The sequence below is a fragment of the Tamandua tetradactyla genome, chromosome 9, assembly GCF_023851605.1.
Source record: "Tamandua tetradactyla isolate mTamTet1 chromosome 9, mTamTet1.pri, whole genome shotgun sequence".
Taxonomy (NCBI): Eukaryota; Metazoa; Chordata; class Mammalia; order Pilosa; family Myrmecophagidae; genus Tamandua; species Tamandua tetradactyla.
This window is the reverse complement of record NC_135335.1, coordinates 28,929,029-29,052,704: the sequence shown is the minus strand read 5'-3', so window position 1 is coordinate 29,052,704 and position 123,676 is coordinate 28,929,029. Positions and strand designations below refer to the sequence as shown.

Here is a 123,676-nt window from a genome sequence, read left to right as displayed (position 1 = left end):
GGGCCTATTTGGAGTTCATTGGGCACCTTCGATGTGTATATTCATGTCTTTCATTAAATTGGGGAAGTTTTCATCCACTATTTCTTTGGATGTTCTCTCTGTCCCTTTCGCTCTTCCTTCTCCTTCTGGGACTCCCACAGTGTGTGTATTGATACATTTGATGGTGTCCCACAGGTTCCTCAGGCTCTGTTCATTTTTCTTCATTCTTTCTTCTTTCTGCTCCTCTGACTGAATGATTGCAGTTGTCTTATCTTCAGCTTCACTGAATCTTTTATCTGCAAGCTCCAATTTGCTATTGAATCCCTCTAGGGAATTTTAAATTTCTGTTATTCAGTTCTATATGGTTCCTTTTCATAATTTCCATCTCTCTATTGAGATTATCTTTATGATCATATGTCATTTTCCTGATTTCCTTTAGTTCCTTTTCCATGTTTTCCTTTAGTTCTTTGAGCATTTTTAGGACCATCTTTAAAATATTTTTGTCTGGAATGTCCTGGATCTGATCCTCCTCATTGATGGTTTTTAATGCTTTAATTTTCTCCTTTGCCTGGGCCATGGCTCCCCATTTCTTTGTGTATCTTGCCATATTTTGTTGAAACCTGGATGTTTTGATATTTTAAGGTGTTATCACTGGAATTTAGACTTGAGGCACCTGTTCCTTAAGCTTGTATCCAGCTGGTGTTATGACAGAACTTTTCTGAAATGCTGGGAGCTAACAAAAAAAGAGAAAACAATGTCCCCCTTTCTCCTCATGGTCCCAAGTACTGCACTGCATGGATGTCCTTCCACCCGCAATCCCTTGCTCCAGGCAGTCCTTTGACTGCTTTCCCACAATGTTCTGTAGGAGAGCTCTGAGAGCTGTCTTTTGCACCCAGGGCAAGTTCTGGGACAGTGAGTTTTCAGGACACCACCAGGTGGATTGGGGCAGACATATAAATTCCCATAGGCGAGGAGGGTTACTCTGCTTCCTCTGGTAGCAGGTCTAGGGACCTGCCGTGGAGCATGACTGGTTTCATGCGGTACCTGTGAAAGGTGGTGGAGAGGTCAGCCAGGGCACCGGGAAAGCTTACCACTTTTTAGTGGCCTTTTCCTTGATTCATTTCTAACCCTGTTACAGCAGTCTGTTTTCTGGAGCTTTGAGAAAGAGGTGTCTGCCAGTTCTTGTTGGTTGTTCAAAGCGTCTATTGGGGAATGAAACCCTGAAGCATCTCACTCTGCCATCTTAATTGGGGCAGGACCTGTCATTTATTTTCAATTATGTGGTGGGATATAAGTTGTTTTTTTTCCTTCATATAGTTAGTTAGTTGCCCACCTCATCATTTATTGAATATTTCATTATATTGCCACTGAATTTTAGAAGCCAACTTCATAATAAACTTTTTCCATATATGCAAGTGTTTATTTCTCTATTCCTTGGCCATTTCTATAGCAGTTCAACATGATTTAAAAGTTATAATTGTATAAGATATTTGGATATCAGATAAGGAAGTTAGGCCTCATTGTTTTTCTTTTATCACATTTTATTGGCTATCTCTGACAACCTCTTTTCTAAAGGAAGATAATGATCTTGTCATATACTTTTTTTTTTTTCATGGGCAGGCACTGGGAATCGAACCCAGGTCTCCAGCATGGCAAGTGAGAATTGTCATATACTTTCAACAGTCTTACCGAGATTGTGATTGGAATTCCACTGAATTCCAATTCATTAATGGGAGAATTGACAAATCAAATTATTAGTGAAGTCTGTTCAGTAAACTTTGATAGCTTTCTTTATATAGTCTGACACATTTTTATTAGGTTTCTAGATAGATATTTTATGGGGTTTGTTGTTTAAAGGATGAGTTCATCTTTCAGTTCATTTTCTAATTGGTTTTGCTGGTATGTAATTGAGCTATTAATTTTTGTATGTTGATCTTAGGTCTGGCTATACTGTTACTCTCTATTGGCTTGTCAATCGATTCCTGTAAGGTTTTCCTAGGTAAATGTGCATGTTGTCTTCAAATAGTCTCAGTTTTGTCCTTTTCTTCCAATATTAATACCATTTCCCCCTGTACCATAGTCTTACCTAGAACCAACACTAAAATGGTGAATAAAGCAATAATAGTGCACTGTTTCTTTTCATTTCATTATCAAGTATGTTGACTACCATTCTGATACCCTTTATCATATTGAGAAAGAACCTAATTTGCTATGCTAGGAGTTTGTTTTTTTTTTTATCATGAAAGCATGTGTGTTGAATATTTCAGAAGTGTTTTTGTTCTCTGTAGAAATAATTATGTGCAGTCTTCCTCATTAACTCTAGTAAAGAAGTGAGGCAAATTGGTAGATTTTTCTAAAGTTGAAGATGTACTGCCGTTCCTAAGATAAACCCTAAGTCTCGGTCATGATATCTTTTAACGTACTACTGAATTGAATTTGCTAATTAAAAAAAATACATAAACTGAGTCAATCTAATTTTAAAAGATAATACTATAAAAATGGTCTGTTCATCTTAACTGGAAATTAAGAACAAGGAGCTCATTCAATTAATAAAATCATAAATTTTATATATTTTCTATATTTTTGCTAATCAGGGGAGAGAAAATGAGAAAAAAGATAAAAATAAAAACAGAAATAAGATGCAATTATCTTCATGGAAGCATCTAGAAATAAAGAAAGAAACAAAAATGTAAAAGTAAAGTAAAAAGCAAAACAGAGGGAGTTACCAGGTAAGATGGTATTGTAGGGAGCTTCAAGACTCAGTTTGTCCCCCAGGGCAGCTAGCAAACAGCGAGGAAGGTTCTGAGACAACTGTTTAGAAGCTCTAGAGACCAGAAGAACCTGGTACAGCAGCCAGGGAAGCACAGAAGGAGGGGACCCATAACCTGTGGTGCAGATCTGTGAGTAGATCTCTCCATGACGTGGAGACTGGTGCCCATCCCCCATGGCATGGCAGGGCATCCTGGGATCCAGTCCCTAATTGGGAATAAAATTCCTCTTCCCTAAGAATGGGGGTGTGGGGGCACAGCTGAATACTGATCCCGCAGACTTCCTGGAACAGTTTGCTGAAGCGAGCTATCTGGCTACTATCTCCTGGACAGGCCAGGAAAGCACAGATTCAGGGAGCCATCAAAGAAAAGTATGACATCCTTACAAGTCTCTTCCTCAGCACACTTTGGAACCAATCTGTGTCCTCTTTGTGGTTCCCTGGCCCTGTTTTGACAGAGAAATACTGACTTAGGAAAGTCCTTTCTGGGGTGACCCTCTTCCAAGAATTTTCCCTCTAAGCAAAAAGCACTAGAGGCAATGAAAGGAGTGTTAAAAACTAGAGAGGCACATGAAAAGCAAGTAGAAGAATGTGGAGAGAGCGGTATACCTATTCCCTGTTGGGAGGGAAGAATAATGGTTCAGCCCTTCTGGAGGGTAATGTAGTGGATCCACAGGAGGCTAATTAGAAAGTTGCCATATGATTAGGCAGCCCCATTACTAAGAAAATGCTTGGAAGAACTGAAAGCATGAAGGTGAATAGAGATTTGCACACTGGTGTGTTTGGTGGCACTATTCATGATAGCCAGTGATGGAGGTGGCCAGAGGATCTATCAACTGAGGATTGAAAGGGTGAGCGGTGATGTTTACGTATGATGGAACTTTGTGTGGCTACAGAAAGGAATGAAGTTGTGAGGCAGGCAACAGGATAAATGAACCTGAGGACATTATGTTGAGCAAAATAAGCCAGAAACAAAAGGACAAGTATTGTATGGTCTCTTTTAGAAAATGCTATAAGAAAACTAAGGCCTAGACTGTTAGCTCGTACAGCAGTCATATCTATTCCTGAGTTTTAAATGTCATTTCTAAATTCTGAGATGCTGTGCTCTTTGTGTATAACTTGGTTATTCCCTGATCTGTAGGTACCTGTATAACACCTAAGACTCAGAGATAGAATTCTACAGCCCTGAAAATCAACATCACTCCATACACAACTATTAAAAAAGGTGAACAAGAGGTCAGACTTCAATTAGAGATATGAATGAAGGTGATCTGGTTAGATTAAAGTAAAACAGAATATGGGGTAAAGGATAATATTGTCCATATTTTAAAATTTCAACTTCTGTGTGAGACTAAAGGAACAGATATTTATTTTGTCCAAAATTTAAATTTTCTGTTTCACACTATCTAACTTAACCTGTCTAACCAATTTATTTAAATAGCATAAATACATGGAGACTATAATAGGGAATGAGAGCTGATGATTCTGTATAGCTTAATATAATACCATGATACAGTCCAAAGTATTTTAGGCAGATGATATAAAAGTATTTGCAAAATCCATTGAGGGACTATTGAAAAAATATGGAACTATTAAGCTTCCCCACCTGGGAAATTCCTGATATTCTTTCAATATCTTTAATAAGACAATCCCTCAATCTTGAGGCTGGCCCTTATGAAACTTATTTCTGTAAAAGGGTAAGCTAAGCCAACTTACAAACATGCCTAAGAATCATCCCCACAGAACCGCTTTTGTTGCTCAGATGTGGCCTCTCTCTAAAGCCAAACTCTGCAAATAAGCTCATTACCCTCCCCTCCTGCCCCACCCCAACCACTGCATGGGACTTGATTTTCAGGGATATAAGTCTCCCTGCCAATGTAGGACATGACTCCCAGAGATGAGCCTGGCCCTGATATTGTGACATCAACAATACATGCTTGACCAAAACGGGGAAAAGAAACATATCAAAATAAGGTATCAGTGGCTAAGAGATTTCAAATAGAGTCAAGCAGTCATTCTGGGGGTCACTCTTCTGCAAGCTTCAGCCAGATATCACAAACTGCCAACAGATATGCTAACCCCCAACCAGTAGTACTCCTAAAAACCCTAAAGAAAACCCAGGGCTTTATCCAAGGCTCTATAAAATTTTTACTTATTAAGTTTATTTTTCAGAAACTTAAACTTAAAACCTCCAGGTTGTTCTGATGCCACATAAGCCCTGAAACTTAAAGGTACCAGTTCTCCTAGAACATTAACCAGCTACACTCCCCTTTCTCATAATGTCGACACTCCTTTTCAACATGAAGAAGTTAGAATGGTCATTGCCCAAATATCCCTGAAGATTGAGAGAATGATCAAATGATCAAATGAGAATGATTAAATGATCAAGTGATCAAATGAGACAGAGGAGTTGTAACAGAGAAGTTAGAAGTTAACAAAGGATTGTGACTATTGAATCATTATATAGATATTTATATCTATATAAATTATAGAACTGAGATTGTAGAACTGTAACCCATACTATACTTTGAAATTTAATTTTGCTGTATAATTATTTGTTAAACTGTACTTTGAAGTTTATCACTTTTCTATATATATTTCACAATAAAAATGTTAAAAAATTAAATTAAATTATATAAAAAAGAAGAGAAAGCTAATAGAAGAGATCAAATTCCAAGAGAAGGAAGAGGGGAAAGGAAGCATTCCCTGGGGGTGCAACAGTTGCACAAGGTGCAATCTCCAAAATTGTACTGTATATCTAGGGCAAGAAACAGAGGGAAAAAGCTGAAAAAATCTGATCAGTTAAACACAGGGAATTCTAAATGTCTAGAATAAGTTGAACAAAATGTCAAAGAAATAACTTAGCATAAAGCCAATCACAGGAAAACCCAAGGCAAAAGAGAGAAGCTTACCTCCAGAGTAAACTCATCAAGAGACTAAGATGCCTAGATGTCAGGGGAAAAAAAAAGCCATACTAAGAAAGAAAGAAATAGGAAATTGTGACTCAGTCAAAAGAACAAGTTAAAATTTCAGAGGAGACACAGAATTTGGAACAACTAATTAAAAATAGTCAAACATCTTCTACATCAATTCAAAGAGATGAAGGGAAGTACGGCTAAAGAAGAAAAGGATATTAGGAAGACACTGTGTGGGCACAAAGAAATATAACGAAATTTGGGGGACAAAAGGCACAATAGAAGAGATTAAAAATACACTAGAAAAAAATACACTAAAGGTATATGACAGCAGATTTGAACAGGCAGAAGAAAGAATCAGCAAGGTAGAACAGTTAAAATCTTACAGAGAGAAGAACAGATAGAAAAAAGAATGGAAAAAAGTGAGCAGGGTCTCAGGTATTTGAATGAGGGCAGGAAGCACTCAGACATATATATCATGGGTGTCCTAGAAAGACAAAAGGGGAGAAAAGGGCAAAAAAAATCTTTGAAGAAATAATGGCTGAAAAATTCCCAACTCTTATGAAGGACATAACTATACATGTTCAAGAAGTACAATATACTCCAAATGGAATAAATCCTAATACACCTACTCTGGAACATATACCAATCCAAATGTCCAATGCCAAAGATGGAGAGAGAATCCTGAATGCAACAATAGAAAAGTGATTCGTCACATACAAGTGAAGTGCAATAAGGCTAAGTGCCAGTTTCTCATCAGAAACCATGCGGGCTAAAGGCAGTGGTATGATATATTTTAGGTCCTGAATGAGAAAAATGGCCAGCTAGGAATTCTTTATTCTGCAAAACTGCCCTTCAAAAATGAGAGAAAACAGGGGTGTAAGTCTCGCTGGCAACTTGGGACATGACTCCCAAGGATGAGCCTGGCCCTGGAGTCTTGGGATCAACAATGCCCCTTGACCAAAAGGGGAAAATAAATGCAACAAACTAAGTTATCAGTGGCTAAGAGATTTCAAATAGAATCCAAAGGCTATTCTGGAGGTTTTGCTTATGCAGGCTTCAGCTAGATATTGCTAATTGCCACAGTTTACCAAGACCCTAAAATGTATCCATTCTATCTGAGGCTCTATGCAAGTTTCACTCACTAAGTTTGTTTTACAGTAGCTTAGACTTCCAGATTGTTCCTATACCAGATAAGCTCCAGGACGCAGAGGCACCAGTCTCTCCAAGAACATCAACTAGTTGCATCCTCCAACCCCATAATGTCGACAGCCCTTTTCAACAGGAAGAAGTTAGAACAGTCATCGCCCAAATATCCTGAAGATTGAGAGAATGATCAAATGAAAGGGAGGAGTTGTAACAGAGAAGATAGGATTTAACAAATGATTGCAACTACTGAATCACTATATTCATATTATTTCTTGTTACTGACAAGTGTAATAGAACAGCGAGAAGGAAATACCTGAAATTGTGGAACTGTACCCCATAGCATACTTTGAAAGTTGCTCTATAACTACTTGTTAAACTGCACTTTGAAATGTATCACTTTTCTGCATATATGTTCTATTTCACAATAAAAATGTCTTAAAAAATGAAGGGAGGGTTTAAAACATTCACAGATAAACAAAAACTGAGAGAGTTCATCAATGTGCACTGCAAGAGACATGCACTACAAGAAATACTAAAGGGAGCTCTGCAGGCTGGAAGGACAAGGCAGGAAAAAGGTTTGGAGGTGTACAAGTGAAGATTATCTGTAAGGGTAGCTAAGAGGGTAAAAAGAGAGATAAAAATAAGATATACCTCATAAAAACCAAATGATAGATAGTTGAATTAATACTGTTTATACAATAATATTGTTGACGTTTAATGAATTAAACTCCCCACCAGAAGACACAGATTGGCAGACTGGATTTTAAAAATATGATCCATCTATATGCTGTTTACAAGAGACACGCCTTAGACCCAAGACACAAATGGATTGAAAGTGAAAGATTGGAACAAGTTGTTCCATGCAAATAGGTTCCAAAAAAAAAGAGCTGGGAGTAGTTAAAATAACATCATACAAAATAAACTGTAAATGCAAAACTGTTAAATGGGACAAAGAAGAAAACTATCTGGTAATAAGAAGGAACAACCCACCAAGAAGAAATTACAATCATAAACATTAATGAACCTAACCAGGGTCCCCAAAATACATGGGACAAACACTGGCAAAACTAAAGGAAGAAATAGAGATCACTACAATAATAGTTGGCAGCTTCAATACACCACTTTCATCAATAAATAGACTATCTATATGGGATCAATAAGGAAACAGAGAACTTGAATAATATGATAAATGGACAAGACCTAACAGACATATACAGAACATTGAACTCCAAAACAGCAGGACATATATTCTTCGCAAGTGCTCATGGATCATTCTCCAGTACAGGCCACATGTGTCACAAAACAAGTCTCAATGAATTTTAAATGATGGAAATAATAGAAAGCACTCTCTCTGACCATAATGGAAATGAAGCTGGAAAATGATGACAGCTGGAGAACCAGAAAATTCACAAATATATGGAGGTTAAATAACACAGTCTTAAACGATCAGTGGTTCAAAGAAAAAACTGCAAGAAAAATCAGTAAATATCTCAAGACAGATGAAAACAAGAATATGACATATCAAAACTTATGGGATGCAGCAAAGGCATAGACTGAAAAGTGTACATTAAAAAAGAAGAAAGAGCTAAAATCAAAGACCTACTGCACACCTGAAAGAGCTAGGAAAAAGAAAAAGATGGCAAACTAATCCTAAAGCAAGCAGAAGGAAAGGAATAATAAATATTAGAGCAGAAATAGGTGAATTTGAAAATAAAATACAGTAGAAAGAATCAACAAAACTAAAAGTTGATTCTTTAAGAAGGTCAATAAAATTGACAAGTCCTTAGCTAGACTGACAAAGAAAAAGCAGAGAAGAAGCAAATAAATAAAATCAGAAATGAGAGGGGGGCCATTACTACTGACCCCACAGAAATAAAAAAGCATTATAAGTATGAGTTTTAGGAAGTATGAACAAATGTATGCCAACAGATTATACAGTCTAGATGAAATGAACAAATTCTTAGAAACACAAGAACAACCTCCACTGGCTCTAGAAGAGAGAGAAGACCTTAACAGACTAATTGCAACTAAAGAGATTGAATCAGTCATCAAAAACCTCCCTATAGGGGCGGGTGCTGAAGATCCAGGATTGTTCAGCCTCAGGCTACCTCCAGTGCTGCAGGACACAGTGCCAGCAATTCCTGCCCCCCCACCCCCACCCCAGACATGCTCTGCATGTCTATCATCACAGGGAGAGCTCTTGTCCCCTGGTGCTGAGACATCCCAACCTTTCCCCAAGATGAAGCTGCAGCGCACTGAGGTTCCAGCCGGATATCTTCCCACAAAGGATCTGTGGTGGCACGGGGCAAAGGGGCTCCCACCAGTAACAGGGAAACTAGCATGGTGGAACTCGCCTAACTGGGACCCCTGCTAGAAGAGAAGGGCATGGTAGAGAAGAGAATGGTAATCATCAACCCAACCAAGCTGAAGAAGAGCAAACATGCCCAGTGCCCCAGGAAGAAGAGGAGGAGGTACAAGTACTGGCACTTCCCCTACAAGCCCATCATGCCATGGAGAAGATGGAGGAGCTTGTATATAAGGTCTGGGAGGGATGTTGAAGGGCCATCCCATATGATGTGCTCCCTGACTGGTTAAAGGGCAATGACCACCTGTGACATGGCCACAGATCACCCATGCCCTCCTTTTGGGCTTGCTTCCAGAGCATCTTCTGCATCCATACAGAAACTGGCAACAACTGGACTATCTGCTTGGTTTTGTGCTGTTTCTCTTTTTGGGAATCTTGACCATGCTGAGACCAAATATGTACTTCATGCTCCTCTACAGGAGAAAGTTGTTTTTGGAATGTTCTTTCTGGTGCAGTGCTCTGCCTCAGTTTCTCCTGGCTCTTTCATACTATCTGTTGTCATTCAGAGACAATCTCTCAGGCTTTTTCCAAACTGGACTACTCAGAGATTGCTCTGCTGATTATGCGGAGCTCTGTCCCCTGGTGCTACTGCTCCTTCTACTGCTCCCCACAGCCATGGCTCATCTACTTCTCCATCGTCTGTGTCCTGGGACTTCTGCCTCCCTGTGGTACAGTTTGCCACTCCTGGGTAGCGGCACACAACAGCAGGAGTGTCCCTGGGAGTTGGCTCATGTGGTGTTGTGCCCGCCATGCACTTCGCTATCACTGAGGGCTTTGTCCAGTCCGCCATGGAGGGTCAGCTGGGCTGGTTCTTCCTCCTGGCTGTGACGTACATCACCAGAGCTGCCCTTTATGCTGCTCGAATTCCCGTGTGCTTCTTTCCTGGAAAGTGTGACATATGGTTCTAGTCGCATCAGATTTTCCATGTCCAGGTGGTGGCAACTGCCTTTGGACACTTCTACAGGGTCTCCAATCTTCAGAGATTCCGATATGGCCTAGAAGGTGGCTGTACTGATGACTCCCTTCTCTGAGTCTTCCCTCCAGAGGGGTGGCAGAGGCGCTTCCCAAGTGCTTTTTAAAATAACTTCTTTGCTCTTTGAAAATCATTGCTTTTTCTTTCTTTTCTTTGTATATATATGTTATATTTAACAATAAAAATGTTTGGAAAAATGACTTCTTTGCTGAAGTGAGAGGAAGAGTCTGAGTTGTCTGTTTCTAAAAGAAACTCTTAGAGAATTCTTTACCACTATGCCCACTTTCATACTCACAGGGCAATAAACTTTCCATTTCCATTTCCCTAGCTGGGGAGGTAGGGGATAGTCCAACCTGGCCATCCTCCTCTCAGGTAAGACAACTACTATCATCTCAAAGAGACAGTACTTTGGACTCATGCTGAGATTTTACTCCCTCATCAAACCATTTTGAGAAAAAAAATGGTGGAATGATTTTTGAGAAAAAAATTCTACTTCTGAAAGAAAATGTCCCTTCCTTACCCCATCTTACTTTGTAACACGGCTTATAACCAGGCCATCCATTTTTGTAGCACACTTTTCAAAAACAATTATAACCTGGTTCCATCTTTCTAGGGCCTAGATCTGATTATAGCAGAAAAACAAAGCCACCAACTTTCACAGAGCCCAGCTAATCATGGAAGTATGTCTAGGCTTCAAATAACTTGGATTTTAGTTTTTTTTTCCTTGGCAGAGTAATGTAACATTAAAATATGAAAAGATATTTCATACTAAGCTTTAAAAAGAAACTTGCTATCATTGCTATGTATCTTGATGTAAAGCCCACGATGATAATCTAAGAAAGTGCAGAAGACAAAAAAAACAATCTCCCAACAAAGAAAAGCCCAGGACCAGATGGCTTCAGAGGGGAATTATTCTGGTTTGTTAAAACTACCAGAATGCAATATACCAGAATTATAACGGCTTTTAAAAAGGGAATTTAATAAGTTGCAAATGAACAATTCTAAGGCTGCAAAAATGTCCAAATAAAGGCACTAACAAGAGGTTGTCTTCATTCAAGAAAGGCTGATGCCATCCAGAGCACTTCTGTCAGCTGGGAAGGCATGTGGGTGGCATCTGCTGGTCCCTTGCTCCTGAGCTCCATTGCTGTCAGCCTCTGTTTCCTATGGGGGTTCCTCACCTGGCTTCTCTGGGGCTGGGTTTCATCTCTTGGTTTCCTTAGCATCTCACAGGAAGGCACATAGTGACATCTGCTGGGCTCTGCATTTCCAAACGTCTGGGTCTCGTCAGCTCTTTCCAAAATGGTTCCCTCTTAAAGGGCTCCAGTAAGTGACCCACCTTCAATGGGTGGAGACACATCTCCATAGAAACCACCTAATCAAAAATCCCATCCACAATTGGGTGCGTAATATCTCCTGGGAAACAACTTAATCAAAATATTGAATGAGGATTAAAGAACATGGCTTTTCTGGGGTACACAACAATTTCAAACTGACCCAGGAATCCTACCAATCTTTCCAAGAAGAATTAAACCAATCCTGCTCAAACTCTTCCAAAAAATTGAAGAAGAGGGACTACTACTTAACTCATTATATGAGGCCAGCATCACCCAAATACCAAAGCCTGATAAAGGTATTAAAGAAAAGAAAATTACTGAACAATTCCTCTAATGTAAATAGAAGCAAAAATCTTCAATAAAGTACTTGCAAATCGAATCCCACAGCACATTAAAAGAATTATATACCATGATCATCTTGATTAACAGAGAAAATGCATTTGACAAAATCCAGCACCCTTTCTTGATAACAACACTTTGAAAGACAGGAGTAGAAGGAAATTTCCTGAACATGATAAAGAGCGTATATAAAAAACCCATAGCTAATATCATACTCAATGGTGAAAGACTGAAAGCTTTCCTGCTAAGACTGGGAAAAACCAAGGATGTCTATTATCACCACTGTTATTCAACACTGTGCTAGAAGATCTAGCTAAAGCAGTTAGGCAAGAAAAAGAAATAAATGACATCCAAACTGGAAAGGAAGAAGTAAAATTTTCACTATTTGCAAATGACATTATCCTCTATCTAGAAAATCCCGAAAAATAGACCAGAAAGCTATTAGAGCTCATAAATAAATCCAGCTAAGTGGCGGAATACAACATCAGCACACAAAAAATATGCAGTAACTCTATACACTAATAATAAGCAATCTATGGAGGAAATACAGAAAAAAATTCCATTTACAATAGCAATGAAAAGAATCAAATATCTAGGAACAAATTTAACTAAGTATGTAGAGAATCGGTACACAGAAACTCCCAGGATGAGCCAGGACCCAGCATCAAGGGATTGAGGAAGCCTTCTTGACCAAAAGGGGAAAGAAAGAAATCGACAAAATAAAGTCTCCTTTCAATCTGGCTGAAAGATTACAAACAGAGTCGAGAGGTTATCCTGGAGGTTATTCTTATGCATTATATAGATATCCCCTTTTTAGTTTATGGTGTATTGGGCTGACTGGAGGGAAGTACCTGAAACTATTGAGATGTGTTCCAGTAGCCTTGATTCTTGAAGACGATTGTGTAAAGATATAACTTTAACAAAGTGACTGTGTGATTGTGAAAACCTTGTGTTTGATGCTGCTTTTATCCAGGGTATGGATAGATGAGTATAAAAATAAAAAAAAAAAAGGATAAATAAATAATAGGGGAGACAAAGGGTAAAATAAATTGGGTAAATGGAAATACCAGTGGTCAATGAGAGGGAGGAGTAAAGGATATGGGATGTACGAATTTTTTTGTTTTTTCTTTTTACTTCTTCTTCTGGAGAGATGTAAATCTTCAAAAAAAAATGATCATGGTGATGAATACACAACTATGTGATGACATTATGAGCCATTGATTATAACCATGTATGAACTGTATGCATGTGATGATTTCTCAATAACAATATTTGAAAAAAAAAAGATCTTGTGGTAGGCAATGGTTTCTTAGACTTTACACCCAAAACACAGGCCACAAAAGAAACAAGGAATAAATGGGACCTCCTTAAAATTAAAGCTTTTACTTTAGTCCTTCAAAGAACTTAAAAGAAAATGAAAAGGGAGCCTACTCAATAGGAGAAAATATTTGGAAACCACATATCTGACAACTGTTTAATATCCAGAATATATAAAGAAACCCTACAACTCAACAGTAAAAAGACAAACAACCCAGTTAAAAAATGGATAAAAGATTTGAATACACATTTTTCCGAAGAGGAAATACAAATGGCTAAAAAGCACATGAGAAGATGCTCAACATCACTAGCTATTAGGGAATGCAAATTAAGACCTCAATGAAGCATTATTTTATACCTATAAGACTAGGTACTATTTAAAAAAAAACAACAACAGAAAACTACAAGTGTTGGAGAGGATGTGGAAAATCAGAACACTCATTAACTGCTGTCGTGGAATGTAAAATGGTGGGCCTGCTGTGGAAGACAGTTTGGCGGTTCCTCAGGAAGCTTAGTATAGAATTGTCATATGATCCAGCAATCCCAGTACTTGGTACCTACCTGGGAGAAGGGAAACAGGAACGCAAACAGACGTGTATGCACTACCACATTCACAGTGGCATTATTCACAACTGCCAAAAGATGGAAGCAACCCAAGAGTCCATCAACCAATGCATGGATAAAATGTGGTATAGATATACAATGGGATATTATTCACCTGTAAGAAGGAATGAAATCCTGAGGCGTGTAACAACATGGATGAAGCTTGCGGACATTATGTTGAGTGAAATGTCAGATATAAAAGGACAAAAATTGTATGATTTCACTGATATGATCTAACTATAATAAGCAAATTCACAGAGTTAAAATCTAAAGTAGAGGTAACCAGGGGAGAGAATGAGGGTAATGAATGGGGAGCTGATGCTTAATTAGTGTAGAATGTTTAATTAGGTTGCTTATAAATGTTTGGAGATGGATAGAGGTGATGGTAACACATTACTGTGAGTGCAATTAACAGTGCTGAATGATGTGTGCGATCGTGGTAAAGGGGAAGTTTTGGGTCATATATGTTCCTAGAAGGAAAGCTAGAGGATAAATCATAGGACTCTATAACACAGTGAACACTGACTGTGGCTAATAGTACAAATACAGGAATGTTCTTCCATGCACTAGAACAAAAGCACATCACTATTACAAGGTGTTAATAAAAGGGTGGCAATGCAAACTATGGACTATTGTTAACAGTGATGGTTTTTCTTCCTTTCTATTTTTTTGGCGGGGCCGGGGGTTGGGGGGGGGAGGCGGTGCGTGGTCCAGGAATCGAACCTGGGTTTGCTGCATGGAAGGAGAGCATTCTAACCATTGAACCACCCGTGCGCCCTAATAGTAATGTTTTCACATCCTTTCATCAGTTGTAACAAAGATGCTAAGTGTCAACAATAAGGAGGGCATCAGCTGTTTGGCTTTTTCTTTTTGGAAAATGTTCTGAAATTGATTACGGTGATGAATACACAACTCTGCAAGCCATGGATCGGACACTTTGGATGGATTGTATGGCGGGTGACTATTTCACAATAAAAGCGCTTTAAAAACAGATTAAAGACGAAAGTTTGAGAGACTCACAAATAAACATATTCATAAGAGATACATCCAGAGGAGATGAAAAATAGACAGACATACACGATAACAAAGAGAGAAAGAGCGTGTGGGGAGAGAGGGAGACGAGAAGGAGACAGAAACAGAAAGGCACATTGAAGTGGAGAAGGACAAATAAATTGAGAACAAGAAAAAAAACTGAATGATACTTAGAAAATGACGTTGTTGGGCGACATCATAGCTTCTTTTTTTTTTAATGCTTTCCTGTTTTTGTTGTTGCTGTTGTTGTTTTCCTTTATTAGAGAAGTTGTGGGTTTACAGAACAATCATGCATAAAATACAGGATTCCATACACCACCCCATTACTGACACTTTGCACTGGTGTGGAACATTTGTTACAATTGATGACAGCACATTTTTATAATTGTGCTATTAATTAAAGCCCATGGACTATTAATTGAACTTGGGGTTCACTATTTGTTTTGTGTGATTCCATGGAATTTTGCTTTAATTTTAATTCTGTTACCAAATATACAGTTTAACATTTCCCCTTTTAATCATATTCAGATTTCTATTTCAGTGCTGTTAATTATGTTCACAATGTTGTGCAAGATATCACATCTTCCGTATGACCCCTTAGTTTTCTGTTCTATTGTTATTTTATTTAGGAGTTTTTCATCTGTTTATGAGTAAGAGTAACACAAAACTTTATTTTCCTCAGGTGTCCTCTCTGGTTTCAGAGTCAGCAATGCACTATCTACATAAAATGAGTTATGAAGTTTCTGATTTTTTTCCACAACCTGAAACAAATAATACAGAGGACTGGTAGAGACCCATCAGAAAACTAGGTGAGGAGAGCAGCTATTTTAGTACCGTTTAATTTTCTTCTATGATTATTGGACTACCTGTTCCTGAACCAATTTTAAGAATTTACAGTCCACATTAATGTTGCCCATTTTATCTAGTTCTTTAATTTTTTTGATATGAAGTTGTACATAGTTTTGTCTTTTAGTTTAAAAAGACTTTATGCATCTTGATTTGTGTCTCCCTTGGTAACTACATTTGTTAACTATGTTACAGTTTTATCTCTTGACACATCTATTGCATTGTTCAACTGCATTGTTTTGGTTTTATTTCAAAACTATTGTTTTGTTTTTATTTCATTGTTTCGTTTTGGCAAGAAAAAGCAGGTTTTGTGATATGGTACTCCTATTGTCATTCATACTTAGATAACTTGTATTTTAATATTTTTATTTTCAACTTTAATTCAAAAGTTATGTAAGTTTTTGGTTAATTTCTAATTTTATTGATTGAAATGAAATAAAACATAGCAGCCTTTTGGAATGTATTAAGCATTCCTTTATGGCCTTATTATACATGGACAGTTTCTCAGAACATCCCATTTGTGGTTGAAAGACTGTTTAGCTTTTATTAGTTGAGTAGCAAATGGTGTGTGCGCATGCATATGCACCTGTGTGTTTGAATAGATCAAGATTGTTTTATTCAAATCCTGTTTTTACTTATTTCTGTGTACTATGCTCTTGAGGATCTAATTTTTTCTACTTGTAATTCAATCAGATTTTGTTCTATATATTTTAAAGCTCTGATTATAGTGCAGCATAAGTAATTATTATTTGTTATTTATGTATTGTTCCCTTTATCAATGTAACATCTCTCTTTGTGTATTATTAAATCTTTTTGCCTTAAATTCTATTTCATTTGAATTTAGTATTATCATCTTTCTTTGTTTTATTTGCATTTTCATTTCATCAATTTCATTTTTCCTGATCATTTCATTTGGAGTTGTCTCACATAAAGAGCATACAGGTAGAGTTTGTATTTTTATCCAACTAGAGTCTTTTTCTTTCAATTATTGACTTTAGTTCATTCACATCTATTGTGATAACTGATATTATTGCATTTTTGTTTTCTGGTTACTGTTCTTGTTTCTTTCACCATTTCCTTAAATTTTGCTACCAATTAAATTTTCTTTGTAATTTTTTTCACCTTTTAGAATATGTAATTAAAATTAAATTTTAAGACACAATCTGTAGTTATGTTTCCCCCAGAGTAAGTCAGTCAGCACACTCTAACTTCCTTCTGTTCTACCTACTAATTCCCTTATTAAAATCACCTAGAAATTTCATCCACGGGTAATTGTATTTATTTATTTTTCTTAAAGTATAACATACATGCACAGTCATGTGTCCAAATCATAAGTACATAGCATGAATAATCTTTATGAGCTGAATACTACACAAATCAAGATCCAGAATATTACTAGAACTCTGAGAGCCTCTATCGGGTCTTGTTCCAGTCATTTCATCCTACCAAAGGACAACCACAAATCTCTGACTTTCATTACCATCAGTTAGTCTAGTGGTTCAACCTTCTGTAAATGAAATCATAGTAGCTATTCTTTTACATCTGCCTTCCTTTGCTCAACATTATGACCCTTTCACATACTTGTATAAAGCAGGATTACTTTTCTTGCACTGTAAAGGATTCCATTCAATAACTAAACAACAATTTATCTGTTCTACGTGTAATGAACATCTGTGCTGGTGCCAGTTTGGTGTCTTACAAATAATACTGTTGTGAATAGACTAGTACATGTCTTTTGGTAAACCCACCTATGGATTCCTTTTGCATATATATCCAGGAACAGAATTTCTGGATCATAAGGCATGCATTTATTCAGCAATTGTGGATACTGTCGGTTTTCCAAGTAGTGTGCCCACATTGTTATTTAAAATTTAAATAGTCAATGCTTATTTACTTAGAAAATAGCTTTCACTGTTTCATTTTATCACCACTGTTTCTTGTACTCCATTTCTTTTCTTTGCCTTCATTTTTCTTCTTGCAAGACTACATTTTCTTCTTTTTTTTTTAGAGAATGTCTGTGGATCTTAAAATGTTTGGATGTTTGTCTGCCTGAAAATGTCTTTATTTTGCTCTCCAGATGAATGGTATCTTTGTAATAATTTGGCTGGGTATACAATTATAGGTTTCAAATGATTTTCACTCAGGGCTTTAAAGATATTGCTCCATTATCTTGTTCGTCTCTTGATGGGCCCCATCAATCTTGGCATTCATGCATTTATTCAATTTGGGGAGAATCTCCTCTATTCTTTCTTACCAAATTGCTTCCCCTGCATTCTCTCTTTCTGAATCTCCTACTTGATGTCTATTGCAGTTTCTCTATTGTCCATGCTTTCGGGTCTTTGTCTGATGTCATGTTCTGGAATAATTCCTCAGTGAGATTCTCCTGATTACCAATTTGATCTTCAGCAGTATCCAATCCATTTGTCAACCTACCTATTGAACTTTATTTTCCCCCTAACTTAGCAATCACATTTTTAATATCCTTAATTCTTTTTTTCATGAAGGCAATGTCCTTGGGTTTTTCTCTGAGGTCATTAATTATATTTACTCAAAACTCCTGTTCTGCTTTCTCTCTTAGCTCTGGTGCCTCAGCTATATTCTTCTGTTGATCGTATTTGGTGTCTCATGATACTGTTATTTAGAGAACATGATGGAAAGGAAAGGCTTTCTATTACTTATGCTCAGATTCTCAACTCATCCCACGGAGCAACACTTGCACTAAAATAGGGATTCATCAGACGTGCTCACTTGAGTTGTGCCTGTAATAGCAGAGGGAGGATGAGGTCAGCCTTCTGAGTGATTTTCCCTCAGAGCTGACATAGCCCTCCTCACATTCCCAGGCACCCTTTGGTACTGCTCCTTAACCTGCCCCTAAATGGTAACTTATTGAACCCTCTTTAGAGGCTGATTTGGTGGGGCCCATTAGAGAATTGATTGGTGCCTCCTTGGGAGCCAAAACTAGGTTGAGATATACTTGTTTTGAGCCAAAACTAGGTTGAGATATACTTGTTTTAGGGTGAAAGAAGAGGAGGAGAAAGTCAGAAAATGTCAAAATCTCTTGAATGGGGTAAGGGCTGATCCAAGAAAATAAAACCATTGAACAATCCATGACGCAGAAATAACTGTTAAGGGAAAACCAAGCAACCATGACAAAGCAACATGGAAATAAGCAAGTGTGGCCATGGGGTAATAAAGTTGGTCCCCAGTGGTTCTGGTGTATGGTATTGACTGTTGGCCTCCTTTGGCCATTGGGGATTGCAGGGAATACGCTGGATTGGTTCAGAGTTTCATGGTGGGATGGGCAAAGACTTCCACCCCAATCCCTTTCCCGAAGGATGGGTCTTGGGAATCCATACTTACTGGACTCCCAAGTCTTCCTCTCTCTGCTTTTACATAAGAATCAGGCCTGTGTTTCATTTCCCCATGGTTGCAATAATTATGGGGTAATCCCAAATTCACGGACTTTGTAAATGAAGAAAAATGAAGATCCTCTTCCAAGCCCAGCCTTGATATCTTTGCAACTGAGAATTTCTGTCTTGTGTGTCATATGCCAGACCTATGAAATTCACCTACACTCCCTGGCTGGTTGAATTTTCTTCCCTGCATCTATAGCTATCCCTCATCATAACTTGACAAAAGAGAGGTGCTTTGAGGCCTGTTTTATAGGTTTTCCATTCTACATCTTTGCTGCCCGTTACTATCATCTGTCAGATTCATAAAGCAATACTGTGTACTTTTTCCTGTTGGTTGATTTTATTTATACACTAATTCTTGTAGCCACTAAAAAAGAAGAAGAAAAGCGAAGGCAGAGAGGAGCATACGCAGACTTTCAGTAAATTCTCACCTGTGTCATGTATCACCGTTTAAGTATGAGAGGCACAAATAACGCTGCAAGGTAAATAAATACATGGATAAAACCACCAGAATTTTAATAATGCACAATCACAGGTCTCTCAGATTAGATATTGGAATTCATGGAAACCAGCTGTAGCTCCAGCAAATCTTACTCTGTATCTTTAACCAGAAGAGGATGCTTCTGCTTTTGAAAAAGAAAATAAATTCTTGTCAGTGAAATGGATTCCTGCAAGTGAATAGGATCCAAATCTGAGAGGCCGAAGCACTGGCTCCAGTTTTATGGGGGCCATTACGCAGTCCCTGGGAGGAGAAAGGAAAGAAGGGAAAGCTTGGAAATAGAGCTGTGTGGGTGGTTTTCCTCCCAGGTGCACAGATCTCTTCTGTCATTGCAACCAACTCCGTCACCTCCCGGTCATGTCCCTGAGACATACATTGCAATGAAACGAGGCAGCTTCACTTAGATATTTCACAACAGGAAGGCAGCTAAGGCAGCAGCAGAAAGGATGCGTTTTCAGTGATATCAACCTCGCCCACTTTCTGAGGCTAACGAGTCTCTCTCCAGCTCCCATATTCTGAAAGCACACATATGTATTCAAAGGACCCTCAAAGACCCTCACCATGCACACACCCTGGCCAGGCTTTCATTTCACTCCTATGACAAACGTGCACGGTGCATCAAGCATTTGCTAGCATGGGCTTTGTACTTGACGCAATGGTGAAAACGCAGCCCTATTCCCTGCCCTCCCAGAGCTGCCAGTCTCAGGACGGGGCAGAGAGGGGTTGGGGGTTGCAAAAGACACGAATCAGGAAATTGCACATATATCATCACAATGCATGGTAAATGCAACGAAGGGAAAGCAGAGAGGGCTCTGAGGGTGTACAGCTCTGTGAACGACTTAAGCCTGGTGGGAGATTGTGACCCAAAGCTGTCTGTAGAACTGAAGTGCTCTGGCTCCTGGGCCTGGCTCTAGGGGGCATGAGGACTCACTGCCCTCTGGGGAGAGAGGGTGTCCCCAGCTGGTGTCTCCAGGCTGGGGAGGTGGCCCGCCCCATGCTGTCCTACCATGTTCTTCTTACATTCTTCCTGCACTTCTCTTGTTTTACCTATCTCCTGCCAGGTTTCCTGGCTCCTCACTTCCACTTCTGCACCTAGGCTAGACCACTTACTACAAGTCACAACTTCTCTGGGCCTCAATGTCCTCATCTGTAAAATGGGGATAATCAGAGCAGCTCAAAGATAACCAAGGGGTTGCCATGAGTTCTCCATGAATGAATGCATACAAAGCAGTTAGCACGCTTTTTATTATTTCTTCCTTATAACAAGGCCTTTTTAATGCTTCCCTCTTCACAACTCCTGCCATGTCTTCCTGCCCAGGATGGTGGTTCTTAGCCATGGATTCCTGGGAGCATCCCCTGAAAGGGCTGCCTTTTCTCTTCCTTTGCATCGTCAAATACATGCATTTTTGCTCCAGCCTTCATAGTTTACAAGGCGTACTCGTATTCCCCACCTTAATGAATCTGTGTTACTGACAACACTTGATCACTCTTGGTGGCTGACTGTTGGTGGTCGAGAGGCGCACGGCCAGGTCCCCTGCCGCCGCCCCCGCGGGTTAGGTGGCGCGGGTCAGAAGAATCTGAGCAGTTCCCCCTGAAGACAGAAGCAGTCTATATTCCTAAGAAGCCGTAGTGCCACCCCGTGGCCAGCTTCGGAAATGCATGCTACGAAATCTCCCGGGGGGAATTCACCCCGTCTAGTCCAAGCGGCTACCTGACTAGCAATAAAAAAAAAAAACAAAAACCTGATATCCCTTAGGTGGCTGCTTTGCTGCAGGTGGAAAGGGAAAACGCTTTGGGATGGATTGAATTTACGCAAGAGTCTTCTCCTGATTCCCTGGCACCCTGCTACTGGGGGAGGCGCCCCAGCCTGAGGGATCCCGGGGAGCTGGGAGTTGGCAGACTGGGGAGAGGCACCCCACCTGAAGTCGGCCTCAGTGAGTGCCAGGGCAGGAGTGCAGGGAGCCAAGCCACGTCACCCAAACACGCACAGGGTTGGCTTGCTCTGATCGACAGGACTTCTGCATCTCAGTCTGAAAACGTTTCCATCCAAATTGTTCAAGAACCCTGCATTTTAAAGAACTGGGCTGGTCCCTTCCCCCCACCCCCCACTCCCTGTTCCGGGGAAGTAGGCTCTAAATCTTTGGGATTTCCCGCGATCAGAATGTCTTTTGTTCTCAGGCTGGCCTCCAGATCCCACCCCCCAGCCCGCCCCCCTGAGAGTTTAGACTAAGGAGGGGACCTAGGGTTGGGGTTTTGAGCCCCTTCCTATCAGGGGAGGAGATTGAGTTGCACCACGTGGGAATTGATAAAACTAATCAGAAGTGCTTTCCTGGGTTCTGTGAATCCTTCTATCCAACTACGCAACCCGAGGGGTGGTATGTGCTAGGTTTCTGGACCGGGAGGAGAAGAGAGGAGAACTCGAACTTGACGAAGGAGTTTTATTGCAGTGGCCTGAGATGGAGACAAGCCCCCAGCAGGGGAAGGTACACCTTCTGTAGGCTGGTGAGCGGGAAGTAGGGACAGGGAGGCGGTGGGCTTTCATTGTCTAGCTCCCGCGCAAGAAATTGACAGGTTCTCACTGGCGGGTTTAGAAGCTAGAGCTAGGCCGGGAGCTGGTAGCTCTTCGTTCCTGGGATTTTTAATTGTAAGCACTGCGAAGTTAGACAGGTTTGTAACTGCGGGAGGGTGGGTGTTGGGTAAGGAGAGTTATCCCAAGATTGCAGCTGCTGGAGGGTAAGAGGAGTCACCAGACTTGCGTGGGCTGGGCTGGGCTCGGGGATTTCCTTGAAATTAAGGGTGGGGGAAGCTTCTTGGGATATTTGCTAGGGGCTGGTCAGATCCTGGGGGAAGGGGTTCTGCTTAGCAGTAGGAACCCCCCAATTTGTAGCCAGTTAGTTATAAATGCACTTGGCCGGGACTTGAGAATTTGGGGCTGGTGCCTGCAGGGCAGGCTTGTAGAGAATTGTCTTTAACCTGGCGCTGGCCTAACTCCAAGAGTCAGTATCATATTATAATTAATAACAAAGGCGTGGGGAGTCAAAGGCAAATCCCACAGAAGGGAAGGCAGCTGTTTCTCACCTGGCCTCTGTCTGCAGCTCTTTTAATGCACAGTCCTGGGCAAAGCCAAAGCCTGGGTCACACCCTGTGAAAGCACCTGCAGTAGCCAGACTCTACCCTACCCTAGCAGAGAATTCCCCCGTGGGGCCACTGCCACTCTAGACTGCCAGAGGATCTCAAGGGAGGCTCTATCAGTCTCTACAAGAGCATCTGGTTCCAGTAAGAGAAGAGCTGAGAGTCCCAAACGCCTTTTTCCCAGCAGCCTCCTGGTCCCTGGGCAAATCTGCCACCACCTCCTCCCTGGCTTGGTTGATTAAGGACTTTGCGCCTGACGTTTCTATGCCAAGGATAGCGAGGGCCCATTTGTACCGTTCCTCAAAAAAAAAAAAATAAGAACAGAAAAGAAAAAGCAGTGTCTACTCACCTCACATTTATATAACTTAAGGAAAGCACTCGAGAGATAATAAGGTGAATCTGTTCCAAGGTGACTTAAGGTCTGCATTCGTAGACAGGGGAGCAGCTGGCATAATTTTAAAGTTCTGCCTGAGCAGTCATTTCCATTATATTCTGGAAAGATTAGCTTCAGGAGGGAAGGGGGGAGGAGCTACTTCTTCCTTCCCTCCAGAGCCTCAGCCTGACCTCTCTGTTGCCCCTACACTTTGGAGGAGGAGGGGGAGTCTCCCGGTCTAATATTCTGCTCCAAGGTTGGACTGAATTCCACCTTCATGGTGTCCCTCAGCTCTTGTGAGATCTGCTAGGATTGCAAAGGGCCTCTCTGCATATGGAATGTAGGGAAATAACCCAACAGTATCTGAGCTACACAGAAGGCCTTGACTTCCGAGCTGGAAAGTAGTCCATTTAAGCCCAAAGCTTGAGAAAAGAGATGCCCAATTAGCAAAAGGGCTATCTTTTTGTCACTTTTTAAAAATTCTTATTTGTTTTTCCCCATTTGAGGTTGATGGCAAAATTAGTCCTGATTTTTCACTCATTCCCATATCTGCACCCTTAGCAAAGATTGTTTAGCTCTTTCCATTAGGAATGGGGTCTGTATCCCCAACTCCTGACTCTGAGCTGGCCCTGTGACTTGCTCAAGTCAACAAAACGTGACAGAAGTGAAGGAGAACTAGTTCTGAGCCTGCAAAACGCATTGCACATTGGCCTGCCCTCTCTCTCTCCCCGCACCCCTTTCTCTCTCTCACATCTCTGGTTAGCCTGCTGTAGGAAGAGAGACCACCGGGAACTGAGTGAGTCAGCCCACATGTCCTGGCCGAGGCTCCAGCCATGCTAGAGACCCCAAGCAAGAGCAGCAAAGCCAGCTGGTCAACGTCCAGCTGACAGGCAAGTGATGCTGAGCCCTGCTGAGTCCAGCTCAGATGAACAGAACCATCCCACCAACTCATGTACTTGAGCAATCATGCTGCGCGGCAGGTGTTTGGGGGTGGTGTGTTACATAACACTAGCCCTAACTTCATTCTTCTGCCCCTTTCCTAGAATTGCTCAGGGTCATCTAGCTGAGTAGCTGCATCTCTGGGATATTTCCCTGATCTCTGGGGCCTGGTGTTATTTCCTTCTCACTAAGGGATCCTTAGGGACATTTGGAGTCAACTAAGGATGGACTGGTGAACGTATGTCACCGAGGCAGGTGGAGGCTTCTGCACAGCGTCTATCTTTTCTTGGACAGTTCCCTCCCGAGCTCTCCATTCTCCTACTCCTCTTTGGACAAGGTACTCTCTAAGACTGCTGCTTGGGTGTCACCCCAGGACTTCCCTTCATTGCCTTCCTGTGGAGGACTCACTGCTTCTTCCTGAAACTCTTCTTCGAGGATTATCCCCTCCTTTTGGTTGGGTGCAAGGTAAACCTTCTGAGTCCCTCCAAATCTGAACATATCTTTACTTTGCCATAAAAAGTTGGTTTGTCCTAGATGTCTAGGTTCAAAATTATTGTCCCCTAGACATTTGAAGGCAGTCCTCCATTTTCTTCTAGGATCCAGAGTTACCGATGAGAAATCTTATGCCAAAGTGTAGCCCCCCTCCCCCCCATTTTTGGAGCTTGTAGGATATTTCCATTATTCTTGAGATTCTGAAAATTTGTGCTGATGTCCCATGGGTCTTTTTTATTCATGATGCTGGGCACTTGGTTAACCCTTGTCTTTTTCTTTATTTAAATGCAATTTGCTGAGATATATTCACCTACCATATAATCATCCTAAGTATACGATCACAATATCATCATATAGTTGTGCATTAATAACCACAATCAATTTTAGAACATTTTTATTACTCCAAAAAATAATAAAAAAAGAACACCCCCCCAAATCCCATCCCCTTATCCCCCCAGTATTTAATTATTTATCTAGCCTTTATTTTCTTACTTATTTGCCCATATACTGGATAAAGGGAGCGTTAGTCACAAGCTTTTCACAATCACATGGTAATACTGTAAAAACTCTATAGTTATACAGTTATCATCAAGAATCAAGACTACTGGATTACAGTTCAACAGTTTCAGGTATTTCCTTCTAGTTTTTCTAATATGCTAGAAACTAAAAAGGAATATCTATATAATGCTTAAGGATGACCGTCGATATATCCTCGCTGCCACTGAAATTTTATTTTGTTTCATTTTTTCTCCTTGTTGGTCAAGAAGGCTTTCTCAATCCCATGATTCCAGGACCAGGCTCATTCCTGAGAGTCTTGTCCCACACTGCTATGGAGATTTACACTCCTGGAACTCATGTCCCACATAGGAGGGAGGGTAGTGAGTTTATTTGCAGAGTTGACTTAGAGAGAGAAGCCATATCTGGACAACGAAAGAGGTTCTCTGGGGGTGACTGTTCGGCATAATTATAAGTAGGCTTAGCTTCTTCTTTGCAGGTATAAGTTTCATAAGCGCAAGCCTGAAGATTGAGGGCTTGGCTTATTATTGGAAGTCCCTAATGCTTGTGAGAATATCAGGAATTCCCCAGGAGGGGAAGTTTAAAATTTCACATTTTTTCCTAGTCCCGTGATGGGACTTTGCAAATACTTTTTTATTTCCCAGGTTGGCCCTTTTTAATGGAAGATTCATGTGCTTCTGTAACTAATAATAAAATTAGTTTGATATTATAAATTATTTGTTATTTATTTATAATTATGATATTTATTTATTATATATAATAATATAGTGTGTATTATATAATTATATAATTAATAATTATTATAAACTAATTCATTTATTTCCCTTTTTCTCAGTACTTTATTTTAGATGGACATTAGACCTCATGGATTGGTTTGCTTGGTTTCTTATCTTTTCTGCCTTTTTACCTTATTGCACCATATTCTTTTAAATACGTGTGTATGTATAAATTTTGGCAACAATACTTTAAATTTCTAAGAGTTCTTTCTGAGTTTCTGTTTGTTTCTTTTCATGGTATTTGCTTCTTGTTTTATTTATACAAGTTTTTTTTATAAAAACAGTATATTAACATAAGGTTCATAGATACAATTCACCCACTTAAAATATAGAATTCAATGGCTTTTGCTATCGTGGTGTGTGCAGTTTGAAAAGGTGTATGTACCCTAGAAAAGCCATGTTTTAATCATAATCCCATTTTGTAAAGGCAGCTGTTTCTTCTAATCCCTATTCAGTACTGTATGTTTGAAACTGTAATTAGATCATCTCCCTGAGATGTGACTCAGTCAAGAGTGGTTGTTAAGCTGGGTTAGGTGGAGACACATCTCCATCATTCCAGGTGGGTCTTGATTACTTTACTGGAATCCTATAAAACAGGAAACATTTTGGAGAAAGCTGGAGATTCAGAGAGAGCAGAGAAAAATGACAGAGCCATGAGGAAGCCACAACAGGGAATGCCGCAGAACCATGAAGCCGAGAGTCCACCAGCCAGCGACTTTTGGAGATGAAGAAGGAAAACACCTCCCAGGGAGCTGGAGAGGAAGCTAGCAGATGATGCCACGTTTGCCACGTGCCCTTCCAGCTGAGAGAGAAACTCTGAACTTCATCGGCCTTCTTGAATAAAGGTATCTTTCCCTGGATGCCTTAGATTGGACATTTCTATAGACTTGTTTTAATTGGGACATTTTCTCTGCCTTAGAACTGTAAACTAGCAATTTATTAAATTCCCCTTTTCTAAAAGCCATTCCATTTCTGGAATATTGCATTCTGGCAGCTAGCAAACTAGGACATGGTGGTTTGGAGCTGTGTACCCCCAGAAAAGCATGCTCTTAAACTTGATCCATTCCCATGGGTGTAAGTAGGACTCTCGATGAGGTTACTTCAGACAAGGTGTGGCCCATGATGGGCCTTAATCCTATTACTGAAGTTCTTTTAAGGAAAGTCACATGGAGAAAATAAAAGCAACAGAGGGAACAGCCGGAAGATGAAAGTCATTGGAACCGGAAAGAAAAGGGAGAGGCCAGGAGGGGCTGCCATGTGCACTGCCACGTGCCGGAGGATTCCAGGGCCGAGAATCCCTGGCGGCTGCCCCAGAACGCCAGTCTTGGAGAAGAAGGTGCAGCCTTGACGAGGCTTTGATTTGGAATTCTCTTAGCCTTAAAGCTGAGTCAGTAAACTCCCATTGTTTAAGCCAACCCCTTGCATGGTATTTACATGAGGAACAAGGAAACGAAAACAAATATTTTCACAGAGTTGTACATCAATCATCACAATCAATTCTAGAACGTCTTCAGAATTCAAAAAGAAGCAAAAGGTACCATGTAACACTTAGCCATCGCTCCCCAAACCTCCTATTCTCTCCCCTGCCCCTCCTGCCCTAAATAACCACTAATCTACTTTCTGTTGCAATGACTTCTTGGCTCTATCATCTAATTTATTTTGTCTCCAAACGATTAAGAATTCTTAAAGGGGTGCACGGGTGGTTCAGTGGTAGAATGCTTGCCTTCCATGTGGGAGACCCAGGTTCATTCCCAGATCTTGCACCAAAAAAAAAGCAACAAAAACAAACAGAATTCTTAAGGGATAAGAGGTAATTAATTAGGCTCTATTTTTTCCTAAGAGTTACATATAGAAGAAAAGACAAATATTCATTGAAAATGAAAGAATGGAAAAGGACATGTGATGTAAATACCAACAACTAACATAGATTTGGCCACAGTAATATTAGGGGAAAATGGAATTTAAGGACCAAACAGTGAACTAAGATGAAGCGGGATATTTTATGGTGAGGGATAAAATCCATTAAGAAATTATAAGTCATGAATTTTTCTAAACCTAACATCATGACCTTGAAATATTTTTAAACATTTTTATTGTGAAATATAACATATATACAAAAAAGCAATACATTTCAAAGTAATTGTAACAGGTAGTTATAGAACAGAGCTTGGTATGGATTACAGTTACACAATTCTAATTTTTTCCTTCTAGCTGCTCCAAGACACTGGAGACTAAAAAAAAAATCAATATAATGATTCAGCAGCCATACTTACTTGTTAAATTCTATTTTCTCTATTATAACTCCTCCTTCTCCTTTGATCCTTCTCCCAATCATTAGGGGTATTTGGACCATGCCCATTCTGACTTTTTCATGTTGGAAAGGGGTGTCAATAATATGGGATAAAGGGATAGGACTAGTTGATGTTCTTGGAGAAGCTGGCCTCTCTGAGTTTCAGGACTTATCTGGTCTAGGAACCATCTGGAGGTGGTAGGTTTCTGGAAGGTAATCTTAGTGTGTAAGACTTTTGTGGAATCTGAGATAGAGCTCTAGGTCTTCTTTAGGGTTAACACAAATGGTATTGCTTGGGGGTTGGCAAGCCATGGCAGTTAGCAATATCTAGCTGGAAATATCTCCGTTTGATGTTTTTGTTGGTGCAAATAACAGACACAACTCAAACTGGCTTTAAAAATGAAGAGAACCAAGCGGGCCACGGTGGCTCAGCAGGTAAGAGTGCTTGCCTGCCATGCCGGAGGACCCGGGTTCGATTCCCAGTGCCTGCCCCTGTGGGGAAAAAAACAAAAACAAAAACGAAGAGAACCCATTGGAACATGACTGTCCAGAGACAAGGTAGCTTTCATGCAAGGTCTGATCAAGTGGTCCAATGATGTTCCCGAAGACTCAGTTTCCTTCTTTCTCTCATTTTGACATTCAGGGCATCTATTTCATCTAAAGCAGTCTCTTCTCACGAGGGCAGCAGATAGTAGCAACTGGAGTTAATAGTAAAAAAAATCCTGGGCTAAACTCTTTATGGACCTACTTAAATTATGTGACCTTGCAGTGCACCTAAGGGAATGGTAGGCAATAGTTGACTGAGATTTGGCTTATGTGCAAAACTCTGAAATAAATTGGAGCAAAGAGGAAGGAATTCCTCAATGGTCTGAGACCATCATGGCCCATCCATATTCCTGGAAGGAGAATCAATTATATCCCAAACACTTGGAAATGACACAATAAACGAGAGGTGGAACAAATCCTGGGGGATCAACCACATTGTCCAAAACTTACATAAAGCAAATGGATTGAAGAATTGACAACTTTCAATCATAGTAGGAGATTTAACATACTTCCCTGAGAAATTGCCATCAGCAAAGAAGAAATAAGAATACTGTGATGTGAATTACACAATAAAAAGCTTCTACTTTGGACAAACTACTGAAAACATACATTTTTTTCCAAACAGTCAAGGAGTATAGGCAAAAAGTAATTGTTGTTAAGCTACAAAGGGAATTTTAATAAGTTATAAAAAATAGAAATCAGAGAAACCATAGTTTTGGACTATAATATTAAAAAATTGGAAATTCACAACGAAAGGCAATGTCAACAGTACCAAATAACTATCCCCTTCGAAATATTAAATACACTAAAAAGAAAGTTAAAACAGAAATTACAAACTATTTAGAAATAAATGACAATGAGAGCCACCAGATAAAAACCTATGAGACTTCGCCAAAGTAGTATTTAGAGGAAAATTTATAGCTTTAAAATGCATAATTCAGGAGAAAAAGAAGAACTTGTTGTCAGAGATGATGAAGTTAAGGCATTTCTACTTTCTTCCCTCCCTTAAAATCCACCCAAAGAACAAAATATAGTACAATGTAAATTCTGGAAGGAATATTACCCCCAAAGGTAAATGAACCAGGGTTCAAGTCTCAGTTCTTTCCCTTACCATCTATGTGACTTTGGGCAAATCATGTTTTCTTCCTCATCCTTAGTTTCCTCATTTGTGAGATGGAGACAATGACCTCTACTTAACAGGGTTGTTGGGAGGAGTAAAAGAAAATAAAAAATTTTATGAATGAATCTATTGAGTGCCTACCAAATGTCAGCTGCTGTTCTAAATACATTGTATGTATTAACTAATTTAAAACTCACAAAACCCTTTAAAATAGGAACTGTTAATAGTGTCATTTTACAACTGTTGACTGAAATAACCAAAGAAAGTAGTGCAGCTGGTATCAAAGCCGGGCTCTCTGGCTCCAGAGCATGTGCTAATTAAGACCTTAAATAGAATAGAAATTCTTCTCAAATTAGTGTCATGGTTCTGAAAGTCCCATCCAATGATGCTTTGATGGATCAACTAGATATAAAGATATGGGTAGGCTGCAGAGTAAAACAAGAACTCCCAAAGGGCAGAAGAAGTAGGGGAGCTGAAGGAAATATGTGCTATACTTGTATCAATAAGCCTGCCTTCTGCTGAGGAGACTACCAATAGGTAAATATGGGAGAGGAAGAAAGAAAAACTGAGTGACAGTACCCAAAAGTTTGTAATATGGAGGCTCAACTGCGAAACTCCTGAATTTTGAAAACTAAGGCTAGACACATTCTCAGATTTGGTAAAAGGGTAACTGAGAGCAATAAAACTAAATTGAAGCCTTTGACAGCCCATCCTCTACTTCTTATGACAATATTTTTCAGCAAATAGCCAATTCCATCAAAGGATAAATTATACATAGAAATGAAGCAGCAAGAACCCATTAACGTGTAAAGGGTTAATGTTAAGCCTGAGCTGATCTTGGTCTACCTGGGAAAATGACCTGAGGTCTATTCTCTATCTGTATTATTTCCTTATAAATTACAGAGGTAAGATAAATATGCAATGCTGCATCTGCTTTCTTTGCTGTTTCCCCCTGATCTGTGGTTCCATGCCTAGAGTGGGAGAGCTGAGTTGGCAACAGGTCTTGGGCTTCGTGACCAGAATAATATAAAAAAACTGGCGAGAAAGCGAGGCACTTGTGGTGGCCTGAGTTGTGTCAAGGTTTCCCACATATATGTGGTCTGTTATCTACAGCAGCTGTACCTGTCCCATACAGGAGTTGTGTACCTGGGCAGCTGCTGGGGCCCCCAATAAGAAAGAGAGGTGATGTACACTAACTGCCTTGTCATCTGTCCTATACAGCTATCTAAACATAGTATTAGATCAAAACTTATTGTCATTTGTGATTTAATTGCCAATCTGAACCTGTGACAACATTGGTGGCACTGCATAAATGCTACCAAAAAGGGTGCAAGGATGTTATTGTGAGTATAATTAGCAGTGCTGAATTGTGAGCGAATGTTGTTGATATGGGAAGTTTAGAGTCATGTATGTCACCAGAAGGAAAGTTGGAGATTAAACATGGGTATGTATAACAGTGTATCTTGTAGTGGGCAATGAGTGTGACTAACAGTACAAATAGAGAAAAGTTCTTTCATGAACTAGAATAAATGTACAATACTATTACAAGGAGTTAGTAATAGAGTGGTATATGGGGAAAATGCATGTATTACAAACTCTGGACTAAAGTTAAAATAATATTTCAATACTCTTTCATCACCAGTAGCAAATTTACCACACCAATACTAAGGGGCAATATAGGGGTATTAGGAGTATGGGATGTTTTGGGTTTTCTGTTTAAGAGCATTTCATTATTCTGTGTCTTCTCTGGCTTTTTTAATTTGTTCGTTTGTCTTGGCCATAACTTCTTGCATCTTTATGTGTTTTGTGATTTTTTTGTTGATTTCTAGGCATTCGTTTATTTTGATAAACAATTTGAATGCATAAAAGAACAAGTGGTGAAAAAGATGGAAAAATTTGAGTTGGATCTCAGGGAAATGATTGACAACATAAAGCACTCAAATATAAGAATCACTGGTGTCCCAGAAGGAGAAGAGTAAAGGGCTAGGAAGAGTATCTGAGACGATAATGGGGGAAAATATCTGAACCCTTATAAAAGACATAAATATGCAAATCACAGAAGCCCAATGAACTGCAAATAGAATAAACCCAAATAGGCCCACTCCAAGACATAAACTAATCACACTGCCAAATACTGAAGAAGAAAGACTCCTGAAAGTAGCAAGAGAAAAGCGACTCACCAGATGAGAGGGAAGCCATATAATACTACGTACTGACTATGAGAATCCAACATATAAAAACCTATGGGCATTTCCTGGCACCTGCCAATGCCAAAATACAAACAAACAAACAAAAAAAACCTATGCAATACAGCTAAGGCAGCCTGAGAGGGAAACTTATAGCTCTAAACACCTATGTTTCAAAGGAAGAAAGAGCTAAAACCAAAGAGTTAACTGAAGAAACTAGAGAAAGAACAGCAGACTAACCCTAAAGTAATAGAAGAAAAGAAATAAAAATTAAAGGAGAAATAATGAATGGGAGACCAACAACAACAACAAAAAAAAACAATGAAGAGAATCAATACTACCAAAAGTTGACTCTTTGAGAAGATCAAAAGATTGACCACCCCCTAGTTAGACTGACAAAGTTAAAAAGAAAAATGATACAAATAAATAAAACCTGAAATGGGAGGTGGGGGGGCATTACCATGAACTCCAAATAAATGAAATATTTATAAAGAGATACTATGAATAATTGTATGCCAACAAATTAGACAACTTAGATGAAATGGAAAAATTCCTAGAAGTACATGAAAAACCTGTACTGACTAGAGAAGAAATGGAAGACCTCAACAAACCAATTACAAATAAAGTGATCCAATTAGTCATCAAAAACCTTCCTACAGAGAAAGGCCCAGGGCCAGATGGCTTTACAGGGGAATTTTATCAAACATTCCCAAAAGAACTAACACCATTTCTGTTCAAACTCTTCCAAAAACTTGAAGAAAAAGAAACACTGCTTAAAGCATTCTATGAAGCTAACATCACTGAAATACCAAAATCTGATAAAGATATTACAAGAAAGGAAAACTACAGGCCGATCTCTCTGATGAATATAGAGGAACAATTCTCAACAAAATATTTGCAAATTGAATCCAATGGCACATTAAAAGAATTAGACATCATGACCAAGTGGAGTTTATTCCAGGCATGCAAAAGTGGTTCAACACAAGAAAATCAATCAATGTAATACAATACATTAACAAATCAAAAGGGAAAAATCATATGATTATCTCGATTAACGTTGAAAAGACATTTGACAAAACTTACTATCCTTTTCTGATAAAAACACTTCAAAAGGTAGGAATAGAAGGAAACCTCCCCAATATGATAAAGAGCATATATGAAAAACCCACAGCCAGTATCATTCTCAATGGTGAGAGAGTGAAAGCCTTCTCCCTAAGATTGAGAACAAGACAGAGATGCCACTGTCACCACTGTTATTCAGCAATGTACTAGAAGTTCTAGCTAGAGCGATAAGGCAAGACAAAAAAATAAAAGGTCTCCGCATTGGAAAGGAAGAAGTAAAAACCTCATTATTTGCAGATGACATGTTCCTATATTTGGAAAATCCTGAGAAATTTATGAGAAAGGTACTTGAGCTAATAAACAAATTCAGCAAAGTGGTGGGATACGAGATTAATGCACAAAAATCTGTAGTGTTTCAATTCATTAGTAATGACCTAACTGAAGAGGCAATTAAGAAAAAATTCCATTCATGATAGCAAATAAAAGAATCAAGTATCAAGGAATAAAGTTAATCAAGAATGTAAAAGACCTCACACTGAAAACTAAAATACATTGCTAAAAGAAATCAAAGAAGACATAAATAGGTGGGAAGACATATCGTGTTCATGGATAGGAAGGCTAAATGTCATTAAAATGTCCATTCTGCCCAAATTGATCTATGGATTCAATGCAATACCAAGCAAAATTCCAGCAACCTACTTTGCAGACTTGGAAAAGTTAGTTATCAAATTTATTTGGATGGGAAAGGGACCTCTTATAGCCAAAAACATCCTAAAAAAGAATGAAGTGGTGGGCTTATACCTCTTGATGTTAAAGCTTATTATAAAGCCATAGTGGTCAAAAGAGCATGGTATTGGCACAAAGACAGACATGTTGGCCAGTGGAATCAAATGGAGAGTTTAGAAATAGATCCTCAAATATATGGCCAACTGATTTTTGACAAGGCCCCTAAATTCACTGAACTGGGTCAGAATAGCCTCTTCAATAAATGGTTCTGGGAGAACTGGGTAGCCATAGCCAAAGGAGTGAAAGAGGACCCCTACCTCACTCTCTTCACTAAAATTAACTCAACATGGATAAAGGACCTAAATATAAGAGCCAGTGGTATAAAACTTTTAGAAGGAAATATAGGGAAACATCTTCAAGACAATGTGATAGGAGGTAGCTTCTTAGACCTTATACCTAAAGCATAAGCAATGAAAAAATATATAGAAAGATGGAAACTCCTCAAGGTTGAACACATCTGTGCTTCAAAGGACTTTGTGAAGAGGTAAAGGGGCAGCCAACTCACTGGGAGAGAATATTTGGGAACCATATATATGATAAGGGTTTGATATCCAGCATGTATAGAGAAGTCCTACAACTCAATAACAAAAACAGAAACAACCCAATTATAAAGTGAATAAAATATATGTATAGACTTTTCCCAAAGATGAACTGTAAAATGTCTAAAGAGCACATGAAAAGATGTTCCTCTGCATTAGCTATTAGGTAATTGCAAATCAAAATGATAATGAGATACCATCTCACATCTACAAGAATGGCCGCTATAAAACAAACAGGAAACTACAAATCTTGGAGAAGATATGGATAAATTGGAGCACTTATTCACTGCTCATAGGAATGTAAAATGGTATAGCCACTATGGAAGACAGTTTGGCAGTTCATTAGAAAACTAAGTATCAAGTTGCCTTATGACCGGCATTTCTGCTACTTGGTATATATGCAGAGGATCTGAAAACAGTGACACAAACAGACAATTTCACACTGATGTTCACAGCGCATTATTCACAATTGCCAGAAGATGGAAGCAATCCAATGCCCATCAACAGATGAGTGGATAAACAATATATGTACATGCATATGATAGAATTTTATGCAGCAGTAAGAAGGAATGAGGTCGTGAAGCGTAACACAACATGGATGCACCTTGAAGACATAATGCTAAGTGAAATAAGTCAGGCACGAAAGGACAGGTATTGTATGAACTAAATAATATGGACCTCCTAGAAAATATAAACTCTGAGTCTTAAAATGTGGAATATAGGCGACCAAGAGATAGACAGAAATTAGAATAGGGGAAGTGGTTACCTAATATGTACAGAATTGTTAATGAGGTTAAATTTAAATGTTTGTAAATGGATACAGGTGATGCTAGTTCATTAGTGAGACTATAAGTAATAGTGCCATATTGAAGGTGAATTTGATTGAAAGGGGTTGTTTAAAGTCATGTATTTCACCAGTGAACACTACAAGTGTATGACACTTGTATAATATAAAGAGTTAATAATAGAGTGATACAGGGAGGAAAATTACCTATTGCATGCTATGGACTATATTTAACAGTGATATCTTAATAGTACCACACAATTACTAGGGGAAAATAATTGGTGGAAATAAGGGAAATGGGTGTTTTGGGTTTTCTTTTTTTGCATATATGAGTGTCTGTTATTTTTCTTTTTGGAGCAAAGAAATTTGTCGAAAACTGATAGTGAAGATGATTCACAACCAAGTGAGGATACTGTGAGACACTGATTGCATACTTTGGGTAGAATATATGGTATCCCAATAAAATCTGCAAAATTAATAATTAAATAAACAAACAAACAAAGAGAAAGATACAAGTGCTGGAGAAGAGGTGGAGAGATGTCTGTCGGGAAATAGAAGGGTGCAGCCCCTCTGGTGGGCAATGAGGCGGATCCACAGGAAGCTAAATATAAGGTCACCATATGATCATGCAATCCCATTAATGGGAATATACATGGAAGAACTGAGAGCAGGGACATGATTAGTTATTTGCACACTGGTGTTTATGGTGACATTACTCATGATTGTCATTGGGTGGACGTGATTGAAGGGCCATGGACTGATGCACAGAAGGGTGTACTGTGGTGTATGCATATGATGGAATATTGTGTGGCTGCAGAAAGGAATGAAGTCGTGAGGCATGCACAAAGATGAATGAACCTAGAAGACATTATGTTGAGTGAAATAAGCCAGAAACAAATGGACAAATATACTTTGGTCTTATTTAGAAAATGTTTATAAGAACATTAGGACCTAGATTGTAAGCCCTTACAGCAGCTACATTTATTCCTGAATTTTAATTATTCTTTCTAAATTCTGAGATGCTGTGCTTTATGTGTATAACCTGTTATTTCCCTGGAACTTTGGGTACTTGTGTGACACCTAAGATTCAGAGTTAGATTTCTGCAGCTAAGAAAGTCAGCATTACTCCACACAGCAACTGTTAAAGAAGCTGAGAAAGAGCTCAGACTTCAGTTAGAGATATGAACGAAAGTAAAGCAGAATGCAGGGTAAAGGATTATATGGTATGTGTTTTAAATCTTAAACTTCTGTGAGAGACCAATGGAAGGGATGTTTATTTTGTCCACAAACTTAAATTTTCTGTAGCACACTATCTGTTTTAACCTGTCTGGTCAGGTTATTTAAACATTCTAAATGCATGGAGCCTAGAGTAAGAAATGAGAGCTTGTTATTCTGTATAGCTTAATGTAATACCCTGATACATTCCAGAATATTTTGGGCAGAAAATAAAAAAGTATTTGCAAAATCCCTTGAGGAAATGGATAAAAAAGTTAAACCATTAATCTTCCCTACCTGGGAAAATTCCTGATATTCTCTCAAAATTAGGGACTCCCGATTTAATAAGCAAAGCCCCCAATCCTTAGGCTTGCCCTTATGTAACTTACTTCTGTTAATAGCAAAGCTAAGCCTGCCTATAATTATGCCTAAGAATCAGCCCTAGAGATGTGACCTTTCTCTTTTTAAGCCAAACTCTGCAAACAAACTCACTACCTTCCCCCCTACATGGGAAATTATTTCCAAGGGTATAAGTCTCACTGGCAATGTTGGACATGACTCCTAGGGATAAGCCTGGTCCTGGAAATATGGGATTGACAGTGACTTCTTGACCGTATGGGAGAAGAGAAATGAAACAAAATAAGTTTCAGTAGCTAAGAGATTTCAAATACAATTAAGAGGTCATTCTCGAGGTTATTCCTATGCTTCTGCCAGATATTCCAGGTTTCCATGGTATGTCAAGCCCCAACCAACAATATTCCTGAAAACGTTAAAGTATACCCTGGGCTCTATCTACAACTCTAAAAAGTTTTACTTATTAAGTTCATTTTTTCAGAAACTTAAAGCCTCCAGATTGTTCCTATCCCAGAAAAGTCCTGAAACCCAGAGTTACCAGTCTCTCCAAGAACATCAACCAGTTGCATCCCCCATCCAATAATGTCAACACCCCTTTTCAGCATGAAGAAGTTAGAATGGTCATTGCCGAAATACCTCTGAAGATTGAGAAACCAATCAAATGAGAAGGAGGAGTTGTGACAGATAGGTTAGGACTTGACAAGTGATTATCACTACTTAATCATTGTATAGGTCTTTCTCTTTGTTGGAATTGCTGGAATGAAATACCTGAAGTTGTCGAACCGCAACCCAGTGGCCTTGATTTTTTATAATGATTGTATAACTATGTAGCTCTTATCTTGTGACTCTATAATTGTAACAACCTTGTGACTGATCCCCCTTTTATCCAGTCTATGGTTACATGAGTAATAAAATAAAGACATGCATGGGAAAAAAACTGTACAATACAGGGTACCTAGAGATAGACAGAAGCTTGAGAAGGAGGAGTGGTTACCTAATGCATACAGAATTGTTAACAAGATTGAACGTAAACGTTTGGGAATTGATAGAGGTGATGGCAGCTTGTTCTTGGGATTATATGAAGAAATAATTAATTGTAGGTGAAATTTTTGAAATTGGTTGTTTAAAGTCATGTGTGTAAATAAGTTCTTGCATGAACCACTACAAATGTAAAAAAAAATGAGGGGTACATGGGGAAAACATAGCTATTACAAACTAGGAATTATAGTTAACTGTAATATTTTAATATTCTTTCATCAACAGTTACAAATATACTACACCAAATAATGGGTCAAAAATAGGGGGATAGAAGGGATATGGGAAGATTTTGGTTGTTATTTTTTTAATTCTTATTTCTGTTCTGGAGTCATGAAAATGTTCTAAAACTGATCATGGGGATGTATGCACAACTATGTTATGATATTATAAGTCAATGATTTTATACTTTGTATGGTCTTTGTGTTGTGTGAATAAAGCTCAATACAATTGAAAAAAAAAAAAGAAGGTGTAATTAGGACTTTTCCAAATACACAAAAGCTGAGGGAGTTCATTACCACTAGACTGGCCCTACAAGAGATGCTAAGAGAGATCCAGAAGCTGAAAGGAAATGTCTAATAGATCAAAACAGCATGAAGGGAGTGAAGTCATCCACACACAGCAACATGAGACACCCCTGCTCTAGTTTGCTAGCTGCCGGGATGCAACACACTAGAGACAGATTGGCTTTTAATAAAAGGGGATTTATTTTGTTAAAATGTGTAGTTCTTCAGAGGAAAGGCAGCTAACTTTCAATTGAGGTTCTTTCTTATATGGAAGGCACAGGGCAATGTTTGCTGGCCTTCTCTCCAGGCCTCTGAGTTCCAACAACTTTCCCCAGGGTGATTTCTTTCTGCATCTCCAAAGGCCTGGGCTGAGCTGCAAGTGCCAAGATGAAGTACGCTGAGCTGCTTGGGCTGTGCTACGTTGCACTCTCTCATTTAAGCACCAGCCAATTAAATCAAACATCATTCATTGCAGCAGGCCCGCCTTCTAGCCGACTGCAGATGTAATCAGCAACAGATGACGTTCACATGTCATCGGCTCATGTCCACAGCAATAGAACTAGGCACCTTCACTGGTCAAGGTGACAACTGAATCTAACTACCACATCCCCTGAGAAGAACCTGAGAGAGAGAGGGAGAGGGAGAGGGAGAGGGAGAGGGAGAGGGAGAGGGAGAGGGAGAGGGAGAGGGAGAGGGAGAGGGAGAGGGAGAGGGAGAGGGAGAGGGAGAGGGAGAGGGAGAGGGAGAGGGAGAGGGAGAGGGAGAGGGAGAGGGAGAGGGAGAGGGAGAGGGAGAGGGAGAGGGAGAGGGAGAGGGAGAGGGAGAGGGAGAGGGAGAGGGAGAGGGAGAGGGAGAGGGAGAGGGAGAGGGAGAAATTAGGCAAGAAAAAAACAAACAAAAGGCATAAATATTGGGAAGGAAGAAGTAAAACTTTCACTATTTGCAGATGACATGATCCTAAATAGAGAAAAGTCCACAAAAATCTACAACAAAACTTTTAGAGCTAATAAATGTATTCAACAAAGTGGTGGGATACAAGATCAACACACAAAAATCAGTAGTGCTTTTATAAACTAGTAATGAGCAATCTGAGGAGAAAAATCAAGAAAAAAAATTTATTTGCAATGGCAACTAAAAGAATCAAATATCTAGGAATGAATTTAATGAAGGATGTAAAGGATCTGTACACAGAAATCTACAAAACATAGCTAAAAGACCTATTTAAGTGGAAGGACATTCCATGTTCATGGATTGGAAACTAAATATTGTTAAGATGTCAATCATACCCAAAACAATTTAAACAGTCAATGCAATCCCAATAAAAATGCCAATAGCCTCCTTTGCAGAAATGGAAAATCCAATTACCAATTTTATTTGGAAGCCCCGAATAGCCAAAAACTTCTTGAAAAAGAAGAACAACTTTGGAGACTCAAACATCCTGATTTAAAAGCATATTAGAAAGTTACAATGGTCAATGTAGCATGGTACTGGTACAAGGATAAATATATTGACCAATGGAATCTAACTGAGAGTCCAGAAGAAGATGCTCACATCTGTGACCTTGATTTTTGATAAGGCTACCAAGTCCAGCAATTGGGAAAGAATAGTCTCCTTAACATATGGTATTAGGAGAATTGGATATCCATATGCAAAATAATGAAAGAGGACCCCCATCGAACACCACATACCAAAATTCACTAGAAAATGGATCAAAGATGTGTATATAAGAACCAGGGCTATCAAACTCCTAGGAGAAAATGTAGGAAAACATCTTCAGGATCTTGTGTTAGGCAATGAAATGTTAGGCTTTACACAAGAAGCACAAGCAATGAAAGAAAAAAGTAGATAAATTGGGCCTCCTCAAAATTGAAAACTTTTGTGCATCAAGGGACTTTGTCACCAAAGTAAAAAGACAACCTACTCAATGGGAGAAAAGCTTTGGAAACCACATATCTGATAAGGGTTTACTATCCATAATACATAAAGAAATCGTACAACTCAACAATATAAAGACAAACAAGCCAATTAAAAATAAAAGACATTTTTCCAAAGCAGAAAAAGAAATGGGTAAAGAGAACATGAAAAGATGCTCAACATCACTAAGTTTTAGGGAAATGCAAATCAAAACCAGAATGAGATATCATTTCATACCCACGAGAATGCTACTATTTAAAAAACAGAAAAGTAGAAGTGTTGGCGAGGATGCAGAGAAATAGGAACCCTCATTCATTGCTGGTGGGAGTGTAGAATGATGAGGCCACAGTGGAAGACCATCTAGCAGTTCCTCAGGAAGCTAAGTGTAGAATTACTATATGACCTGGCTATTCTGCTACCAGGTACATACCCAGAAGAATTGAAAGCAGGAACTTGAACAGACATTTTCACACCAATGTTCATAGTGGTATTATTCACAGTTGCCAAAAGATAGAAGGAACCCATGTGCCTATCAACCAATGAATGAATAAACAAAATGTGATATATACATGCAACAATGGAATATCATTCATCTGTAAAAAGAAATGAAGTCCTGATACATGTGAGGACATGGATGAACCTGGAGGAAGTTATACTAAGTGAAATAAGCCAGACACAAAGGACAGGTATTGTTAAAATCTAGAATATATGTTACCAAGGATAGGATGGGCTCAGAGAATGGGGAATTGATGCTTAATTTGTGAAGAATTTCTATATAGGTTGGTTGTAAAGGTTTGGAAATGGGCGTTGGTGACAGTAGCACATTATACTGAGTGTAATTAACAGCAATTAATTATATAGGCAAATGTGGTTAAAAGGGAAAATGTTATATTCTATATGTTACTATAAAAAATTGAAAGATAAAACATTTGACTGTATGACAGTGAACTTTATAATGGATGATAGAATATAGTTAATAGTACAAATATGAGAATGTTCTTTCATGAATTATAACAAATGTACAACACTATTACAAGTTGTTAATAATAAGGTGGTATATGGGGAAAATGCACCTAATGTAAACTATGGACTAAAGTTAACAGTAATATTTTAATATTCTTTCATCAATTGTAACAAAGATGCCACACTAATGCAGAGTGTCAACAATAGGGGGGTATATGGGAATGTAGTATTTTTGACATGAGTTTTTTGTAAACCTACAGCTTCTCTAAGTAAAAAAAAAAACAACAATCATTTAAAACACACACACACATTGTGCTAAGTGAAAGAAACCAGACACAAAGTACTACTTTTGCATGATTCCATTTATTTAAAATGCAAATATAAATAAATCTATAGAGACAGAATTAGATGAGTGGTCATATAAGGCTGGGAGGGATAGAGGGATTGAAAGGTGACTGGAGTTTTTCTTTTTGGAGTAATGAAAATGTTCTAAAATTGAATGTGGTGATGAATGCACAACTCTGTGATTGTACTACAAGCTGCTAATGGTACAGTTTGGATGGATACATGAAAAGGAAACTATGTTTGTAGAGTCTGTTCTGCCCAACTGATGTTGCCACTGGGTGACTTTGGTGATAAATTGTTGAGATATGCACTCCAGCTAGGGGGACTGGCTATCCTCCCAGAAGGAAAAGTACTTTGATAAAATCATCTAGGTCCCAGGAAGCTCCTCTCGGTCCCTAGCCAGTTCCTACAGGACCACATGGGCCCGGTCACATAAGCCAATTGGGATTTGGTTACTATTGTGTAAAGACACTGTTCTAGTTTGCTAGCTGCCGGAATGCAATATACTAGAAACAGAATGGCTTTTAAAGAGGGGAATTTAGTAAGTTGCTAGTTTACAGTTCTAAGGCCAAGAAAATGTCCCAATCAAAGCAAGTCTATAGGAATGTCCTGTCAAAGGCATCCAGGGAAAGATGCCTTGGTTCTAGAAGGCGGATGGAGTCTGGGCCGAGATGGTGGCTTAACAATGTGCACATTTTAGTTCATCCTCCAGAACAACTACTAAATAACCAGAAACAGTACAGAACAGCTCCTGGGGCCACATCAGTGACTGGACCCAAAGTATACCCCGGTCTGGACCAGCTGGACCAGCTGCGAGCCCCCTCAGAATCGTGAGTTCCTCAAGCCATGGTGGCCGGTGCCCCTCCCCCACAGGCTGCTTCCCAGAGAGGAAAGGAAAGAGACTTTACCAGCAGCAGGGGCTGAGCCCAACCAAATGCCAATCATGGAATTAATTAACAAATCCTGACTATTAAAAATAGGTCCCCAGATCAGGTGAACCTGGTCAAAGGTCACTCATTTTTGCTCTGGCGCCAAGGGGGCAGGGCAGACAAGCACCACATAGTGGGCAGGATAAGGATAACAGAGCCCAGAGACTTCACAGGAAAGTCTTTCAACTTGCTGGGTCTCACTCTTAGGGAAAACCAATGCATGTGACTCTTTCCTCCTGATAGAAGGCCAGTTTGGTCTGGGAAAATCTGGCTGGGGTCTATAATACATAAGTAGACCCTCCTAAGGGTGGGGGGAAAAAGGCACCGTACAAGCAGGGCAAGAAAGAAGAAGACAAGAACTGAAAAATTCTGATCTGTTAAACAACACCTAAGCTAGAGGTCCAGAAAAAGCTGAACTGAATGTCAACAGATACACAACAAATTCATCCAGCAAGAAAACCCTAGCTAAAAGAAGTGAAAACAATCTCCAGAATAAACTAACTAAGGTAATTAAATGCCCAGACCCCAGCAAAAACTAACAAATCACACTAGGAAAATTGAAGACATGGCCCAGTCAAAGGAACAAACCAACAATTCAAATGAGATACAGGAGTTGAACCAATTAATTCAGAATATACAAACAGATGCGGAAAACCTCATCAAAAATCAAGTAAATCAATGAATTGAGGGAGGATATAAAGGTGAAGAATGAACAAAAAGAAGAAATGGAAAGTCTGAAAAAACAAATCACAGAACTTATGGGAATGAAAGGCACAGTAGAAGAGATGAAAAAAACAATGGAAACCTACAATGGTAGATTTTGAGAGACAGAACACAGCATTAGTGAACTGGAGGATAAACATGTGAAATCCAGCAAGAAAAAGAAAATATAGGGAAAAAAATGGAAAAATATGAGCAGGGACTCAGGGAACTGAAAGACAATATGAAGCACACAAATATACGTGTTGTGGGTGTCCCTGAAGGAGAAGAGAAGGGAAAAGGAGGAGAAAAACTAATGGAGGAAATTATCACTGAAAATTTCCCAACTCTTATGAAAGACTTAAAATTACAGATCTAAGAAGTACAGCATACCCCAAAGACAATAGATCCAAATAGACATACTCCAAGACATTTACTAATCAGAAAGTCAGAGGTCAAAGAGAAAGAGAGAATCTTGAAAGCAGCAAGAGAAAAGCAATCCATCACATACAAGGGAAGCCCAATAAGACTATGCCTAGATTTTTCAGCGGAAACCATGGAGGTGAGAAGACAGTGGGATGATATATCTAAATTATTGAAAGAGAAAAACTGCCAACCAAGAATTCTATATCCAGCAAAACTGTCCTTCAAAAATGAGGGAGAAATTAAAACATTTTCAGACAAAAAATCACTGAGAGAATTTGTGACCAAAAGACCAGCTCTGCCAGAAATACTAAAGGGAGCACTAGAGACAGATACAAAAAGACATAAGAGAGAGGTGTGGAGAAGAGTTTAGAAAGGAAAACTATGAGTAAAGGTAAAAAGAAGAAAAATTAGATATGACAAATAAAATCCAAAAGGCAAAATGGTAGAAGAAAGTACTACCCATGCAGTAATAACACTGAATGTTAATGGATTAAACTCCCCAATCAAAAGACATAGACTGGCAGAATGGATTAAAAACAGGACCCATCTATATGCTGTCTCTACTCAAAGAACATGAGGGCAAGGACACAAATGCACATTTGCACACCAATGTTTATAGCAGCATTATTTACAATTACCAAGAGATGGAAACAACCAAAATGTCCATCAGCAGACTAAACAAACTGTGGCATATACATATGATGGAATATTATGCAGCTGTAAGACAGAATAAAGTTATGAAGTATGTAACAACATGGATGGACCTTAAGGACATTATGTTGAGTGAGATTAGCCAAAAACAAAAGGATAAATATGGTATGGTCTCATTGATATGAACTGACATTAGTGAATAAACTTGGAATATTTCATTGGTAACAGAGGCCATCAGGAGATAGAAATAGGGTAAGATATTGGGTAGCTGGAGCTGAAGGGATACAGATTGTGCAACAGGACTGAATATAAAAACTCAGAAATGGACAGCACCATACTACCTAACTGTAATACAATTATGTTAAAACACTGAATGAAGCTGAATGTGAGAATGATAGAGGGAGGAGGGCTGGGGCATAAATGAAATCACAAAGAAAGATAGACGATAAAGATTGAGATGGTATAATCTAGGAATGCCTAGAGTGTATAATGATAGTGACTAAATGTACATGTTTAAAAAACGTTTTTGCATGAGGAAGAACAAAGGAATGTCATTACTGCAGGGTGCTGAAAATAGATGGTAATTAATATTTTAGAATTTCAACTTATGTGTGAGACGAAAGCAAAAAATGTTTATTTGGTACAAAATTTATATTTTGACTAGTGCATCTGGTAATATAACTTATGTAGATAGTTGGTTGAACAATATAAGTACATGGAACCTTGGGTAGGACGTGAGATTTTGTTGGTTTGTCCAGAGAAATGCCCTGATGAATCCCAGAGTGATTTGATCAGAGAGTGGAAAAGTATTTGCAAAGTTCCCTTTGGGGAATAGTGAGAACGGGGGAAAATTCAACCGCCCCAAGTTGAATTCTTGATATTCTCACAAGCAGTGTGGACAACCAAAGCTATAGGCTGAGCCCCCAGTCTTGGGGTTTGTTCATATGAAACTTAACCCCACAAAGGATAGGTCAAGCCTACTTAAAATTAGGCCTAAGAGTCACCCGCAAGAAAACCTCTTTTGTTGCTCAGATGTGGCCTCTCTTTCCAGCCAACACAACAAGCAAACTCACCACCCTCCCCCTATCTACGTGGGACATGACTCCCCAGGTTGTGGACCTTCCTGCCAACGTGGGACAGAAATCCTAGAATGAGCTGAGAGTCGGCATCAAGGGATTGAGAAAAACTCTAGAATGAGCTGAGACCCAGCATCAAAGGATTGAGAAATCCCCCTTTTCTTGACCCAAAGGGGGAAGAGTGAAATGAGACAAAGTGGTAATGGCTGAGAGAGTCCAAACAGAGTCGAGAGGTTAACTTCCTGGAGGTTATTCTCACACATTTAGCAGATATCACCTTGTTATCCAAGCTGTAATGGAGAGGCTGGAGGGATCTACCTGAAAATGTAGAGCTGTGTTCCAGTAGCCATGTTTCTTGAAGATGATTGTATGATATAGCTTTCACAATGTGACTGTGTGATTGTGAAAACCTTGTGTCTGATGCTCCTTTTATCTACCTTGTCAACAGATGAGTAGAACATATGGAATAAAAATAAATAATAGGGGGAACAAATGTTAAAAATAAATTTAGTTTGAAATGCTAGTGATCAATGAAAGGAAGGGGTAAGGGGTATGGTATGTAATACTTTTTTTTCTGTTTTCATTTTATTTTTCTGTCTTTTTATTTTTTTCTGAATTGATGCAAATGTTCTAAGAAATGATCATGATGATGAATATGCAATTATGTGATGATATTATGAATTACTGATTATATATGTAGAATGGAATGAGCATATGTTAAGAATGTTTGTGTTTCTTTCTTGTAATATTTTTTAAAAAAATTAATAATAAAAAAAAAGAAGGCCGATGAAGTTCAGGATTTCTCTCTTAAGTGAGAAGGCACATGGTGTGCACAGTCACGGTTTCTCTCTTGGCTGCAAGGGCACAAGGCAAGCAAGGTGTCATCTGCTGACTTTCTCTCCTGGCTTCCTGTTTCATGACGCTCCCCAGGAGGCATTGTCCTTCTTCATCTACAAAGGTTGCTGGCTTGTGGGCTCTCTACTTCTCGTGGCTATGTCATTCTTCTCTGCTCTCTCTGAATCACTTATTCTCCAAAATGTTTCCTCTTTTATAGGACTCCAGTAAACCAATCTAGACCCACCCAAATGGGTGGAGACACAGCTCCCCTAATCCATTTTAGCAACCACTCTTGATTGGGTTACATCTCCAGGGAGATGATCTAATTGCATATAGTATTGAATAGGGATTATTCTGCCTTTATGAAATGGGATTTTGATTAAAACATGGCTTTTCTAGGGGGCATGTATCCTTTCAAACCAGCACAGACACCATCTAAACTGCATGTAAATAGAGAGAGGGGAATCCCATCCATGAAGAGGATGCTTCACTCACGACTCTTCCGGTTGGGCCCCGAATGCCGTCTCCGGGATTCCCCAGTGCTCCTCTTCGAGTGTTGGGCTGTCCCTCCTGGTGATGTAATTATGTCTCATTTCCAACAATCTTTTGATCACTTTCCTAATAAATTCTGTTTCTATATCACTGAAGTCTGTGTTGTCCACAAATCTGAGCCTCTAAATTAAATGGCCACCCATATCACGTTGCCTTTTGTGCAACAACATCTCAATAAAACCGGCTTCAAAAAAAACATAAGGAGCACAGCTGGTGAAGTAGTCCATCCTAAAGAGGGCACACTTCAGCTTTATTTGGTGAAGTGTAGAATAGCCACTAAGTTGTAAGAGGATTCCAGGCAGAGGGGCCGCCCAACTGATCCAAATAAACTGGGGTATTTGGGGAAACGCTCGATGACGTGCAGGTGGGCAGAGGTGATGGAGAAATTGACTCTGGTGAAGAGAGCTGGGGAGAGATGGCTGAGACCTTGCTGACTTGCTGTTTAAAAACTTTCCAGAAAGGAAAAGAGAGCAATGGACCGTGATTTCAGGCAGAAAATAAGTGGGAAATGAGGTTTGTTGAAAAGGAGGCCAAAGCTGCCTTGTTGGCCAGAATGAAGGTCAGAGGTTGGAGAAATGGACTTAGAAAGGAAAAAGAGCGAAAGCAATATGCCTTTTTCTCCTGCTTAATGCTAGTATTTGTTCTTCTCGCTTCATCTTTTAATCAGTTTTGCCATTGTTATTTATTTTGCTTATTTTCAAAGAAGCAGTTTTAAATTTTATTTTACTGAACAGTTTTTGGCTATTGACATCCTTAATTTCTGCATTTACCTTTATGAATTCCTTTGTCTTACTTCCCAGGAGTTCATTTTGAGGTTTTCTTTGTAAGTTGAATCAACTTTGTAAGTTGATTTTGTAAGTTGAACATTTAATTCATGTGTTGCTTTTTAAAAATAAATATTAATTTTGCAAAAATAACACATGCCTATCATTTCTTAGATCTTTTACTTTGAAATACTGTCAAACTTACAGGACAGTTACAAAAATAATACAAAGCCCATAAAGAGAATCCCAACATACCCAACCCCCCCATACCCATATCCAATTTTAACATTTTGCCAAATTTATCATATCTCTCTGTCTCATTGTCTCTCTACCTATCAATCCATGTTCCAAACACCTGAAAGTAGGTTGTATACATCATGTTCCTTGAACACTTAATACTGCCATATACATTTTGTAAGAATAAGGATATTCAGTTATGTAACTCCTTTAACTGCAGTTAACAAGGTCAAGAAATTTAACATTAATACAAAGCTTATAGTATTTTTTGCAATTTTTCATATGTCCATTAATGTCCTTTTGAGCCTTTTCTCCTCCCTTGTTGGATACCCTCCAGTGATGGGATTGTCATTGTCTTTTTAATTTCTCTTTTTCAAACATTTGATTGTGGAAACAAATTACAACATACACTTTTTCATTTCAACCACTTGCAAGCACACCATTCAACGGGATTATTCCATTCCCAACATTGCAGTACACTCACTACCTTCCATTATTAAAAGCTTTCCACCTCCCCAAACACATACCCTTCACCAATTAATTATTAACTCCCCATTGCCCTCCACCACACCTGGCAACATGCACTCTAATTTCTGTCTTCATGAGTTTGCATATTCTCCCATATTTTCTTTGTTGTTACCTTGGGGCTTAATTTAATATCCTAAATCTATAACAATCACCTTTGCTTTGATAGCAACATAACTTCAGTAGCAACCACAAACTATCTTCCTATACCCCTGTATCCACATCTTTATGTAGTTCTTGTGACAAATTACATGTTTATGTGCTATAAATTCCAAAGCCACTGATTTATCACTATATTTTATACACTTGCTGTTTAGATCCTGTAGGATGTAAAAAGCGGAATTATAAACTGAAAATACAATAGTACTTGCATTTATATTTACCAATGTCATCCCCCTCACCAGAGGTCTTTATTTCTTCATGTAGTCTTGTTTCTTTTTGTTAGATAATTTGTGGGTTTACAGAACCAGGATGCATGAAACACAGGATTCCCACACAACACCCTACCACAAACACCGTACATTGATGTGGAACATTTGTTACAATTGATGCTAGCACTTTTTTGCAATTGTAATATATTTTTTAAAACAGTAGCTACCTTTGTTACAATTGATGAAAGATTATTAAAATAATACTGTTTACTATCATCCATAGTTTGCCCTAGTGTATTTTTCCCGTATGCCACCTTATTATTAACATCTTGTAATAATCACGTACATTTGTTACAATTCTTGAGAGAACATTCTTACACTTGTCCTATTAACTATAGTCCATTGTCCGTAACAGGGCTCACTGTGTTATACAGTCCGATGTTTAATCTTTTAATTGTTATTCTAATAATGCATATGACTTAAAACTTCCCCTTTTAACCACACTCACCACATTCAGTGCTGTTAATTACACTTACTATAATGTACTACTATCACCACCATCCATTTTCAGACTTTTACAATCAACCTAAATAGAAATTCTGTACAAATTAAGCATCAGTGCCCCATTCTCTAAACCCCATCTATCCTCTGGTAACCTATACTCTAGATTGTAATTCTTGATCCATCCTATTTTAGACCTTTAGAATTGCCCGGGTTTAACTGACCACATAGTTTCAGCTCTTCTTTATCTGGTTCTTCAGGAAGGGAACTTCCAAGTCCCTCTCTGTCTGCAGCAGCCAGCCAGGGACCGGATCCCAGAGCAGCCGGCCTGGAGAGTGGGGGATAGGGAAGCCGCTGCAGAGAGAGTCACTCAGTTCTTTACCGCAGTTTCTCAGCCTCTTCGTCCAGCTCTTCCCTTGATGCTGCATCATGCTCCCCTGGCCTCTGGAGCCCCAGAAGAATTGTTTTGGTCAGTTTCTGCCTGTCCACTAGCTGTTCTGGAGGAGGAGTGAGTCTTGGTGCTCCCTTCTTCACCGCCTTCCCTGATTTTTGACATCTCTCTCTGAAAGGTTCTGATTTCCTTGAAGGCAAACGCTGTCATACACTTCCTTGTTCCCTCACACTTAGCATAGACCTTGACATTCCATAAATGGTTGTAGAATAAAGGTACAAAATTGGTGACACAGGTCTGGGGCAGGAGGAGTGGATCCTGCTCTACCTCCCGGATTTGGAGATCCCTGAATTAGCAGGGTTGGAAGGAAAAGAACTTGAGACCCCAGATGTCACATGGGGACAGGAGGGGAAGCAAGTTAGGATAATACATGTGCTGGTAATTTGTGACTTGTCTTAGGCACTTACTTGCTCGTTCATTCATTCGGTAAAAACATAATTTGTGGGCGGGCCACGGTGGCTCAGCAGGTAAGAGTGCTTGCCTGCCATGCCCTAGGACCTGGGTTCAATTCCCAGTGCCTGCCCATGTGAAAAAAAAAAAAACATAATTTGTGCCTATTCTGAGCCAAGCACTGTGTTGGCTTGGGGATAGAGTTGTGAATTAGAGTGATAAAGTCCTTCCCTCACGGAGCTTAACATTCTGATGGTGGTTTTAGGAGCGTGTGTGTATGTGTGTGTGTATAGCAGACAACCAAGTAAACCAGTAACTACAGAAGATAATTGCTCATAGCAATAAGTGTCATGAAGGGGCCAGAACATCTTGAGTGGAATGCAAATGGCTCTCTGAAAAGGTAACCTTTAAGCCATGACCTGGTTGACAAGAAAGAACTAGCTGTGCAAAATCGGAGGAAAGTTGGGGGTGGGGGTGGGGGTGGGGGAGAGGGCAATATTCTAGGCTGTGCTAAGAGCAGGAGACAGGCCAGGGGTACTGTTCCCTCCTTATTGGGGTGACCATGTTGCTCGTTTCATTCAGTCACTGCCGTGCTGTGGGCTGTAAGGCACGCTGGGCAAGTTCAGCCCGGAGACACCCCAATCAAATGATGGATACAGGCTTTCTGTTGTGGCACAGATGGTGTCAGGGTCCCTTTGTCAGGGAGGTTCCAGAATCCTATGTAAGATTGGCAACCTAGGCGACTCATCTTAAAGCTGAGTTGTGATAGCAAACGCACTACTTTCACTTCGCTTGTGTGATGGAAACATTTTTAAATAGCAAGCTTTCCTAAAGAAGGCTTTATTCACACTTGTCTTAAGACTGAGACATCTATCCTCAGGGAAGAATATATAGCTACATATAAGGTGGCGTAAGGGGGCTGGTGGAGATTATAAGGAGCGGAAAGCCTTCCAAGCACTCCACCCCTGGGCGGCGCAACAGAGACCGGGCGGCACAGACGCGCGCGCGCACACACACACACACACACACACACACACACACGCACACGCACACGCACACACACACACACACACCGCGCAACACGGGGGCGGGCTGAGCAACTGGGGTGGTGACGTGAGCGGAGCACGCGGTAAGGCAGAGGGGTATGGGCGGAGTTGGGGGCGGGGAGTGGGTGGGGCCGGAACGGGGAGGGGTCGCGGTGGGGCGGGGCATGGGGGGAATGCGCGGCTGGGCGGGGGGAGTGGGCGGTGCCGGGGCGGAGTGCGCGTCTGGGCGGGACGCGGGCGGCACCGGGGGCGGGGCGTGCGGCCGAGGCGGGGCGTGCGGGGCTCGCGCGCGTGGGCCTCTCCCGGCGCTGGCGCCTCCGCCTCCGCCGCTCTTCTCCGTCCGGGATCAGCCCCGCCGCACGGGGAGCGTAGAGCAGCACCCTGGCGCAGCCGCCGACACAAAGATCGCCCCGGCTGGCGAAGGGGGGCGCCGTCCCCAACCGCCGCCTGGCCGCCGTCCACGGTGAGCCCATGTCGTCGCCCCCGGGGCGCAGGGCCCGCCTGTCGCCGCCCGGGACGAGCCGCCTGACAGCGGAGACCCGTGAGGATCTGCGGCGCCGCCTCCTGGGGCTCATCGAGGGCAGCCGGGTGATGATCTTCAGCAAGACTTACTGTCCGCACAGCACGCGGGTGGGTAGACGAGGCCGGGGAGGGCGCCCCGTCAGCGAGGTCCCGTCAGCTCTCGTCTCGCCCTTCCTCTCGCCGCTGCCCGGGGCCCACTCGCGGCCGGCGGACAGGAGGCGCCGGGAGCTGGGCCTTCGCCTCCGCCGCGCCCCGGCCCTCGCGTGAGAGGTGCGGCCCCGCCGCCCGCGGCGCCCGGAGCAGCCCCAACTGCCGCGGCTTCCCCTTGGGTTCCCGGGGAGGGTTAGCCCCGTCCGCCGGCGTTTTCCGGGTCCGAGGCCTGCCGGGTGAAGCTCACGCCCTCTGCCCCGGCTTTTAGCCTGGTGAGTAAAAGCCAAGTGTGGAGAGGGAGCGGCCTCGAGGCGGTTACGCCGGCAGCAGAGTCTCCCGTGTCCCCTGCCGCCCAGCCGCGTGGACCTGGAGCAGCTGGTAGAACCCCGCCGAGGCCCGGACGCCTCGTCTTGGAAAATGCAGAGAAAGGAAGGTTGAGGGCTCGGTAAGAGCGGAGTGGTGATTCTAGCCGCATTGCGCACCACCTTCGCGTTTGTGGGCTGACTAGGGAGCTGACCGGTTTCTGTGGGCGCACGTGCTGAGTTTATAAACAGCCCACTTAGAAATCAGCCTTCCGAAGTTCACCCGCCTGTAAGGCAGGGAAACTGTTGGTATTTTGGGACTTTACATGGTCAGAAAGTTGAAATCGTGGTACAGAGAAGATAATATGAAAAAGCAAACTACCGTATTGGGTTTTAGGTTGGTGGAGTTACAGGTTATGTTTTTCAAACGTATTTTCAAGTTTACATTTGTGTGTGTGTGTGTATATTTGTTTGTATAGGTATATGGCTTATATATCTACCTAGTCATCGTTTCTTAAAACACATATATCACGCATGCACATTTAGAAGAATCATGAAAGAACACTTGTATCCCAGAAGCTTTTGCCAACCCGGGAAATCTTAGGGTAAATAATTCTCCATTCTGCCTCCCGGAAACATTTACTCACTGTGGGGGTGAGCATTGCTCGAGTGGACAGAATTGAGAACTGTGCTTCTGCTTGAATGATAGATCTTCTCATATTTTCTCTGAGTGTTTTTCTTGCCAGGCCAAACAACCTGCTTTCTGTCCAGTGTTCATGTCATCTGTCTTTACATTTGCCCTTCACTAACATGATTGTGCAGTAGTTTGTCCATGAACCTCTTAAATGTATCTCCCAGAATTGGACACCGTGTTCCACATAGATACCTATGCTGCCATATACGGACCTTTGTTCCTTAATTGGGCCATTGGCATCACTCAGCTAGCGTTATTGGGTGCTCAGTGTTGTGGGGACATAAAAATGAATCCTGTGTGGTCTTTCCTCTCAGGAGCTCATGGCCTGATGAGCTGGAACCAGCTATCAGGTACAGAGAAGAAATGCCTGTGAAAAACAAGTACAGTAGGAAAGAAGACAAAAACCATTGCTTCTCTGTGTGTGTGTGTGTGTATGTGTGAGTGAGGGGATTCACAAAAATTATTTGAGGAAATGGTATTTAAACTGGTCCTTGAGGGATCAGTTGGATGTCTGTAGGGACGAAGAATGCTTAGCCTAGGAATTAGTATAAGTAAAAATAAGAGTGAAGTTGAACAGAGGGTATATGAAAGGAAATTTGGAGAGTACATTGAAGTTTAGTCTTAAAACTGTATTGAGGGTTGGAAATGCTCACTGATAAGCATGGATTTGCAGTAGGCAAAGAAAAGCCGACAGACTTTTAGGAAGGAGAGTGACAGGATCTGGCCTGTGATTGGAAGACTGGCGGCGGTGGTGGGAGAGGAAGAGTGGAGGCAGCTAGAGTAGTCTAGAAGTTACCATTAAAGTAGAGATGCAAGATAATGACCCCCAGTAAAGAATGAAGAAGATGCCCTGTTTTTATTTTAATCCCCCCTCAATAATTTTAAGCCATGCTTCCACAATCCTGAATGCATGCATTTGCGGTTTTAAAAATTTATGTTTCCATTGGTTAACTTTCATCGTGTTGATTTTTGTTTCTTTTTCTTTTTCAATATTAATGAATAGTTAAATATATCGCGGGTCAAATGGTGATAAAAGTGGACAGAAATCGAGCAGCGGAAGGGACGATGAATAGCGAGGCAGGCAGGAGAATACATTGTAATTGTGCTATCCCGGGTAGTATCTCCCCTTTCCATCCATGTGCCACTACAAATGTAATAAAACATTTGTTTCTAAATGTGTATTGATAACGGCATTCTAGGGAGTCTATCTGTGAGTTTTGTCACTGGGAAAATGAGTTAGTGTACAAGCTTTCATTGTACAGTTTGTGCTTTTATTCTAGTAAAGGAGCTGGCAGCAGGAACTGTCCTCAGCAAGATTTCTCAGAGACTTTTCCTCAACTATTGCCACTGAAATATCCAGGCATCCTTTCTCTCCCGTGGAGATACATGGATTACAATGAAGAGGGAAAATTAAAAAGGAAGTTGATCGATAGCAAATATTTGTGTCAGATAGAAATTAAAAGAGAATCTCCTGTTGTATTAAAGTTTTATACATAAATATATACCTTTAAAATACAGACATAGTTCCTTATCCACAATTCTAGAATTCACAAAAACTCAGCACACTGGGATGGCCACCGTGGCTCAGTGACAGAGTTCTCACCTGCCATGCTGGGGACCCGGGTTCTATTCCTGGTGCCTGCCCATGCCAAAAAAACAAACAAACAAAACAACTCAGCAAACTGAGTTTTTTTTTTTTTTCTTCCCATATTTGATGGAAACTCATCTCAAAACATAACTGGATCTGAACTGATATGGGAGGGCTGTGTATAGTCTTTTTCAACTTAATGAATGTGTATATTCATACATTTTGGCACAGAAAATCAGGTTATTTTTTATTACAGGGTCTCGCTCCAGAGTCCTCTGTGTGTGTGTTATTTAATATAGGACATGTACATATGAACTGTATTGCGCTTCTAAAATTAAAAGAAATCTGAATTCCAAAACCATCTGGCCCAAAGGGTTTGGCCAAATGGATTGTAGATTTGTAATTTAAATTATAAGCTAGAAAGGGAAACCCCTAAGGAGTAGCTTGTTTTTGAGCCAGAATAGGGAAAGGAAGCTGGAGAGATAAAATGGACCAGATCAGTAAGGGTCTATTACATAGTGCTAAAGGTGGGGCTTTATTATTATTATTTTCAAATAGTAGCTTTATTGAGATATAGTTCACATATCATACAATTTTCTTGTTTACAAGTGTACAAATCAAGGTTTTGTACACAGACACAGGGTTATGCGCACCACCATCAATTTTAGAACATTTTTATCACCCCCAAAAGAACCCCCAAACCCATCTCATTAGTAGTTACTTCCCTTTTCCACCTCCCCACCCCATAACTAATCTGCTTTCTGTCTCAATAGATTTGCCAGTTCTGGACATTTCGTATAAATGGAATTTTATACGTGGCCTTTGGTGACTTTGGTGACTAGTTTCTTTCACTTAGCATAATGTTTTCAAGGTACACCCATGCTGTAGTGCGTATCAGTACTCTTTTATTGCCAAATAATATTCCATTGTGTGGATAGACCACATTTTGTTTGTTCATTCGTCAGTTGATTGCCATATGAATTGTTTCACCCATTTTGGGAAAAGTTCTGTGGACATATGCTTCCAGTGCTGGGAACAGAATTCCTGGTCATACTCTGTGTTTAACCTTGTAAGGAGCTGCCAGGCTGTTTTCCTTATTGACTGTTCTTTTTTACACTCTCATGAGCAGGGTTTCAGTTTCCCTACATCCTTGCCGACGCTTATTTTCTGTGTTTTATTATTTATTATAACTATCCTGATGGATATGAAGTGGTAGTCCACAGGGGTTTTGACTTCCATTTCTCTGATGACTAATGATGTTGACTATATTTTCAGGTGCTTATTGACCATTTGTATATCTTCTTTGAAAAAATGCCTCTTCAGTTCTTTTGTCCATTTTTAATTTGAGTTATGTCTTTTTATTATTGGATTGTAGGCGTATATATTCTAGATGCAAGTCTCTTGTCAGATAATTAATTTGCAATTACTTTTTCCCATTCTGTGGGTTGTCATTTCACTTTAAAAAAATTTTTTAAGCACAAAGTGTTTAAATTTTTCTTGGTGTTTTTTAAAGCACAAAATTTATAAATTTTTATGAAATGCAGTTTATTTTTTGTTGATTATGTTTTAGTGTCACATCTAAGAGTCCATTACCAAATCCAAGTTCACAAAGATTTATGCCTATGTTTTATTCTTAAGAGTTTTATATTTCTAGCTCTCATTTAGGTTCTTGATTTATCCAGTTATCCCGACATCATTTGTTGAAAAGACTATTTGTTCCTCATTGAATTGTCTTAGTGTTCTTTTTAGTTTGTTGATTACTAGTTCAGTCTCTGTACCACTTATAAGTTTATTCAGATTTTTGTCTTTCTAGGAATTTGTTCATTTCATGTTAGTTACATACTTTGTTGGAACGTAGCTTAATAGTATTCCTTTATAATCTTTTTCTTATTTCTGCAAGGTTCATAGTAATGGTCCCTCTTTCATTCCTTATTTTGGTTATTTGAGACTTCTCTCTCTCTTTTTCTCTTTTTTTCCCTCTTGACTAAACTAGCTAAAGGTTCATCAATTTTCCTACTTTCAAAGGACCAATCCTTAGTTTTGTTGGTTTTCTCTATTATTTTCCCATTCTCTGCTTCATTACTTTCCACGCTTATCTTATTGTTTCTTCCTTTCGGTTTCATTTGCTCTTTTTCCAGTGTCTTAAGGTGGAAGGGTAGGTGGAAGTGTAAATCTTTCTTCATTTTAATATAGATATTTACAGCTATAATTTTCTCTTTAAGCACTGCCTTAGTTACATTTCATAAATTTGGCATGCTATCTTTTCATATCCAGTTCTCCTACCATTTGTTGAAGAGACTGTTCAGTCCCAGTTGAGTGGACTTGACAGCCTTGTCAAAAATCATTTGGCCATAAGTGTGAGGGTCTATGTTTGAATTTTCAGTTTGATTCTGTTGGTTAATAAATCTATCCTTTTGCTGGTACTGTGCTGTTTGACAATTATAGCTTTGTAGTATACTTTGAAGTCAGAAAGTGTGAGTCCTCCAACTTTGTTTTTCTTTTTCAGGATGGTTTTGGCCATTCGGCGCCCCTTACCCTTCCAAATAAATTTGATAATTGACTTTCCAATTCTACAAAGTGGGCTGTTGAAATTTTGACTGGGATTGCTTGGAATTTGTAAATTATTTTGGGTAATTGACATCTTAATGATATTTAGTTTTCCAGTCCATGAACACTAAATGTCCTTCCATTTTTTTAGGTTTTCCTTGATTTCTTTTAGCAATGTTTTATAATTTTCTATGTACAAGTCCTTTACATACTTGGCTAAATTTATTCCCATGTATCTGATTATTTTAGTTGCTACTGTAAATGGATTTTCCTCTTCAGCTTGCTTTTTACTAGTGTATAGAAACACAACTATATACTAAATTGTTGAGTTATGGTTGCATGTTGATCTTGTATCTCTGCCACTTCGTTGAATTTATTAGTTCTGGTAGCTTTCTGGTCGGTTTTTCAGGACTTTATATATATATAGGATAATGTTATTTGCAAATAGTGAAAGTTTTACTTCTTCCTTTCTAATTTTTATGCTTTTTATTTCTTTTTCTTGCCTTAATTGCTCTAGCTATAACTTTTATCACAATGCTGAATAACAGTGGCAATGGTGGGCAGCCTTGTCTTATTCCCTTTCTTAGAGGGGAAGGCTTTCAGTCTCTCACCTTTGAGTATGTTGGCTGTAGGTTTTTCCTGTATGACCTGTATTATGTTGAGGAAGTTTCCATTAATTCCTATCTTTTGAAGTGTTTTTACCAAGAAAGGATGCTGGATTTTGTTGAATGCCCTTTTGTATGCAACATTCCTCAGCCTTTTGTGTTCTGCCCTAGGTCTCTGTGCACTTAAGTTCTTGTGCTTGTATGTGCGTGGAGTTCTGATGGTTGGAGGGCCCTGGGCTGTGCTGCTTCTGTGTGACTCCCAAGCTGTGCAGGGCGGAGTGAGGGAAAGAGCCATGGGAATTGCCCAGTGGTCCGGGATCGAATTCTTCTACCTGAGATGTTTCTATTTCTTTGATTCAGCTGTTGTGCAGTTGTTTTCCAGTCTCTACTTTCCTCCAGAGATCTAAGTAAGTGAGATTTCTCCTTTTGTTTCCTAAATCTCTAAGGATGCTTTTTCTTGGGATGTCTTTTAAAAATTTTTTATTTTTTTAGCTGTGCATTTTTCATCCCAATCGACCTTTTTTTTACCTTTCTTGTGAAAAGTAACATATATACAAAGAAGCAATAAATTTCAAAGCATATCACTACAATTAGTTGTAGAACAAATTTCAGAGTTTGGTATGGGTTACATTTCCACAATTTTAGGTTTTTACTTCTAGCTGCTCTAAGAGGCTGGAGACTAAAAGAAATATCAGTATAATCCTTCAGCAACCATACTTGTTTGTTAAACCATACCTTCTCTGTATAATTCTACCATTGCCTTTGGTCTTTCTCTTACTCTTTAGGTGTATTTGAGCTGTGCCCATTCTAACTTTTTCATGTTGATAGGGGCTGTCTATAGTATAGGATAAGGGGATGGAATTAGTTGATGTTCTGGAGAGGCTGGCCCCTCTGCATTTCGGTACTTACCTGGCCCAGAGACCCATCTGGAGGTTGTAGATTTCTGGAAAGTTACTGTAGTGCATGGAACCTTTGTAGAATCTTATGTAACAACCTAGGTGTTCTTTAGGATTGGCAGGAATGGTTTTGGTTGGGGTTTGGCAAGTTATGATAGGTAGCAATGTCTAACTGAAGCTTGCATAAGAACAACCTCTAGAGTAGCCTCTCGACTCTATTTGAAACTCTCTCAGCCACTGACACCTTATTTATTACACTTTGTTTCCCCCTTTTGGTCGGGATGGCATTGTTGATCCCATGGTTCCAGGACTAGGCTTATCCCTGGGAATCATCTCCCATGCTGCCAGGGAGACTGTTACCCCTGGATGTCATGTCCCACATGGGAGTGTGTGTAATAATTTCACTTGTGGAGTTGGGTTTAGAGAGAGAGAAGCCACATCTGAGCAACAAAAGAGGTCCTCCAGAAGTAACTCTTAGGCATACCTGTAGTTAGGCTAAGCTTCTCCACTTCATAAATAAGCTTCACAAGAGCAAGACTCAGGATCAAGGGCTTGGCCTATTGATTTGGGTGTCCCTAATATTTGACACAGTATTAGGGGATTCCCCAGTGGTAAAGTTTAATAGTTCTATATTTTTCTCCTATCCCTCAAGGGAGGGGGCCAATACTTTTTGGTTATCTTCTTGGTATACTCTGGGATGTATCGAGGCTTTACATGAAGCTATGTATGGCTCTCATTCTTATTCTGAGCTTCCAGTGTTTAGATTGTTTAATGATGTATCCAGACAGGTTGAGTTAGATTATGTGCTACAGAAAATTTAGGTTCTTGGCAAAGTAAACCTTTCTTCCATTGGTCTCAAAGAGTAGATGAGGTTCTAAAATATAGACAATTTCTTCCTTACTTCTGTATTCTGAATTACCTTAATTCTGACCTGATTGGCTTCATTCTTATCTCTAAATACCAAATTATACATCTATAAAACAGAATCTCAAAATCCAGAGATAACAATTACCACTTTGAACTAAATGTGACTCTTATAAGAGCTTACATTCTAGACCCCAGTTTTCTTATAAATATTTTCTAAATGAGACCATACAGTATTTGTTTGCCCTTTTATTTCTGCTTATTTTGCCTCACCAGATGTCCCACAGATTCATTCACAATGTTGCATACCTCACCTCTTTGTTCCTTTTTGTAGCAGCACAGTATTTGATCATATGTATGTATCATCATTCATCATTCACCATTCTATTTCTCAGTCAGTGCATCCTTCAGCCACCTCCGTTCATTGGGCATCATGTATAATGTCCAAATTCCACAGTCCATCAACACTATCAGTTTTAGATAATTTCGTTGTTCTTTTTCTGGGGATGTCTAACATCACCATGTTGATGATGTCCCCTTTCCTTCACTTTTTTAAGCATGGTTTTCTTTAGTTCTTTGAACTTATTTGTAATAGCTACTTTGTGTGTAAATTCCAACATCTGGCCCCTCTCACAGGCAGTTGCTCTACTGTTTTCTTTCTTTTTTTTCTATGTATGGGGCACACATTTCTCATTCTTTGCCTGTATTTCATTTTCTTGTGGAAGACTGGGCATTTTAGGTAGTACCTCTGGACGCTGAATCTTTCCTACCCTGGGTTTTGATTTTTCTTGGCTTGTTTATTTCCCTAGTGACTTGGATGGACTATTAGGGAAATTTGTTCCCCCCTCCCCACCCCGGGTGAGGCCTTTGAGGCCTCTTCTCAGAGAAAGCTGCCTTGAGCATGGGCACGGCCACACTGGTGTGACTGGGCCTTCAGCAGGGCTCTCTTTACGGTGCCTTTCCCTGACCTCTGCTAAGCTGCCTGCCACTGCTGTATCTGAGCTGCTAGCTCTAAGCTCCTAAGCTCTGCTCACTGGAGAGTGATGGCTCTATTGTTTTCTCCAATATCCTGGCACATAAATTGTCACACAGTCTGATCTAATTGAGTTTGGGTCTCTTTGTAGGGATCATTTTTGAGGCAAGTCTTTGAAGTTTGTTCTTATTTTTAATATCTTTACCTGGTTTGCTGTGGTAACCTTGCTAACCTCGTTTTAGCTTGTTGCTCTAATGAAGCTACCTGATTACTCAGCACCACGGTATTCATTTGTTCAAGGGTGTCCTTATGCTTGATGTTCCACCACGCTCTTGTTTCAGATGAAGTCAGCTCCTCTAGGGAGATCTTCGAGCTCTTTTTCTTGTGCAGAACTGCTGAGCCCCTTTTCTGGACCTGGCACCACTGTGTTAACCAGCAGAGTGCAGGGTGGAGGCAGTTGCATTTAGTTTTCTTGGCTTGCTTGTCTTGGCATGGGGCCTCTCCCTATGAGTGAGCTGGGACAAAGGAATTGGGGCCCTGATATTTCTGGCCTTCTGTACCTGGAGTAGCCTTTGAACTATGTGTGAGGTCTGGTGAAGGAAGGGAGCCCCCAGTCTCTGGGCCACACTTGTAAGGAAGTTAGCCTCTGTAATGTGGCGCTGTGAGCACACTGAAGAATGCTGGGGCCTGCCCCTCCTGGTTAGATGCTTTATCCATTGACAGGGAGCTGGGAGGATAAGGAGTTTTGTTATCTTGGCCACATCTGCTTCATCATGTTGGGAGGGAGGAGCTAGGCAAGTTCAGATGCTACAGACCAGTTGTTTATACTGAGATTTAGTAAATTTTTCTTGAGTAAATGTTTCTTCATTTGTTGTATGCCCTTCAATTACCAGTGACTTCAAATGGTTATGTTTTTTAAAAAATGATTTTCACCAGTTATGGATATTTCACTGGGAAATGGGTCCATGGAGCCCATCACACCTCCATTGTGGATGTGGAACCTCTGGACTGTATCTTGAAGGCTGAGGGCATTGAAGGGCTTTAAGTAACGGGATGAAAAGTGGGTTTTAAAATTGCATTTTGAGGGGCGGGCCGCGGTGGCTCAGCGGGCAAAGTGCTTGCCTGCTATGCCGGAGGACCTCGGTTCGATTCCCGGCCCCAGCCCATGTAACAAAAACGGAGAAACAGAATACAATAAAACAAGAAAATGTTTAAAAATGTTTCCCTTTCTTCCTTCCTTCCTTCCTTCTATCCTTCCTTCCTTCTCTCTGTCTTTCCTTTAAAAAAAAAAAAAAAAAATTGCATTTTGACTGTAATTTGGAGAACCAGAGGGGACAAAGGCAGATGCAGAGAGAACTCTTAGGATGTTACTGAGGAATTCCAGTAGTGGATGTTGGTGGAGTAAATCAAGACAGCAACTATGGGGGAGTAGAAAAATGAACCAGATCAAAATAGAGAATTATTAAGACTTAGTAATTAATTGGATGGATGGGGAAACAGTATCGGTGAGGGAAGACTGTCTCTGAGAAGGAGGCACTGACGTGACTCCTGGTCGTTGCTTCTCAAAGTTGTGAAAATGCACATTCTGCTTCAGGGCCTGGGTTTGCGTTTCTGAGGAGCTTCCAGACGTTGCCTGTGGCGCTCTTCCTTGGCGCAGTCTTTAGGGAGCAGCTGGTTGGTGGCGCAGAGTGAGGTGGGACTGCGTCTGGTTCATGTTATAGCTTCAGCACTTAAACGGTGGTAGATTGCCCAAGGTAAGTGTTTGGTGGATAAATATTTGCTGAGTGCTTTAATGACTGTTGAAAGAATACACAGAAAGAATCATAGGAATATAGTAGAGGATGACTTGCATTTTAGGCTTGGCTGTGTGTCACATGCCTGTGGGACATCCAAAATTAATATTGCTTTGAGTTCAAGAGACAGATTTAGGTATAAGTTGTCAAGTTGGAGGTGATAAAGATGCAGATAGTAGAAGAAGATAAGGGATGGGTGGGATTATCCTGGAAAGATGTGTAGGGGGAGGGGAAAAAACCCCATAGGGACCAGAATTCATATTCCTGAAGAAAATTTATTTTGAACATCCGTTTTTCATAACTCTGTTGCATCTTTTGTGAGAGTGAAATTTAAGTGAATTTTTGTTACAGGTTAAAGAACTCTTTTCTTCTTTGGGAGTTGAATGTAATATTTTGGAACTTGATAAGATTGGTAAGTAGAATACGTAATACTGTTGATTTGTAATAAATGTCAACAAGTTTTACTTCTTTCTTAAATTTATTTTTGTCCCTTTGGGTTAGATGAGCTGTTTCAGTTTACATTCAACCATTCAGAAAATGAATGCATGTGTGACCAATTATGTGCTCTACTTTTTTATTATTATTAAATGTTTAGTATTTGAGGGTAAAGAGTGAGGGGAAGATACATAAGCTGCTAACCTTGAAGTTCTGTAGGCATTTCAAATGTATCTGTCAACATTCTAGTAATATAGATTAAGCAGAAATAAATGAAAAGAATTTGCTCCTATTTCAAGGTGGTATTACTTATAAGGGGAAACATTACTTTTTTAGCTTTATACCTTGAATTATTTTTATTCAACCATCCATCCTTCTAGTATCATTTGAGCACCTAATGACATGCAGGTGTTTTGCAGGTTAGGGGGTGCTGTGGTGAGCAGAGAAGGCTTGGTCTCTGCCTTCGTGAGAATTGACCGACTTGTTTTAGCCAAGTTATCTTAATAGGTGAAATGTTCTTGAATCTTTGAGACTTTTCCAAAGGGTATGCTAAACAGGATGGTCTTAAGTAGTCATGGCCCAATTTTGTTTTGGGGGATGAAGGATAAATTTTGAACTGTTGTCGTAAAGATTTTTCAAATTGAAGCATTTCTGAATTATTGTCTCAGCAGGTGTTATCTTGATATTTGCCCTGTAAAGGCACTATTGTGTCTTAGAATAGTTTTTGAATTATATGTCAAAATTTCACGTAAAAGGATTTATTTTAAAGGATTCAGTAGATGAGTATTTATTATTTATTCTCTAACTGTGGCTTCCTTTATAAGCCTAAGTGTTTTCCCCAACCTGGCTCATTATTTCATGAAATTATATAACATGCCAACATTTTGATGGATATGTATATGTGAGCATTTGGGTTTTGTAACATGGTAGTTCAACCCACAAAAGTTTGGAACCCTTTCAATGTTTTTCTGTATTTAATGTTTTTGTTCTTTAGATGATGGGGCAAAGGTTCAAGAAGTGCTTTCAGAGATCACTAATCAGAAAACCGTGCCCAATATTTTCGTGAATAAAGTACATGTTGGTGGTTGTGACAAAACTCTTCAGGTAATAGTATTAAATCTTCTTTAATGCTTTCCATATTTTAGTTTTAAAAGTATTTAAAAGGGGAGAAAAATGATTTCAGGAATCTATTCATTTGTCTCTTGAAGTTGTAAGATGAAAAAGCGTATAGGATGGTTATCAGATAATAGTGAATACTTTAGGGATATTAGGCTTTCTACCATCCTGATCTTCAGTAGCTAAGGAGGTTTCTGAGTGAGGTTGTCAGGAAAACACTCTCCTGGACAAACTGGTGGGGAGTCCCGTGGTGAGAGAAGATCTCCTTGGTTTCTTCCTCCTGGTGGGTGTCATGTGGGGAGAGAAGCAGGGTCTTTTTTGTCATTAGGTTTTCGTAAATGAGCCAATCCTAGCATCCTTGTCTTCCATAATGAGAATTCTTGTCAAGACTGATACTGGGGAGTTTTGCATAGTCAATGGTATTTAATTTTTGACTCCTAGAATGTTAGAAATGAACCGAAGTTTTTTTAGTCAAATAGTGATAGATAAAACTTGATATTGATTAAATAAGGTTCTTATAAGCAGTTACTTTTATTAAACTTCTGCTCTGCCATATCTTTTGTATATATATATATGCAAATGTTATTAATCTGTGATTGATTAAATACTTACATTTGAGTTTTTAATTAAAAGTTGTGTTTTTTGTTGGGAAAAAAGATTGTTTGCATTGTATGTTAATCTGTGATCAGCATCTTATCTAGTGAAACCTTCCTTGATGAGTCCTAGAAACTATTACCCAATTCACATTGTACTTAGTACTTTAATTTTTAGACCCTAAACATCTTCTGAAGTGCTGGTTTTGCCAGTCTTCATATGGAAGATGATGTCAGGGAATGAATCTGGAGATTCTGAGACTGAAAGATATTTCCCTGGATGCTGTGCTTAGTTGATGGATTTCCCTATTTCCTTATTTTAGTTAAAAATAACAAGGCCAAAGGGGTCTTCTTCAGAGTGGTGCCTTTTGGGCACCCTTTCTGCAGTGGGCCACGGAGCAGCTGATGAGTCCCTGTAGTAGTGTTGCTTTTCCATTGTGCGTGACGGGGTGAGTTGGTCCCAGAATGGTGCTTCTGAAGCCACGGGAATGGATTGAACAGTCATAAAGAAGATTATAGCTAAACCATTTATTGACCCTCCAGCGTCATCTAAGCTGCCTCTGATCATGAGAAGGGCCAAATGAACATGAGATGAAACAGAGCCAGCCCCTTGACCAATGAGTATAGAAAAAGTGAAATGTTTGTGTTATATAGGAAGTCACTTTGGCAGAAATTCTAACTAGTTGGGCTCTGTTTGGATACCATCCAAGTAAACTCACAATTCCAATTTATATGAACTATAAATTAATTATTTATTTTATGGTACAGATAAGCAGAGTTTGAAAACGAGTAATGATGCCATCTTCTTTCATTTAAAACATAGGCCCACCAGAGTGGTTTATTACAGAAGCTCCTCCAAGAAGATGCAGAATATGATTTTGACCTCATTGTCATTGGCGGTGGTTCTGGTGGCCTCTCGTGTGCTAAGGTACAAAACAGTGGAGATGATTTTCTTGGTGGTTGCCACATGCATTTCTTTTGCTACTTAAAAAAATAAAAGGCTAATTTTAATGTTACGATCTAAGCTTGTATTATAAATAGTTATTTTAATAAAGGGAAAAGACTGTCTTATCACACAGAGACAGTCTGTTTTTATTTAGGGGAGAGAAAAATTCTGGGAGTGTCAGGAAAATGAAAAGATCTTTGTTATGTCACTGTTTTGTTTCTTTTGTAGGAAGCTGCCATTTTGGGGAAGAAAGTTTTGGTGCTAGACTATGTAGTCCCATCCCCTCAGGGCACATCCTGGGGTAAGCTATTTTTCTTTTTTGTTCTCTACTGTTCACATACGTTATTTGCTTTATGTACATCATCTAACTTGATCTTCCCAGCATCTCAAGAGATCTAACTAGCCCTGTTTCATTGATGGGGAATTGGAATCTTGGCCAGTTTAAGTAACTGGCCTAAGCTCCCGCATAGTTTACAAGTGGTGGAATTGAAAAGATGATAACTAAACAACAAACAAACAAAAAAAACCTGAGAAAAATTTGTAGGGAGAAAGAGAATTTCCCTGATCCCTGTATTCCTACACTTCTGCTGTAATCAATTTTTTGCTTACCTATGTTAACATTTTCATATAATCACAATTCCTGTTTATATGCTATGTCATGTTCACCTCAGTTTGTCATAAGCATCTTCTGTGTTTCTGCGTCGGGTTTCACATTTGACCTTAGTGGTTGCATAAAAGTCTGTGGAGTAAGTGTGTGTGCACATTCACACAGTTTAACAAGAAATGTACAGTGTGGTCTCAGCCCTGCGACTCTGCTGTGTAGATTAGATGGTTGTTCTCCATGTTCTTTTTCACTATAAAATAGAATACTTCAATTCTGTGCTGGACACTTTCTGTCTATGCTTCAATCCACTCTCTACCTGTCTCTCCCCTGCCCTGTGCCCCAGGAGGCTGGTCGTTTGGGAGCCTAGCCCCCCAGCTCCTGGTAGGGCTTGGCCAGTGCAGGGCACTGGGAGGAGAACAGAGTGGGGAAAGAGGGTGTTGGGGTCTCTAATTCCCCTGCCTCCCTCCCTGCTTGGATATTGTGGATTGCCCACATACTTGTGGGGAAGGCCAGGACCCCTGCAGGTGGCCACCCCTTCTGGGTTGTTTAAATCCAGCCTTGCCCTGTGAACCTTCTTACTGTCACTAGGTCAGGGTACTATTCTATATTCTTTCCCCAGTCATTCTTCCTAAGCCCTGGCTGTACCTTTGTACCCTCTATAAACTCTCCTCCATGACTCAGCTTGAGTGTGTCACCTATTTTCTGCCAGAACCGTGATTGATGAAATATAAAAATTATTTTTTAAAGCTCAAATTTACTGAAAAAATTTTAGCTTTCAGTAAAGGAAATCTACCTGGATTTTTCTCATACTGTTCTCCTAGTGTGTTCATTTTTTTTCCTCCTCCTTCCTTCTTCTGTCTCCTTTTTCCCCTCCCCCTGCTGCCTCTTGTCCAGAAATTCCTACTTCTTTTACAAACCAGAAGAGACTACTGTCAAGGAGGGAATCTTTTGACTCATGGCCTGCAGAGGCGTCTTCATGCATGACTTGTGTTCTGTTGTTCAAGATTCAGAGTAGTTACCATCCCGAAGAGCAAACAGCTTCTTGACTCACAGAAGGAGGCCCACAGAGTAAAAAGCTCAAAGCTGAGATTCTGACCCTTGACATAGCAGATATCCAATTAATCTCATAAATGTCTGATCCCTTTTTGGGTCAGACTGAAAAGAAAGTTTTGGGCTCTGTCCCTGGAAAACTGTTACGCACGTCCGTACAGCATCAGTCCATTCTTGAGACTTTGCCTTGGACCCTCAGTTACAGGCTTGGGATTAACAGCACGTGTGTTATTGTGGGTTGTGGTGTTGGCCCCACCAACATCTGTGTTTGTGGTTTCCATGTGTTTTAATAACACCCACTATGCACGTGTGTTCAACCGCACACATTCACGCACACACATACACACATATACCCAGAGGAGACATTAAATCTGTAATTTTTTTTCTCAGGTCTTGGTGGTACTTGTGTAAACGTAGGCTGTATTCCTAAGAAACTGATGCATCAGGCCGCCCTTTTGGGACAGGCGTTACATGATTCAAGGAAATTTGGCTGGGAATATAGTCAACAAGGTCAGTAACGATACATAAAAATACTGATTTGGAGACCAGAAGGAAGAAGGACTTTCTTAGATGACAACTTGTTTCTTACACTTTACTGTTGAGTTTGATATTCATTCAATAGACATTCACTGGGAGCTCGCCATGTGCTAGCCAGGCATGGAGAACCCAAAAGCCAGCTGTTTAAACTTGGCCCGGCCCACATGGGCCTTCCTGCCTAGGGAAGAAACCTTTAGCAGAATATGGAGGATAGCAAACACTGCTATTAGAATGTTTTCAAGTGTAAAGAAAATAGAATAGTAAGGGGTATTATTTGAATTTTATCCTTTCAGTGTGCCAACCTTTTCTTTTATGGTGGTTACATATATCTTTGGTTAATGAAAGGTGGAAAAACAATTTCATTGAATAAGGATTTATTGGTTAGGCTCTGAGGATACAGATATGAGGAAAATATAGCTACAACCCTTCAGCAGCACATAAGTTTGTTGGAAGAGATAGATCAGAAAAGCCGTTGATTGTGAAATGCTCTGTAATGAATAGTACTGTTTTGGCTATCACCTTGAAGGGGGTGAGGTGGGCTGTGCATGGCAAGGAAGCATTTAGAGGGAGCTTGAGCTGAGGTTACAGAGAGCAGCTTAGAGGTAAGACATTTAAGACAGGAACAGGTTGACCAAAAACATGCAGATGTGAGAAATCAAGGTGAATTTGGGTCATCATTAGTGGCTGAAGTGAAGAATGGGCAAGGGATATTGAGGAAAATGAGATGAGAGAGGTAAGTAGGTCAAAGGCACTTAAACGCCATTCTAAGAAGATAGGTCGTTTACTACCCTAAAGCTAGTAGGAAGTTGTTGACGGGTTTAAGCTGGAGAGGGGCATGAACCCCAGTGTGGACTCTGGACCACTCTGTTGCAACTGGGAACCACAGAAGGCAGGACCCATTACAATGCCCTAGAGGAGAAGTGACAAAGGCCCAGACCCAGCCTGGGGAGCTGAACCAGAGCATAGGAAATGGATTAAGAGAGCATTAAATCGAATGACCTGGTGACGGGTCTGAGGTACAGTGGTGATTGTCAGTTTTGGCTGTGTATCAGAACACCTTTTGGAGTTTTTAGGAAATAAAAAAATGAATTGTCCCTTTCCCCAGGGATTTAGTTCTAGTCGATCTGGGCATTTGTATGTTTACAGTTTCATAAGATGATTCTGATAAGCCATCGGATCATCAATAGGGTAGAGGGTGAGGAAGAGGATGGACTCCAGGAAGAGGGACCAGGTGAAAAGAGTGTAGTTCGTTGAGCTAGGAAATGCAGGAAGGTTTAGTTTAGTGGGTAGGTAGGGTTGAGTTCCAGATGAAGAGGTGACAAATTTCCCCAGACAGTCAGCACAAGGGAGAGCTTTAGGTCAAACTAGTATCAGTTGGTTGTAGAGAAAATAAGGCCTTTTTATTTACCAATTTAACTTCTGGATAGTCTTTCCACATTCAAGAATTTGCCTTCTCCCAGAAGTCTTCACTTAGGTTGGACAGTCCATTTGAGGTGCTTTGGAATGCCACAGCGATGCCCAGCACGCAGATAGACACGTGGGCCTAGTTGGTACTTCTGGGAGGGTGTGGGCAAGAGCTGGTTCAGTGTCATCAGCTTTTTGGTAATAGTTGAGGTCTTAGGAATTGATGAGATGGTCTGGGGAGAATATATAGATTGAGAAGAATAGAAAAAAGGAATCAGAATTTAGTGGTATTTTAACACTTCAGGTAAGTGAAGGAGAAAAAGAAGGAAAACCAAAAGAATTGTGCCACAGAACTCATGAGAAGTTAGTTTTTTAAGGTCAAGATTTGAGATTTAAGAAGTCTAGGAAGAAAACTAACTAGTCAAATTCTGCAGAAAGTCTAAGTGGATTAGGAATTGAGTTATGTGTGTTTTGATATGGCAGTTAGTGTGTCTTGATGTGGCAGTTAGGAAGCTAAGGATTGCTTTTCAATATAAAAGGTATTTATATGCTGTTTATAGAATAAAAGAATCTAAGTAGGGGAAAAAAAAATAAAAGCCTCTTTGGTGGGGAAAAGATAGTGAATGACTGAACAATCTGCAGCGGAGACAGGTAATCAAAGGTCATTTGTGTGATTAGGTTAGAAATATCAGTATTAAATACTGGGTGACTACTTTTTGCATGTTTTAGCCTTGTTTATTTTTCATTGTTTCACACATATATGACTTTTTGTGGTTTCAAAGAGAAAATAATTGGGCTGTGTGTTTGCACCTTTCTGCCACCCTTGAGGATTTAGTTTATGTTTTTGAATTATTTTTCCAAGTGCTTAATATTTCTGAGTACTTAAAAATTTTCCTTGAATGGTCAAGCTCTTTTGCTTGGTTCCTCAGTGTTCCCCTTGTACTTCTGTACATATAGAAATGTTTTCTGAGTTAATTTTGGGATGCTATACCAAGTTATACTCAGCCAGTATTTGTGACTTAGCAATTTTTAGGCATAAACTCCATAAATGGTCAAGAGAAGTAAAAATTTCTAAATATAGAATCTCCTTTGCTCTATCTCGAGCTGAAGAAAGGACTGCTGGACTTCGTGGCCACCCAAGTCCTGGGAATGATATAAACTTACCTGCCTCCACTTCATGTAGTGTTAGTTGTCCAAGGTGAGAGCACTACTTCCTCTTATTCTGACTGGTGTAGCAGGCGGGAACAATTAGATAACAGGTGTTTCTGTTATGAGCTTATTCACTATCTAGAGCTATCAATTTTTCAGCTTCTCCATTTGGAGTTCGAAAAGAATTGGAGAATATTTAAAAGAACCAACTAATGATAATTGAAAGGCTGCATATCAGATCCAATATGAGAATGAAACGAGTCCCACTTTAATTTGGCAAACTGAGCACACATTGCAGTCTTTGCTTTCTTATACAAAACCCTAGAAGTTATGAAAATATGTTTTAAAACCTGCCTTAGCCAAGCTGTTAAATAAGTTGAAGTACTTTTAGTGGACTAGAAACTGGAGAGAAATCTGAATGCTAGGATGTGGATGGGATCAGTGTGAAGAAGGAAACCAGAGCAGAGAAGAAAAAACTACTTTATTGACTACGGGCTGGTCTGGGATACTTCGAACCTGGAGGCCGTGGGGCCAGGAGCAGGAGGGGAGCTGTAGGGTCAGCCATCTGCAGCAGCAGGTAGGTGGGTAGAGCCCTCCACATCCACAGCCAGGAGGGTCAGGGAGACCCCTGGCCAGCTGATTGTTTTTTACTTGTGTATTCTCCCCGGTGGCACCTCTTGCTCACTTTGCTATGATAGATGCACCATGAAAGATGTCTATCAGAGAATTTAAATATGAGGTGGACATGAATACTTGGGAAAAGGAAACACCATAAGAGGAACAAACTCAGCAATAGTGGAATAATCTGCATTACAGGAAACAACTAATAAATGATAAATAAACCATTCAGGACATTTCAGAACATTTTAGAAGAGATCTAAGTGATATCCCTGAGAGATAAAAGGGTACTATGTCAATAAAGAGGCGTTACTTACATCTTAAATAATAAAATATTTGAATATATGAATATATAAGATAATAGGTTGAATAACAGAGAAGACATAGTTGAGAACAAATTAGGGAGCTGGAGAACTGAACCTCATATACTATACACCAGACAGATTTTCATATATTTCTATAATACGAAAGACAAGCAAGAGGCATGGAAGATAGATCCAAAGTTCTGATCTCCATTTAGTAGAGATTCTAAGAAGGGATAATGTAAGTAAGAAAATCATAGGTTTTCTCAATAAAGGAGGAAAAAGTTCCTGGAATGGAGGAAAGTCAGAATTCTAAAATTGAAAAGGCCTCCTGTGTGCTATGTAGAGTGATGTAAAGATTAGATCCATAATTTAATCCATCATTGTGCCATATCCTAGAATAAAGAGATAAGTCCTAAATTTTCCCATAACAGACAGAGGAAATGTTTCAGGGAAGGAATGGGGGTCAGGCTGACATCAGACTACTCATTGGCAGTGCTGGATGGGAGGAGGCAGTCAAGTAGTGTCCTAAATTATTCTGAGGGAAAACAGCTGAAGTTAGAAAATGTAAGGTGTAAAAAGGAAATCAGCACCTTGGAAGAGGGGACAAAACTCATTTACTGCAAGAAACAAAGGAGATCTTAAAAGAAAAGCTATGACTTTATGGTAATTTGGAGCTGTTATGTACCCCAGAAAAGGCCATGTTCTTTTAATCCATCTCTGTGGTTGCAGACCTATTGTAGGGGACCTTCTCGTTCATGGTGGGTCCGTTTATCCTAGTCCTTTATGAGGTGAGAGAGAGAGACAGACAGACACAAGCAAATGCCCCAGAGATGCTAAGAGAGGATACACCGATGCTCAGAGAGAAAGCCATTGAAACCAGGAGCCGAAAGCAATGAATCCTGGGAGCAAAGGACCAGAGGATGTGGCCTTGTGCTTCCCATGTGACAGAGGAACCCCAGATGCCGGCAGCCTTCCTTCAGAGAAGGTATCTTTCTTTTGATGCCTTTATTTGGACATATCCATGGCCTTAGAACTGTACATTTGTAGACTATTAAATCCTCATTGTAAAAGCCAGCCCACTTGTATTGTATTCTGGCAGCTTTAGCAAACTGAAACAGACTTCTATTTTCAAGGAGATGGGGGAATATTGTTTGGATAAATATCTGTAATAGAACAAGAAAAATCTGAGACCAATAAAGAATTCTTAGAAATTAAAAACTAGCTCAAGGTAATGAGTGGCAGCAAGGAATGTTTTGAATTTAAATAAAGAATTAGAAGATCACTGTAAGACGTTCTCCCAGGACCCAGAACAAAACAGTGCTGTGAAAACTATTGTAAGAGACAAAATAGGAAGCATGAGAGATGGAGATGAGAAGGCCAAGAGTTGATGATGAATTTGTAGAAGAAAATAGAGCAGATGCAATAGAGGCAATGATCAAAGAAATAGAAGAAAAATTATTCTTAATTCCTTAATGAGAAAAGGTGTGTGGATTTTCAGGTCAAAAGACTTTGCCTAGGGCTGGACAGGATTCATTTGTTCATTCAGTAAATACTTTTTGAGAGTCTTCCATGTTCCAGGTGCTGTTTCAGGCTCTGGGGACATAGCTGTGAACCAAATGGACGGTCTTCACTCACGTAGTGTGTGTGTGTGTGTGGGGGTGAGGGACGGGAGAGTCAATAAGCTGAAAACATGCCAGTTGTTGATTGATACCATGAAGGAAACAAAGCAGGAAAGTGGGATAAGGAGTCACGAGGGAGGGCCTCTTGGATAAAATAGTATTTTGACAGAGACCTGAATGAAGTGAGGAATGCATATATCTGTGAAGAGTGTTTTGAGCTGACCCTGAGGTAGAAACGCACTTGGCTTGTCCAAGGAAGAGCAGGGAGGCTGGTGTGCAGGGTATCAGGGAAAAGGTGGGAAAAGATGATCCAGAATGATGGTTAGGTTCAGGTATGGGAGCTTCCAGGACCCCAGTAGGTACTTTCATTTTTCTCTGAGTGAAATTGGAAGCCACTGGAAGGTTTTGTATAGAAAAGTGACATGATCAGACTTCTGTTTTAGAAGGTTCTTTCTGGCTGCTGTGTTGAGAATACACTGTAGGGGGCAAGGGTAGAATCAGAGAGACCAGCAAGGAAGCTCTCACAGAGAGATGAGAGTGTTCTGGATTAGGATGTGGCTGTTGAGAGTATGAGAAGGGGTCAGATTCCAAATAGACATTTAAGGGAGAGCCAACACAATATTTGGATGGATTATGTGTGGGATGTGAGAGAATGAGAGGCATTGAGGATAACAAAGGTGGAGTGCCATTACTGCAGTAGAAGCAAGTCTGGAAGTTGGAGGTGGTGGTTGACTCTTATCTCTTGCTGTGCAGTAAACCACCCAAACTCAGTGGCGTAAAGCAATAGCCATTTATGTGCACATGTTTCCTCTTTCTGGGCTTGGCTTAGCCGGGCATGGCTCAGACATGTGAGACTGGCATGTCTGCTGGTCTTACTAGGAGTGTCTCGTGGCTGGAGGACCCAAGAGGGATTTGCCCACATGCTTGGTATGCGGACTAGGCAAGCTGGCATCATCTACATTAAGTGCCCTCTCCAGCAGGGTAAATGGGTCTCTTTAAATGGAGGCCTCCAAGAGGGGATAAGCAGGAGCTACCAAATGTTTTGAGGACCAGACCTGAAACTGGCATAGTGTTCCTTCTCCACATTGTCTTGGGCAGAGGCCAGTCCTGAGTCAAAGGGAGGGTACATTGACTCTACCTTTTGATGGGAGAAATTGCTGGCAAACCTTTCTGGAAACCATCTAATACAGTGGTAAAGGGAACCAAGAGTCTCTTCTTTAACATATTAGGTTTAAAATGCTTATTAGGCAGTTGTATATTTGGGCCTGAAGTTCAAGAGTGAGGACAGTTCTGGCATTAAAAATGTGGAAGTTGGACAGTGCAGCAGTGGCTCAGTGGCAGAATTCTTGCCTGCTATGCCAGAGACCCGGGTTCAGTTTCCGGAGCTTGTCCATGCAAAAAAAACAAAAACAAAATACGAAAGGGTGAAAGTCATGGGCCTAAATGTGTTATTTAAAATCCTAGAACTAAAGGAAATCCATCAGTTGGGAGGAAGGTGAGGAAGAGAAACTGGGCAGTTCAGTAAGGGTAGCTGCTCGCCACGTGTGGCTGTTCAAATTTAAACTATCTAAACTTCAATGAAGTTGACAAATCAGCTTTTCTGTCACACCAGCTACATCTCAGGTGTCTATTTTCATGATTGCAGACCTGGGTTAGAGGTGTGATCCCCAAGGTACTCTAACATTCAGAAGCTGGAAGATGAGGAGGGCTTGGGCGAGGGAGGTGGAGGTGGGGGAAGAACAAGAAGACAGTGCCTTGGAGGGAGTGCTGAGCTGCCTCAAGTGCTGCCACTGGGTAGCCCACCATCCTTCCACATGCCTAGGTCAGTTTTTATGTTCTACTGATAAAAGAAGACATCTTCTAAGCTGCTTTGACCAAAGGCAGAAATTGTGTTGAGAGAGAATTAGAACATCAGCAGTCCTCTTTCTGTAGTGCTCAGTGCTAGAAGACTGAGGATTTATGTGTTAACTAAAAACCTGTCAGACAAGAAACAGCACACCAAGAGTATCATCCATATATGTTTTCTGGAAAATACTAGTCAAGTAAGTTTCCGAACCCAGATATAAGTGCATCAGAATTAAGTGTGGCAATGAGAAAAACGGGGTTGAATCAGAAGAATTTTATTTCTTTCACTCAAATGCCTCCTGTTGCGTTTGCAGGGGGTTGAGTAGGAAACAAGGCAGATATAGTTTCTGTCCACTTGGAATTTACACTTTGAGGGGACAGACAGACCTTGAACCAGCAGGGTTAATTGCTCATGTGTGTTCTGACAGAGAAGGTACATGCAGACCCTGAGGGACGGCCTTACCCGACCCAGGGGAGACCCTCAGCAATTACAGGTAGCAAGACCAAGATGAGGCTGGTTAAGTCTAACTGATTGTTGATAGTCTGTTTGTAATGAAGCTGTTCAAAAGGATTCTTGAAATAAAAAGATATTATATTAAAAAGTTAACAGGGAGTTGAAATTCTGTTATTTGCACAGAATCTGAGAGGCAAGAGAAGAGAAGTAAAAGCATGCTGGGAGCAGGTTTTAGATACTTTCATTCTTGATGCTGGTAGAGAAGTCTAGGTTAAAATACATTAAAAATGGACTACTAATTTTCAAATTAGAAATTGAAGGCAGGACTTCCAAGTAAAAGAAAAGAAAGGGGAAAATGTACAAAGAAGAGTCAGTGCAGCAAAAGTGAAAAGGAAAGCAACATGAAACTGATTAAACAGTAACAACGGAAAATACGATGCTAAGCATCTGCATACTTAAGACATATTAGAAAAAGATGATGGGTTGGATTTTCTGGCTTGGTAAATAGTAAGATTCTTCTGAATGCTGTTTACAGGGCAGACGCCTAAAACCAGGAGATATAAGTGTTGCAAATACAGGAATGAAAAAAGTTTAGAGGAAAATTTTTAATTAGATGGAAATTTCCCGAGAAATGCAAATGGAAACAATGACAGTTAGTAGCAGGTAGACAAAACAAACAAACTGAAAACCTGGAACAAAAACACAGGAAGTTGTGAATCCACCCCTCTCCCTGCCAAATAGAATGATAAACAAAACCAAGAGTATATTTGAAATAACAAATAAAATAGACAGACCTTTGGTGCAAGTCTAGTCAAGGAAAGAAGGGGAGAAAACTTCATATGCAAAATACAGGTGAGAAAAGAAATAGAACTACAGATATGGAAGAGAGAAAACAAACGAGGTGTTCAAGTTAGTAGTAGTAATTTCAAGTTTCTCAATGAAAAGGATAATTTACTAGGAAAATAATAATGGCCAGAATTGAATTATCAAAGGAAACATTGTCTAAGAACAGCCCATTTCTTAAAAGGCCCTGAGAGCTTCAGAAGTAAATATATCAGATCTTCAAGAAACAGATACTTTCTCTGTAATTTAAACTGTTCTGGAACCTGGAAAAAGATGGAAAGGTTCACTTTTTTTTTTTTTTTGAGGCTAACATAACTATGATACAGAAAGTTAGTTTAAAAATAGTAAACTATTGCCCTTGAAGGTGCCAAAATTCTAGACAAACCTTTAACAACTCCTGCATAGCAGTGTACTGAAACTGCACTCACTATTCCAGGGGTAGAATGAGTCATTGTTAGGAAATCATGGCAGGAATACAGAAAAAAAGTGTGATTACCTGGATTTCAGCTGTAAAGGCATTTGATAAAAATCTTACATCCATTCCTGCTTTTTTTTTTTTTTTGAACTCTCAGTAAATCTTTGAAAGGAATGAACACATCCTCTGCACAATGAAGAAAAGCTAAAAGCATATGTGTAATGGAGAAGAGCTTGAGACGTTTCCATTGAAGTAAGGGATCAGACAGGTGGCCCACTTCTACTACTGGTGATCTGTGTTGTTTTAGGGCTTCTGGCCAATGCAAAAACAGGAAAAACAGGAAAGAAAATGTGATACATATTTGAGAAGGATGAGAAAAAAGGTATTTTAACTTTATAATACAAGTGTTTACCTAGAATGTTTAGGGAGGTCCAACTAAAAAAAATGTAACAGAGTTCAGTAAGTTGACTGCTTAAAAATGTGAAAAAATGGATTTCTTACTTACCAGCAATAAGTTAAAAATACAGTGGCAAATTGCAGCAAAAATGATTGAAAAACTTGGAATAAATTTAGAAAAGTGCAAAATATGTAACGAAAGAATATAAAGGCGTAACAAAAATATAGTGTGATTGTGGCTGGGATGTTTTGATATTGTGAAGATATTTCAACCAAAATTAATTTGTAAGTTTTATGTAAGCCCAGTAAAAAAATCTCAGAAGAATTTTTTCTTCCTTTTTAGAACTTGACAGATGAGTCTAAAGTTCATATTGAAAAATAAACATGTGAGAATAGCTAAGCAAAGTGTGAGAAAATATTGAGGGTAACTTTTAGCAGTTTTTAAAGGTTTGATGACGTTGCAGGACTAAACAGATCAATAGAGAGAACAGGACAAGCAGTTCCAAAATGGCCAGTCCCTAGACTTCCTGTATCAGAATCACCGGGGGGAGCTTTCTCACTGTACAGGTTCTGTGGGCCCACTCTGGACTGAGCCCTAGAAATCTGTCTTTTTTGGCATAATTCCTAGGTGATCCTGATGTGAAGCTGTATTTGGGACCCTCTGATGTAGAGTGTCTTTTCCAACAAGAACAAGAAACAGAAGGACATGTGAATTGTGAATTTAATTAACAGGGTGTCCTTGGAATAAATGGTTCTTTAAGGGTTGGAAGAAAAGTTTTTGGTGGGGGGCTGCGTATTTTAGGATATGAGGGTATGTGCCAAGGTGGAGTGGGTTACCACTACTGGACAGTCCCTGAACTTGTCCTAAACTTCCTGAGGTCATGGGAGTGGGGTTGGGCGGGAGGGGAGGGGAGTGTAGGTAATGTAGGAGAATGACTGTTCTGGACTGCAGATTTTTTTGTGCTCTGGTATCCTGAGAATGGATAGTGTGAGGCCCAGGCCACCGCAGGTCCCATTGGCCAAGCCTCTCTGTACTGGGACACCCTTCCCCATTCTGTCTTTTCCCTGCACTGTAACAGCTCAAATCCCCTGATGAGGGGTCTGGGTCTTTCCTGAGTGGTAGGTGGGCTGAGCCTCAGAGGTTACCATTGCTTTCGGTTTCTGGGCTCATGCTTGGGGATCTCCTCCAGTTAGGTTGGGAACCCTAGATTACCCCTTCTGGGCTGGCTTCTCGGTCTTACAAATACACGATTACACAGAGATATGTGTCTCTTTTGATCATGAAACAAAGCCTGCCTAGAAGATGTGGGGCTGATGAGGAATCCCAGTTCAAGTGAATCTTCCCCCAGTGTTAAAAAAATGACTTATTCTGATCTAAAAGAGTAGTATGGTATAAAGAAATGTGAGCCATTCATTCTCATAAAACCGCTGGCAGGTGAACCAAATAGGAGCAGGATTCAGGCCTGTCCAGTGGGACAGCGTCACAGTTCTTACCCACTTAAGGCCTCTCTCCATTTGAGCATCCCCTGCCTGACCAAACGTCCAAGTGCAAGAGGCCCATGTTGGGAGTGGAGTGTGTCCTGGAGGCACGCCTGAGTGAAGGTGGTGCCCCCTGCCAAACTGGCCACTGGGCTTTTCTCCAGTTTTCTCCTTTTCAGATCTCTGCTTTTGCACATGCTTTATAATATAAAACAGGAAGAAGTATAAACCCATTTTTCTGGTGTAAAAAAGATTAACATTGCTAATTATCTTCTGTCCATTTTTTGACTCCTTGAAGTAATATTTAGTATGACTTGTGTGATTATGTGTAATTTGCCACTAAAAATACAATTCACTTTACAACCTTATCCTGGTTTATTTTCAGTCAAGCACAACTGGGAGACCATGACAGAAGCAATTCAAAACTACATAGGCTCTCTAAATTGGGGTTACAGGTTGTCTTTGAGGGAAAAAGCCGTAACTTATGTCAATGCCTATGGAGAATTTATCGAACCTCATAAAATAAAGGTACTGTGTTGAGTTTTTTGTTTTGCTTGTTGCTTTTCCTTACTATTGCTTGTATTTGTCTTTTAAATTAAAACTAATGCATATGAAGGACTATAGCTAGCACTTGTGCACATAGGCAGGCAGGCACATTTTTTCTGTTGTTTGCCTGTTTCACATGTCTGGCTAAATTGAAGAAATTTTTTTTTAGATAACTCTTAATTTTAAAGTTAGTGTTTGTCTTTTGATTTCATTGCATCTTAAATTAGAAAATGTTTAGACTAAAAATTTTAAAGTTCAAAAGACTAAAATGATGAACATTTTGGCACTGGAATCCTCTTTAATGATGACATCTTAATAGAAACGCCAGTGAATATCATTGATAAAAGTGGTATCGGATTATAAATTTATGTTTATAATGTGTATGCATTATCAGGCCAATACATAAGGAAAATGAGGCCATTTTGATGGACACAAAATTTTAAATTGTAGTTGTGGGAGATAATGGTGTATTGTCCTCAGCATCCATGCTATTTTTTGGTACTTGCTTTGATAGTACAAGGTGAGATAATCCTGGTAAGATTTTAAATGATTTTGTAGATACTTTGTTAACTGCAACTTTGAAAGGTATGAGGGGATCCATTCAATAAGCTGCCCCATTTAAAGCCATTACGAGGGCCAATTTGAATGAGCCTGTCCACATGACACAGAGTAGAAATACAAGTTAGTTAATTTTGTTTCTCAAATTGAGAAACTATTTTCAAGTTGAGAAGTTTTATATGGATTGTGTCTCCTTTATTGAAAACACTGTATTTGAATTTTTGAAGATTAGAGTATATTTATGAATTACTTGGGTGAGTAAAAATAAGCAGACAGTGAGTGACCTTCATTGGTTCCCCGTAGCCTAAATTTTCAGCATGTTGTGTAGGGTCTTCTCGTTTGGCTCTAATCTGCTTCCTTCACCACCAACGCGTGCCCTCTTTCTGGTTAGTTCTGGCCACTTGCTGTTCCCCAGACATGGGCCTTTGTGCTTCATTGCAGGCTGTTTTCTCTTCCTGGTTTTCATTTCTTCTCCAAAATCATTTCACTTTTTTCGTCTCCACTCTATCCCTTACTTCTACCTCCATATGATCCTTTAGTTAAGATTTTGTAAAGACGTCTCTTCTCTATGCTAATGCTTACTTATCAGAGTGTTTTATAATTTTTTGCATACATTTGCATATTGTTGTTCCTGTTAAATTGGAAGCTCCATAAGGGGAGGAGGTATTTTTCCAGAGAATGTGGGGGCCCATAATGTTTGTTGAATTAGTGACTCTTACTTTTCTTTTTCCAAGGCAACCAATAGAAAAGGACAAGAGACTTCTTTTACTGCTGCAAAATTTGTCATAGCAACAGGTGAAAGGCCACGGTATTTAGGAATCCAAGGGGATAAGGAATATTGTATTACTAGGTAAGATTAAATAAATAATAATTGTGAGTTGCATTATTTTTCTGTGTTTTCAATTTATTTACTCCCTGTCTTACTCCACAAAAGATTTGAGCTGATGACAAATAAAATTACATACAATAAAATAATGAAGTAAAGAGAAAATAACGTTAGGAAAAATAACGTTGGTGGTAAAATTTATATACAAAAATATGCTGTTATTTCTATGTAATTGCTGAAATTTGGCTTTCAGCTTCCTGAAATAGTGGCCAAAGCAAAGAAGCAAATATCACCTTTAGGATTTATTGTCCACATGCTAATAATGGACCATTTGTTCGGGAGAAGCATGACTATTCCTAACACTGAGATGTAATAGAAATTTTCCCTGGAAGGTATAAAAAGAACATTATAAAATGTAGTACAATGACTTTCAGGCTTCTCTTATCTGACTCATATTAAGAAATACATTTTGCATTGTACTGTTGTTCAGGTGACCATAGAAATAGATGGATATATGTAGGAAAAACAAAACAGTATTTCTTCCTACTGCATATAATGCCGAATATTTTCAGTTCAATTTTTAAAAAACTTTTCCTGGGTCCTTTAATTTGATTTCGAAAAAACTGAGGTATATTTCCTCTTCCACATCCTCCTCACTATAGCCCAATTACAAGCTTTCTTTTTTTGTTTTTGTTTTAATTTGTAAGCTTTTTTATGTTTTATTACTTAAACTTTTCATTTTGAGATAATTATAGATTCACATGCAGTTGTAAGAGATAATATAGAGACATCCTGTGTACTTTTTTTCCCTTTATTACTGATTTTTTGTTAGAGAAATGGTAGATTTACAGAACAATCATGCATAAAGTATAGGATTCCCTTTGTTATTCACAGCTTGCATTAGTATGGTACAGTTGTTACAATTGATGAAAGTACATTTTTTTGTAATTGTACTGTTAACTAGAGTCCATTCTTTACCTTAGGGTTCCCTGTGCAATATATTCATGGATTTTTCTTAACTTTTGTCCTGTTGGTAAATAATCTAATACTTCCCCTTTTAATCACATTCAGATATATGTTTCAATGCTGTTAATTGCATTTGCAATGTTATGCTACCATCACCACTGTCCATTACCAAAACAATTCCATCATTTCAAGTAGGAACCCTATACATTTTAAGCCTTAACTTCCCAATCCCTATCCCCCGCTCCATCCCCTGGTAACCTATATTATAGATTCCGACTCCTTGAGTTTTCTGCTTCTGATTGTTTCAAATCAGTGAGATTAGACATTATTTGTCCTTTTGTGTCTGGCGCATTTAATTCAACATGATGTCTTCAAGATTCATCAGTGTTGTTGCATGCATCAGGACTTCATTCTTTTTTAAAAATTTTTAAAAAGCATTTTTACTCTTTTATGGCTGAATAATATTCCATTGTCTCATTGTGGTTTTGATTTGCATTTCACTGATGGCTAATGATGGTGAGCATCTTTTCATATGCTTTTTTTTGATCATTTGTATATCTACTTTGGAGAGATGTCTGTTCAAATCTTTTGTCCATTTGGATTGTTTGTCTTTTTGTTGTTAAATTAAAGGGTTCCTTTATTTATTCTGTGTATTAAAGCCTAATCGAATATGTGGTTTCTAAATACTCTTCCATTGAGTAGGCTGTCTTTTCATTTTCATAATAAACTCGGTAGTTGCACAAAAGTTTTAAGTCACATTTATCAAGTTTTCTTTTGTTGCTTGTGCTTTTGGTGTAAATCCTAGAAAACCATTGCTTACTACAAAGTCCTGAGGATACTTCTCTTTGCTTTCTTTTAGGAGTTATATGGTTTTGTTTCTATTTAGGTCTTTGATCCATTTTGAGTTATTTTTGTAACAGGTGTGAGGGTAGGGGTTTACTTTCATGCTTTTGCAAATGGAGAGCCAATTTTCCCAGCACTGTTTGTTGAAGAAATTTCTTTCCTGATTGATTGGTCTTTGCCCCCTTGTCAAAAATCAGTTACCCTGAAGTATGAGGGTTTATTTCTGAGCTCTGAGTTTGAGTCCATTGTCTATGTTTATCCTTGTGAAAGTATCATTCTGTTTTGATGGTTGTGGCTTTATAATAAGTTTGAAGATCAGGAAGTATGAGTCCTGTGACTTCATTTTTCTTTTTCAAGATGGCGTTGGCTATTTGGGGCCCCTTACTCTTCCATATAAATTTGATGATTGGCTTTTCCATTTCTGCAAAGAAAGTTGTTGGAATTTTGACTGAAATTGCATTGAATCTGTAAATTGCTTTGGATAGAATTGACATCTTAACGGTATTTAATCTTCCAATCCATGAACACAGAATGTCCTTTCATTTATTTATATCTTGTTTGATTTGTTTAGCACTGTTCTTTAGCTTTCTGTGTATAAGTCCTTAACATACTTGGTTAGATTTATTCCTAGTTATTTGATATCTTTTAGTTTCTTTTGTAAATGAGGTTTATTTCTTGATTTTTTTTTTCACATTGTTCATTACCAGTGTATACAAACACTGCTGATTGGGGGTATTGATGTCACATTCCATCATTTTGCTGAGTTCATTTGTTACCTCTAGGAGCTTTGTTGTGGATTTTTAAGGAATTTTTTGCATGTAGGATCATGTGATCTGCAAATAGGGAAAGTTTTAGTTCTTCCTTTCCAATTTGGATGCCTTTATTTCTTTTTCTTGCCTGATTGCCCTGCCTAGGACTTCCATTCATTGCTGAATAATAGTGGTGACAGTGGGCTCCTTGACTTGTTCCTGATCTTAGTGGGAAAGTTTTCAGCCTTCCACTAGTAAGAATGATGTTAGGTTTAGTTGGTTTATGTTATTGTTCAAGTCCTTATTTACTTGTTAATCTTCTGTCTAGATGGTCCATCTGTTATTGATAGTGGTGTTTTAAAGTCTTCTACCATTAATGTAGAACCAAGTATTTCTCCCTATAAATCTGTCAGTATTTGCTTCTTATAGTTTGGGGCTCTGCTGTTAAGTGCATGTGAATTTATAATTGTTATCTCTTGTTGAATTGGCCCCTTTATCAGTATATGAGTACTGTCTTTGTTCCTTTTAACAGTTTTGACTTAAAGTTTGTTTTATCTGATAGTAAAAGTACCCCAGTACTCTTTTGGTTACTACTTGCATGGTATATAGGTTTCAACCTTTCACTTTCAACCTGCTTATATCTTTTAATTTGATCTGAGTCTCTTGTAAATAGCATATAGTTAGGTCGTGCTTTTTTTTAATCCGTTCTGCCAATCTCTGTCTTTTTTTTTTTTTTGACACTTGTTCCCCCTATTATTTATTTATTTTTAATCCATATGTTTTACTCATCTGTCCATAAGGTAGATAAAAGAAGCATTAGACACAAGGTTTTCACAATCACACAGTCACATTGTGAAAGCTGTATCATTATACAATCATCCTCAAGAAACATGGCTACTGGAGCACAGCTCTACATTTTTAGGTACTTCCCTCTAGTCTTCCCATTATATCTTGACTAACAAGGTGATATCTATTTAATGCATAAGAATAACCTCCAGGATAACCTCTCAACTCTGTTCGGAATCTCTCAGCCATTGACACTTTATTTTGTCTCATTTCTCTCTTCCCCCTTTCAGTTGAGGTTTTCTCAATTCCTTGGTACTGAGTCCCAGCTCATTCTAGGATCAGTCCCATTTTGCCAGGAAGATCCATATCCCTGGGAGTCATGTCCCATATATAGGAGAAAGGGCAGTGAGTTTGCTTGTCATGTTGGCTGAGAGAGAGAGAGAGGCCATATCTGAGCAACAAAAGAGATTCTTTTGGGGGTGACTCTTAGGCCTAATTTTAAGTAGGCTTAGCCTGTCCTTTGTGGAGTTAAGTTTCATATGAACAAACCCCAAGATTGGAGGCTCAGCCTATTGCTTTGGTTGTCCCCACTGCTTGTGAGAATATCAGGAATTCTCCACTTGGGGAAGTTGAATTTTCCCCCTTTCTCACCATTCAACCAAGGGGACTTTGAAAATACTTTTTTTTAGTCACTGTTCAAATCCTTCTGGGATTTATCGAGGCATCACTCTGGACAAACTACAATATCTCATGCCCTACTCAAGGTTCCATGTACTTATGGTATTCAGTTAAGCTGCCCACATAAGTTATAATAGGAAATGCACTAGTCAAAATATAAATTTTATGCCAAATAAACATTTTTTGCTTTAGTCTCACACATAAGTTAAAGTTTTAAAATATTAATTACCATCTGTTTTCAACACCCTGCATTATTGACATTCCTTTGTTCTTCCTCATACAAAACATTTTTAAATTTGTACATTTAGTCATGATCATTATACACTCTAGACATTTCTAGATTATAGCATCTCAGTCTTCATCATATATCTTTCCTTCTGATTTCACTTATGCCCCCAGGCCTCTTTCCTCTATCATTCTCACATTCAGCTTCATTCAGTGTTCTAACATTATTGTATTATAGTTAGGTAGTATTGTGCTATCCATTTCTGAATTTTTACAATCAGTCCTGTTGCACAGTTTGTATCCCTTCAGTTCCAATTACCCAATATCTACCCTATTTCTATCTCCTGATGACCTCTGTTATTAACTGAAATTATTCAAGTTCATTCATTAATGTTAGTTCATATCAGTGAGACAATACAATATTTGTCCTTTTGTTTCTGGCTAATCTCACTCAGCATAATGTCCTCAAGGTCCATCCATGTTGTTACATACTTCATAACTTTATTCTGTTTACAGCTGCATAATATTCCATCGTATGTATATACCACAGCTTGTTTAGCCACTCGTCTGTTGATGGACATTTGGGCTGTTTCCATCTCTTGGGAGCTGTAAATAATGCTGCTATAAGCATTGGTGTGCAAATGTCCGTTTGTGTCTTTGCCCTCATGTCCTCTGAGTAGATACCTAGCAATGGTATTTGCTGGATCATATGGCAGTTCTATACTTAGCTTCCTGAGAACCCACCAAACTGCTTTCCACAGCGGTTGTACCATTTGACATTCCCACCACCAGTGGATAAGTGTGCCTCTTTCTCCACATCCTTTCTAGTATTTGTTGTTTTCTGTTTTATTGATAATGGCCATTTTGGTGGCTGTCATTCTCTGTCTTTTGACTGGAGACTTTAATCTATTTACATGTAAAGTAACTACTGATAATTCAGGACTTTCTTCTCCCAGTTTGCTATTAAGATTTTGTCAATCTTATAGCTTTTTTATACCTCACTTCTTCAATTGATGCCTACTTTCATATTTATTTAATTTTTTTTGTGTACTGTAATGTATTAATTGAGTTCTAATTTCTTTGTGGGTATATGCTCTTTGTGGTGACATAGGTTAAAATTTAACATTCTAAACATATAACAATCATATTTGATTTGGTACCAACTTGACTTCAGTAGCATGCACAATCACTCTTCCTGTGCCCCTCATTCCTCCCATCTTTTTTGGACTTGTTACAAACTATATCTTTGTATATTATATGTCCCAAACTATAGATATATTGTTACTTTTTATGCTTTTGTATTTTAACACCTGTAAGAAGTAGGAAGTCGAGATATGTACCAACAATACAATGCAATGATTCTGGCATTTATAATTACTGAGATGGCTGCCCTTAATGTAGGTCTTTATGTCACTTTGAACTACTGTCTAGTATCCTTTCCTTTCATTCTGAAGAACCCCCTTTATAACATTGCTTGTAGCAGTTCTAGTGGTGATGAACTCCCTCAGTTTTTGTTTATCTAAGAATGTCTTAATCTTTTCCTCTTTTTTTAAAACTTTTTTTACAGTGTAGTATAACATATATACAAAAAAGAAATAAAGCAATAGTTTTGGAAGCACTCTTCAGCAGGTGGTTACAAGACAGATTCCGGAGTTTGTCATGGGCTACCATATGATCCTCTCATATTTTTCCTTCTAGCTGCTCCAGAATATAGGAGACTTAGAGGGCTTAAATACGTTTTTATCATCACAATAGACTTTTTTTCCTTCTTTTTTTTGTGAAAAATAACATATGCAAAAAAGCTATAAATTTCAAAACACAGCACCACAATTAGTTGTAGAACATATTTCAGACTTTGAAATGGGTGACAATTTCACAATTTTAGGTTTTTACTTCTAGCTGCTCTAAAATACTGGAGACTAAAAGAGATATCAGTTTAATGATTCAGCATTCATATTCATTTGTTAAGTCCTATCTTCTGTGTGTAATTCCACCATCACCTTTGATCTTCCCATACCTCTCTTTAGTCTTTCCCTCACTTTTGGAAGAGTCTCACTGAATGTAAAATTCTTGGTTGGCAATTTTTTTTTTTCTGAGCACTTTAAGTATTTCAACCCACTTCCTTCTTGCCATGGTCTCTGATGAGATGTTGGCACTTCATGTAATTGGCCCTCCCTTGTTCATAATATGTTGCTTTTCTCTTGGAGCTTTCAGAACTCCCTCCTTGTCCTTTGACTAGTATGTGTAGGGGCATAGTTTTCTTCCTGTTTATCCAGTTTTGTGTTCTTTGGGTTTCTTGGATATGCATATTCATGTTCTTTTGCTAAGTTTGGGAAGTTTTCTGCCATTATCTCTTTGTATATTCCTTCTTCCCTTTACTCTCTTTCTTCCCCTGCTGGGACTCCCGTAATGTATATTTTGGTACTCGTGATGGTGTCCCACAGTTCTCTTAGACTATTTTCACTTTTTGTACTTCTTTTTTCTTTGTGTTCCTCAGTCTGATTCATTTCAAATGTCTTGTCTTCAGGTTCTGTCTTCTGCCAGCTCCATTCTGCTCTTGAAACCCTCCTATGCATTTTTCATTTTTGTTACTGTGATCTTCAACTACAGTTCCATTTGGTTATTTTTAAATATTTCTATCTTTATTTAAATATTTTCATGTTGCACATTCATTGATTTCCTAATACTCTTTAGTTCTTTCTCCCTACTTCATCTCCTTGAGCATATTGAAGATCTTTTTTTTTTTTGAAGTCTTTGTCTGGTACCAATGTACTCTTTACCCAGTTTCCCCAATAGGAACAATTTTCAAAACTATATACACAGGATGCTGATACTGACACACTCAGGATACAGAGCAGTCTATCACCACAAGGATCCCTCACATTACTTTTTTATAGATACTCCCAGTTTCCTCCTGTCTGCTGCACCATCTTTAACCCTGGGCAACTTTCTATAATTTTGCCATTTCAAGAATGTTTTATAGATGTAATCAAATGTATGTAACCTCCTGGATTGGCTTTTACCAGTCAGCCTCATTTCCCTGAATATTTGCCCAAGTTGTCACGTAGTTCTATAATTCATTCCTTTATTGTTGCTGAGTAGTATTCCATGGTATTGAGGTACCACAGTTTGCTTAGCCATTCACTTGTTAAAGGACGTCTGGATTGTGTCCAGTTTTTGGCTATTATGAAAAGAGCTCTTATGAACTCTCATGTACATGTTTCTCCGTGCAAACAAGTTTTCCTTTCTCTGAAGTAAATGCCCAAGAGTGCAATTAAAAGTCTTTATTTTCATGTCCCTCCTTTCTAGTACCAAACTGCAATTCAGCCAACAAAAGCCCATTATACACTGAAACCTAAATAGCTCATTTTATTTTTATTGCCTAGTTATTATTTTTATTTTTATTTTTTTACTTTTCAGTGATGACCTTTTTTCTCTGCCTTATTGCCCTGGCAAAACATTAGTAGTGGGTGCATCGTACGTTGCCCTGGAATGTGCAGGATTTCTCGCTGGCATCGGCTTAGATGTCACAGTTATGGTGCGCTCAATCCTTCTCCGTGGCTTTGACCAAGAAATGGCAGAGAGAGTGGGTTCTTACATGGAACAACATGGTGTTAAGTTCTTAAGAAAATTTGTACCTGTGATGGTAAGTTTGAATGACATTTGGAGTTCCTTTTGTTGTTAAATTTTCTTTAACTTTTTATTTTATTCGTTTTTATTTCATTACATTAAATAAATTAGCCTGCCCTCAATAGGCAAACTTGAAGTGTACAGAACTGACCACATTTGTCCCTATGGCCTCTCTCCCTCCCTCCTTCCTTTGATAATGGAAGAGCTGTCCTTGCTCTTTGCAGTGGTTGGGCTCACTCTGTCTCACCTTTTCAGGGACTCATCATCTTGTCTTCCTTTTCTTTACATTATTTCCATCAGTATCCCCCATATTTAAACAAGTAAATCCTTCCTCGATCCTCTCTGCCCGTTTTTCTTTTCCTCTTCACAAAACACTTCTATAGATAAGCTGTTGTCTACATATAGGCTGTTGTCCACATATAGACTGTTGTCCATTTCTTGCCTCTGTCTCACACTTCTTCTGACTCTCAGCTGTCTTCATCCATATCCCTCCTTTTAAACTGCCCGTCAGGGTCTTGAGCAAACTCTCTGAGGTCATGTCCCTGTCCTCATCCTCCTGGCCTCTCAGCAGCATTTGAAGAAATCAGTGGTCTGGATTCTTTTGAATTACTCTTCTTGGGGCTCACATGGCCCCGTGGCCTGTGATACCTCCCTTGCACATCTACTTTAGCTTGTCAGTAGCAGTGCAGGTTAGCTTTTATCCTGGTCCCTTTTTCTTGTCTACACACTCTACATGGGTGGTCTTCTTTAGGTCTGTAGTTTAAGCTTAGTGTTATCTAAATGCTAATGACAGTCAGTTTTATATCTGCTCAGTTATCTTTGCACACTCATTTATACAGCTGCCTACTGGATATCTCCATTTGAATTCCTCATATTCAGTTCCAATTTCACAAGACAAAAATGAAGTCTTGATATTCTACCTAAATGTACTCCCTAGCTAGTTTTTCTGGCCTTTCGCAGTCAGTACTCAGTAAGTGTTACCACCATCCACACTATTATTAAGCCAACATCTAGGAAGCATTCTTCACTTCTCCTTTTATGCCATGTCCAGGCTCAACTATTCCATTAATCTATTTCTCCCTCTGTCTATTTTGTCCCTCTCCTCTTTTCTTTATCTCTGTTAGTTGAAAGACGGTAAATACCTGTGTGCAAACACACATTCATGTATACACCCATAGGGCTGTATGTATTCACCCTTTGATTCATTCATTTTATCACCTTTGGGTAGAATCATTATGTTATTTATCTTTATTAGATTCAACAGGTGGAGAGAGGTTCACCTGGAAAGCTCAAAGTTGTGGCTAAGTCCACCGAAGGATCAGAAACTATTGAAGGAGTATATAACACGGTAAGTTTTTATTTTGTGAGCAGTAAGTGGTTGAATACACTCATAAATTAATACACATAAAGCCTTTATAAAAATTATACCAGGCTTAAAAGTTTTTTTGATTTTTTGTAAGAGTATCATAAATGCTAGCATTTGACAGTTTCAGTGATACTGAAGAACATCCTGGTAAAATATGTGTATGTAGCTATGTAGAGAACAAAATCTGGAAGCATGTATACTTAACTCTTATTGGTGCTTGCTTCTGGGGAAATAGATATTTTATGCATTTCTGCACTCGAGTATTTCTGCAGTAAGCATTGAGTACATTATATAATAAAAAAAGAACAAGAAAGGCATTTTCATTTTCAAAAACAAACAGTGCAAAATGCCACAAACAATGTAAATCATTCATGGAATATTTTCGATGGCAACGATTCTTTAAACTGATGGTATTTCATGTTGACTATTCTTTTGTAACTATAGTTTGTAGTTTAACTATAAATCATACATTTATCTTTTTTTTGTATGCTGTATGGTGCGATCACATTTCATTCTTTTTCCATGTGAGTACCCGTTATTGCAGCAGTGTTTATTGAATTTTTGTTTTTGTTTTGTTTGCTTGTTTGTTTTGGGAAGTGCATAGGCCAGGAACTGAACCTGGGTCTCCCTCATGGCAGGCAAGAATTCTACTGCTGAACTACCCTTGCACCCTCACATTTATCTTTCATATGTATTTTTTATTAACATGATGTTTTTCACAATTAAAAATGTAAACATAATGAGAGAGGGTCAGCAAAGCCAAAAACAAACAAACAAAACAAAAAAGACAAGCATCACCCTCTGTTGGGTTTTTGATGAAAATTGCATTAGCTATGTAGATCAGTTGGAAACAGTAGGCTTTTTTTGGTGTGTATTCATTCTTCTAATCCATGAGCACAGTTATACATATTGCTATTACCTTAGATTATCTTTAATGATTCTCAACAAAGTTTAATAAATTTCTCTAGAAAGATCAAGAACATTTTTTTGTCATAATTATTCCTAGGTACTTCATGTATTTTATGCGGTAATATAAATGGTACTTTTAAAAAACATATCATTGTCTTTGTTGCTGGTGTATAGAAATGCTGTTGATGTTTGTATGCCGACTTAATGTTCACTAATCTTGCTAAACTCTCATTTTATAGCTTATCCTCAGATTACTTTAGATTTTCTGTATACACATGCATATCATTTTGTTTCTTCTGTTCCCACTTAAATGAATTTCTCTGTATTTCTTTTTCCTGCATAAGTGCACTAGTAGGACCTCCACGACAGTAGGAAATGGCAAGTGCAGGCATTCTTGTTTTGTTCTCAACTCAAAAGGGAAGTTGTCAGTGTTTTGTCTTTAGAGATTGAAGCATTCTATAGGTTTTTGGTCCATGCTCTTAATCTGGTTAAGGAAATTCTTTTCTGTTTGTTGCTCATGATGTGACTTTCTTTTTTGTTTATTCTTAAATCTGAATGGATATTCAGTTTGTAACAGATTTCCTTTGCAGCCATTGATCAAATAATTTGATGTTAATGTATTGAGTTACATTAAATCAACTTTGTATTTTGAATGTAAACCCAACTTATTAATGTTTCTTTTTATATATTATTGGGCTTGATTATTTAGGGTTCATACATCTATATATTTACGAATCATTTTGGCTTATAATTTTCTTTTCACATATTGAACTTGCCAGATTTTGGTATCACGGCTATTCTAGCTCATGAAAGATGTTTGAAGTTTGTTCCTTCTTTTTCTTTTCTCTGGAAGCATTTATGTGATAATAGAACTGGTCCTTTGAATGTTTGGTAGAATTCACTGATGCAACCGTCTGGGCCTGGAATAATCTCTCTCTTATGGATATGGGTGAACATGATTCGATTACTTTAATGATATTTAAGGCTTTCTCTTTCTTTTTGAGTTATTTTTGAGAAATTTTGTTATTTCTAGGAATTGACCCATTTCATCTAAGTGTACAAATATATTCACATAAAGTTGCCTATAATATCTAGTTATTAACCTTGTAAATTATTTTTGTATTGAAGTATACTTTACATGTACAGATCTTAAATGTCCAGTTCAGTCAGCCTTGACAAATGCCCATGTTCATGTAATCGTTATTCCTTAGGAGATAACAAGCATTAAGCATTTCTCTGAGTCCAGAAAACTCGTGCTCCTTCCTAGTTTCCAACTCCCAAGCAACCACTATTCTGATTCTATCACCATCGGATAGTTTTGCATATTCTAGAGGCTACATACAAACAGAATCGTATGGCATGTACTCCTTGGCATCTGGCTTTTAAAGTTCAGAATAATGTTTTTAGGTTTCATGCATGTTTTGGTGTGAGTCAGTAGTTAGCCCTTTTTATTGCAGAGTAATCATCCTATCTTGTGAATATAATATTTTGTGTTTTCCATTTCCCTGTAGGGACTCTACAGAGAAATGGAATGTTGGGCTATGATGAACCATATTGCTTTGGAGATTTCTTGGATAAGGCTTTTTTTTTTTTTTTTCAATGTTTTCATTTCTCTTGAATGAATACCTAGAAGTCAAATTGCTTGGTTATAGTATAGTTTATATGTTTAACTTTTTGAGAAACAGCCTCAGTTTTCAGATGCTTATGTCATTTTATATTTCTACCAGCCATGTATGAGAGTTTTGGTTTCTCCATATCCTCACCAACATTTGAGATTGTCAGTTGTTTTCATTTTAGCCTACTGCATGTGTAGTAATACCTCATGTTTTAATTTGCATTTCCCTGATGGCTAATGATGCTGAACAATTTTTCTTTTCTTTATTGGCCATTCTTATGTCTTCTCTTTGAAGTATCTGTCCAAATTTTTGCCCATTTTTTATTGGGTTGTTTGAATTTTTATTCTTGAATTGCAGAAGTTCTTTATATATCTTGGATATAAGTCCTTTGTCATATATAAGTATTGTGAATATTTTCTCCCATTCTGTGACTTCCCTATTTATTTTTTTAAATGACATCTTTTGACAACAGTAGTTGAACATTTTTCATGAAGTCCAGTTTATCATTTTTTTCTTTTATGGTTAATGCTTTCTGTGTACTCTAAAAAAAGCTCTGCTTACTCAAAAGTCATGTAGATATTCTCCTTTGTTTTCTTCCTGTTGCTTTATATTTTGTACTTTGGTATAAAATCAGTTTTGTATATGGTGTGAAGTAGGCATTGAGGTTCTTTTTCTTCCATATGGATATCTAGTTATAACTAGATTGAAAAACTTCCTTTTGCCTTAGCGCATTGAATTGCTTTCGTACTTTGGTTGAAATCATTTGACTCTTTAACTGTTGGTCTATTTCTGCACTCTTTATTCTCTTTCTTTGACCGTTTGTCCTTTCCCTAATGCATCATTGTTTTGCTAATGAAGCTTTATAGAAGTAAGTCTTAAATCAGATAAAGTCTTCTGACTTAGTTTAGTCCTCTGCATTTCCATATAAAGTTTTAGAATAGCTTGTCAATTTTTGTTAAAAAGTCTCCTGGGATTTTGATTGGAATTGTGTTGATTGTACAGATCAATCTGGAAGAACTGTTATTTTAATAGTATCCAATTTTCCAATACATATAAGCATCATATATCTTTTCAGTTATTTAAGTATACCTTAGTTTCTCTCAGGAATGTTTTGTCCTTTCGCTGTACAAATCTTTCATGTGTTTTGTTAAATTTAACTTGTAAGTATTTCACATTTTTCTGAGCCATTGTAAGTGGTACATTCTATTTCAATTTCAATATTGTTATTTGTATAATATATAAATACAAATGGATTTTATATCTTACCCTTTTATTCTGTGACCTTGTTAAATCCACTTTAAGTCCACTTATTCATTCTAGTAGCATATGTCTGCAAATAAAAACAAGTTTGCATCTTCTTTTCCGCTCTGTATGCTTTTTATTTCTTTTTCTTGCATTGTTACACTGGTAAAGTTCCAGTGTGCTATTGATTAGAAATTTTGAGAGTGGGCATTCTTGTCTTGTTCCAGATCTTAAGGGTAAAGCATTCAGTTTTTCACCATTGTGATCATATAGGCTGTGGGTATTTTACAGATGCCTTTTGTCAGGTTGAGGGTGTTTCCTTTTATTCAAAGTGTGCTTAGTTAGGGTTACTTATTTATTTATTTTTTATCATGAGTGTTGAGTTTTTTCAAATGCTTTTTCCGTATCTATTGAGAGATACAATTTTTCTCCTTTATTTTGTTGACAGGGTGAATTACACTGATTGATTTTTTTTTTTTTTTTTTAAAGGAAAGACAGAGAGAAGGAAGGAAGGATAGAAGGAAGGAAGGAAGGAAGAAAGGGAAACATTTTTAAACATTTTCTTGTTTTTATTGTATTCTGTTTCTCCGTTTTTGTTACATGGGCTGGGGCCGGGAATCGAACCGAGGTCCTCCGGCATAGCAGGCAAGCACTTTGCCCGCTGAGCCACCGCGGCCCACCCTACACTGATTGATTTTTGTATGTCATACCAACTTTGTGTTTCTGGGACAGGCTCCACTTGGTCATGATGAACTATCCTTTTTATATATATTGCTATATTTGATTTTTTAATGTTTCATTAAGGATTTTACTTCTGTGTTCATGGGGGATATTGGTTTGTGGTTTTCATTTCATTTAATGTCCTTGTCTGATTTTTGGTGTCAGAGTTAATTTGGTCTCATAAAAAGAGTAGTTCCCTCTCCCTCTGTTTTATGGAGGACTTTGTGTATCGTTAGTATTTCCAACTTAAATAAATTCGTCAAGTGATGCTATCTGAGTCTGTAGTTAATTTATGGGAACTTTGTAAAATAGGAATTCACTTTCTTTAATGGATATAGAATTATTCAGATTTTTGTGTGTGCTATTTTGGTAAGTTCTGTTTTTCAAGAAATCTTTCCATTTCATTTAAGCTGTCAAATTTATTGGCATAAATTCATAATATTCCATTATTATCCTTTAAATATCTATAGGATCTGTAGTGATGCTCCCTCTTTGATTCCTGCTGTTGATAGTTTGTGTTTTGGATCTCTGTAAATACAGATTCTGTTAGCAATTGGTCGTGACTCCTGTACCAGGAAAATTGGCTTGGAGAAGATTGGTGTCAAAATCAGTGAAAAGTAAGTATATGTGGGATCATTGCATTATTACTGCACAAAGTAAAATTTTACTATAGAACATCTCTTGGAAATTCTCACTTCATTGCTGAGAAACAAAATTTTGATGCACTAAGTTTATCTGGCCATAAATACTGTGCCAGTTCAGTATTTTTTATTGAACTTTTCTTATCAATCAGTAATTATTATATGCTGTTCTAGTTTGCGAACTGCTGGAATGTGATATACTAGAAACAGAATGGCTTTTTCAAAGGGTAATTTATTAAGTTGCAAGTTTACAGTTTTAAGGCTACAAAAATGTCAAGATTAAGGGAAGGCTATGGAAATGTCCAAAATAAGGCATCCAGGGAAAGATACCTTGGGTTCAAGAAGGCCGATGATGTTCAGGGTTTTTTTCTCAACTGGAAAGACACATAGCAATGTCTGCTAGCCTTCTCTCCAGGCTTCTCCAGTGGTTTCCTGGGGAGTGTTTTCTTTCTTCATCTCCAATGGTCTCTGGCTTTGTGGGCTCTGTTGGTTCTGGTGGTTCTAAAGTGTTTTCTAAAATGTTTCCCTCTTAAAGGGCTCCAGTAAAGAACCCCACCTTGAATGGATAGAGATACATCTACATGGAAACCATCTAATCAAAATTACCACCCTCAATTGGGTGGGTCATATCTTCATGGAAATAATAGAAAAAGGTTCCACCCAGCAATTTTGAATGAGGATTAAAAACCTGGCTTTTCTGGGTTATATAATAGCATCAAACCAGCACATATGCCTAAAGAGTGATGTTAGAACAAAGTGTGGAAATATATTTGCCTGTTATCTGTGATTTAGAGTAAAGTGTTAAAACCCTTGATTGGGCAAGAAGAAAAATCCCAAAGCTCTCAGTGTGACTGTGGGGAAAGTCTGTAGATATCCTGGGTATCCAAGAAATGTACCTTGCTTTACCAGTCATAAACATAAACTCTTGGAACTACAGAACCCTTGTCATTTTAAGCCATTGAGTGTTTTTTTTTTTTTTGCATGGGCAGGCACTGGGAATCAAACACGGGTCTCTGGCATAGCAGGCGAGAACTCTGCCTGCTGAGCCACTATGGCCTGCCCTCATTGAGTTTATAGACAGTTGAGGTGGCTTGAATCCTTATAGGGAACTCTGTATTCTATGTATTTGTCTTTTTCTCTTGTAATAATGTTAGTCATCCAGCAATATACAGTTAGTCATAATATATTTTTCCCTCTTTTTTAAAAATATTTTTTAATTAATAAAACCAATCAACATGCAACACAAACATTCTTAATGTATCAACATTCCATACTTTGTGTGCAATGAATGGCTCACAATATCCTCACATAGTTGTATATTCATCACTATGATCATTTACATCACCCTGGAAAAGGAAATAAAAAGAAAAAAGAAAAAACTCATACATACCATACCCCTTACCCCTCCCTCCCATTGACCATTATAGTATTTCCCTCTACCCAATTTATTTTGGCAATTATTCCCCCTATTATTTATTTATTTTTAATCCATGTTTTTTATTCATCTGTCCATACCATAGATACAAGGAGCACCAGAACAAGGTTTTCACAATCACACAGTCACTTTGCAAAAGCTGTGTCATTATACAATCATCTTAAAGAAACATAGCTACTGGAACACAGTGCTACAGTTTCAGGCACTTTGCTCTAGCTTCTCTAAGGCACCTTAAACCAAAAAAGGGATATCTCTATAATGCATAAGAATAACCTCCAAGATAACCTCTTGTCTCTATTTGAAATCTTTTAGTCATTGACACTTAACTTTGTCTCATTTCTCTCTTCCCCCTTTCAGTTGAGAAGGTTTTCTCAATCCCTTGATGCTGAGTCCCAGCTCATTCTAGGATTTCTGTCCCACATTGTCAGGGAGGTTTACACCCCTGAGAGTCATGCCCCACACAGAGAGAGGGAAGGCAGTGAGTTCTCTTGTCATGTTGGCTGAGAGAGAGGTAGGCCACATTTGAGCAACAAAAGAGGTTCTCTGGGGGGTGACTCTTAGGCCTGATTTTAAGTAGGCTTAGCCTGTTCTTTGCAGGGATAAGTTTCATATGAAGAACCCCCAAGATGGAGGGCTCAACCTGTTATTTTGTTGTCCTCAGTGCTTGCAAGAATATCAGGCCTCCTCCACATGGGGAAGTTGAGTTTTCACTCTTTCTCACCATTCCCCCAAGGGGACTTTGCAAATACTTTTTTTATTCACTGTTCAAATCACTCTGGGATTTATCGGGGCATCACTCTGGACAAAGCTTCAAAATCTCATGCCCTACTCAAGGTTCCATGTACTTACGGTGTTCAGTTATATTAGGAGATGTACTAGTCAAGGTATAAATTTTGCACCAAATAAACATTTTTTGTTTTACTCTCACGCATAGGTTAAAGTTTTAAAATATGAATTACCATCTATTTTCAGCACCCTGCAATATTGACATTCCTTTGTTCTTCATGCAAAAACATTTTTTAATTTGTATGTTTAGTCACGATCATTGTACACTATAGGCATTCCTAGATTATACCATCTCAGTCTTTAACATATATCTTCCCTTCTGATTTCATTTGTGCTCGCAGCCCTCCTCCCTCTATCATTCCCACATTCAGCTTCATTCAGTGTACTAACATTATTGTATTATAGTTAGGTAGTATTGTGCTATCCATTTCTCAATTTTTGCAATCAGTCCTGTTGCACAACCTGTGTCCCTTCAGTTCCAATTACCCAATATCTACCCTATTTCTGTCTCCTGATGGTCTCTGTTCTTAACTGAAATTATCCAAGTTCATTAATGTTAGCTCATATCAGTGAGACCATGCAATATTTGTCCTTTTGTTTCTGGCTAATCTCACTCAGCATAATGTCCTCAAGGTCCACCCATGTTGTTACTTACTACATAACTTTATTCTGTCCTATAACTGCATAATATTCCATTGTATATTGTTCTAGTTTGCTAGCTGCCAGAATGCAACACACCAGAGACAGATTGGCTTTTAATAAAAGGGGATTTATTTTGTTAGTTCTTCAGAGGAAAGGCAGCTAACTTTCCACTGAGGTTCTTTCTTATGTGGAAGGCACAGGATGGTCTCTGCTGGTCTTCTCTCCAGGCCCCTGGGTTCCAACATCTTTCCCCGGGGTGACTTCTTTTCTGCATCTCCAAAGGCCTGGGCTGAGCTGCAAGTGCTGAGATGAGGAATGCCGAGCTGCTTAGCAGTGCTACGTTGCAATCTCTCGTTTAAGCACCAGCCAGTTAAGTCAAACGTCACTCATTACAGCAGACACGCCTCTTAGCTGACTGCAGATGTAATTGGCAACAGATGAGGTTCACGTACCATTGGCTTATGTCCACAGCAACAAGACTAGGTATGCTCACCTGGCCAAGTTGACCACTGAATCTAACTAACACATATATATATCACAGTTTGTTTAGCCACTCATCGGTTGATGTCACTTTCTCTTTTATTGAAAATGGCCATTCTGGTGGGTGTGAGATAATATCTCATTGTGGTTTTGATTTGCATTTCCCTAATAGCCAGTAAAGTTGAGCATCTTTTCATGTGCTGCTTGGCCATTTGTATTTCCTCTTCTGAGAGGTGTCTGTTCATGTCTTTTGCCCATTTTTTAATTGGGTTGTTTGTCTTTTTGTTGTTGAGTTGAACAGTTGCTTTATATATTCTGGATACTAGACCCTTATCTGATATATTGTTTCCAAATATTGTCTCCCATTGTGTAGGCTGTCTTTTTACACTCTTGACAAAGTTCTTTGATGCATAAAAGTGTTTAATTTTGAGGAGTTCTCATTTATCTATTTCTTTCTTCAATGCTTGTGCTTTGGGGGTAAGATCTAGGAAACCACCTCCCATTATAAGGTTTATAAGATATTTCTCTGCATTTTCTGCTAAAAGTTTTATGGTCTTAGATCCATTGTTTAGGTCTTTGATCCATTTTGGGTGAATTTTTATATAGAGTGTGAGATATGGATCCTCTTTCATTCTTTTGCATGTGGATATCCAGTTCTCTAGGCACCATTTATTGAAGGGACTGTTTTGTCCCAGGTGAGTTGGCTTGACTGCCTTATCTCAAAGATCAATTGTCCATGGATGAGAGGGTCTATATCTGAACACTCTATTCTATTCCATTGGTCAGTATATCTATCTTTATGCCAGTAGCATGCTGTTTTGACCACTGTAGCTTCATAATATATCTTAAAGTCAGGTAGTGTGAGACCTCCAACTTCATTTTTCTTTCTCAGGATTGTTTTAGGTATTCGGGGCACCCTCCCCTTCCAGATAAATTTGGTTATTGGTTTTTCTTTTCCAGAAAAGTAAGTTTTTTGGATTTTAATTGATATTGCATTGAATCTGTAAATCAATTTAGGTAGAATTGACATCTTAACTGTATTTAGTCTTCTAATCCATGAACACGGTATGCCCTTCCATTTATCTAGGTCTTTTGTGTTTTCTTTTGGCAATTTCTTGTATTTTTTTTTTTTGTATAGGTTTTTTGTATCCTTAGTTAAATTTATTCTTAAGTATTTTGTTCTTTTGGTTGCAATTGTAAATGGAATTTTTTTCTTGATTTCCCCCTCAGATTGTTCATTACTAGTGTATAGAAATACTACAGATTTTTGACTGGTGATCTTATAACCTGCCACTTTGCTGTACTTATTTATTAGCTCTAGTAGTTTTGTGAATTTTCTGGCCCTCTGCCTACTATTGTTTTCCAAATTCATTCCTTTATGATCCAAAAAAGTGTTTTGTATGATTTCAGTCTTTTAGTTTATTGAGACTTGCTTTGTGACCCAGCATATGGTCTATCCTTGAGAATGATCCATGAACATTTGAGAAAAAGGTGTATTCTGCTGTTGTGGTGTGTAATGTTCTATAAATGTCTGTTAAGTCTAGTTTGTGTGTTGTATTATTCAAATTCTCTGTTTCTTTATTGATCCTCTGTCTAGATGTTCTGTCCATTGATGAGAGCAGGGAATTGAAGTCTCCAGCTATTATGGTAGATGTGTCTATTTCTTTTTTCACTGTTTGCCTCATGAATTTTGGAGCACTTTGCCTCGGTGCATAAATATTTATGATTGTTATGTCTTCTTGTTGAATTGTTACTTTTATTAATACATAGTGTCCTTCTTTGTCTTTTTTAATTTTTTTACATTTGAAGTCTAATTTGTTGGATATTGGTATAGCTACTCCTGCTCTTTTCTGATTGTTGTTTGCATGAAATATCTTTTCCCAACCTTTCACTTTCAACCTGTGTTTATCCTTGGGTCTAAAATGTGTCTCCTGTAGACAGCATATAGATGGGTCCTGTTTTTTTAATCCATTCTGCTAGTCTGTGCCTTTTGATTGGGAAATTTAATCCATTAACATTTAGTGTTATTACTGTAAGGGCAGTACTTTCTTCCACCATTTTGCCTTTTGGATTTTATATGTCATATCTAGTTCTTCTTTTTACCTTTACTGATAGTCTTCATTTCTACACTCTTCTCCACATTTCTCTCTTCTGTCTTTTCCTATCTGTCTCTTGTGTTCCCTTTAGTATTTCTTGCAGAGCCGGTCTCTTGTTCACAAATTCTCTCAGTAATTTTTTTCTGAAATGTTTTGATTTCCCCCTCATTTTTGAAGGACAGTTTTGCTGAATATAGAATTCTTGGTTGGCAGTTTTTCTCTTTTAGTATTGTAAATATGTCATCCCACTGTCTTCTCACCTCTATGGTTTCTGCTGAGAAATCTATGCATAGTCTTATTGGGTTTCCCTTGTATGTGATGGATTGCTTTTCTCTTGCTGCTTTCAAAATTCTCTTTTTCTTTGACATTTGACATTCTGATTAGTAAGTGTCTTGGAATATTTGGATCTATTCTGTTTGGGGTACGCTGTGCTTCTTGGATGTGTAATTTTAAGTCTTTCATAAGAGTTGGGAAATTTTCAGTGATAATTTCCTCCATTAGTTTTTCTCCTCCTTTTCCCTTCTCTTCTCCTTCTGGGACACCGACAACACATATATTTGTGCGCTTCATGTTGTCATTTAGTTCCCTCAGACCCTGCTCATATTTTTCCATTCTTTTCCCTATATTTTCTTTCACTTGTTGGATTTCAGATGTCCCATCCTCCAGTTCACTAGTCCTATCTTCTGCCACTTGAAATCTAACATTACAGGTTTCCATTGCTTTTTTATCTCTTTTTTTGTGCCTTTCGTTCTCATAAGTTCTGTGATTTTTTTCAGACTTTCGATTTCTTCTTTTTGTTTATCCCTTGCCTTTTTTATATCTTCCCTTAATTCCTTGATTTGATTTTTGATGAGGTTTTCTATGTCTGTTCCTATATTCTGAATTAATTGTTTCAACTCTTGTATCTCATTTGAATTGTTGGTTTGCTCCTTTGACTGGGCCATATCTTCAGTTTTCCTAGTATCATTCATTATTTTTTGCTCGCATCTAGGCATTTAGTATCCTTAATTAGTTTATTCTTGCTGGGTGACTTTGTTGTCTATCTGTTCTTTGTCGTTCAGTTCAGCTTATTCTAGACCTCTAGCTTAGGTTTTGCTTAACAGAACAGAATTTTTCAGTTTTTGTTTTCTTGTTTCTTGCCCTGCTGGTATAGTGCCTTTTTTTTTTTCTCCCTTAGGAGAGTCTCCTTAGGTAGCATAGAGTCCAGTCAGATTCTCCCAGACCAGATTGGTCTCCTGTCAGGAGGAAAGAGTCACCTGCGCCAGTTTTTCCTGAGGGTGAGACCCAGCAGGTTGAAAGACTTTCCTGTGAAGCCGCTAGATTTTGCATTTTCCTATCCTGCCCAGTATGTCTGCCTGCAGGTCCCACCAGCATGAGATGATGCGATACCTTTAAATTCAACAGACTCTCCCTGCTGGGGGTGTGGTGGAGACAGAGGAGAGGTTGTAGGCTGGCCTTAATCGCTTCAGTTTTCCAGACCCTGGGGTCTGAATTCCTTGAGGGAGGAATTCCACCTGAGCTGGGCCCCACCCCTCTCCTGGGAAAGGCACAGACTCCAGACAATCTCTCAGACAAGCTTAATTCCACCCTTTCTGGGGCAGTTGGAGCCTGAGAAGCCTTGCAGTTTTATGCAAAGAGCAATCAAGCCATGGAAACACAGCCACAAAAAAGGAAAGAAAAATCCTTTTCAGAGCAGGATCCCCGTTCCTTGGGTTTGCCAATCAAGAGCTTAAGGTGGTATGTTGCTGTGTGTATCTCTAGGTCCTATGTGCCCTCTCCTTTCCTTCAGGGCCCAGACCCTTTCAAATATTTTGTGCTATCCAATCCAAAAACAATCCTCTGTTTTTTTTTTTTTTTCTTTTTCAGTCAGCCCTGCTGCCTCTGCACTGGGGCAGAAACCAGCAACCTCAGCTTTTACTTGAGGTTCAGTTAAGGTGGGGGCCTATTTTTAGTAGTGAGAATTTGTTAATTAATTCCACAAATTGGAGCTTGGTGGAACTCAGCCCTGGCTGCTAGTCAAGTCTCTTCCTTTTCCCCACCGGGAACCAGCCTGTGGGGGAGGGGTGCTGGTTGCTGCGGCTTCGGGGACTCACTCTTCTGGGTGGGATAGCAGCTGGTCCAGACTGGTGTACGCTCTGGTGTCTGGTCACTGATGTGGCCCCAACAGTTGTTCTGTACTGTTTCTTGCTATTTACTAGCTGCTCTGGAGGATGAACTAAATCCCACACCTCACTAAGCCATCATCTTGGCTCCCTCTCTATTTTTTTCCTCTTTTGAAACTAATAGGAGTGACAAAATTCCAGTAAATGATGTGGAGCAAACCAATGTGCCCCATGTCTATGCCATTGGGGATATTTTGGAGGGCAAACTCGAGCTCACCCCTGTAGCCATACAGGCAGGCAAGCTGCTAGCGCGAAGACTCTTTGGGGGCCGCTTAGAAAAGGTAAGTTTCTTACCATTGTTTTATGAGATAATATCAAGATCAAAATTATACTTAAAAAATCAATACAGCAACACTTGTGAGCTGGTTTTCCAAGTGAAGGATTCCTCACAGGTACAGTTTGTGGTTGGCTTACTGTTGATTATCGGTGTTCAGTAAATATTTCGGGGTCTCTGCTATCTGTGTATGTAGTGCTGGTTGATAAGACAAAGAACGGGTCATGATTCCAACCCCTAGGGGCTTAAAAGGTGGGTGGGTCATGAGTCAGATATGCATAGCACTTATCACAATACACATTAAGATTATGGTTCAAAAAGTATTTAATCAAATTACTTTAGGGACACAGAGAAAGAAACACTTAACTGAAGGGCTAGGAGAAGGCTCCGTAGATGGACACTGTACCAGAGTAGGAGGAGCACCTGGGATGGATGAGGATATCTGGATTCCAGCCCTAGGCTTCAGAGACACCTGGCCGTGTGAACTTGGTCAAGCCATTTAATGCCTTTGAACCTGAGTTTCATTCTCTCCAAGATGAGTGGGTGTGAGTCCCATGATTTCTACAGTCTTGTTCATCATTTAAAATCTTTAATCTTGTGTTTGGGATAGGCTTTATTGGGTTAATAATTCATAATGGAAGAAACAAAGGTCTTTTTGGTAAGTAAATAATGTGCACACAGATCTGCTGTGCTTGGTTGGTTCTAAGACCTGTGGCTCTTAGATCCTCAGGAGTTCTTTCTTTTTTTAAAATTTGTATTGTGAAAAATAACATATATACAAAAAACAATAAATTCAAAGCATTAAACCACTACAATTAGTTATAGAACAGATTTCAGAGTTTGGTATGGGTACAATTTTAGGTTTTTCCTTCTGGCTACTTCAAAACACTAGGGACTAAAAGAAGTATAATGACTCAGGAGTCATACTCATTTTCTCAGGAGTTCTTAAATAGGGGAAATACTGTCTCACCCTTTCAGGAGTTTCTGGAACAGGACGAAGGGCAGATGAGGAGGTGGCTTTACTGGCATTTGGTGGTGGTGTGGGGTAGGGAGCAGCCAGGAGCGCTAACTGCACCATCCTGTGCAAAGATGATTTATCCAATCGAAAATACAGCATTTTGGGGTTTAGGTAGGTGGAACTGTTGGTGAAAGAGGAGTACAATTGGGAATGAGGCTGGAAAATTAATTTGATGCCTGACCATCAAAAAGCTTTGATGCTACAATAAAGATTACAATATGGATGTACACAGTAGGGAACTGTCGAAGATCTCTTTTTCCTCCCAGCTTTTTAAAAAAGATATCAAACCACAGAAACATGGAAGGAATAGTAAAATACCCTTATTAAACTTTTCATCCAGATTTCCCATCCATTAACTTTTTTTTTCTTTAAAACGTGGGATAACTTTATTTAACTCAGTTTGTTGAACATAAAAAAATACATGGAATGTGAAAGCACGGATAAATGATTTTTCACATACTGGGAAACTTCTCTTATAGTAAACTTGGAATGATTTTTAAAAAATCTTAGACCCGACATCCTTTAGATGTTTAGTGATGACACTAACCTTTGCTGTCCTAACCACCAGGATTTGATCTTGTTTTTTGATTTAATATCTTAGGGGGTTGCAGCCAGGGCCAGTTTCAGAGGCTTTCACTTAACCTTTTACTTTCCTGCTATAGTAGCTCTTACCCCACAGGCAGAGACCCAGTGAAGAAGGGATTTACTCAGTCTGCCAAGTTATGCTGCCAGGGACTAGGGGAGATGACTGCCAAGTGCATTCACAGACCTTGGAGAACTACAGTAAGCCAGACTTTAGTCAGGGCTCCATACTTTACCTCCTCCCTCCTTCCCATATGCCTCAAACTCTTCAGGTCTATGATTATCAATGTCAGCTCAGGCCCTGTGTCCAATAGCCTTGGAAATGTCTGGGTATTTCCTTCTCCCCAGTTTTCAGTCACTGAAGTCCCTTTGAGGAATGGCTGGGAATCTTTACAGTGTACCCTTTGCCACATGCTGCAGAATTTTTCTTTCAGGGGACCTGGCCACCTCTTTAATAAAAGAATTCCAGATTTGAAAATGGGCTCAGTTCGAGGAATTGAACAAGGGTTCATGACTTTTTGGGGGATGACTGTGCTCAGCTTCTATTCCTCCAATCTTGCCCTCTGATTGTGGGTATATGTGTGTGTGTGTGTGTGTGTGTGTGTGTGTGTGTGTGTGTGTGTGTATTTTGGGGGCGCATGGTCTGAGAATTGAACCCGGGTCTCCCACATGAAAGGCGAGCATTATACCACTGAACCACCCGTGCACCCTTGATTGTGGATATTAAGCATCAATCTTGTGGGCTACCCATCTATTTTATTTTATTTTTTTTTACATGGGCAGGCACTGGGAACTGAACCCGGGTCTCCGACTTGGCAGGTGAGAACTCAGGCCATTGTGGCCTGCACTGCTCTGCCCATCTATTTTGCCCCTAGAGATACCAGGTTCTGTTAACCATTGCCACATTTTCCTCTAGATCAAACTACCTTGGCTGCCCCTCCAACCTTGCTGGGTTATATGGTAATTGCAGTCCCCTGCCTCCTCATTATTGAGCACTGCTGCTGGCCTCTATTACTTTCTTTGTTTTTTTAAAAAATTTATTTTGTATTTTTATTATGAAAAACAAACAAACATACAAACATTCTTGACATACACACATTCTTGACATGGTTACAATCAACGGCTCACAGTATCATCACATAGTTGTGTATTCATCACCATGATCATTTTATTGAACATTTGCATCTCTCCAGCAAAAGAAAACACTCATACATGCCATACCCCTTACCCCTTTCTCTTACTGACCACTAATATTTCAGTCTACTAATTTATTTTAACTTTTGTTCCCCCTATTATTTATTTCTTATCCATATTTTTAACTCATCTGTCTATACCATAGGTAAAAGGAGCATCAGACACAAACTTTTCAGATCACACAGTTGCATTGTGAAAGCTATATCATTTTATAATCATCTTCAAGAAACATGGCTACTGGACAGATCTTCACACAGATACAGTCCATTCATGGTATATAATCAGTGACTCACAATATCATCACATAGTTGCATATTTATCACCATGGTCATTTTTTAGAACATTTGCATCACTCCATAAAATGAGAGAAAAAGAAAAAAGAAAAACTCATACATCCCATATGCCTTACTCTTCCCTCTCATTGACTGCTAGTCTTTCTATCTACCCAATTTATTTTACCCTTTGTGCACTTATTATTTATTTATTTTTATCCATATCCATTCATTATAATTTTGCTATTTTTGTTCTTTCCTTTTTGAATGTGTTTATATCTGCACATATACATTTCCCCCCCTGAGCTTTCTTAAGTGGCACATACCAATGGTGTTTTGCCTCACAATCCTTCAGCACAAATCCCTAAGAGCAGGGATGTTCACCTTCATGACCACAGTGCTGTTACCGTATCTGAGAAAATCAGGAGAAACTCAAAATCCACATTTCCTCAGTTGCCTATTAAGAGAGAAAAAGAATTTTCATTCAGGATCTAATGAAAGTTTTCCTGCTTTACATTTAGCTGTTATAACTCTTAAATTCCTTTTAATCTGATACAGTCCCCCTGCCTTCATTCATTTGTGTGTGTGTGTCTGTGTATGGTTTGTTTTATTTTCATGAAATTGACTTTTTGATGAATTCAGGCTAATCTTCATGTAGAATGTCCCACATTCTGATTTTTTCTTTTTGTTTTCCTAAGGTTAGGTTCAGGTTAAATATTTTTGGCAAGAGGAGAATTTCATATAGATGGCTTGTAAGGTTGTGAGTAAAGTCTTTGTGAGTAACAAATATAATCTTATGCTTTAAGAAGTTAGTTGTGGTGGCTTTGGGGAGGAGAGGTTAGAAGATGGAGTAACGTGTACAGTATGAACAAGCAGAGATGGAAAGTACCAAATGGAAATGAAGGTTACAGGTGTGATAGGCTAAAGTCAAGTTCGTGTAGAGGAGATTGTCTGAGATATGGTGGAATTCTTTTAGGTGAAAGAGTTGGCGAACTGAGAAATTTCCAGCTGATTTTTCGTAAGACACAAATCAGGAAACAAAGGGTTCTGTTGAGAATGAGGCTTCCATGAGTCTCTCTGGCCACATGGGGAAAACAAAGCAGATGCTCTGCTTTCCCGTGATTTGCAGACCAGGAAACCTGGAGAGGAATGAACTCCTATCCAACGGAGGGTTAATCACCCCATTGACCTAGGATGCCTGGCGGTGCTGTTTCCTCTTGTTTTGTGTTTGGAGGGGGTGCAAAGGATAGAAACTCACTCAGACAAGGCAAGCTGAAGGAGTTTATTGTAAGAATCACATGGGTGAAGGAGTAGAATTGCCCTGTAAGATAGAACAAGAGCCTCTGTAGAGCTGGGCCTCACCATAGTTGGAGCTGCAGATAGGTCTAGGATGGGAGCCTCAGCAGCAGCAGGGGAGGAGTTTAATAATGTTCTCTTTGGTTGGTGTAGCCTGGCTGCAACTCTGCAGGCATGTTGCTTCTTTCCCCACTATCATCTAGAGAATTCTTTCTTTGCTTCAATTTCCTGTCCCTAATCTAATCTCCTGTAGCCATTTGGCAGAGTTTGGTGGAACATACAGTGCTGTAAGCAATGTTGCCCTTTGAAGGGACTGCAAATGGACTGGTGCAGGGACTATCAGCTCCCATTGTACTGCCCACCCTTTCACTGCTACTCACACTCGGCTTGCTTTTCCACATATACAGTTGGAATGATGCCTCTGCCAATGTAGTCCAGCTCTTATATACGTGATCTCACAGGCACTTTCTTCTCCCAGGCAAGGATGCATTTTTTTTTTCAGACTTTTGGGTTTTGGCTTTGGGAGAGCCTAACCTTTTTGTTAATTGCTGGCCAGCATGAGGGCTGCCCTTGAGTCAGGTGCTTAATATAACTTATAATTGCCTTGAAACTTTTGATATTGGAAGAATCAGATACACTGAAAGGGACTTACATTTTTTTTCTTTTAGAAATGTATGTAGTTTACCTATAGGCATGCCTAGGAATTACTTCTGGAGGACCTCTTCTGTTGCTCAGATGTGGCCTCACTCTCTCTAAGCCCAACTCTGCAAGTGAAATCATTGCCCTCCCCCTCTACTGGGACATGATATCCAGGGGTGAAAGTCTCTCTAGCGGCGTGGAAGATGACTCCCAAGAATGAGTCTAGCTCTGGCACCATGGGATCAACAATTCCATCCTGGTCAAAAGGGGGGAAAGAAGTGTGAGAAATAACATATCAGTGGCTAAGAGAGTTCAGATAGAGTCGAGAGGCTACTCTGGAGGTTGCTCTTATGCAAGCTTCAGTTAGACATTGCTACCTGTCATAACTCGCCAAACTCCGAACAAAACCATTCCAACCATTTCAGCCAATTCTAAAGGACACCTAGGGCAATGTATAAGATTCTACGAAGGTTTGAAGCACTAGTTAGTAACTTCACAGAAACCTACAACCTCCAGATGGGCCCTGGACAAGATAAGTCCTGAAATCTAGAGGGCCCAGCCTCTCTAGAGTATCAGATCGTTCCATCTCCCCACCCCTTATTAGTGACAGTCCTTTCTGACATGAAAAAGTTAGAATGACCATAGCCAAATACCCATAAAGAGAGGGATAGAAAGATCAAAAGTGTTGGTGGAGTGATACAGAGAAGATAGGATTTGACAAATGAATGTGCTATCTTTTTTAGTCTCCAGTATCTTAGAGCAGCTAGAAGTAAAAACCTAAAATTGTGGAATTGTAACCCATACCAAACTCTGAAATCGGTTCTACAACTGAGTGTGGTGCTGAACTTTGAAATGTATTGCTTTTCTGTATATATATTATTTTTCACACACAACAAAAGTCTATTGTGATGATAAAAACGTATTTAAGCCTTCTAGCCTCCTATGTTCTGGAGCAGTTAGATGGAGAAATATGAGGTGATGGTACAGTAGCCCATGACAAACTCTGGGATCTGTCCTGTAACTACTTGTTGAAGAGTGCTTTGAAAACTATTGCTTATTTATTTCTTTGCTTTGTATGTATGTTATATTATACAATAAAAAAAGTTAAAAAAGAAAAGTATGTACTATACATTTTTGCTCTAAAATGTGCAACCAAGTAAGATGATGTTGTTTGTGTCTCTTTCAGTGTGATTACACCAGTGTTCCAACCGTAGTGTTCACACCTTTGGAATATGGCTGCTGCGGATTGTCTGAGGAGAAAGCTATGGAAGTACATAAAAAAGAGAATCTAGATGTAAGATTGTGTCTTATTATGTTTATGTTCTACGCATTTCTCTTTCAGTCAATCATTTGTCTTCACAGTCACTTTTGATTTTGTTAGTTTGCTTGTTGTTTTAATGGTTACATTATAGGAATTCATATTCCAATTTCAGGAGAATTAGGAGTTAAATAATTTAAACCCTGTCTTTCGAGCAAACTAATAACAAGAATATAAGGAAGAGGAAATCATAATGCATGAATTAGGACTTTGGGATTACGAGTAACAGAAGTCTGCTTGAGCTAGCATATGTAAGGGAGAGGAAGTTACAGGATCTTTTGGGACTCCAGGGGTAGGAATGTGTCAAGACCCGAGGAAAAGATAAGAACTAGGCATTGGAAGATCAGCTCAACCTTTTTCTTTAACCTTACTCTTGGGGTTTATTTGTGCTTATTTGTGTTCTTCTCTCTCTGTAGACAGATTTTATTTGCTCTTGGAATGTATATAGTAGCTACAATATGGCCTTTGTTTGATCTCCAGGTTTATCTCATAGTTCTGATCTTAGGAGGAGCTGATTTAACTTACTGTTTCTCACTTGCAATTCTAAATTAAAAAAGAGAATGTTTGATTGGGTCAGAGTTCCACCCACTTCCACTTAGCAGGGTCAGTAGGCAGGTCAGGCCACATCTGTGTGGCTCTGGGGACCTACACCGTCAGTGGGTATGAGGCCAGCATGGCTTTTTGTGGGCTGTTCAGACTCCTGAAAAGATGTCCTGCATACACGTGCATTTTCACTCTTCTTCAAACCTGCCCCACCCCACTTAATCATAATAACCTTTTAAATAGTTTCTTTGATAATATTTTGGTGGGAGGTTTGAGTAACTTTTTTTGTTCTATTTTGTTTTTGTTTTTGTTTGCCCATCATGGGAGGGCTAGGGAAAAAAGAAAATTGGAGTATTATTAATTCTTGATGTTTAAGGAAATTTCAGTTCTCTCCCTTGAAGGCATTTTAATTGTACTATTTAATTTATCACAGGGACCTCTTTTTAAGCTGTAGCACTGATATTCCCTAGTTAAATGGCCGTCAATGACTTACTGAAACTCGTCTGGGGATGAGGAAAATGTATGACCAAAAATTTCCAACATTATTTTAGATGTTTGTTTTCAATGAGAAATTTACATTTTAGAGGGCATTATTTCATTAGTTTATATAATTAACCCCTTGTAATAATGAGCCATTCTTTTTGCAGTGATGGAGCTTTACTTGGGTTTTGGAAATTTGTGTTAACAATTATCAATTTAACACTTAGTTCAAGAACTTTTTTAAATTGATGAGAAATTATGATAGAAAGTCACATGAGAGGAAGAATATAGAAAGGATATCTTTCCTGAGGGTCACTGTAGATCAACTGAAAAAAAATTTTACCTTTTAATACATTTTAGAAATTCTTGTTATAAAAGAATTTCAGGTTCATGGGTGGTTCAGGGATAGAAAGCTTGCCTTCCACGCGGGAGACCTGGTTTTGATTCCTGGGACCATGCACCTAAAAAAAAAAAGTTAAAAATAAAAAAGTAAAAGGATTTGAGGAAGCCTCTCAAAAAAAACCTATATATGTATAGTATTTTGGTGGAAGGTTTGAGTAACTTTTGTTGTTTTGTTTTGTTTTTGTTTTTGTTTGCCCACCCTCCCACATGGGAGGGTTAGGGAAAAAAGAAAATTGGAGTATTATTAATTCTTTTTTTTTTTATTAATGGAAAAAAAAAGAAATTAACCCAACATTTAGAAATCATACCATTCTACATATGCAATCAGTAATTCTTAACATCATCACATAGATGCATGATCATCGTTTCTTAGTATATTTGCATCGGTTTAGAAGAACTAGCAACACAACAGAAAAAGATATAGAATGTTAATGTAGAGAAAAAAAATAAAAGTAATAATAATAGTAAAAAATAAAAAAAAAACCTATAGCTCAGATGCAGCTTCATTCAGTGTTTTAACATGATTACTTTACAATTAGGTATTATTGTGCTGTCCATTTTTGAGATTTTGTATCTAGTCCTGTTGCACAGTCTGTATCCCTTCAGCTCCAATTACCCATTATCTTACCCTGTTTCTAACTCCTGCTGGACTCTGTTACCAATGACATATTCCAAGTTTATTCTCGAATGTCGGTTCACATCAGTGGGACCATACAGTATTTGTCCTTTAGTTTTTGGCTAGACTCACTCAGCATAATGTTCTCTAGGTCCATCCATGTTATTACATGCTTCATAAGTTTATCCTGTCTTAAAGCTGCATAATATTCCATCGTATGTATATACCACAGTTTGTTTAGCCACTCGTCTGTTGATGGACATTTTGGCTGTTTCCATCTCTTTGCAATTGTAGATAACGCTGCTATAAACATTGGTGTGCAAATGTCTGTTTGTGTCTTTGCCCTTAAGTCCTTTGAGTAGATACCCAGCAATGGTATTGCTGGGTCGTATGGCAATTCTATATTCAGCTTTTTGAGGAACCCCCAAACTGCCTTCCACAGTGGTTGCACCATTTGACATTCCCACCAACAGTGGATAAGTGTGCCTCTTTCTCCGCATCCTCTCCAGCACTTGTCATTTTCTGTTTTGTTGATAATGGCCATTCTGGTGGGTGTGAGATGATATCTCATTGTGGTTTTGATTTGCATTTCTCTAATGGCCAGGGACATTGAGCATCTCTTCATGTGCCTTTTGGCCATTTGTATTTCCTCTTCTGATAGGTGTCTGTTCAAGTCTTTTTTCCATTTTGTAATTGGGTTGGCTGTCTTTCTGTTGTTGTTGAGTTGGACAATCTCTTTATAAATTCTGGATACTAGACCTTTATCTGATATGTCATTTCCAAATATTGTCTCCCATTGTGTAGGTTGTCTTTCTACTTTCTTGATGAAGTTCTTTGATGCACAAAAGTGTTTAATTTTGAGGAGCTCCCATTTATTTATTTCCTTCTTCAGTGCTCTTGCTTTAAGTTTAAGGTCCATAAAACCGCCTCCAATTGTAAGTTTCATAAGATATCTCCCTACATTATCCTCTAACTGTTTTATGGTCTTAGACCTAATGTTTAGATCTTTGATCCATTTTGAGTTAACTTTTGTATAGGGTGTGAGATACGGGTCCTCTTTCATTCTTTTGCATATGGATATCCAGTTCTCTAGGCACCATTTATTGAAGAGACTGTTCTGTCCCAGGTGAGTTGGCTTGACTGCCTTATCAAAGATCAAATGTCCATAGATGAGAGGGTCTATATCTGAGCACTCTATTCGATTCCATTGGTTGATATATCTATCTTTATGCCAATACCATGCTGTTTTGACCACTGTGGCTTCATAATATGCCTTAAAGTCAGGCAGCGCAAGACCTCCAGCTTCATTTTTTTTCCTCAAGATGTTTTTAGCAATTCGGGGCACCCTGCCCTTCCAGATAAATTTGCTTATTGGTTTTTCTATTTCTGAAAAATACGTTGTTGGGATTTTGATTGGTATTGCATTGAATCTGTAAATCAATTTAGGTAGGATTGACATCTTAACTATATTTAGTCTTCCAATCTATGAACACGGTATGCCCTTCCATCTATTTAGGTCTTCTGTGATTTCTTTTAACAGTTTTTTGTAGTTTTCTTTATATAGGTTTTTTGTCTCTTTAGTTAAATTTATTCCTAGGTATTTTATTCTTTTAGTTGCAATTGTAAATGGGATTCGTTTCTTGATTTCCCCCTCAGCTTGTTCATTACTAGTGTATAGAAATGCTACAGATTTTTGAATGTTGATCTTGTAACCTGCTACTTTGCTGTACTCATTTATTAGCTCTAGTAGTTTTGTTGTGGATTTTTCCGGGTTTTCGACGTATAGTATCATATCGTCTGCAAACAGTGATAGTTTTACTTCTTCCTTTCCAATTTTGATGCCTTGTATTTCTTTTTCTTGTTTAACTGCTCTGGCTAGAACCTCCAACACAATGTTGAATAATAGTGGTGATAGTGAACATCCTTGTCTTGTTCCTGATCTTAGGGGGAAAGTTTTCAATTTTTCCCCATTGAGGATGATATTAGCTGTGGGTTTTTCATATATTCCCTCTATCATTTTAAGGAAGTTCCCTTGTATTCCTATCTTTTGAAGTGTTTTCAATAGGAAAGGATGTTGAATCTTGTCAAATGCCTTCTCTGCATCAATTGAGATGATCATGTGATTTTTCTGCTTTGATTTGTTGATATGGTGTATTACATTAATTGATTTTCTTATGTTGAACCATCCTTGCATACCTGGGATGAATCCTACTTGGTCATGATGTATAATTCTTTTAATGTGTTTTTGGATACGATTTGCTAGAATTTTGTTGAGGATTTTTGCATCTGTATTCATTAGAGAGATTGGTCTGTAGTTTTCTTTTTTTGTAATATCTTTGCCTGGTTTTGGTATGAGGGTGATGTTGGCTTCATAGAATGAATTAGGTAGTTTTCCCTCCACTTCGATTTTTTTGAAGAGTTTGAGGAGAGTTGGTACTAATTCTTTCTGGAATGTTTGATAGAATTCACATGTGAAGCCGTCTGGTCCTGGACTTTTCTTTTTAGGAAGCTTTTGAATGACTAATTCAATTTCTTTACTTGTGATTGGTTTGTTGAGGTCATCTATTTCTTCTTGAGTCAAAGTTGGTTGTTCATGTCTTTCCAGGAACCAGTCCATTTCATCTAAATTGTTGTATTTATTAGCGTAAAGTTGTTCATAGTATCCTGTTATTACCTCCTTTATTTCTGTGAGGTCAGTAGTTATGTCTCCTCTTCCATTTCTGATCTTATTTATTTGCATCCTCTCTTCTTCTTTTTGTCAATCTTGATAAGGGCCCATCAATCTTACTGATTTTCTCATAGAACCAACTTCTGGTCTTATTGATTTTCTCTATTGTTTTCATGTTTTCAATTTCATTTATTTCTGCTCTAATCTTTGTTATTTCTTTCCTTTTGCTTGCTTTGGGATTAGTTTGCTGTTCTTTCTCCAGTTCTTCCAAGTGGACAGTTAATTCCTGCATTTTTGCCTTTTCTTCTTTTCTGATATAGGCATTTAGGGCAATAAATTTCCCTCTGAGCACTGCCTTTGCTGCGTCCCATAAGTTTTGATATGTTGCAGTTTTCGTTTTCATTCACCTCGAGGTATTTACTAATTTCTCTTGCAATTTCTTCTTTGACCCACTCATTGTTTAAGAGTGTGTTGTTGAGCCTCCACGTATTTGTGAATTTTCTGGCACTCCGCCTATTACTGATTTCCAACTTCATTCCTTTACAATCCGAGAAAGTGTTGTGTGTGATTTCAGTCTTTTAAAATTTGTTAAGACTTGCTTTGTGACCCGGCATATGGTCTATCTTTGAGAATGATCCATGAACACTTGAGAAAAAGGTGTATCCTGCTGTTGTGGGATGTAATGTCCTATAAATGTCTGTTAAGTCTAGCTCATTTATTGTAATATTCAAATTCTCTATTTCTTTATTGATCCTCTGTCTAGATGTTCTGTCCATTGATGAGAGTGGTGAATTGAAGTCTCCAACTATTATGTGTCTATTTCCCTTTTCAGTATTTGCAGTGTATTCCTCACGTATTTTGGGGCTTTCTGGTTCGGTGCATAAATATTTATGATTGTTATGTCTTCTTGTTTAATTGTTCCTTTTATTAGTATATAGTGTCCTTCTTTGTCTCTTTTAACTGTTTTACATTTGAAGTCTAATTTGTTGGATATTAGTATAGCCACTCCTGGTCTTTCCTGGTTGTTATTTGCATGAAATATCTTTTCCCAACCTTTCACTTTCAACCTATGTTTATCTTTGGGTCTAAGATGTGTTTCCTGTAGACAGCATATGGAAGGATCCTGTTTTTTAATCCATTCTGCCAGTCTATGTCTTTTGATTGGGGAATTCAGTCCATTAACATTTAGTATTATTACTGTTTGGATAATATTTTCCTCTACCATTTTGCCTTTTGTATTATATATATCATATCTGACTTTCCTTCTTTCTACACTCTTCTCCATACCTCTCTCTTCTGTCTTTTTGTATCTGACTCTAGTGCTCCCTTTAGTATTTCTTGCAGAGTTGGTCTCTTGGTCACAAATTCTCTCAGTGACTTTTTGTCTGAGAATGTTTTAATTTCTCCCTCATTTTTGAAGGACAATTTTGCTGGATACAGGAGTCTTGGTTGGCAGTTTTTCTGTTTTAGTAATTTAAATATTTATCATCCCACTGTCTTCTAGCTTCCATGGTTTCTGCTGAGAAATCTACACATAGTCTTATTGGGTTTCCCTTGTATGTGATGGATTGTTTTTCTCTTGCTGCTTTCAAGATCCTCTCTTTCTCTTTGACCTCTGACATTCTAACTATTCTCCATCACCATCTCCATCTTCATCATCATCATCTCTTTCTTTCTCTTCCAATGCCTGTCCTTCCAGTTGTCTTGCGACCTCATCAAGTGAGGCTCCTGACTCTTTGTCAGTTTCCTGTTGCCCTGCGGCAGCCCCTTTACTCTTCTTCTTCTTCCGTCTTTTTTTCTTGGCTGCCTCCTCAGCCGCAGAGGGAGCTCCTTTCTCCCTGTCATCCGGATCCTGGTCGCCATCCAGGTGGCTCCCGGAGGCCGCTGCCCCCTCCATACTCGCCATGTTGCCCGCGAGAGCTCGAGGGAGGTATTATTAATTCTTGATGTTTAAAGCAAAAAAGATCATTGAAATTTCAGTTCTCTCCCTTGAAGGCATTTTATGTATATATATATATATAAAACACGATGGTGCTAGAAGAAAGGTTAGTTTCTTTTTTTTGTATATTCATCATCATGATCATTTCTTAGAACATTTGCATCAATTCAGAAAAAGAAATAAAAAGAAAACAGAAAAAAATTCATACATACCATGCCACTTACCCCTCCCTTTCATTGATCACTAGCATTTCAATCTACTACATTTATTTTAACCTTTCATTCCCCCATTATTTATTTATTTTTAATCCATATGTTTTATTCATCTGTCAATAAGGTAGATAAAAGGAACATCAGACACAAGGTTTTCACAATCACACAGTCATGTTGCAAAAGCTATATCATTATACAATCAATCATCTTCAAGAAGCATGGCTACTGGAACACAGATCTACATTTTCAGGCAGTTCCCTCTAGCCTCTCCGTTACACCGTAACTAAACAGATAATATCTATTTAATGCGTTAAGAATAACCTCCAGAATAACCTCTCAACTCTGTTTGGAATCTCTCAGCCATTGATACTTTATTTTGTCTCATTTCACTCTTTTCCCTTTTGGTCGAGAAGGTTTTCTTAATCTCTTGATCTTGAGTTCCAGCACCTTCTAGGATTTCTGTCCCATGTTGCCAGGAAGGTTCACACCCTGGGAGTCATGTCCCAGGTCGAGACGGGGAGGACAGTGTTTGCTTGTTGTTATAGAGAGGCCACATCTAAGCAACAGAAGAGGTTCCCTTGGGGGTGACTCTTAGGCCTAATTTTAAGTAAGTTTAGTCTATCCTTTGTGGGTTTAAGTTTCATATGACCAAACCCCAAGATCGGGGCTCAGCCTATTGCTTTGGTTGTCCCCATTCCTTGTGAGAATATCAAGAATTCTCCACTTGGGGAAGTTGAATTTTCCCCTTTCTCACAATTCCCCCAAGGAGAGAAAGGTTAGTTTCTTGGTTTACAAAATTTAAGTCCTGTAACCTTGCTTTGGGATTAAGCCAAAAATTTGATTCTGATCTTCTTATGAGCTGACTCAAAAAGGGAGAACAAGGTATTTCTTCAAATTCTTATGAAAGAGACATTGTGACATGGTGAATAATAACCTCAAAATATTAATTAGGAAAATACAATAAGTGATACTGTTTTATAGAACTGTTTCTTATTAGGGCCAGAAATATAGTCTCAGAATAATAACAGAGTACAGTTAAAAAAAAAAAAGTCCTTCTGGAAGGGTTCAGAACAGCAGTACTAATAGCTCTCTAGTGGCCTGATTAAATATAAATTTTTAAGATTCTTGAACCAAGGTTTTATCCTGTTTTAATATTGGTTCTTTTCCGAATCTAATGAAAACTGTGGTCTTCAGGAAAAAAGAAAAAAACTAAGACTTACCTGAGAGTCATCCTTAATTCCTCTTCATTGGTCACCACCAATAGTCATCTCACCAAGGAGTCCTGTTAGTGTCACCTTCCGATCATGTCTCATATGTCTGTACTTTCCATTTCTGCCCTTGCTGTCCTGTTCCACGCCACCATCGTCTCTTGTCTGTATTGTTGCTATAGCTTCTTCCTGGTCTCTCTACTTTCCCTCTGCATGCCATCTGGTCCAGTCTTTAAACATCAGCCAGAGAGATTGTTTAAGAAATACAAATCAAGTCTGTCATTTCCCTGCTTATAAGACCTTAATGCTTTCCTGTTGCTCTTTCAATACAAACTAAACTCCTTGCTTCTGCTGCTCAGAATGGTCCTGTCACAGTGGTCTACGTTTTGTTCTGAAAACTTGACATATTCTTTCCTGTGGCAGAGTCTCCATGCATCTAGTTTCCTTTGCTTTACTACTATGATCCTTGAAAACTGGAGGCTGATCAACACAACTGCCAGCATTAAGGAGACGAATAGTAAGAAGTAGTGTGTTTTTCTCCCAATACAGTACCTTCTCACCTGACACTACCACTTGGAAATAAAGACAGAGGGGAGAAAGAGATGCCAGGCTTTCTTCCTAATGGATGGCTGTTGCATGGAAGGAGGGAGCAAGAGATTCACACTTAGGCACTGGTGTGAACACCTGCTTTGTGGTGTGATCCAGGAGGCTGAAGATTTAAATGTAAAAAGTAAAATCTTAAAAGTACTAGAAGAAAAAAATATATACTTAAAAACCAGGGGAAAGAGTAACGGATTGGTGGGAGGAAGTCCAAGTGCTCATTTACTCATTCTTCCTAGCAGGTAGGGATAGAACATGTCAGAAATAGAAGCTTAAAAAAATTGGGCTTAAAACCCCATGGAATTTTTCCTTAGCCTTAGAGGTATATTTTAGAAAATAATATCTTGAGGTAAAGAAACATTTATCTCCTATTCACAGTAGGCTCCAAGATTAAAAAGTTTCTATTAAAAAGCGTGGAAGGGCTTGATGGTGTTTATACTTCAGTTTTATCCATCTTTGCTGTTAAATGCGGGTTAAACCTAATGCTTTTCATTAAAAGTAACTGTGTTGTATGATAACCTTTTTCATAAAAATTTCATGTCAACTATATATGTTCCAAAAAATTATGTCTACCTAACATCTTAATTTGTAATTTCTGGATAGTGGGATTTTTCTTTTTTACTTTCCTGTGATTTTCTGTACCACATTATTTATATAATAAGCAAGTATATTTTTCATAAAAAGTGATCTTATCAAAAAAATTAAAATACTCAGTCCTTTAAAGAATAAAAGGAGTCGGGATTTAAATTCTCCCATCGAGAGTTATAATTCGGAGTCCATTTCTCATTCTGTGCTTACAGTCCCTGGCCTTCTGGATGGAGTGATAGAGTGGAACCCTGTTGCAGATGTGTGCCCATCGCGGCAGGACTGCGGGGTGTGTTGTGCCTAGCTCTGCTTTCTTAGCAGATGGAGCCGCTTGGAAGAGGCCTTGTGGTTAACTCAGGGCCCTGCAGTGAGGCTGGGACTGATGGACAGGGGAAGGATTCAATCCTTGATTTCAAGTAGTGTAGGAAATGTTAATGCTATCTTTGAATGGCTGAAACTGTTTTGTTCTTTTTCCAGATCAAATCTGAATTAAACAGTATAGGTAGGTGGTAAACCTGTTGAAGGGAAGGTCTAGGTCTGAATTCACCTTTCAGTCCCCATAGGGCCTGGTGCTTTGCCTTGCATTACTTGTGCTTAATAAAATATATGAAAACCAAATTTGGTGAAGAGGAGATTTTTTTCTGACTATCAGTAGAGCAAGCCAAAGGTCAGCATGCTAGTACGGTTTGGTTATTTCGGGAGCTCCATATCTCTTCCTCCTTGCCTCCCAGATACATTTTGGACATTAGAACTTTGTATTTGTAAAAGCTGTTACAGAGAATATCTTTATATAACTAGAGAATGTATCAAGAAGTGGCTTTAATATTTATTAATCTTAGCCTTTTTCTCTCTGTTCTCATCTTCCAGGTATATCACACTCTTTTCTGGCCTCTTGAATGGACAGTAGCTGGCAGAGACAACAATGCTTGTTATGCAAAGATAATTTGCAATAAACTCGACAATGTATGTAATATGATTGGAAGCTGAAACACTGTAATTTTTAAAATGTAATTGTTATTCCTAGTATTTGAATGTTTATAATCTCTTTAAAGATAGCTTTTAGGGTAAGGCAGATGCTGATCAGGTGTTACTCAATTAGTGTGTTTGCAGAGGTTGAACAAGTGACAGGTTGTAATTGAGTCTTAATCAAACTCTATCAGCATACATAATTCAAATTGTTTTCTTTTTAGAGGTATCTAATTTGGTAACTGAGAATCAGATGATCTGTGAAAATCTTGGTCACCAACTAATAAAATGTAAGGTGTTTGTGTGGGTACATTTTGCAAATAGGTTGAATGTGTTGCCAAAAAACCTTTAACAGGGGAAGCTTACACAGAATGAAAACCCTAGTTAGTTAGTTAGTTAGTTCATTCTGAACTCAGCTCTTCACTGAAGAATCCGTGGGATATGGATATCTCATTGTAGTAGGCTTCTACCTCCCTCATTATTGAAGTAAATATCAAAGTTGTTACACACTACTTTATAAGTTAAAGTAATTTAAATTTAGTTTGTTCATGGCTTGGGCTATAAAGAATACTGAGAATGTCTTAACATATGGTCCCTCCCCTCTTGAGGGCTTGTAAGCTACGGGGTGAGCCAAAACATAAAAAAATGGATATTTATATAAAATTTATGGAGTAAAACAGTCATTATCTTGTTTAATTTTCCCACGGACTCTGTAGTCATTGTACTCTCAGTGTGACAGAAAGCAAGAGTGTCACTTTCTGGCATGTGCTCCATCAGCCACCCAGCCCTAGGGCTCGATAGCAAGCGGTGTCGCCCATGGCAGGGCTGGAACCTGGAAGTGCTACCAGGTTGTGAAAGCTTTGGAGCTGCACCCCTGCTGGTGGACATGTCGTATGGTCAACCTAATTCTGGCTCTTTGGAAATAAGTAATCTGAGTTTTTAGGGTCATTGCATTGGTGGGCAGCCTTTCCTGAAGGAAATTGGAGTGACTGTATGCACGTGGTACTTCTTATTTTCCTGCCCTCTTCCCAAGGTGAGAGGGATTAGGATGTGGTTGGTAGAGCCACTGCTGAAATGAATGTCTGTGCCTCCTGTATCGTCCCTCACTCTTTTTTTTGGTGAGAGAACCATCTCTCACTCTTAAAAGAGGGCTTGACTAGCCCTCAGGGCGGAGGCAGGATTTCCAGAATCAGTTACCTGTCTTTGAACACCTGCTTCTGTCTCTTGATACTCCCTCTGCTTACCCTCAGCACCCCCCTAAGATCCTCAGGCTGCCCACTACCCACGAGTAAAGCTTGCCTGTGGCAAATGCCCCTTGCTTGAATATCACCCTTGTACTTACAAAATGAAAACATTCTTTTCCTATGGGTACTTGGTAAAAATTGTAAATTAGGTTCTCCCTCTTACAGGACCTACTGTCATTTGCAGTTTTAGATGGAGATTTGATCAGCTGTCCCTAGTCTCTCTAGGCTGCCCACCTTTTTCAGTTTGCTACAGAATGCAATATCCACTCTACCCTCTCTTTGCACCAAGAGCCCATGATGCTCTGGACAGACACTTGCCAGAAGGATCATAAACCAGAATATCTGCATGTTGCCTTCTGACTAACCTCTGCCCCCTGTTGCCCTGGTGCCTGGCCTCCCTGTGCTACATGTCTTACTGGTGGTGGAAATTTAACAGGGGTAAAGGAAGGGGACATTGCCATCCACGCCTCCTAATGAGCAGAGAGGGAGAAAGCGGGGTAGGCTGGGCTCCTCAGCCTAACCGAACGAGGTGTTAGCCAGGAGATGTGATGGCAGTGCAGTGCTGTTGTGATATTAAACGTTCATTGTGGGCGATCCAGATGGCATATGATCCCCACACAGATAATTGCGGATGTATTATCTAATTGTAGCAGCTGCTGCAAGCTCATCTGGATGACCTCCCTGCCAGGTGAAATAGAGTGGGAATTCCCACCCGTCTGCCAGTCCTGCTATGTAAATAAGAATGTACTTTCCCTAATCTGTATTTCTGCTGTCAGATTTCTCATTTTGTATCTGTGGCATACAGTAAGGTAAATGGATAAATATATTAGTTATCGCTTTTGTTTTTTAGATATCATGGCTTGTCAGATATATTTTTTCTTTGTTACTCATCAAAATGATAATAATTTTTATTTAACACCATCATATGCTTTTGTGGGGTTTTTAGCACAGTGCTACTTTGAACCAATGGTATGAGAATTGGAATAATTGCTGTAAATAGATGAACAGCTTATTTTTTAATACTTAGAAAAGACAGTGCAATTCACATAGAGTTAACATTTTTCTCATTAGGTAGATGTCCTTGTGATATTCTCAGTGGAATGCTGAAAAAAAAATTCTATTCAAATAGATCTTGTCCCTACCCTCGGGAAGTGGTTCTCAGACATTAAAGGGCAGAGGAGTCATAAGAGTGGCTTGTTTAAAAATGCAGTGTCCTTCCTGGACACCACCTCCAGAGGTTCCGATTCAGGAGCCTTCATTGGGGCCCTGCGAACCACGCTTTTAATCCTCAGCCCAGGTGGCCTCTGAGTACCCTCGGAGCTCTCCATTTGGGTACGGGTGAGGTCGGCTGCTTTTGGAACTGTCGTTCTCTCACCAGAATATGTGTAAGTGTCTTAATTTGCCAGTACAAAGTACCACAGGCTGGTCAGCTTAGCAGGAATTAATTTTCTCCTAGTTTTGGAGGCTCAAAGTCCAAAATCAAGCTGTTGGCAGGATGATGCTTTCTCTGAGGCCTGTGGCCTTCTGTTGGTGGCTGGCTGGCAGTTCGTAACTCAGTGTCTGTCTCTGTCACATGGCCATCTCTCTCCCTGCCTGTCTCTCCTATCGTGTCCCACTTTCCTCTGCTGGTAAGGTCTTCAGCTATATGCGTTAAGGCCTTCCCTGACTGAGTTTGGACACACATCTTCAAAGAGCCTGTTTATAAATGAGTTCACACCTATAGGACTGGGGGTCAGGTCTTTGTGGGGGATGTGAATTCAATCCATGAGAGTAGGTGAGGATTTCTACTGCCTTGTAATCTCTGTGGCCTTTTATAGTCTCTTCATCTGTTGTCTACTTTTGTTACTGAAGATCAAAATGAAGAATAGAGTCTAATGGAAAGAATCTGACAAAATGACAGCCTGAAATGAAATTTTACCTTGGGAATTCACTGGGAGAGTAGCTTTCTGGGCTGGTGAACCTCGTACCTCTCCAACATGCAGTCCTCAGTAGAAGCCCAGTACTGACTACTCCTTTGATAATGGCTTAGTTAACATTAGAAACAAAGCAGCCTGCTTCTTTGGCAATAATCAACTGCGTTTTCAGCAAAACTTGCTGCCTTAGAATTATTCCAGAACCAGACTTTAATTCAGATTTATGTTGTTGTTTAGCACTACCTCAGCATAATTTACAAATTTACATCATACTAATGAACTCCTTCATGCAGTCGGTAAATTGCTTGTTCTAGTAAATTTCAGTGCAAATTAACTCTAGATGTGCATTTATTGGCTCATTTAACAGATACTTACAGCGGCTCCGTTTCAGGGTGACGTTTTCTGCTCAGTTCAGTTTTAGCATTCTTTCTCTGTGGTAGATGTAAAATTTCACTGTGAACTCATGGTGAATAGGTTTCTCTTTAGATCATTAATCTCTTGGGATTCTTTGTTTTGCTCCTGTATTAAAGGATCGGGTGATAGGATTCCATGTTCTTGGACCTAATGCTGGCGAGATTACCCAGGGATATGCAGTTGCCATGAAATGTGGGCTAACAAAACAGTTGCTGGATGACACCATTGGAATTCACCCCACATGCGGGGAGGTATGGAAGCAGAAATTTTGTGTTCCCATTGGCTTCAATTGGAGTAGTTTGAAAAACTATTCTAAAGCATGTTGCCAGAAGTCTTTTGTATTAGTAATTGCTTTGTGTGCATCAATACCCATACTGTATTTTATTTTTTATTTGTATTTTTCAATAGATATATTTTTAAAATAATGTACATGTCGTATTCAGAAGGTATTTTCTTGAGCAGTACTAATGCTGACATATGTCTGTTTTGTTTTCTTCCTTTGAACAGGTATTCACAACTTTGGAAATCACAAAGTCCTCGGGATTAGATATCACCCAGAAAGGCTGCTGAGGTTAAGTCCTGCTGCTTTGCAGTTTGCCTTGTCATATTCACATTTCTTTCGAAGATTGAAAAAATGAACTGATGGTCATCACACCTGCCATGTTCTGGCAGGGCCCAGTGCCTGTTTTTTTCCCCAGCCTGGAGAGAAAGAGATGAAAATCTAGACAAGGGAGGCTGTCAAGCAGCAGGGAAGCTGCCTCTGCAAACTTGCCTGACTTGGAGAAGCACTTGTACTGCTTGCTTGACGTCTTAGCTCGGAACCCCAGTGTGAGGTGAGCTAAGGCCGACTCTCGTGAAGTCAGAATACTCTTTTAATTTAGGAATTGGGCTTCCTGCTGAAAGACCTTTTCTTTGCACAATGAATCTTAAGTTGCTAGTGTATTTTTTATCTCTTTACTTTGTTGTTTCTATGAAAATATTTTTTGTTATGAAACCGACTCTACAATTGCATTCTTCCAGTATATGTGGGCCTAGAGTTCCCATGTGGTCTCTGGTGAATGTGGAAATGCACTTGGATTAGCAACTGCAGAGGACTGGGTGGCACTTGTAGAAAGTGGCACATACTATGTAGATTTTAGTCAATAGTGTGTTAAATACATTTAATCTATCAGAAGCCTGACTCATGCTTCATCCTCTTATCATTTCTTGATGGTAACAGCCTTGAAGTCATTCTTATTAGTATTTGTAGACTTAGTAAAATATCTCGTTAGAAAAAAAATGCTTGAATTCTTTTTCATGTTGTTCTTAAGAGTAATAATATTAAAAATGTTTTCAATATTGAATTGAAATCTAAGAAATTTAAACCAGATTAAAATTATTCAATCCACAATCTATTCAATGATAGTCCCTTAAGATACTAAGAGCTTATATATAATTTTACACATATCTCGGAATCTAAAAGACCCTTGAAGAGGGAGATCTTTCTTTCCAAGGTCCTCTTGGGAAACCTCTTGTTTTCTTGTTCTAGATTCTTTGAGACAGCCACTTGTTTTTTTCTAGCAATAGTTGCCATTTTGCCCAGTTTCACAGGGTTGGATAGTTCTGTGATGAGAATCCCTAGGCATAGGTTTTGAAAGAAAGGTCTGAAACTTTTAAAACTGTAGTGAACATCATCTGTAGACGTGCATTTTACTACTCTCTCTGGAGGCAAGTTGTGAAGCAGGGATGCAAACAGAATGGGAGCCCTAAGATAGCTAACAAAGATCCAGTTAATGACTTGTTCTTGTTAT

The 123,676-nt window shown here is 39.0% G+C and overlaps 1 protein-coding gene and 1 pseudogene across 1 annotated transcript; both read left to right on the top strand.

The window, feature by feature from the left end:
* Positions 1-9,049: 9,049 nt before the first annotated feature.
* On the top strand, positions 9,050-10,206 carry LOC143645649 (adiponectin receptor protein 1 pseudogene; annotated as a pseudogene).
* Positions 10,207-51,329: 41,123 nt separating this feature from the next.
* TXNRD3 (thioredoxin reductase 3) lies at positions 51,330-122,880 on the top strand. Its single transcript, XM_077116308.1, has 16 exons — positions 51,330-51,489; positions 62,145-62,205; positions 63,223-63,332; positions 64,761-64,865; positions 65,112-65,184; positions 66,928-67,047; positions 77,987-78,129; positions 79,440-79,555; positions 87,199-87,424; positions 88,664-88,756; positions 93,802-93,878; positions 101,628-101,784; positions 107,965-108,072; positions 118,217-118,312; positions 122,003-122,137; positions 122,394-122,880. The coding sequence occupies exons 1-16, from the start codon at positions 51,331-51,333 to the stop codon at positions 122,454-122,456; spliced, it is 1,842 nt and encodes a 613-aa protein (XP_076972423.1). The 5' UTR covers position 51,330; the 3' UTR covers positions 122,457-122,880.
* Positions 122,881-123,676: the final 796 nt, after the last annotated feature.

Excerpts from the sequence above, each read along its gene's own strand:
- TXNRD3 (XM_077116308.1), top strand. The coding sequence starts at position 51,331 with ATGTCGTCGCCCCCGGGGCGCAGGGCCCGCCTGTCGCCGCCCGGGACG. Across the intron at positions 62,206-63,222 it reads TTTGGAACTTGATAAGATTG|ATGATGGGGCAAAGGTTCAA; the intron begins GTAAGTAGAATA and ends TTTGTTCTTTAG. Across the intron at positions 79,556-87,198 it reads AAGGAATATTGTATTACTAG|TGATGACCTTTTTTCTCTGC; the intron begins GTAAGATTAAAT and ends TTTACTTTTCAG.